At 38.7% G+C, this 141232-nt stretch overlaps 3 protein-coding genes, 1 long non-coding RNA gene and 1 other non-coding gene across 9 annotated transcripts; all 5 read right to left on the minus strand.

Annotated features, from left to right (window-relative positions):
- Positions 1-5094: 5094 nt before the first annotated feature.
- LOC145766294 (cholinesterase 2-like) lies at positions 5095-13769 on the minus strand. The gene is made up of 8 exons (XM_082577971.1): positions 13666-13769; positions 12316-12518; positions 11540-11775; positions 10036-10166; positions 7811-8229; positions 7386-7738; positions 6628-6827; positions 5095-6220 (listed from the first exon to the last, which is right to left on the minus strand). The coding sequence occupies exons 2-8, from the start codon at positions 12499-12501 to the stop codon at positions 6093-6095; spliced, it is 1653 nt and encodes a 550-aa protein (XP_082434097.1). The 5' UTR covers positions 12502-12518; positions 13666-13769; the 3' UTR covers positions 5095-6092.
- A 14635-nt stretch (positions 13770-28404) lies between these two features.
- LOC145767619 (uncharacterized) lies at positions 28405-96876 on the minus strand. 4 transcript variants are annotated; one of them, XM_082579473.1, is made up of 21 exons: positions 95864-96876; positions 95505-95749; positions 95006-95181; positions 94345-94565; positions 93649-93806; positions 93344-93432; positions 92940-93204; positions 63330-63575; positions 59724-59826; positions 59415-59602; positions 58833-59006; positions 57699-57833; positions 52063-52188; positions 49542-51741; positions 49167-49412; positions 45098-45168; positions 44105-44343; positions 43312-43549; positions 34504-34603; positions 32151-32351; positions 28405-30035 (listed from the first exon to the last, which is right to left on the minus strand). In XM_082579473.1, exons 1-21 carry the CDS (start codon positions 96648-96650, stop codon positions 29470-29472), a joined length of 6774 nt encoding a protein of 2257 aa, XP_082435599.1. In that variant the 5' UTR covers positions 96651-96876; the 3' UTR covers positions 28405-29469. The 4 variants fall into 4 exon arrangements, with proteins under 4 accessions (XP_082435599.1, XP_082435598.1, XP_082435600.1 ...); XM_082579472.1 differs by having other exon boundaries at positions 49167-51741; XM_082579474.1 differs by lacking the exon at positions 32151-32351 and having other exon boundaries at positions 49167-51741.
- On the minus strand, positions 48330-48431 carry LOC145767734 (U6 spliceosomal RNA). Its single transcript, XR_014288884.1, has one exon. It is a non-coding gene; the product is annotated as a U6 spliceosomal RNA (small nuclear RNA).
- Positions 96877-116818: 19942 nt separating the features above from the next.
- On the minus strand, positions 116819-118519 carry LOC145765893 (uncharacterized). 2 transcript variants are annotated; one of them, XR_014288672.1, is made up of 3 exons: positions 118157-118519; positions 117580-117744; positions 116819-117126 (listed from the first exon to the last, which is right to left on the minus strand). It is a non-coding gene; the product is annotated as an uncharacterized LOC145765893 (long non-coding RNA). The 2 variants fall into 2 exon arrangements; XR_014288673.1 differs by lacking the exon at positions 118157-118519 and having other exon boundaries at positions 117580-118008.
- A 3987-nt stretch (positions 118520-122506) lies between these two features.
- LOC145766596 (uncharacterized) lies at positions 122507-129573 on the minus strand. Its single transcript, XM_082578313.1, has 9 exons — positions 129323-129573; positions 128572-128686; positions 127904-127999; positions 127771-127828; positions 125188-126555; positions 124745-124915; positions 124068-124238; positions 123760-123912; positions 122507-123601 (listed from the first exon to the last, which is right to left on the minus strand). The coding sequence occupies exons 1-9, from the start codon at positions 129571-129573 to the stop codon at positions 123225-123227; spliced, it is 2760 nt and encodes a 919-aa protein (XP_082434439.1). The 3' UTR covers positions 122507-123224.
- Positions 129574-141232: the final 11659 nt, after the last annotated feature.

Genomic DNA, 141232 nt, shown 5'->3' on the forward strand with positions numbered 1-141232 from the left:
CTTTACAAAACAGACATTATCAATGCAGCCGTATAGAGGCGCAACTGAGTACATTATTACCCGAGTCCATTCCATTGTTCAGTGCCAAGCAGGAATTAGATTTAGTACCATTTTTAGAAAGTCTTTGGTATGACCTGACAGGGTATCGAACCCATGAATTCCGATTCAGAGGCGGGTGCACTAACAACTAAACTTAAACGCCACTAACAAAAACTGACGTCAATGCAATACAAGGTAATTTTACTTGAAAATTAATTTTCAAGGTAGGAGAGGGGTTTTTGGACGGAAATTTCAATTTTGTTTTTCAGAGCTCTTAAAATGGACTGTTGCATCCGAAAATCAAGGCTAAAATGGAATTTAAAATTAACTCCCCTAATAATGAATGTGAAGCACGGTTGTATTAATTTGCTCTATTTAGCTGATTGATTTCGTGTATAAGTCACAAATTTGTAGAAATGGACACGTTGAAAAAGAGAAAATGCTTTTTATCGAGTCTTCGCATCAGTAGTAATAATAGAACAGTCCATTTGCTCTCTCATGGGAGTCTATCGGTTCAAGGTGCGTGGGATCGCGGAAACGTCGAAAATATCTTGATTATATTTGGCACGGATGTAGCGGTTTTTTCCACAATCACTAATTGTGCTGCTGGACTTGTAGATACATTGTTTGGCGTTACATCGACGAAACGTAATTAAACAAAACATGGCGATCAGTTACTGCATGTTACCATGAGTGTCCCTAAGACGACTCAGTCACATGAATTGATGTTTGCTGCGCCTTTAGCTTGATTGGTTCAATAATCCCACTGGACTTAAGCTTTAATATGAGCAATGGAAAGAGCTGACCTGAAGCGGAAATAGATTTAATTGTAGAATGTAGACGCCTTTCATAATACATAGAGCGTTGAGCGACTACGTCCACTTTAGATCATCGGCGCCATAGTTTCAAATGGCAGCTAACATTTGTTTTCCCTCTGTCTCTTTTTAGATCTGACCAAAAAGCATTTTTATTCTAGTACCAATTTCTTTGGTAGCAATATATAAGTTGCGTTTATTTTGCATAACGAAAATGATATCATTGCTAGTTAAATATTTGATGCAAGCTTGTACACAAAGCAGTGATAAGGTTTTTTTTGGGATTTTATCAAGAGTTCTACCGTACACTAAAAAATACAGGATCGATCTTCAAGATCAATTGCTGAACATTGGAAGTTTGAAATCCACAGCTGTTTATAGTTCAGAAGAAAATGTGGCATCACGCACCTCTTGTCTTTTACTACCACGCTACTGTGTGTGTCCGACTTTTCACCCGCAACAAAATTGAAGGTCGAAAACAGCCTTTGCCACTGACAAAGGCAGGGTTTCGTGTGAGCTTGTCGCTTATCAAACGTCGACTTGATCTGATCATAATCAATAACCCTAACAAGCAAGTTCAAGTTTCCATTATAACAATGAATTTTGTCTTGTTCTTTTACTTTATTTTTTAGTATTATATTTTGACGAAATGCTGTAAACCTATAGCTTATCAGCCGTTCTCCTCGGCAGACCCAGGACTACCGAAAGACGAACCCCCATTACAAAAGGACGGCGTACTCGTCTCTCTGGTCCGTTCCGACTTTCTAAATTGTCGGGACGTGGCTTCATCAATCAAAATTTCGGCCACATTCTCTCCTCACAGGCACCACATCTCCTCAGCCCTGGCCCGCGTCCTTAGCTGGTGGAACAAACGTTTCCGGTGCGATACTAATAATAAGCCCAGCCTCATGGGCAAAACACGGTGTCTATCGCTGTCAAATCTTGCTGCACTCGACTACCGAGAAACAATTGCTGAAGAAGATATGTTGACCTTGCGTCGACGAAGCGGACGAGGTGAAATTGTGGCAGAGTTGGATTATGTTACAAGTTTACGGACAATATTCCTCTCATTCACTAAAATTGATAGATGGTTAGTTTCACAATTGACGGGTGTTTTTAATCTTACTAAGAAAAGTATTTTCGAACTAGCTCATCCTTTCCTATTTTATTCCCTTTTTTCACATCTCGTTGAACACATCTTGGTTGTTGAGCGTTAGTTTTCCTTGTTGTCGTCTTTTTAGCGTTTGGATTCGATGATGTGTCCTTTTTTACCACGCCAGGTTTTCGTTTCGTTGTTTTTCCCTGAATAGACTAAAAATCAATCTTTATCCAGCCATCTCCATCTGTTATCGTCCAAACTCCAAAGGCAGGTAGACGTTCTGCTCTATTTGGTAAACAAAATATGGTAAATTTATTGATGACGTGCTTTGTGATTTACTTCTCAGCGTCAAACTTGTAGGAAGAGAAAGATACCACGATCTATTCGTGCATAATTGAGCCTGTTGCTGCATAGCTGATGTGCAAAAATGGGTCCAAAGGCCATGGCGTGATGGCAATAGGCGTGCAACTTTAAAAGCAACGTTGTAATCCGCTGACTTAACGAAAGTGGCTCTGTGTTTGTTTGTTTATAACTTTTTTTTTATCAAAAATCACTTTATTGCATCCACAATATGTAAGCTTTAAGGCAGGGCTTCTTAACCTTTTTCCGTTAAGTACCCCCTGAGTCGTAAAACAATCAACCCGAATCTCCAATAAGCTAACACCAAATTAACGGTCATTTGTTCGAATTATGACTTCGTTATTAAGTGGTAAGAATATTAACTAACAGTTAGTAACTAACAAATTTTAATGGCATTGCAATATGTGACATAATACCACAAGGATTGCACCACAAAGAGAAATCAGTGGGCAAAACGTTACACACGTATGGTCGCACACTCACATGTAGCTTGTTGACAAAGCCGTGTCCTTTGCATTGTTGCATCCGGTCAGGGCCGGATTTAGCTGATGGGAGGCCCGGGGCACTTTTAGATCGGGGGGCCCCCGTGCAAAAAAGTTTTTCGCGCCTACGGCGCGAAAAACCATCTCTACGTCTACAGTAGCATCAGTCCAGTACTGCACAGCATTTTGAAGAAACTTTAAAGGCCAAAAGGAAAAAAATAACACAAAATCACATTTTTTCCACATAGGGGGGACCTTCAAAAGTCGGGGGGGCCGGGGCAACTGCCCCCTCTGCCCCCCCTAAATCCGGGCCTGCATCCGGTGCCCATGTTGCATCACAATAACGCAAATTTAGGCAAAACGTACGTACTATTTTCAATCAACACACATTTTTCTCTAAGTTATATTTGTTACTGTCAGGACACAGGTAGGTTTATTTGGTAAGCTTACGGTTAATAATGGTACCGGTACGTCTAGCTGCTACCGTAGTTTGGATTCTAAGTTAGGTAAATTAAAAAACGGTAGGCTACCAGTGGTTATACTCATGTTATGTTGTATACCATATAGCCTATACCAGAATCATGGCTTGCGCGGAATTTTGTTTTAAGTGATGGAGGGCTGCGCAGGACTCCAACCTCACTCTCTTGTCTCAGGTTTCAGGGTCCAATGGCAGGACATGGTCAAGAAGATTGGGTAAAGCATGAGATGCAGCAGGACGACCATAACGTCTACGTGTCACGTCATGCTCTTGGGCACGTCCTGCAACTGTGATACTGGGTGGTGCCTTCCTGTCCGTTGAGTTATATCCATTGATGAGCTTCTTCCGCACAGTCTGCCACACATCCAGGTTTGAGTAAGGTGACAAGCCGGAGTGGTGTTATTTGACCCATAGCTGGGGCCCTGACAGGTGCTACTGCTACGGGCCAGAGCAGACCTGGGAGTAATGGAAAACTAAGGGGTAACTCCACATTCCCCATAACTCCAGAGTTCCCATACTGGAGCCTTTCCCACCTGTTGCAGTTTTAACGTCATGCCCAGGGCCCTTTGCCCAAGACCCTTGCCAAGGACCGTTTGCCCAGGACCATGTATACTCAATACATGTTGATTTCAGTTTAGTTCAGCAGTTCAGTTCACCACTCTGCATTCGATGGAATGCCTTTAAATGTCTTGTCAAAGACACCGTCACATGCACTTGAGCGGTATCGAACCATGGCTCTCACTACTCGGCTATGCAAGTGACAATGTTTATTTAGCTATTAAAAATATTTCCCCTCGCAAAATGTTTTTCTGTCCCATAAAATTTATGACACTCAGGCTACGTCACTGATCGCACTTCACGACTGCAAAAATTTAATGCACTGTTTAATTTTGCAAACAGGAAATTTTGCTCTGATTTCATGCAGCTGATACCAAGCGATTGAGCCAGACCGGGCATACACACGGATGGCATGAGACCAACCAAACGTTTCACAATGAAAACAAAAAGTACTGGAAGTTGCTTTCGACATACACGGAAATATAAGTATTTTGATGAAAGTTCTCCGGACATCAACGTCGTAAAGGACAGTACGTATGGTATAATCGACGATTACACTACTGTAAATAAAATAAAAAAAAACGCTACAACCAGCTGGCAAAAGCCTTTCCTTTCACATGGATTTTCTTTACTTTGTCCATCTATAGGCGTTGATTTTACGTCTGCTGGAAACAACGATAGAATGTGGGTTTCGAAAAATAACTTTGTATGTTGCAGCTCTTGCATCGGTTGGAGTTGTGCAAGCCTGAGGTTGACCATTAGCTTTATGTAATGAGAGACAAACACCAAATGCTGTTCTTTTTAAATTTTAACCTTTTCTTCTACACTTCAACAGAGAAAAATTAAATAAACTTTCTGGGAAAAGTTTGCAATTAAACGTTTATTTGATTTCTCTTTCTCGATTAAAGTTTTTCTCTTCGGTTTTAGCAAGACTGGTTACTTGGAGCGGCTTATTCACGGTAGGCAACGTTGTTATTCCACATTGCTTCAATGTCGCTAGACGAAAATTAGCAACGTTTGTCAGCTAGACAGTGGCACAATACCAGAGGACGTAATGGAAGCGGTGGTGTTCAATTTAGGATTGATAAATCGATGCTCGGATCAACTTGAAGTTTAAATGCACACTCTCACCGATCGAATTAGCATTGATTCAAAAAATGAATTTTTGCTGCCTTCAAATCCAGTTCTTGTCTGAAAGCTTTTGGAATCCTTTCAAATTCAATTCTTAGCAGCTTAACTTGAAAGCAGACATAAATTGTTTGCATGTGTCACACAGCTGCCTTCTCAGTTGGGACTTCAAATAAGCACACAAAATACAAGTTAACTTTTTTTACATTGTTGTACAGAAAATAATACGAAAATTAAAAACTTTAAATTGTTTTTGTAGTTGGAATTAGACCTTTACATCGGTAAGTTGCAATAGCCAACACTATAAACTATGACCTTTATTACAGTCCTACAAAATTTACATACTGTATATTATACTGTACAAATTAATAAAGTCATGCACAAAAAACAAATGCAAACAATAAAAAATATTAGTTGCATCATGCAGCTATTGCAAGTTTTAAGTTGAGGAAATATTTAAATGCTTCATATTCAAGTGGCTCGAATTGTACTACAAACGACAAATGATTGAAAATTCATTGTCATAAATTACGTTTTGACAAAATTATTCAAACCACCTTTTAATTTATTTAATTGCATCACTGTCAAGCAAAAACTTTCTGGAGTTGATAATTATGGAGAAACAGAAAGTTAAATTTCGTTTTAGATATTGGTCTTCATTTAAATTTAGTGGTTTTGACTACTAGGCTTTCCCATTTTCAAACAGAACTATAACCTTTTATCATTACAATCTTCAAATGAGTATTTACTAATCAACTTTATGTTAAATGATAGTCCCATAAAGCCACTAGTTCCTGACTCACAAAACTCATGCCTCCGCGTTATCGTCGGCAAACGTTTAACTGACGTAAAATTGATAAATTTCTTGACAATTAACAAACCATTTGAAATGCTACTGAAATAATGTCAAACTGTTAAGGAAACCATTTTTCTTCATCTTACTTAAGGAATTCAAATCAAGCAGCAAAACGGACAGATGTCGATTTTATCTCGCTAATAAAACTTGATTTTCACGTTGATGAGATGTTATGAAACGGCAACAAGGCATGCAGCACCCAGTACGTGTCAAGATTTATCAACCAGCCCGACAAGGAAGTGTACTATTTCAGTTCAGTAGTTTTAAAATAATTACGTCAAAATAAAGTAAGGGAAACTCCACGCAGAACCATCAACAGTAAAGCAATTCCTCGGCCGCTTGCTGAATGTGATGTCCCTTTAGATGGCGCGACAGCTGGACAAGTGTAAGGATGTGGAAGGTTTGCTGTAAATATAAACAATTTAGACGAAATCAACAAAACGCGTCCATAACGCACTATTGAGCTCCAGAAACCTAATATGCAAACTAGATAGACACAAAACAACCTGGCTAACAAGTTAGCCACTCTCCATAACATGGCGATGACAGCTTAAACGTAAGAATCTTAATTTTTCTCCAACAGACGCAAATAATTATGCTGATTGCAATTCCAATGCATTTGTATCAATTACGATAATAATTGAACAACCTCGGGAAACGGTTGCGTGTTTGACTTATCAAAATAGATTGAACTTTGACTGGTTGTAAGTGAGACAATAGATTGGTAGTTCATGTTTTTAGTTTCCGAAATGCAAATTAACACTTGCATTCCAAATAAACAAACCATTCTCTATAAACCAAAATTTTCTTACTGATCTTTTGAAGCATTTCGGGAAATTGTTCTTTCCAAAAAGCGCAGTGAGTGAGTTGGTTAGAATACTTGCTTGAGTGAAGAGATGACCTAGAATGTTCTGAGGCCCCATTTTCGTTTCCAATCACGTAAACGTATTTGCTCATGTCGCTGTAAGACGGCCACATCGTTTGGGCCTTCATTTTCCTCCCATTGGGATTGCTGAAATTAAATTATTTCAGTGTGTTGGGAAAGAAATCGTGCTGTCCGACAGTGGTAGCAAGTGCTACACACGGTCTTATATTCACATGATACACAAGTACATGATCTGATGGAATAGCAGAATTTAGTCATACGACAACATAACCCATACATCTCTTCTTTGACCCTAATTTCTTTAGAGGTTTTCAAGGAAAACCACAAAAAAAAACAGTTCACAACATTTTATTTCTGTAGTTTACGTCAGTATAGGAAAACCGTTTTATTTAAATGTTAACGTTTATACAAAAGTAGTTCGTTAGTAAAAATCTTGGGCCTATTCAAACTTCAAAATCTCATATGCCATTGTAGCCTACAGCAAAACCAAAAGAAAGCGTCTAAAAATATCAACACAAGCTATATTGGCCCGAAGGCTGTCCAGTGTCCAGTTCTTTACGGTTTTGCATGAATTTTTGAATGGAAATGCAGACGTTGGATTTATTAATTTGTGCATTTGTGATCATGTAGTTTTGATCATAGGTTTTGTATTATAAGAATAAATGATATGAAATAGATACATGCCTGTGTTTAGCAAAGTTTGCCCACATTTTCATCATGGAGTGGCTGATATTGCGTTCCGTGTCAGTGTAGCCAAGCTTTTTGTCAAAGGGGAGACCAAAAATAAACTCAATTTCATAACCATGCATAACCCCCATCCACTCTGGCCAGGGATTTTGAGAGCTACGGTGCACAAATTTATACAAATACGACACTTTTTTCCCTCCTTTCGTGCTGTTCGTTTTTTGTTTTCGAAAAAAAAGATCAAGAAAATCGATGGTGGGGCACACAAAGTTGATGTCACCGACCATATCGTCCAGCCGATCTCTATAAAAGGTGTCCACACTTGGAGCGACCTTATCTTGACCCTTACTCTCCTTGTGTAGAGAATATCTGGTTTCACTGCGAAATAACTTGCTCCCGTGTGACTGATCGGCCGTCCTGAAAACCGATGGGTGTCTACCTTCCGTGTAGGTAAAACTACTCAATCTATTTAAAACGTCTTTAATGTAAGGGCTAGTTTCTTTGAGTTCTCGTAAATTAAACAAAGCTCTGTCAATTCCTTTGTGGAAATTCTCTTTAGTGATTGGACTTTCAAAGCCTAAAGTGAAACCTGGAGAACTGTACACAAGAAAATAGTTCCCCTCGTTGGCGTTGAATCCAGCTAATACGTTTACATCTTTATTGAAATACGTTTCATTAGTCATCTCAAGGGGGTGTGTCTTCAAAAAATCTCCATCCACAAACGCAGCGTTAGGAAATCCAGCTGTACCCCAGTCGTCTGACAACATTTCAGTCTCCACCAGTTTTTGAGGATCAACTTCACGTAGACATGACGCCATTTCGACGTTGAATTCCAAGGATTTGTCTGAAAATGTAATTTCGTATAAAAAAGATACAAATTAACCAAAAATTGTACAGAAATAACAATATTCAATAAAAAATGCCTTTTAATTATTATTGTATAATACGTAATGTACTTGGCATAATGCATAATAGTTTATAATGCTATTACATCAAATATAATTACTATTCTCTAAAACCTCCACAGCCTGTTTCACCCTAAAAGATCATCAGAAGGTCCTTATTCAAATAGAATTATTCAAATATTAGTATTCAAAATATTCTTATTCAAATAGATTCTATTTGAATAAGGTCCTTCTGATGATCCCATTTTACAGTGAAACAGGCTGTAGAAGTTATAGAGCAGTGGTTCTCAGCCTGGAGGTCGCGACCCCCAAGGGGGTCGCAGAGCATTTTGTAGGGGGTCACGAAGCTGTTGCTCATGCAACAACAAAAGTGAATGTAAGTAGGACGAGGTACCGGTCCGCTAGCCATTTCATTCGGATTGCTTGTAGCACAACATTATTGCATCAGTAAGCGTCCACTGTGATGTAATAAGCGTGACTGTAAGTCCTACAGTCACGTTCATTACATCACAGTGGACGCATACTGTGTAGGACTATTCGCTGTAAAAGTGTAAATTGAAACTCTATTAACGAGTAGCCTTGTATATTAGACAACAGATATCAGTCAATACTCGAGATTGCTAAAAAATAGTTAAAGGGAGCATCGTTCCGTGGAGAAAAAACGAAAATACGTTGAAGAGTGCATTAACCTTGGCTTTACTTCTTTATTGACCAATGGTGTTGAGAAGCCACAGTGTGTTCTTTGCAACGTTGTTCTTAGCGCAGAATCATTGAAACCATCAAAACTGAAACACCATTTAGAAACCAAACACCCTCAACATGCTAAAAAGGATGCAGCATTTTTTAAACGCCATGAAGCTGGTCTCAAGCGGCAACGGCTTGACGCTACTGGAAACTTTCATCAGGCAAATGTGGCTGTAATTCAGTTCAGGCGTCCTATTAAGTCGCACTGGAAATTGCCAAAGGAAAGAAACCTCACACTATTGGGGAAACACTTGTGAAGCCATGCTTGTTAAAAACGGTAAAGCTGGTTCTCGGATGCAAGTGCGGCGAAAGTTAAACATTTTTAGTGCTGCCTTTTGTTATATTATTTGTTAATACAGTAGTATACTTGCATTTAGGAAAGAATATAAGGGGAGGTCGCGGTATCTACGAAAATTTTTAAAGGGGGTCGCCAAGACAAAAAGGTTGGGAACCACTGTTATAGAGGATAGTAATTATATTTGATTGGCTTTTTGCTTGGCATTGAGCGCTTTTTTGTAGTATTAATAACATTTATTGTGTTATAGTGCTACTTTATTATAATATATTTCATAACACGTCATAATATAATTGCTTTTAAGTTTGTTACAAGCTTATATTTCGAAAGCGTTTTAAAATTTAAAAAAAATCAAACCATGATAAGTTCCAACACAATTTAACCATTTTTCGCTTCGAAAATTCTTTGCGTTTGATTAATGAACACAAGTCTGAACCTTGGCTGAATAATGACTTACTCTAAGTTCAAATTGCTTATTGTGTTAAACCGTCATTTACAAACCTGAGAGAGATAAAAAGGTAAGTGATTGCCAGGTAGCCATGAAGTTTATTCAACACTTTATAAAAGATGTCGGCCTACAACAAAATGAATTTACTTGCCATTTTTTTAACATTTAAAATTACAAATTAACTAGGAAGCAGCATTTTCTTTACATGAACTAATGGCAGTGAAGGATTCTTGGTAGGCTATATATTAGCGGAGCTACCTGCTTCACTATCGTCACTTGTGTTCTCGCAGTTAAATTGTTTGGCGAGGTTTCGAGCTCTTCTTATCGATTCCTTCTTGTTTAAAACACCCCATGGACTCAACATCGAAGCGCTTTGCAAAATTGCATTTCTGTAAGAAGAAACATATTCATGTTTTGATTGCAAACGTTTTAATTTTATGTAAAAAAGCATTGGTATTATAAAAACTAGTTAATTTGTTGTACACAGAAATAGGCTACTTGCTTTTATCTCGGGCTAGATAGTTTTGGTTCGACTCCCGGTTTCAGCTGGTTGTTGAAAAACACCGCTCACCTCTACCCAGGGTGTAATAAATTGGGTGGGCGTAGTTGCTGAAGTAAAGGCAGCCGAGAGAAAAGAACTGGCCACCTTACTCTCCTGAGTGCCGAAGGCTTAGTATAATGAGAACCTTATCTTCTCATTCCCAAAAGCTCAGTACCTGAGTATGGGACCAATACAAGAAGATAATTTTGCACAAAAAAAGATTACAATACAGTAAAACCAACCTTTACGGTTCCAACCGCTTAGATTTTCACATAATTTTTAAGATTAGACTAAAATTTGAGGGTGGGGTTATATAAACTAAGACAACGGAAACCAATTTTCGTTTTATTGTTGCATTGGCCTTGTAAATATTTTGCAAAGACTCGCTGGAATGGCCATATACCAAGAAAAAAACTCCAAAGCGGTGAAAAGCAACATTAATCTTACTTAAGCGAAAGTCGACAGAAATCAAAAACTTTTTTGATCGGTTTTTCAGCAAGTGGTCGATTTCGCAATCTGTAAAGTTCTATGACAGTACAACTTGTAGACATTTCCTTACAAGTCGTACAGCATCTAAAACGTGGAAATAGAACACCCATCTGTTTTTCCTTGTTTATACATCCAGCAACGTTGATATTGTTAGCTGGGATAGCATAATTTTGCTCTGGAATGTTTATTGAAGAACGTTTTACCAATCAAAAATATTTTTACTCTCTGCATCTTTTTAATTTAAAAGAGCACTGCAAAGCATAGGCCTACTCGTTTTGGAAAACAAATAAAGATATTTGGAACTGAATTTTAAAATGCGGAAAAACAAGTGATGTCTTTTTATGTCACTTGTTTTAAAAAAACACAGCACAAAATGTAGACACAGTGATTGAGATGATCAAAACTGGTCAAACACAACACAGCCCATGTGAATACCCTAGAATGTTTGTAACCAATCTATACTTGTGACGGTTCGGGTTTCAGCCGTTGTTTAAATCAGTTACTAGCCTACTTTCCAATAATTTTTGTTGCTTGCTTGAAGCATTCTCTTACAGAAAGTACTGTACGTTTGTGTTGCTAGTTCTCTTACCGTGTTGCAGAATAATCAAAAGTTATAACAAAATGTTGTACAAACTAGTTTATCGAATTTTTTAATAAATGTATTTTATCTTTGGAGGTCAACTTCAAAAGACAAAATACGTTGATGGAGGCTTAGTTCAATGTAAGACTCGCCTGAAAAGCCCTTTCGATCCTTCAGATAGTAAATGGAAGCCAATACTAGCCGCTCCTGCGCTTTCCCCAAACACAGTAACTCTTTTTCGGTCCCCTCCAAAACTGTGAATATTTTCTCGCACCCACTGCAGCGCTAACCGTTGATCAAAAAGTCCCGCATTTCCAGGTATTTCTGAGTTACCAGCTGCTAAGAAGCCAAGTGCTCCGATGCGATAATTCATAGAGACAACCACTACCTAAAAAGTAAGAAGATAAATTTAGGATCTTATCTTTGCTTAGTCAATACAAAACATATGGGAGTGCTTTGCGAGAGAGCAGTTTTCTTTAAGTCCAACTTTTTTTTAAATCGCTAATGATACCGAATCGCTGATGATACCGAACGATTTACTTTTAAGTAGGCTATGGTACATGGTTCTTTATTCTGCCGTGTTTCATGTTAGTCATTACCTGATCTAGTCCCTTGAATAAGTCAGTCGTGTCTGATTGACAAAACGTCGTAATAAATGCAAATTATCATCTGAAACACCTGGAGATGAGTTAGCTTAATTTACTTTTGAAGAGAGTTTTATGTCATTGTGCTATATTACTTGATACCTCTGAACTTCGACTTCAAAGACCTGTTCAAAGAGTACACTAGTGATACTAAACTACAAATATTATAAAGAGTGAGTTTTTGATGAGATTTCCTGTGTTAGAAATGTGACTGTCAACAATAATTAACCAATTAAACCTTGATAAATCGTTTAGCTATTGTAAAGTAGATTTAAAGTAATTACTTTTTGAGTGGAGGCAAGCCATTGCCCATTATACACGTCTAAGGATGAAGTTCCACTATAGAACCCTCCTCCATATATCCACACCATAACTGCTAGGCGGTTTGTCTTAGACTTGGAAGGGTTGGTAGGGGTCCAAACATTCAGGTAAAGACAATCTTCGCTCATTGCTGTGTTGGGATTCCACATTTTTGTTCCTCTGAATCCTAGCAATTAAAAAAGTTCCAAAATGAGTCTATTTTGTTATTAGTTTTGTCTGGAACGTATGAATGAAAAATAAATGTTCAAACTAATTCTTTGCCCTATCAGGATATTGGAAATAAAATGAAAAAAAAACAGCGTTATTGCAAAGCAAACAGATCATGAAACTTACGTTAACCTCTGAACCAATCTTATACATCAAGAATATTTTTGGTCTTTTATCATATGAAATTCTAAGAATGTGTTATTTCTATAACTGTTATACAATTATCTAATATCTATGTATAAAGTGGGTTTCAACTTTCTTTTAGTGTTAGCCTATCAGTAATTACATAAGTTTGTAACAATTTTTCTTCACCTTTCACAACTATAGACGTTGGCCTTGACTTAGGCTATGCGTGTGCAAAATGCATTGTTGCTTGTTGCATGGCATGTAGCCTACATTTTCTTACATTGAACATGTAAACTATTGGTTTTGACAATATCTCGATTACAACTCTTTGCTGTAACATATGCTGGTTAGCAGCTAATAGAACAACTATTCGACTGGTTAAATTGTAAAGAATTGAAGAAGAAATCTATGGCAAATTCTATTTTGGATGTCCTATACAGCGAATACTTGTGCAATGTGCACACATACAAAGAAAAAACACTTTTTTTTTCATTTAGAAAAGTGATTGCTTTTCGGTGTAATTCATTCTGCAAGCACGCAGTTTCAAAATATTGGTGTACTGTAGAGTAACATTTATGATGTTGTGGAGCTACGGGTTTGGAAGAAGAGTATACGCGAAATCCACAACGTCGACTTCAAATCGCGAGATAAAAGCCAGAAGAAACTTCAAAAACAAAATTAGAAGTCCAGAGCTTAAATAGATGATGCAGCACAAAGTGCAGACAACAATACATTAGAAGCTACAAATGATGCATATCCCTAAGATGAAGCGCTTTATTGTCAACTTTGTTACATTGGCCTGTGGCAGTGATTTACAGTCTTTGCAAGCATGCAAACCGTTAGGATTAACCTTTCAAAGTGGCTTTGCCATTCCAATGACAAACAATTCTTCAGATAATCCATCGATAAACTTACTAAACAATAAATCAACAAGAACCAAAATAAGCCACAATAGATAATTTTCACTGTTAAATTCTTACCTTTTTTGAACGATTCAAATGAATAGTCTTGCCACTGGTGACAAGTGGATGCATAATTTAAAGCATCTTTCGTTCCGTTCCAGGCTTTCACTGGACGAGGGTGTTTGAAGCGGTGCTCTCCTTTCGGGGCTTCCCCGTAAGGAATACCAAGATAAGAATAAATTTTTCCCGTTGACAATACACTAACTTTTCCACAAATTTTACCTTTTTTGGTAATAACAGTTTTACATTTTCGATGTGGAATAGATGCAGAGGAAACAGTGATTATGGTATCCGTTGTAATTTCACCATCTCTTTTTAGATATTTGGCTGGTTTGGTTTCAACTGTTACAGTCGTCAGATTAGATAATTTGTCTTGTGTTTGTGTTTTGTGTTCTTGTGTTGTAGTGTTGTCTTGACGTGGTGTGAATACACGAGTTTCCAAAGCAACAGTGCTTTCAGTTGGAATATATTTAGCCATAGTCGTAGTAAATACCCATTGATCTTGAAGGTCTTTGGTTATACTGCTATCTTGATACGCCACTGGTCTAATCTCCAGATTCTTTCTGGGTTTAATAGACGTGTCTCGATAAGCATGCTTTTGTCTCCGATTTCTGCGTTTTCGCTGCTCTTTGTGACGTGACCTTTCACAATCACAATTGGAGACAAAAAGAAAAATGCAAAGGATTATAACAATCAAAGTTATAAGCTGGTTCTTCTTGTAAAGCATCTTGTTTTGGTGTGTTCTTCTTTTTTGTAAACAAACCGAACAGTTCGATTCCGTTAAACACTCAGCTCTTACGATTACAGAAAAATAACTTTCATGTCGCTAATGCATCTGCTTTTATCCAATCAAATTCAATTTCAGAAGAAAAAAGAAATGTTACACAAAATTCAAACCACTTTGCCATAGCAATCAAGTTAAGATTAATCAAATTAGACACCTGGTTCTTTGACATACCCACTGTACCTAATTTAGTTTTTACTACAATCGACCAGTAAAAAACGAGCTTTTACATTGAGACTGCCGTCTAAAAGCCGAAAGCAGATTTGACACAGCTATAAGTAAATGAGCCAGGGGCGGATCTACTGGGTGGGCCTGATTCAGGCGCGAATCTAAGAGTTTTTTTCGGGGGGGGCCAGAAAATTTGAAAATCAATTAAAAAGAAAGAAAAAGCTAAACAGATATGAACATTGATACTACGACATATACGATATGCTAGAAAATAGACATTAAAACAACCATTTTCATCAATTGTGATGCCGAGGGACTAATATCAGCTGTTTAGAAGCATATCAAACCATTTGATGCGGAAACATACAATTTTTTACAAAATTTCGGGGGGGGCCCGGGCCCGGGCCCCCCCCATAAATCCGCGCCTGGCCTGATTGGTACAGGCCCACCCAGATTGACAGTGGGCCCACCCAAAATCAGATTCTTGAAAAAAAAACAATTAATGTTTAACAACCAAGTGGCACTAAATTGTCTGTGGCATCACTATTTCACAGCATTTGTAAAAGATATTCGGTAACACTTAGTTTTTGTATGCTGGCCGCTGAGGCATCACTGTTGAAGGCCCACTAAGATATTTCCTAGGCCCACCCACACGTTACGTTCTGAATCCGCCACTGAAATGAACTTTTTGCCGGTTGCAGAACCAAAAATAATTTATGTTCTCAAAACAAGGTATTGGCATTTTTGTAATAAGGACAAAAACGGTTTTCGTGAAACTGATCAGAGACTTCTCTGATCTAAAAAATATCGTAATAGTTTAAGGTGGTCGTATCAGCGAGAGAAACTGTGCTTTGAATGGTTCCCAAAGATCAATTATACGTTCAAGTGCAGCATCCAGAGTGTTATCCAGAGTGTCATCCAAAACGTCGGCGTGTCAGTTGGTAGCGTTGAATACAGTACGGTAGTTATACTTATTATCCAATGGTTTACAAAACCGTTTGAGACTATTTGCCTTACCGGTTTGACTTTTGAAGTGGCTAGCAACCTTTTGCACGATTGTTTCAATGTCCACCGTCAACAAATGATGCTGCTTTATGTCAGCCACCTATAAACCCAATATCAAAAAGCACTTAAGCGTTATGAAAAAAGATATGATTTATAACTCTGACATTATTGCTAAAAATAAAAAATAAATAAAGACTCAAGTCGAAAATAAGGAAATTTCTTAAAAATAAGGACAGTAATATTAAACTCATGTTCAAAAACAAAACGTTTTGAAAAATATACTCTCTTCATCTTCAGTGCTATAAATGTCTATGTGCTACAAGCGCTTATAAAACTGAAGATGATGACAATATAGTTTTCGAAACGTTTGTTTACTGAACGTGAGTTTAGTGTCAACATTTTGGACTTTTTATTTTTTGATTAGAGTAACCAGGACAGTAATATGTTCAGGGGCGCCGGAAGCGGAGGGCAGGGGGGGGGGGCGGATGCCCCCCTGCTCTCAATTTTTCTGCAGATGGAGGGGCAGGGGGGCAATGGTGCCCTTTTAAAGTCATGTAAGCTACTGCACATTTTGCAATATAACAATTTCTGTCATTCGCTTTTAGCCTAATATAATCTTTCATTTTTGCCTCAAAATAATATTTACTGCACAACACTACAGGCCTTAAAACTCGTTTTTTTTTCGGCAGCCATCATGGCCTACCTAGAGCTCCTTCTCGGCGGCCAAATCTGCGTGCTTAGAGGCCAAAATACAAAATGAAAATAACGATAGCACAAGTAAATAGAATTAAACTGGCAACAATGCTAAAATGATCACTTAGCGTTGTTGAAGTCTGGGCCTAGGCGACGTCCTACAATAGAATCGTTGCACCACGCAATAACTGCTTTATCGGGATTGTAGGCTAATCCAGTACTGCGAAACCATCTAACGACACTTGCACAAGTGTCTCCAATGTAGCTGATTTTAAAGAAGTTTGCCACTCCCCTAGAATTCTTTTTAGCAACGAAAAACTACGTTCGACATGTGTTGACGATGACGGCAAGGTAATAAGTATTTCAATGATGCGAAGGACATTACTAAAAGAAGCATAATTTTTGCAAAATAGGATCAAAAAATGCTTCCCCTAGGATGTCAACTAACCTAGTTCTCCTTTTTAACAACGATTCAATGTCCGACAACATCGAATCGACATAAAAACGACAATACTGCCGATGTAAATTAGCACTTCGGATTAACACTATGTTAAAATTAACGTCGGGAATTACAAACAAGACTTACAGCGCTGATTATCGCAGATGGATATATTCCATCAATAACAAATATTCCCGCACAATGCAACAGTGGCGATTATGACGCGCTGACCTAATTCTGCGTCACTCTTTGATACTACATATTTTCGACAGTTAATCCACGATCATTCTATTGCGAAATTAAATAATTGGCTAGAAAAGACCGGCGGCCAAACTTGGCCGATGGAGGAGGTAGCACCGGCGGTCATTCAAGCACTACTTAGCGGTCATGGCCGCCGGCTGCTTTAAGGCTTGACAGTAGGTTACATCATTATAACATTGCATGATGCCCTTCTTTGTATACGGGACACTTGTAAGCTATCATTACTCAATACATAGTGAGCTGATAGATTAACATTATCGCTATATCTTATCTTAAAACTTGAAAAAAATTGGCCTTTTAGTAAACAAAAGTGCCCTTTTTTCGTAATCCTGCCCCCCAGTCAAAAATCGTTCCGGCGCCCCTGAATATGTTCTAAGCAGTGGCGTATATTTAGGGTGTTCAAGGTGTTCACTGAACACCCCAAGAAATCCAGAAACAAAGAAAATTTCCATCGGTTGTCGATGTTCTTTACTTTCATGATATTCTAACTTCTTGCTGCATGCTGATTGCTTTCTTTTCAATTGCAAAACTCGTCCCCTTCTAATTTTAATACTCCAACGTTTGAGGTCATTGCCTTTAATTTTTTTCGGTCATTATCTTTAAGCTGGGTGTGCACTGACAGCTTGGCGAGTGCTATTTAAAATAAACAATTAAGAAAAATGACGTCACAAGACAGCGAAAACAGCAATGGGTTTAGTTCAGCCAGGCTGTTCACTCGCTGATCTGAACAGTGAACACCTTGGCGCGTCATTGGGGGAATCCCAGGCAATAGCAAGTTTTAGCTTGTTGGAGTAGAGTTTGAGGTAATCAGAGTTGGAAACAAGATAAGATAAAATGTTTTTTATGCACCAAGTGCCAGTAAATTAGGACTAGCTTGTCTGAATCTGCAACAAAGCTTATGGCAACAGCTTTATTTTCTTGTTTATTCTCGAGTTGCTTTGCTATTGTTTTTTGTTTTAACTTTCACCTGCTTGTTTTTAATTCGCTTGTACACTTCTCAAGGTGTTGCGACCGTGCCTAATCCTTGCATGAAGTAAATCATTTCCATCTCGAGCACGCTTTAACTTTCGCGTTTTTTCAGATTCCTGCTGTGTTATGGCAAGTAATATTGTTCGTTTTGATGGTCGGAAATAAAAACTAAACGGAAGTATGTGACTTTAGAAATGCAACATAACGTTTGATATTATTAAGTCTTTCATTCAATAGGCGCTGTCAAATAAATATCTATTTTGTATTCTTCTCCATTCCGACAACATTATTTTTGTCAGTTCTGTTCATGTTCAGAATTTGTGCTGAAAATGCTCTCAGAACGCACCAAATTCAATGTTAATTTTAAAAATTTTCTGGGGAAGGTACCCAGACTCCCGGCTGTTGCTTTGCCGTCACTGAACACCCTGTCAAAGTGGTCACGGTACGCCACTGGTTCTAAGACGTAGTTCTTCAAAAATAACGACAAATCTTAAAAATAAGGACTATTATGGTAGCCCTGGTTATAATCCCAATGAACAAGCTTACAGACTGTTAAACGAGTGCCAGTATTCGGAACCAAAATCATGAATGCATTTATAGCAGCATTAATCAGCTCTTCGTATAGAAAGAGCAACGTCTATTGTCAGTAATTTCTAAGGAGCAAAAACAATTTCTCTTAATTAAAGTTTATTTTCGGTTTTGTGGCATTTGGCCTTAGTGGTCACAACAGTCCCTATATTTGTTAGAATTTGCATTGTTTGGTTTTCAAGGGAAATTAAATGAACAGAAAAATTAGAGCTTTAATTTCATTGACATTGGTATTGCTATTAAAAGATATGATGAAGCGGAGTAGGTAAGGCGACATTTCAATTGTTAGCATATACTAATTTAGCAGTTCCAGGGTTGCAACTGACATGTAGACCGTAAACTCCTCAGACCATCATCTGAATGAAAATTGTCAACGACTGTCCGTGTTTCCTTAATATTGACTGCTGTTTCCAAAGTATATTAAACAATGTTTGCAATGGATTGAGTTTCGCTTGTAGCAACATGATCGTTAATTATTTCACCAGAGTAGATTGAAGATTGAATATTTTGTGTTGCACGGATAGTACGCTACCAAAACAAAATTTGTTTAAATGATCTTAAAGTCACTTTTTACGTTTGTTATAAAATTATAGGCCAGTTGCAACACAAAACTCCGTCAAAATGAATTGTATGGGTGGGTAAACGATTGACCAAAAAAAAAAAAAAAATAGACATAATATAGAAAAGCGTTTAGGTAATTCAAATAAAATTTGTTTCTAACTTTAAACATCGCATACATTTCCGCAGTCAGTTTGTTGCAAAATATATGCTTATGCAAAATACTTGCTTATGCAATGCGCATTGCGCAAGGCATTTAATTTACGCACAGTGCACACTGCACAGTTGAACAGACTTACAAATCCAGCTTTGATTTCTTTAACATTGAACGACGAGATGCTACAATAAAGAGAATGACTAGAACGGAAGATAAATCGATAATTAATTTGATATTGCGAAGAGGATTTTATTACATCGCTTGAATCTGCCATTGAAGCGATTTATAATTTAATAAATTTACGTTAATCCTACGTATCTCGACGCCATGTTAATGCAAGTAGGTTTCATTTGAAATCAAAGCGCTTTCATTGGGAGGTTTAAAATCGAAATCAGGTCGATTCAAGTTTGTGTAGCTTACAATATGGGCTGCAAACCGCTAGCGTAATCACTTGGAAACCAAACAAACAAAGCTTACCTGAAGACAAATTTTAATTCTAAAAGTTGAACGAGGCTGTTTACCACGCATTTAGTTAAATAACATGATGCGTTCTATTGGTGCAAATTAAGCTAAACTATCACAAGATGACGGTGATAATCTGCTTTTATTCCGACGTTTCGTCAATCAGACACGACACATTTTTCTATTTTCAAAATTTACGCGCGATAATTTTTTTAGACGTTGGATTTCATTTTGCATATTTGGTTGATTTACAGCAGGGGTGACGATACTGACGAACCTTTTTGCGGTCGCGGGCCACTTTGTCAATTACACGTGAGTTATCGGGCCACACAATTTAGCGCTTGTCAAAATTCCATGACGCCATAGATTGGAATCGACCATAAATACAAGGTGAAGTTGGTGAATAGTGTTTTCACAACTTTACCTTATAGCTTTCCTATTTTCTAACTTTGAACCCTAAAAGTTAGTGTTCAGGGCAAGAAAATAGCAAAGGAAAGGTGTACTAGTGAAGGCATAAAACAGCTTTGAGATGTCTTTTGTCTTTAATGCATGAGCGATTGTCAAATTGTTTTACGGGCCGCATGCGGCCTGCGGCCACAGGTTCGTCACCTCTGATTTACAGCAACATGGTCCTGTGTTTTGCCATGCTAGACAGGTAGTTACTACCTGATCGGCGTCGTGTAAAAATCTTGGCCAGAAGAACCAAACTAAAGCTCAAACCAAAGTATTGAGAAAAGATCTCTATTTTGAGATTGCGCCCAAGTCAATCCCGAAGTTGGACATTGTAGCGGCAATAGAGAAAAGCTACAGAGGTGTGAATGATGCATCTGGTGTTGCAATGGCCAGGTCAAAAGTTACTAAAATTCTGAATTCTGCAAGATCCCCTCCACCCAAGCTTCTTGCAGAAGAAATGACAGATTTAAAAGAACTGAAATCTGACAGCTTCATGAAAATAATGAAAGCCGATAAAGGGAACGGTACGGTAATTATGGACAGTTCTGAGTATCACAACAAACTCTTGGAACTTTTAAATGACATTAATACATCAAAATTTTACGAAGTAGACCTAATCCTATTGCATCTATTGAAAAATTTGTAAACAAGCTAGTTTGGCGATTTGCAACTCAACGAAAAACCCATATGCCAGTTTATCAGCGTCTTAATGTAATAAAAGTGTAACACTGAAAATTCATGAAAATTACATCCCATCTTCGACCTATCATGTCCTTTAACGGTTAGCCCACTTATTATATATCGACATTTTTGATAAACATTTTATTGCCATTGTAAAAGCAAAAATACACCATAAAAAACTATTCTGAGTTCGTACAATTAATCATATGCACCTCTGTTGATTGCAATAATTGTTTTGTTTCTTTTGATGTTGTGAACCTAGGCTACTTACTTCCGTTTCTCTCAAAGAAAGTTTAAGATTATTTGTAAATTACTTTCGCAAGATAAGTCTCTACATGAACGCACTAAACGTTCTATCAATTACGTTACAGAAGCTTTGAAATTGTGTTTAGAGTCCACTGTATTTTGTTATAACAACGTTCTTTATCGTCAAATTTATGGTACACAGATAGATTTTTGTATTTTTCCGTTTGAGGCTAACATTTTCATGGAATACATTGAACTCACTGCTATCACTTCATTCCACACGCCACCGCAACTTTGGAGGAGATATGTGGATGACACTTTTGCATTATAAAAAAGTCTAAAAAATTGTGTGTTTACGTAATGATCTAGCACAGCAATTTTAGTCTTGCATTACATTTACAATAGAAGTTATGGGGTTTTAAAATTACAAAATATTATGACCTTAAACATGCTACATACAGTACTTGGTAGTACAAACCTGCTGTCTAAAAAGTATTTTAGTAAGGTCACCTTGAAACATAAAAAATAGACCCAAAGCATCTTTTGAATCATACATTAACGACGACATCTTTCTCTGCCTTTCGCCATATACAAGTAAAATAAAGCGTGAAGTGTAGAAAGGGAAATGAAAACAAAATATTGCATGGAGAAAAATATTTCATGGTTTCTTTGGTCTGTTTTTGTAGGTTGCTTTAGAACTAGTACTGGCAGCAGTTTGATGGCAATTGAACTACTTGGACTTTTGAAAGTGCGATGAGTTTGCAAAAGCTGACAAAACTTAAAAAGGGTGTGAAAAGTTTGCTGAAAAACGTGCATTAGAACCGTCTCCATTGGAATTTCAAACCTTAACAACTTGCAGAGTAAATCAATCTACGTTTTTACTTTTTGTTTTGCAACGAAGACATTGTGAATGAAGACCTTTTTGACAGCAACGAGAAGTGCAGGTGCAGATTCCACAGTCCACACATATCCCAGACAGCAAGATTCGCCATGTTTACATTGATTCAACGTCTACAGACTCTTGCAGTGAGGTTTTACTGTCTGGGATTTTCTTGAACACAGCTCCAACACATTCAATGCAACGTCATGGAACGTTAAAAAAATACAAAGTGAAGAAACTAGACACCACTTGAACGGATTTGGTTTCTGACAGTAAAGTAGGCCTAATCATCCATCAACACTTGTGTGTTGCAAACAAGATCATGTGAAAATAACAAACCAGTTCTTTTTGCATTGATGCAACGTCCGCAGACGCCGCATAAATGTAAAAAAGGCGATTCGCTTGCTCGAAACGGTCCATGAACAAACGATAAAAATGCCAAAACAATGAATTGCGACGTCACATTGACACCGGATCAATTTTTATCGTTGAACTATCACTACTATTGTGACCTCATTGGTTTGCGTTTCTCTTACTACTATCAAGAGAACTACAATCAATGGTTGCACGAAAGAGAAGATAGATATGACAAAAATGATTTGCAGAAAAATTTATTTCGTTACGTCGTTTTAATTTTTTAACACCAAGTCTCACTTCCAAGGGGCAAAACTGCTGTACATTGGAGTGGAAACCAGTATTGCTCAGCAACAAAATCTACATTTCAACTGACAAACCAGTTCTTACAAAATGAAGTAATTCTGCTGTGAAATTAATTTCTGAAACTAAACTCCTACGGACTTCTTTTCAATGCAAGATTTGGAGTTATCCTATTTCACCCAAAACAAATGGCAACAAATAGGAAAATATTTGTAAACTAGCTACCAAAAAACAATACTCTGTAGGTTAGTGCACGCTATACTATACGGTAGTTAATATACAAACTCTATGATTGTTTCAACATTGATAAGTGGAGGTCTGTTGTATTTAGTATGAAATATAGTTACAGTTTCCCAACAATAATAGGTAACTATAATGTGTAACTACTTTTACTTTAATTCAAGCTCTTTTTCTGTTCAGACAGTTTTCTAGCATTCTCCAGATCGTAAAAAGGGTGTTTTCATGTATCATGTTTAAAGTGAATTTCGTAAAAAAAATATATTGATCTTAAATGCTTGTGAATACACCACGTCTTCTTGCTATGTGCATTTAGCGAAGTAAACTAACAGAAATAATATATTCAGAACATGTTTGTAAAAACTCTAAAAGCATAGAATCTTTATATTTAATAATAATCATCTAAATATCTTTTCGATAACTTTACTTGGCTTTATAAAATCAAAATTTTTAATCTAGAGAAACCTATTACTTTCCTTATTGTCAATATTAGGAAAACGTTGTTTGGGAAACCAATAAACAATTTCACCTAGCGGTAGTTATCGCACAAAAGTGGCAAGCTTCTCTCTGTGCTTATGCTCAAGAAAGTAGCACGTCGCAACGACCTGTGTGATTGCATTCCTAGCTTTGACTTTGCTTTGCGGCATTCTTTTTTCTCTGGTTGCCTTTTTTGTCTGTTCAACAGCGCGTTGCTTCAATCAGGGGTTGTCAAAAGTTTTTTTTAACAACGTATCCTTTCGGTTTATCTGCTTCTTACGTGGCGTCTCCTTAATATAATGTAGCAAAACGTGTACGGAATTGAAAAGACAAAACACAAAAAGCCATCTATTTTTACTTATAAACATCATTTTACAGATTTAATGCAATAAACAAGGTTGACATTTTTTTACGAGCAGGCTAAATCTATTCCGGAAAGTGTTTTAGAAAGGCACACGCGTAAATTGTGTTCAACGGAAAACCTGGCACGAATTTTGTTTTTTAGCATGCACATTATTGTGTATCAAACCCCCTCATAAAACCATTTTCTCGTGGCAATATATTAAAGTTGTACTACTCCAAGAAAAAATCAACTGCGTAAAATATTACAAATTTAAATGAACTCGACCGGGTCAACATCAAGCTTGAAAAAACGAAAAATCTTATGAGGGTCAAACAATTAACAAAGATTTTATGAAGGTCTGAAAACTCTATCAGGCAGAAATGGTCTTTTTTACCCCTATGTTTAGAGTAGCGTGTAGACATTTCTGCCATTTTCAAAGCCTCATAACTTCTATTGCATATGTAATGGAAGACTGAAATTGCTTTGCTAAATCATTATAAACTATATAACTCACAATTTAACAATAAAAAACAGCATATCTTGAAGCATAGGTGTTAGATGGGTCATCAAAATCCTAATTTTTTGCCACGTACAAGTGTTTTTTTTTTTAATTTTCTTTGACACGCAAACCAATCAGAATATTTGTCTGATTGCTTCAAAAATCAATTAAAAGAAAAATCAATAATGTAGTAGTATCAGTGGCGTACGCAAGGAAGGAGAGTTAAATCTTCCATTGAACAAGTTTTTTATCTATAGTTTCGTGAACACTCATTATTGTTGTGATAGGTAGCCTATACCAATTAAGCCAGGGGTGTGCAACGCGCGGCCCGCGGGCCAAATGCGGCCCGCGAGGAAAAATTGTGCGGCCCGCAAAGATATGCCAATTTTGAATTGTGTGCAGCCGCGAAACATGTTTATAATTTAGTTTAGTCTACTAGGCCTACGTGTGAACAATTCATTATGGAGTGGATCATTGTAGGCTTACTGTAGATTTAGCACCTTCTGTTAACCATTTTAGAAATATCCCACCGGCCACCGCTAATCCATTGTATTTCATTATTTGGAACGTAAAAATGTATGGTCACATAAAAGCAGAGGCTCTATCCACTTTTAGAATTCGGGGGGGTGATTTTTGGACAGTGGGCTAAAATCGTCAAACTTGTTTTTTTACATTTTCATTTTACATTGATTGAAGGCCTGCATACGTTGAATCTATGTAAAAGAAGCTGATTTACTGTTTGAAGAACAAGATCTGCCATTTGAAACTCACGCAGTAAAAACTGTTGCCCGATCAGCTGATTGCTAGTCGCTGGTGACGTAGACTGTATAATCGCACGCTTCGCTGCTCAAGGCCATTCCGGTTTTGAAACCTCTGACAAAAGCATGCACGCAATGGTGGTCAGACCGCAATGGGGCCAAATTTTTTTCAAAATTGTTTTATGGTAGCATGTTAAACACAAAGAACGTGGAAAATCGCCAAGTCAGGTTTTTCCTTTAGTATGACTTTAAAACACATTGTAGTCACTTAACAAGAAATAATTCTGCCACAGCAAATGAAAACTCAAACCAATCATAAACTACGTTTTCCTTGATGTGAAAAAGGGCGAAAAGAAGATGATACAAAGCAAATGAAGTGCTGGTTTTTCTGTCAGATGGTTGGCTTAGGGGGTAGGGCTAGAAAGTAGTAATTTCATTGACGTAGTTTCGATTCTCAAAACTGCTATTGCTCTTTTTTCTTCTGTAATTACCAAATAAAGTTCAAAACAAGGATTAACTCTCTGGCTGAGTGCGAAAAAGGTCACAATTGGACGGTAGCCTCGTATAACATGTTCTGATTGGTTGGCGGTGTCATTCTAGTCATTTGCAGTGGCAGAATTTTTTCTTGTTAAAGTGGCTACCAAGCAAGCTAAGTTAAAACACAGTGTAAACGCCTGGCTCGTAGTTCAGGGTATGAGTTACTGACACTTTCACTTGACATTTGAATTATTTTTCAGTGTCGTAACACTCGTAACTGTGACTTTCAAATGGAAGCATATATTCATATTGAAAAAAAATTCAAAATGTGCTAACAGCGAAAATATTTTTTTCAAAATTTGATCAATAAAATATCACAAAACCTTTTCAAAGCCAAATGAGTGGGGGGGTGATTTTGCATTGATCACCCCCCCACTCCAATTAGTGGGGGGGTGATCACCCCCCTCACCCCCCCTTGGATAGAGCCCATGCATAAAAGACATTATGAACAAATTACGACTTTGGAAAGCCAACATACAGACGGGAAATCTTTTCCACTTTCCAACTTTGAGAGACGATGGAATGCATTCTGAGAAGAAAGCTGAATTTGCAGACAAACTTGAAAAATTGTTGTATGAATTTTTAGCTCGTTTCAAGGACTTCAAATCTCATGAACATTTGTTTGGCATATTCTCTTCGCTATTCAACACAGACGTTGACAAAGCACCAGCAGATATAACTTGAACTGATTGATCTTCAAGAGAAAACCGATTTGAAAGTAAAGTATTTAGAAATGAATTTTGGCGATTTTTACTGAAAACATCTCAACTAAGATGACTTTCAACATTTCAAAAAGTCCGTGTCTCCAAAAATGGCTCTTTTTGGCTCAACGTGTTTGTGCGAACAATTTTTTTTCTAAAATGGACGTCATGAAATCTCTCTATCGATCGGTTCTGACAGGCGAACACTTGGAAAATGGACTCCGAATTGCGAGCACTTCCATTAAGTAAATTAGGAAAAAGCCGTCGGGAAAAGAAGCCAGCTGCAAACTTTTCACTGAACTCGTTTAAAGACAGTTTGACAATAAATTTGAATAGCAGTTTTCTTCAGAAATTTATGCGTTTTAACTTATTATTCATAATGCCATAAGAATAACAAAAAAACTACTTTTTTGTGCCAGCAACTACTAGAAATCATAGCCTATGTTAAATAAACGTGCGGCCCGTGGTTTCACCTAGTTATTTATATCTGGCCCTCCTGTAATAAAGGTTGCACACCCCTGAATTAAACTATACCGTAGCCAAAACATTATCTGTGACAAAAAAAAAAACAGAGTAGCTTAACTGGGATCAAAATTTCTAAATTTTTGCCTGCTTTTCGGTAGGCTATGCTTTTGTCGTTTATAAGCCAAGCCGGAATGCTTGAAGCAAAACTGGGTTCCTGTGGACCCAGGCCAACCATCTGCATGAATAACCGGTCTGCTTTTCGCTGGTGGCAAGACTAGGCTACTACGAGTGTTACATTGAGTTATCATAACCGATGCGGTCTTGGATGAACCAAATACAGTAGGCTACTCAGTTTGTAATATTTTCCAGCGTTCCCTATGTGTTCTTAGTTGGCTGATTGATTTATTTTGTTTAAAATTATATAAAAATGTCATTCGTTGTCTGCCACGAGCACGTTTCCCGAAAAGCCGACCGCTTAGAGTTAGACACAGATTTTCAATTTTTTTTATGTTGATGTGACCAAGAAATTTCAGTTATGCTGTTCAATAGAACTTTATCACCACGTAGGCCACTTGGTTTAAAACTTTTGCATTTGTAATACACATGATCAAAACAATGACATCCGGAGCATTTTTATGTAAAAACACATTTCAGCCGCTTCAATGTTAGGCTACGTCTAGTTTTTGGGGTGAAGATCCATGTTTTACAACCATACTGGAGAATAGACCATACTAACACTAGGAAGTCACACCTTCAGAGGGATGAAAAGATTGCGATCTAATAGAATAGGTCGTAGTCTTATTCTTCTTCCTATCTCTATTTTGCATCCGCTGTTATGAGGGAACCAAGGTAGTTAAAAGAAGACACGCGTTCGATTGTGTTGTCTTCCTGGTAGCCTAAAGCGCAAAGTGGGGTTCAGGACTGTGTTTGGAGATTGCCATCAGGGCTGTTCGAAACGAACTTTTTAAAGTAGAAACGAAATCCTTCTCAAAAGATTTTAGCTCCGAAACGAAATCAAGGTAAATAATTTGAGGTCGAAACGAAATATTTTACAGCTAGCAGGCCATTGCTTTGAAATCAACAGAAAATTTTAAACATTTGTTTTTGCAAATAAAAGTGTGACATTAGGAAAAGAGGTCGACAGCCAACATCCTTTCTCCGCCAAACAACCAAATTTGGTATAAGACCGGGATGTTTGAAACGACTATGTTAGTGATGTCCGGGTAAGCAGGTGTCAGGTTTTAAGTTTTTTAAATCAAACAAAACTTCTACTCAGTACAAAAACGATGCAGTAACCTACAAACAAGAAAATGGGCGCAGTCAACGGAGGTTATAAAAGCGTGAGAAAAAGGCACGTGTCCGCCTCATTGGTTATGCGCTCAACTCAAGATCACTCAGTGCCGGTTCGGCTCTCGGGGTGTGCGCTTGAGCAACGCATTTCAGGACTATTCTCCATTCAGCGACAACTAGTAGATAATTCCCCGGCAACAACATTTTAACAATCGGAAACTCACTGTCAATCTTGGTAACCGGCCTGCGTTAAGAGCCTCTAAAAGTATGCAAAACTACCTGGAATAACCTATCAAGGTTTTATCAGTCCGAGAAATGTCCACAACACAGCGCACGGTGTTTTGACGGGGTCCAGGACAAGATTGCATTCCTGGGGCCTCAGGATTAAAGGCTTTTCAATAGTTTTGAGCCTGCGAAGCTACAGAAACAAAAACAAATCACTATTCCATCCGTTCATTGTAATTCAGGTTCAAAAGCAGCAAAACTTTTTCAAATCAACAACTAGTAATTAAATTGTGAGAAAAAGGGTCGTTTTTCGTTAATCAATTGTTTAGAAACGAAAGATTAAGGTAGAAGACAACTATGTTTTATGAACCGACGAAGAAACTTTACACCCAACCAGAGAACAGAAGATCACATAATACTGACATGACCAGGTTTAGGTGTGAAGCTGAAAAAAACTGATCAACAACTTTTGCACTGAATCAACGTCTAGTGACCATAAAACAAACACATTGACAAAAGAGCGGTTCTGAAAAACCAACTCTTTCACTTTCCGATACGTCTTTTCAACGTAAGATGAACGAATTGTGATGCTTTAGATGAGAATAAATAGCAATGCAATGTTCTGTGAATAAATCTGCTTAAAAAAGCTGAAAATAACAAAAAAAGTTGTGCGCTATCGAACAGCTGAAAATCTGCAATTAATCAACGAAAAAACATCACATTTAAGTAAATTAAACGTGTTAGATGATCAGCTTAAACATAGACATTCAAAGCTAGTTTGTCACAACGTTGATTTGCTGCCTGGGGCAACGCATGCTAACTTTATGAATTGCAATCCATCGCTTTTGCATTGAGTTAACGTATAATAGTTGAGTGATCGTCAACGCTCACTTTTGTACATTCAGATCAAGTTTGTCAAAAAATATAACAAACAACCAAACATCTTCAAATTACACAAGAAAGTGATGAAAGGTATTCTTACAATAAATTATGCCAAACAAGAACAACAGAAAGCAGTGTCAAGCCAGGTTGAGTTCTTCATTCAGAAAATAACGTTATTTTTATGTAAATTCAACAGCAAAGTCGTAGAATTTGTGCAAAATAACGTTAATAGAATAAAGAGCACACATGAAAGCAATGGTGACATAACAAATAATCGCGAGTTCTCAAAAATCAGGACAATCCACGTCCAGGATGAGAAAGTGTAGCTATTGCGTGGAATTAACGTCATAAGACAATATAGAAATAAAAAAAGCGTTTTCTGATGGACATTATGCATCGAGTCGCTGTCACGTCGGTCGGTGCATGGAGAGATCGGATGCGGTGCTTAATGACTCCCATTCCTCCTGAACATCCTTGACAGCGGTGCGAGGTGCCCAATTTCCCTGGCTGGGCGGAAGAGGACCTCCTGGATCAGCTGAAGATCCAGGATTCTGATGGGAATGATTGTGGTTGGAGTGCAATACTGGGGCGGCTTGTTGGGGTATCGGGGCCTGTTGTTGCTGCTGCATGGGCCCCATGCTGTACGGCCGCGGATGGTACACAGGCATAGGTTGCCATGCAGACGGGATGACCATAGATTGATGAGGATGTTGTGCGGACGGTGGAGGATGGAAGGCGTTTTGTCCATGGTAGGTCATGTATGTGATTGGCATCATGTAGGGAGGGAAGGACGGTTGGGGAAGGTTACCCCCAGTAGATTGGCGTCTTGTCATCTCAACTTCTGTGGGTTGATCTGGTACGGTGGGGTTTCTGTTGGGGCCGGGGGGAATCATCATGTAACCAGTGGGAGGGTACATTGTATGGTGGGGGTACGAGTAGGTAGAGGGCTGTGTGGTCGGCACCCTCTTTGAATCTAAAATAAAAATAAAATCGTCAAATGAATTTCCAAATACATCACTCAGCATCAATGGCAGAACAAGTTTCTTGAACAACTAAAAACAACGAATGACTTCATAACTTCTTCATATCGACTGAGGAAACTGATGGTTCAGCTGGTGACGAGGACAGGCGTGTTCATAACACCAAACTGCGCTCTTTTAATGTGAAGGATCTAAAGTTACTACTACACCAACACGATTGGATATCAAGCTAAAAGTCACAATGGCAATCGTGAGCAGCGCACAAAAAAATTGCACTAGCATGCGGCTATGACACTACTCAGTACCCAGCAGTTACTGACATCACAACGCTAACTAACGTCAACATAACGTAACAACTGCCATGTTTGCACGATTGAGCTTTGCAAAATCAGTTTTAAATCTTCAAAACACACTTTTTCAAGCAAAAAAAATGCAACAAATCGTTAAGTTGATAAAACATGAAAGAACTTAAAATGAAGCTTTGGTTGTTTTAAACAATCACTGCTGTATCGCTCATAGAAAATGAATAGTTTGGATCTTCAAATGGCAAAACTGGTTTAAGTGGCTCAATCGTAACAACAACATACAAAATGCCAAACATAAAGTTAAATCGTTATTTTTTAGTTGCTCGGGATGCGGCAAACAAGCTTCAGCAGCACTGGTTCATGCCGATGATAGTAAAGATAACTGAGGTTGAACAGCCCGATTTTGGCATGAAGTGAGGAATGATCAAGAAGTCTTAAAAGAAACTACATGGGTTTGCATCCATCATAACAAATGTAGCCAAGTCGGTCAACCCGAAAACGGCTGGTGTGAGTGCACAAACAGGCACGATGCAATACATAAAACTACGAAAAATCACGATAAACCAACCACACATGGAAATCCTGACTCGTGGTCAATGGTTATACTAAAAACAAAGATATATTTGGAGTTTGTGTTGGTTATACTGTATATCGGGTGATCGTGGCCGCGGTTCTATTGGATACAATTCGTCAGTAAGGTTAGTGTTACTAATCTGACAACAATGCATTAAGACACATAACAATGAAGTGTAGAGATGAAGCAATATGTGATGGAATATGAGGTCAATTTTCACTCAAACGCACAGTTGAGAAAGTCAGAAGCAATACAACAAAAATAGATAAAACTGAAATTGTTTAAAAGTGTTTCGAAGATCAAAAGCTGCGGGTACAAATGGCAAGAAAATGTCGAATAAAATGACTAGAAAGTCCGAGCAGCAAACAACCTGTAATCCGAACAGGATCAATCCATGTGGAAAAGTTCTGAAACAAAAGTTTGAAGAGATTGGAGAAAGCTTGAGAGCAAACGACTGAAACATTCTGTTCAAAAAAATGTTGAGACGGACAGGTTTTTTTTAAGGTTTGGTTTGGGTGACCGCTAAATAGTTTTAAGAGACCGCAAGTGTTTCATTTAAATACCAAAAAATAGCCATATTTGCTTAAGACATAGCAAGAAACAACTATTACTTTTCTACTGTAGTTGCAAGTCCAAATTTTGGGAAACCGCTGGAGAAATTTGAAAAACACCTTAAAAAAACACTGGAGACGGAAGCTCTATATGAAACCTATGGACGATTGAGCTCTCTTGCCAATCAGTCAATCACTACTGGTGAACCACTTTTTGTCCGTGAAACAAAAAGTGAGACAAATCACAGCAACACATCCACATTTGGACCATCCACATCAACCATGGAACACAATGCTGCAATGAAGCATTCTATCAAGCAACGAACAGCGCTGCTAACAAGCGACAATAATTGAGGTGGCAAATTACATTCAAAGAATTTTGGAAGCCATTAAAGCATGACCCAAAGCGCATTTATCAAATCCAGCGATTTTACGTGGTATGACCTCGAATCAATGTAACGAGGCTGGATTTGATGACTTAGTCTTGGAAGCTGGAAAACCTTTGTACTCGGCAAAGACAATTAACAAATTACGAAAATTTTCGATACAGTAAAAGTAAAGACTAAAGACTAGTTGATACCCGCTATTCACGAATTAAGTGACCAATTTCCAACAGAAAGATAATAACTTCAACCCAACCTCTACTGGCTAAAGCCACCTAAAATGGCACACAGGCACCTTTTTCGTTCTGGCGTAATGCCTCCCAATCCCCATAAGGCATAGACGAACTAAATTCCAAAGTGGCTGACGATGGGCCACGATCACTGTCCCTTTTTTCTGACCTTGGGTAGGCTGAAGTAAGACCTAAATCAGACTGGCGACGTAGTTTCAAAAACGAAGGCCGTCTCTTACGAACAGGCCTGGAATCAGGGAGGTCACCTGTTAATATGAAAGGCGTGAAAATGAAAGCAAAGCGGTTGCAAATCAACAAATAAACGTGCACACATTCGCCCAAGCAAAACTTCAAATAGCAAATTACAACCACACAATCGGTGATAACACGCCAAACAGATCATTGGCTATCGCTGCTTCAAATCAACAACAGTCACCACGAATCTGGTTTTGACACAACTCAAACGCAGTGAAGAGCAACTTAAAACAACCAAAAAGTTATACCGAGTGTGTTTTCCACTTGGGAACTCAAAGAAGTTCTTCTCCAAACACGATTTCCCTGAAATCTACTTGAACAATCTTTAGAAGAATGATTCCATGAAGCAGTGGATGATGCAAAATCACTTTCGCACATATGACTGGAGGGATTCGATGCCCTCGGAGTAAATGTAAGTGCTTGTGAAAGTTGGAGAGCACGGTCTTGATAAGGACGAGCATCACTCCATCTTCTTTTTTGGTGATTCTTCATCATTGCAATTGATGGATGAGCAAAGTGAGGCTGAAGTTCAGGTTCGGAAGCAGATTGAATGGGAGTCTCACTTCTTCGCCTTTGGAGAGACTCTGGGTGGATTCTCATGCTCGTCATGCTAGGGTCTTCCAATGGGCTGTGAATGGGAGACGAAACAAAAGGATTTCTGGTACATTCCTTTGGCAACGCTTCATATCTATTATTGCTGATCGGCTCAAACATGGAGCCTTGTGGTACATCACAGAAGTTTTGGCCTGCATTCACGACACGATAAATTGGTACATGGGACGACGACACACTAGACTTATCTGGTACGCTCCCAGAGCTCATGGGGACGTTCACTTGAACTTGGTCATACCTTCCATACCTTGAACTTCTGCAAGACGCCATTAGATACGGATCTTCGCGTCGCAAACAACGATGCAAGAAAGAGAAAAAAGTGAGTTAGTTTCAACGATGCCGTGCAATACATAAATGACAATAGCAGACAACAGTGAGCAAGACACACAAACACACCATGGACCTGTAAGTAATTTTTTTTCCACAAAGGGCAACAAGTAGCAACAAAAAAGGCCAGACTGAAAAAGAAAGGTTTATTTTAGTCTTGAATTAGACATAAAATCACCACTATTTTTCATCTGGGCTGAACAAATTCATATTATACGTCATAATCAATTACCTGCACCGAGTCATACCTAAGCTGGGTGTTCCAATTAAGCAAAATCATTGAAACATTTTGAAAACTATAAAATAGTATAAGTTTTAGGTATCACCTATGTACTGTAGCCAGTGCACATCACAAAATCATCATCTATTTTTCATATTGTCTGACTTACAATTGAGGGTAACAAGCAGTTGTATAAATTCACCAATATTCAAAACTTTTGTGACAACCTGTTAATCAATATGTGGGTAGTCTAGCCCCACTGGCAATGTATCTAACTTATCTGCGGAAATGCATTTTCCCCAATGGTGGTATATAATTATCGACTAAAATAGTTTGCTGAAAATAGATTGTCACATAAAACATTCAGCATAATGCTCAGTTTCAAGTCGAACATAAAGAATCAAGAAATTGAAACAAAAAAAACCAACAAATGAAAGTGACATCTTTTGGACCAAGGTAGAAAACATTTGCCAATATTTAGTGAAAAGTCTAATTTGACACGAGACTCTCACTTTACATTCATGGGACATTGAGACAATAACTAAATGCTAGAAGACATGGGTCACGTTTATGATATAAGTTACCTTTCTAAAAACCCGAACAGACTGGCAACTGACATGACAAAAAAAACTAAGTGATGGCAATGCCAAAACATATTACTTAAAAATGGTTATGTAAGTGGTTAAGTGGTTTTGGAAACTCAGTCCAGACCGGTTTGTGGTAACTCGCAATGGCACCCAGCACCAAGATTAGCTGATTGAAGTACTTAAAGCGTTGTTACTGAGATCCACCGAATGAAAGACTGACTCTCATCCTCCATACCATGAAATACAAACCATTGACACCAATACCATCACACTGATGCTGGCCGGCTTCACAAACCAGCAGAAGATATCCGTAGTATCAATTTACCAGCTGGTGGTGAATGGCTGTTGGTAACCATCTTGGACTTATCTCAACCAGAAGATGATTCATATGATCATGCAAGGTTGTTGGTAACATACCTGGTTTGACATGGTTGGATCTGTTGCTAGCATCGGGAGGATTGCGAGGTTGTGGGACGGCTAGCTGGCCTCGTTCTACAACAGGGACTTGTTCAAAGGCCTGAAAGCAAATATACAATCCGCATCACAGAATGCAACAGAGCTTGTAGAAAGAAAATGTGTTCCATGAAACATATTGCCAGAGAAACTGAAAGTGAAATTCAAAAAGATGAAGTTACTCCAAATTAGATGACAAATGGCTCAAAATAAATTTACTTTGCTAGAAAGTGAACAACTGTCAACCACGAATGCAGATTGCAGAATTGGTGCATGGGATTATATATACATGTTTTTGCAAATAAAGACTACAAGAACAAAACTTAACAAGTACAAATGTACCAACACGACGATTTAACTATTTATTTACCATAGACAGGGTTGCCATCGACATGCGTGAGAAAAAAAACATCGACATGGATCCCAAAATAAGGACAACTGAAAAATTAAATTTTCATACGAAACAAACGTTGTTGAACAAATCTTTGTATTTATACGTGCCATGATATATCACATTCCATATTTTTTGCCAGAAACAATCTGTTTCAGCAACTCTTTGTTTGTAGAAAATACTTCCTACATCTCAGGACAGTTCAGGTCTAGGCTTACGTTTACTTGACTTAGCAGGGATTTGACTGTGATTTCACTAAGTTTGTTCCTTTCCTTGTAGTGCAGCGGGTTAGCAAAATCATTGTGCAAATTATGACTAAAGCATGAAATTTTTACCAGTGTTAGTACGTATCATAAGGTTCATTTTAAGATCGGGAGGTAAGTCAGTTTTGACCTCTGATGACCTTGAGAGGTCAATGACCTAAATTACAGTTTTCCACGATTCTGGTGCAGTTTGTTTGTCTCGGGAATTATTTGAAAAACATGTCATGATAATTATTAAAGCATGGAATTTTTACCAGCGTTAGTACATAATATCATAAGGTTCATTATAAAAAGTAAGTCAAATTTGATTGACCTCTGATGACCTTGAGAGGTCAATGACCTAAATTACAGTTTTTTACGATTCTGGTGCAGTTTGTTTGTCTCGGGAATTATTTGAAAGACATGTTATGATAATTTGCTGCAGTGTAACGTTTAATGTACATTAGGCAGAGGCTAATGTATAAAAGTATAAAAGCTTTAAGTACAGTGAGGCCAGGCGGGGCCTCAGACACACGAATGGTACATATCGGTAATGATATAGGCTACAGACAAATTATCCATATTGCCGTGTAAATGTCGAGGTGTGTCATCGCAGCTAACAGTTTCCCGAACATGCACATAATGCAGTGCACTTCAATGCAGCCTTGGTGCACCTGCAGTGGCCGGTACACCCCTTCTTGCAGTTGCAGTGGATCAGTTCGGTGTCCGACGTTTTTTTCGTAAACAGTTTTTCGTAAAACAATTGTTCGTAAGCAATTGTTCGTAAAATCAATTCTTCGTAAAGCAATTCTTCGGGCATGCAATTGACCGTAATACTAATTGTTCGTAAACAAATGTTCATAAAAGTTAGGCTACAGCTTTTAAAAAAAAAACAGTTACACTTGTTTACGAACAATCAATTAGGGTAGCCTATATGCTAGAGATGTGCTAATTGTGCTTAAAGACGTGCTGTACCTGTAGAGTGTAGACGAGCAGACAGAGTGTAGAGTCCCTGATTCAGAATGGGATTACAGTTTGTGAGCAGCGAAAAAGGAAAGCCAAAACTTTTGTATAGTGGCCAGCTTTATTACAAAGATTATAGTGCACTTAACGCACAAGGGCAAGAAACTACTTATTGGAAATGTGAGCATTTTAATAAGAAATGTCCTGCACGAGTAACAACTGCTATGGCAGCCATTGTACAATCCAGAGGTGAGCACAATCATGCTGGAAAATATTCGTTGTGCAGCAAAAGACAGTCGTGATGCCCCAAGTTACCTCGTCTCAGCAAAAACTATTGGACTCAGTCAAGCCACAGCAGCAAAACTGCCAAGTGTGCAGAGCATGAAAAGGGCAGTCACCCAAGTGCGATTGAAGGAAAATGCAGGCCCGGCAATCCCACATTCTCTCTGTGACATTGTGCTTCCAGTAGAGTACAAGCAAACGTTTGCTGGTGTAACATTCTTGGCCTATGATTCTGGGCCTGGAGATAACCGTATGGTCCTCTTTGCCACTGAAAGAAATCTGCAGCTCCTTGCCCGTTCAAAGCACTGGTATGCTGACGGCACCTTCAAGACAGTGCCTTCACTGTTTGAACAGCTTTACACAATACACGGACTGAAGGAAAACACTTCAGTGCCTCTGGTGTATGCCCTGCTGGGGGACAAAAGGAGAGGGACATACATTCATCTGCTGCAAAAGATCAAGGAGTTGTTACCTGCAGTTGCTGTTCCAGAGACAATCATGACTGACTTTGAGATGGCCATGGTTAATGCAGTAAGCAGAGAGTACCCACTTTTAACTCACCGTGGCTGTTTCTTCCATTTGTGCCAGTGCATTTGGAGAAAGACGCAATCAAGTGGCCTGATGGAGCAGTACGAGACAAGTGCAGAGTTTGCTCTGAGGCTGCGCATGTTGTCGTCTCTGGCCTTTGTGCCTATTGATGAAGTCAGCCGAGCCTTTGACATTCTCATTGATGGGAATGTATTACCAGATGTTGCTCAGCCAGTAATTGACTACTTTGAAGACACTTGGGTTGGGCGCCCAGATCGTCGCCAAGGACGCCGTCCTCCAATGTTTGCAATTCAAATGTGGAACTGCTATGATGGCGTCCTCAGTGGCCTTCCCAAAACTAATAATAGCATTGAAGGATGGCACAGAGGATTCATGTTCCAGGTATCTGCAATCATCCAGATATTTGGAAGTTCATATCTGCAATCAAGCGAGAGCAAAACCTAAATGAGGTTCGCATTGAACAGTATGTCAATGGCCAGGCAGGACCCCCTCCAAAGAAGAAGTACAAGGACAGTGCAGAAAGACTAACTAGAGTCGTCCGAACTTGGCGTCAAGACTTTCAAGATGATGAAATTTGTGATTACTTGCGTGGAATTGCACACAATACTTCATACTAAACTTGGACAATTTGTACGAAGTTACTCAAAGTAGTATTGGTAGTGTAAGCAAAAAATTGCTAAACACAGGCAATTGTTGTATTCCAATAAATAACAAAAAATGCGCTTTTTCATTGTGCTTATTTCTTTGTGTCGTCGTAACTTGGTTATTCAGGAAAATTTGCATTACGCACCTTCATCGGAAATTGCAAGACAAACCTTGCTGTTTCGAAAAATTGTTCACGAACAATTCACTTATATGAAGAATAGATGTATACGAAGAATTGCTTTACGAAGAATTGATTTTACGAACAATTGTTTACGAACAATTGCTTTACGAACAACTGTTTACAAACAATTCACCTATAACCGATCAGTTCTTGGCAAGATTTTGATGCCTCTGGCAGTGTCGTCCAGAAAGGCTGCCACCCAGAAGCCTGCTTTGTCCTGCCCCAGTCAGATGGGCTCGGAAACTTGAGATTCAGGACCAGAGTTCAGGACCAGCAGTGTCATTGACTCCTCACTGACATCACTTTGCATGCGTAGTAGTTCTTCAAAGGCATTAGTCACCTCTGGAAAAACTGTCCAAATCTCCCAGGCAGTCTTTTTCCCTCTGCCAGCGAATGCAGACACAGTGTCGCACCCTGTGAGGACATGAAAGAACGGGAGAGTAGCACATCATCTTGGGTTCATGGCGGCAGCCAAGCGGTGAACAGCTATGTACCCGAAGCTAGACCCAGTACCAAGAGCTATCCACAGCTCGTCAGAATTAATGTGGTTGAAGAAAGCCACAGCCAGTACCACAACATCAGTATCTACAGTGGGTATGGTCACCTTCCTCATCCCCTTTTGGACAGCATCTTCCACGTAGAAGCATGCGTGCATCGCCTCCTCCTGAGAACACGGGGAGAGGTTGGTCAAGTCGGACTCGGCAGGAGAGCACAGGACATCAATTCCACAGGTCGCATACATTTCCTTGCCATCAGCTATTGGAAGACGAATGGTTTCTCGTGACAAGAAACTAAAGAGTTCAGTCTTGTTTTGGTCAACACCAAGGAAGTTCTTAGGTATAATGGCAGAGGGATCCACTCTTTTCCTGATGCCCTTATCCCTCTTTTGTCTGGTGGTCCCCTTCAGGCTGTCAGGCAGATATACATTCCAGACAAGGTCCAGTCTTTTGACCTTTTCCAGTTGAGTGAAGATGTAAAGTGCAAAAACTGTGTTCATATACTCTTTGCCGCAACAGGATTAAGCATTTGAACAATAGCTGCCCCATCAAGGATTTTGATATCAACCATATATGCTCTTGTGGTTTCAGTTTGGTCTGATTTCAGGCAATGTAGTAGTTCTGCTTTGACTCCAATGCGCAGTTGGCCTCCTGTTGATAATGAAGGTGGAGCTGCCTGGTTCTCATGGGAGAACTGGTCAAGATCCCCGTCACGTGATTGACATACAATATACAGCCTCAAGAAGAGACTACAGTCACTCTTCACTGCCGCGAGTTGCATCTTCTGCTTTGACTGCGTCTTTGTCTGTGGCGGCGTGGCCGACTGAAGAGCGGCAACTTGCTCTTGGTCAGTGCGTCTGTAACTGGCTTCGTGCATAGTTCCAGCCTTTCTTTAACAAACATGGTATATTGCTTCTCACCAAGGGATTCAATCTTTTTCACGGCTTCTGCCACTGGGGTTTCCACGATGTACCTCGTGTCAAGGACCAGTAAATCTTGAGAGCTCTATAGAAAGGGGTTTCTCATCTCTTGAAACACTTCCATAAGTGCCCTGACATCCTTCACAAAGGCTGTCTGTACTCCAGGTTTCTGGTCATGGTGAAAATGCCTGATGTCGTCATGTCCTCTCGTGGCCTGCTCTTAAAACTCTGTAATGATCCTGGCTATTTCTGGCCCTGCCACCATCCAGCGAATGAGTGCTCCAGGGTTTCCTGTCAGTCCAATAGCTCCACCAGATCCTTTGACTATAGCGTTGTTCTGCTCATGACATTGGTCGATCGCCATAACAGAAAACTAATTGCTGGTCATGTGTACCACAAACTTTCCAGACTTGAATTCTGCAAGGATATCTAGGTGCTTGTCAATGAGGTTTTTCATATCACAGATGTATACAGAAAGCCACCTGGAATAGGGAATGTTATCTAAGGCAGGTCGAGAGGTCTTGTCGGAAGTTGTACAGCCGGTGCAGTAAAGTGCTTTGTCTTCATGGCAATGGGTGGCACACTTGTGTACACTGAAGGCAGAGGTGTTACCGTCTTAGAAGTGAAGATGTCTTGCCCAAGCATCAATACACCAAGGTCGTGTCCACCATTTATGTGTGATGGATGTTGCATTAAGGCTATACCAGTGCCATGGTTAGAATCCTTGGCCATAGCAGAGCTAGGGTTATGGTCAATATTATCAACATCTCCAGTAGTGAACAACCCCTGGAGCAGCTTGGGTAGGCAAATTCTTCCATGTTGCAGGGCTGGCAGACGCCATTGAAAATGTCTGCTGTGAGCTGCAGTAATCTATCATACGAAACACATCCCAGAGTGCGTCGATCAGTCCCCTACTCCTGGTCACAGCGTGAATCTTTAGGGTCAGGTAGAGTGGGAATTTGGTTTTTCTCTCGCGGTTGTGGCACACTGAGGTTGACTCTATGCAACATGCATGCTTCACACTGTTGAACACCAGTAGCTGCAATAGTGTAAGCGCAGCAGTTGTGTTGGCTGTGTTGACCAACTGAGTCTGGTGCTTGATGTTCGCCCCATCGAGGATCATGTTAACCAGAGCAAGGAGGGATGGTGTCAGAGAATTTATCTGAGAATCAGCTCGGAACGCATCGTCAAAGGTGAATCTTGTCTCAACATTTCTCTACGGACTACTGTGCTGCTCTTACTAGGAACATCACATCACTGTCATGATCACAGGCCTTCATCAGGGCAGGAGCGGGACCTATGTCTTTCTCAAACAAGAGAAGTGGCCCTGCGAATGCGCTCTCAGATCCGGAAACTCAGAAAGAAGCCTATCCTTCAGTCTGGTTGTGTACCCTGTTGGTTACCGTGGCACCCAGCTGCTCTAATCTGGTCTTGTAGAGGTTAGCCACGTGGTAGAGTTTGAATACAGGGGCAGGTTTTTTTTAAGGTTTGGTTTGGGTGACCGCTAAGTAGTTTTAAGAGACCGCAAGTGTTTCATTTAAAAACCAAAAAATAGCCATAACTACATACAATCAATGCAACATAAAATGAATTATTTGACAAGGCACAGCTTAAATGATGGTGACAGCGACCAAACAGCCTGCCCAACACGGCCGCAAAACAAGTTTGCTGCACAATCAAGCAAAGTGTGCTAGTTGGCTTCTGCTTGTTATGTTTCCACACGTAAAACTGATCATTATGCGCCATAAATCAGAAATAAACATTGATGAGTATCGAAGGTGCACTTCTTTTGTGAATAACTCTTTGATTCAGCTGTTAGCTGTACCTCCACTTATTCTTTTTTCCGGACGTGAACTATTGATCGTAGGCTATATTCGTATTATCGACAATACATAGCGAGAAACAACCATTACTTTTCTACTGTAGTTGCAAGTCCAAATTTTGGGAAACCGCTGGAGAAATTTGGGGGACCGTTTCGATCCCCCAAAACACCTTAAAAAAAACACTGTACAGGGGTATTATCCTTATCTTCATGCATGTCCTCCATGAACACCACCAGCTCAGCAAAGGCTATGCCATGCAATCGATCATCGCCCTCGTCTTAGAGTGATGCTGGTCTGATTTTGTTGTATAATGCACGGAGACAGTTGCGATGGTATTTTGCCTCAATGAGAATCGTGCCTCCTGCAGACACCTTGGCCAGCAGTTCAGTGTCCTCCAATTCAGTGGCACATGTTCGAACGTTCTTGTCAATTCCCATTGTAGCTGCTTGGTGCAAGTCTGCAGTGCCAGCTGGCTTATTGCATAAGAAACAGATAGGCTTGGTTAACCGTAGAAGCCTGTGGGCAGCTGCTGATCTTGTACGCAGGTTTGGAGTACCGATGCCAAATTGTTGTCCTGAAGCGGATTCTGCTCTGTTCTGCTGGTCAAACATTTTTTGTTTAACTTTAAACGACATTTCTTGTGCCACTGAGCACAGTGTCTCCTCAAGTTAGCTTTTATGCCATCGCCATCATCCAGTCTGTTGACGTCGAGTTCCATTGGCATGTGACGAAGTTTCTTGAACTGGTCAAGGTCTTCTTTCAATGATGCATAGCCAACACCTCTCGGTTTCATGGTAGATCTTAGTGGGCACTGCAAACTAACAACCATCGCTACAAGAGCAAGAGTGTAAGACTTTCATCCTTGCTGCCTGCACACTCTGCACATGCGCATTAACAAATAACAATCACCACTACTGAAAGAATAAAAGACAACTGTTGCCATTGTTGTTTCAATCTTACAAAATACAGTAGGCTAAATGCAAAAAAGCCAAACAAAAAATTTGGAGCCAACCAATATGAAAAAAGTCAAAATAAGGCCAAACCCAGTTTTTTTGGCCAAACGACTTCAAAAAAGGCCAAATTTGTAAATTTAGCCGTAAAAAGGCTAACCTGGCAACCCTGATAAAAATGACCAACACACTAACACAGTCAGCACTCTGTACAATGTGTAGACACTTTTATTATAATACGTATGCATGGTTTGTACATCATACACACCTTTAAGATTAACCAATGACGTCAAATATCAATATTCTGATACTTTGAGGTCATTGACCTCTCAAGGTCATCAGAGGTCAAATCTGACTTACCTCCCGATCTTAAAATGACCCTTATGGTATATACTAACACTGGTGAAAATTTCATGCTTTAGTCATAACTTGCACAATTCCTATCATTATGAGAGGTTATCAGCTGTACTATTGGTCCACTGGGCAGTTTCTAATATGATCTTTAATTGCACTATTTTTATTAAAATTAGCTAAATTCAAATGCTTTGTTGTATAATGCACGGAGACAGTGAATGTGAATAAATATCACTCAGTGAATAAATATCATATTAGAAACTGCCAATCGTGTTCAAATAATAAACCCTCATTGGAGTCCTTCCAAATTGTTCTTCGTAACTGTTTGTCCGAGTTCGACACCAAGGTTCACGAGGCATTGATCATTAAATCTTTCAACCCACGTCCCACGGGCTCAACAAGCAATTCTTTGCTGGTGGAGCCTCCCATCTTTTAACCATTATTGACTGAATAGTCACGTGTTGTGCTTCTCGTATTTTTGATTTATCTGTGCCACTATCTCGAGTTGTGCTTCTGTCCATCTTGCGTAATGTGCTTGAGTTTTTCTCTGAACAATTAATTTTACCGCTCAAATACTTGACCCGTTGTGCTGTGTATTTTTTCAGTTATTTAGATTGGACGATATTTTTTGCTGTGATACTGTATGTTTCTTTATTATTTCTTTTAAAATATTTCACTTACAAACAGACAGACATTTCTCTTATAGGCTTGAAAAGGTCTGTATGACTAGCCGAAAACGTTTGTTCATTTTTTTTGTAATGTTAAATGTAGTGTTGTTGCTGAGTAATGTCTGTTTAAGACAAAATAAGGACACAAGTCAAAAACAAGGACATTTCTCAGACTTAGAAAAAAGGACGATAAATTTTACTAAGACATTGCCCTTCAAAAGAAGGATAAATCTTAGAAATAAGAACGGTATGGCAACCCTGACTGTAGATAAAAATTGCAATGAACATTGTCAAAAACCTAACTTACCGACGGAGTGGACGCGTCATACGCTTCAGAATATCGTTCCGGAATGCTTGTCGAAGGGTTAGGGGTATCGTTGGTAGGAGGGTGTACGGGGTGGGGGGCAACAAAAGATAGGGGGACAGTGACCGTTTGTTGCTTCTGAGCTTGTAGCTTTGTCTTTCGCCTTTTCTTCTTTGCTTTGCGCAACTTGTCGAGTTGTTCCCGATGCTTTCGTATCAAGGTTTCCAACTCACGCTGGTGCCTGTGAAGATGATCGCATTGTCAAGGGTGGCAACAGATCAGGAGACACTTTCATCTGTTGTCTACAACTGAACAAGCCGATAATCACATGTAGCATAACGGGCTGGTTACTTGAGAAAACGATTGTACATTTTTTTAATTTTTCATTAAAGTGGTTTGTTTTTGTTTGTTTGTCCAATGTCGTATCCAGGCTTACGCCCGGTGATAGAAGATTTAGATTAAGTGAACGGGAAGGCAAGGAAACCAATCTTCGTGACCACTTTCAGGCATGCCTTTAAGTGTCTTACAAAGACACAGTCGCATGCTCTTGCGCAGTGTCGAACCAGCGCCCTTTCGAACGTCGTTCCAGAGCTCTCACCACTTGGCAATGCAGCCGACAAGAGGTTAAAAATAATTATCAATTTCTGAAATAATAACTGATAAATAAAGGCGGCTTAATGTATTTTATAATGTAACTAACAGATCGACTCTGCTTTTTTCGTCAAAGGAATAAAAAGATGAACACATCGATCACGCTACTTGCTGCAACTCATTTTTATGCAATACGACTTCTCACTTTTTAATGAGATTTTTGAAATCAACATCTTCCTCTTCCATATCTTCTCCATCAGTGTCATCATCACTTAAATCTCCATATTGAGAGCGTGTGGGGGAATCAAGGGAAGACCGTGGCCTCTTCTCCTGGGCCACTTGTACCATCCGGGGATTAGGCACCGTGATCTGAGGGTTCGACACAGTGATGTTTGCAACAGGAGCATTAGGAATACGTTCTTGTACTATTGCACTTTGGGATACCTGGATGAAATATTGAACTCAGCATAATTCTAATGATTGAGTGTAAGAGTCTGTTACAAATCAGTATTCAATTTCCATGCGGTGTTGTTTTTTGTTGTTTGTTTGAAGATACATTAGCAATATCGGGGTGCTCCAGTCCAGACGAGGGTTACATAACAATGTAAAAAATACTATTGAAACTATAGTACCAGACAAGGATTCATAAAATTAAGGGATAACCAACTAGGCTATGTTATATAACAAGTGGAGGGTAAAGTAATCCCAGGTATTTTTTAAATTTAAAAAAAATATTTTTTGACAGTTTTAAAGCAATGGTCACCCAAAGCCTGTTTAAAAATTTAAAACTAACCCGAATTTTAAAGTTGCACAAAATCGAGATAAAGAACTTTTTAGTTTGTGTTGCATGAAAAAGGGTAATTACCAACAAAATATATTACTAAGCATTTAAAGACAATAATATCTGAACAGTACTTTACTCTCCACTTGTCAGATAACGTAGCCTAGTTGGTCATCCCGTAATTCTATGAATCCCTGGTACCAGGAATAAAATCTACTTTGTTAATGAAAATTAATCTTCGACCAACACGTCAACCTAATGATCGCAGTATGGTCTTCTTAAGCAATCAGTTTAAATATTTTCATTCCCAATAGAGATAAAGAGTATCCACACCGCACCCAGTCATAATCAAGATGAACTTGCAGCTGTATGTCAGATACAGAGCAACAACACAACAAATGAGCGTCAGCTACTCACCGTAGGGGCTCTCCGTTTCTCAACTGCTGAACCATCGTACGAAAGTTCAGGTTGCAGACCCGGGTCGGACCCTAAATCGAGGAATATAAAGCAAGTTGAAAAAAGGTTAGGCTAATTGCATAAATCACTATCAGATATAGATTTTTGCATGTTTGACTTGGCCGAATGCACATGTGCACTTTAACACGAAACGCTATTGATTACACTGGTCTACAAATTTCAACTTTTTTTTTCAGGTTTGGGTTTTGACAACTGATTTTGGCTAATTTTGGGGCGCTGAATCCAAAAATGAACTCAGATTTTCTCTATCACATCAAGTTTTCATTCTATCGTTGCCATTATTTTATGAAATTGACCAATTTTTACCCTTTTTAGTGCAGTAAAATGTCAAATATAATTATTTTTGACAGCTATAAACTTTCAAACATAGAGATATTTTTACACTAAATTCATAAATTGGTTCAGATTTCCTCTAAAATAAAAAAAATTCCTGTTGTGATAATCGTATTAGGACATAGTGGAGATTGGTAGCGTTGAGTTTTTCCATGCTGGCTTGAACTTCCTGTCTTGGCTTCTCAGGCGTTATCGGTGGGTCAGCTGCTATCTCTATGCAGCAGGGTTACCAGATGTAAATTTGGCAAGGACCCAATTGCACTTCAAAAAGGGCCAAAAAAGAGCCAACTTTTAAAACAAGGGGCCAAAAATAGGGCCAACTCAATTTTCAAGTACTAAGAAGCAATTTCACTGAATTAGCAACACATTCTTAGGCTTAGCAATATAGCTAAATATTTCACCTAAACAAAATAATTAAAGTAATACCTTAGTTACGGAAATAGTTACTGTGTACCGTACACAAAAATAAGGAAAATCGACAAACATTATTGTTTGAAATAGGAATCAATCAGCCAAACATTTCCACATTCAATTCACTATCATCCTCCCATTCGAGTTCACAGCATACACAATGTCTGTGGTAAGTTTTTCCCCAATTACCGTAGGCTACTATTGTATTTCCTACCGGTACGGTACCGCTCTCATATCTTGCTTTCTACTTCTTTGGCATCCTAGTCTTTCTGGATCAAGTCCAACAAACACGATTAAAATAAAATAGTATACCTGTATTACACTGCCACAGTAGCCTAGCTAGTGTTATTGTGTTACAACCGTCACCAGAAAACAAGGCAAAAAGAATCACTTGCAAAAAGACATTCTACAATCCCTCACATTTTGAAAACGGCCAAACAAGGCCCAAAAAAGCTAAAGGGCTAAACTAAAACTTAAGAAACCAACTGGTTTTCAAAAAGGGCCAAAGAGCCAACCCAAAATTGGAACTCAAACGAATTGGAACCCAACTCAAAGAGGCAACAAAATGGCTACACCAAATACCCATGTTTCCTATGCTACTGGGACAGCAGGGCAAAGGATCAGCACTGGAACAAAGAAGAGTGGCCTCCAAGGCTCACTTTGACACATGGAGACAAAAATATCATACGTGATCAGATAGTTGATATCAAAAAGATCCTCTTGCCTCCTCTTCACATCAAACTTGGTCGCATGAAACAATATGTAAAAGCTTTGGATCATGAAGGAGAGTGTTTTAACTTTTAAGTATATATGTTATGCTTTTCCTGGTCTCAGTGAAGAGAAAAAAAGAGCTGGGATTTTCAATGGGCCACAAATCAGGCAATTGTTAAAGGATGAAAATTTTGTAAAATCAATGTTGCCATTCGAGGCTAGAGCTTGGAATGCTTTCGGTGCTGTTGTGAGAAATTTTTTGGGAAACAGAAAAGCAGAAAATTATAAAGATCTCTTAAGGGAGCTACTGCTTAGTTTTGAAGATTTGGAATGCAGGATGAGCATCAAACTTCAAAGTTCACTATTTGAAGAGCCATGCGGATGAGTTTCCAGAAAACCTTGGGAAAGTTAGTGAAGAACAGGGTGAACGTTTCCACCAGGATAATAAAATTATGGAGGAACGTTATCAATGTCGGTGGGATTGTCATAATGATGGCCGACTATTGCTGGAGTTTTAAAAGAGAAATTCCAGATGCTGCTCATAAAAAAACTCCCTCAAAAGAGCATTTTTAAGCTTATAAGTGAAGAGTTCGTATTTTATGAAAGCTCTTTTTTTGACTGTTTCTGAACTCGCCCTGCCCAAGTCCCTTTGAGTCAATCTTTATTTTGGCACTTTGCAATTTCTGTGTGTGTCTTCAGAATTTCTGCACTCCATTGGAATGTCTATGTGCATATTGTGTGAACTGTAGGCTATAATTCAGATAATACCTTGTCACTGTCCTATCGACATGTTCGTCAGCATAATGTAGCGTTTGATGTTATTATGGTTGCCCTTTTGCATGCCTATTTTTTATTCCAAGGCATGAAATTTTAATAAAGACAACGCAAATTTGTGTGAATATAACATAGAATGCTTGTTTGCTAATTAAAGCTAGATTATTGCAGGTAAAACAGTGTTTATTGCATCAGAATTCCTTGTTTTGACAACAGAGGGGGGCAAAAATTGATTTTTTTCAAAAATTAGGGATATTTTATATCTCAAAAACGTAATGTGATAGAGAAAATCTGAGTTCATTTTCGGATTCAGCGCCCCAAAATTAGCTAAAATGAGTTGTCAAAACCCAAACCTGAAATTTTGTGTAGACCAGTGTTATTTCTCTAGATCAGGGGTCACCAAATGGCGGCCCGCGGGCCGCATGCGGCCCGCCACGCTGTATCGCTTCGGCCCGCGAAAGATATCAGCGTACAAGTATAACCAAAAATACTTTTCTTGAGGAGTTAAAGAGCACGAAGGCAAAAAATACTTTCCGGGAAGCATATTTTCGCTTTGCATACGATTCCACCGACCGACCAATCAGATTATAGTTCTAGGTGGGGGTTGCTTAAAGCTATTCCAATGCGATGTCCAGCCGCACTGTCCCAGTGATTGATTAAAACGTCTGTTTTCGATTTTGAAAATGTCTGTGAGCATAGGGTTGCTTATTTTAAGTTTGCAAATGTCATGTAAGCACTAGTGTGCGTTTCACCGTTATTGTGTTTCACAACCAGTGTTGTCTTTATGCAAGTTTTTGTTGGCAAAATAGGTCGGTGTGCCAACTCAATTTATAATAAATTGGCAAAATATTATATTTAAATTTAAAGACTTTTTCTGATTGTATTACGAAAATATTTAGCTTAGTAGGCCTACTGCAAAATGGTTTTTTTCTTCTTTTTTTAAAGAAATGTGGAACGCTTCACGATTTCGCGTGTCATCCTTGCGCAGGGCCATGCTAATCTTCTCTGTATCGTTCCAATTTTAGTATATCTACTGCCGAAGCAAGTTCTGCAAAATGTTGTTAATCAACAAATTCTTGCCACGCTGATAAGCACCGCAAGTGACAGTTGTCTATAACAAAAGAAAGACGGTTTTATAGACTCTTACAAAAAGGATGAAAAACCAACTCATTGCTTTTTTAAAGCGAAGACTGTTCATAAATTACGATAGAATTACGATTTTTGGGTGATTTCTACAAGCATTTGTTTCATGGTGCCTGGTTTCTTTTTCTCTGTTATTGGAGCCTCTTTTTCGCTGATATGTTTGTAGGTCACTATTGTTGCCTGTATTGCGATGTGTCAAACATTTCCTTGTTTACTAAAATTATTAATTGCAAGATCTTTTGTGAAGCGAAGTGACAACACCACTCTTGCTTGGCGATGAATATCCTGATGAAACCGCTCGCCTCGCTACAAGTGCGCAAAACAAATGGCCTCGTTTATTAGTCATTGTTAAAAAAAAGTCAAAAGTGTTGTCAAAGGAGCTTGGCCTGGAAGTAGCGTTGTTCGATCAATTTTGTTGTTGCAGTATTCCAACATAAATATGAACAACATATAACGCTGGATACTGGGTACGAAATGCGTTCTTTTTTAGCATAAGAGTCAACCTACCTAACATTTTATTAGTGCGGCCCGCCACAGCTCTCCTTAGTGCCAAAGTGGCCCGCATGCAAAAAAGGTTGGTGACCCCTGCTCTAGATTGTTTTTATTTTGCCGAGCATGACAAGGTAACGCCACTCACCCACAAACGAAGATAAGCTCTTTTCGCTGTTGTTGCTGAATGTCCTCCGTCTTTTGTTCAAGCTCTCTTGCTCCAACTGAAGGTGCAACGACGTGCTTGCGAGATTTTGTATATTACCATCAGTAGGATCAGCTTCTTCAGGAAGAGTACTGCGAGTATCCATGAGTGGGCGCATGTCAGAGTTTCTTGGAGGAAAGGAATGCCCGTAGACCAGTTGGTTGAGATTGCTGTCTTGGTATTGTTTGTCTGTATAAGGCAGACTTTGCTGTGTTTGATTGTATTGATACGACGGTGGCATCATAACGTAATTAGATAGTAAAGAACCTGGTTGAAAGGCGTACTGCATCGGCTGAGGTCGATTTACCAAACTATTACCTGCATTTATGTTTTCAGATATCTCAGACGTATCCATGAAATTTTCACGCAAGACATTTTCATCCGGACAATTTGGCACTTTTGCAGGAGTCGATTGTCGATCCGAGTCAAAGCTTAGTTGACGATGAGTGTTTGAAGCAGCATCTTTACCTTGCTCCATAGGAGGATCACTTCCAGAGGGAGCTACTGCAGGAGTGACCTGAAAGCGACCGACAGTTTGACTAGGAGAATTAATTCCAGCTGCAGACTCAACATCGCTACATTTTTCAGGATCAATGTTAATGGTAAGATCAATATTCTCATCAGCAATGGTGGCGCTTGTGTGGTTATGAGTTCCACTTTCCTCAGACGGTGCAGAGGTGGAGGCTGGCACAGCTTCATTGTTCAAGTTTAATATAGAATCGCTAGTTTGATTGTATTCCTGCACGATTTCATCTGAAACTTTGGTGACTTGAAAGCGATTGGATGGACAGGTGCTCTCTGTGCAAGCATTCGCATCTGCAGAGTGTTGCCCCTCAACGGGCTGAACCTTTGTTGTGTCGACAAAGTTATTGGAGTTGTTAGTGATCTCTGGTAATTGCTGGGCAGGATATTCAGTAAAATGTGGTGATGGCGATTCGTTATCAGATACTATGCTTTGCTCCATGACAGAAGAAAAAGTCATCGTTTCTTTGACTGGAGATGAAAGCTGAGACATGTCAGGCTGATTAGAAATATTAGCAACGACCCGAACAGGAGGTTTAACGGATGCACTCGAAGAAGACTTATCAGAGCCTTCAGCTGCAACTCCAGATTGGGTGATGGGGATTAAAGCTATTGTGGTGCTAATTAAACCTTTTTCCATAGTGGTCGTGTAGGTCTGTGGAGAGGTGTCTTGTTTAGTAGCGTCAAGGGGAGCAGGAGTAGGTTCACTGCTTTGTGCAGAACCATCCTGAGGTATCGTCATGGGCACCACAAACTGAAACATGTTAAGCAGATTGCCGTCTATTTTCATTTCTTCGACGTTGGCCCCAGTTGTCTGCGCCGCATGTGATAGGATCGCTGTCAGCTGCTTATCAAGATCGAGCGGATTAAATTTATGCATCTTTTCTTTTGGAACGGCCACTTGAGAAATAAGCACAGACTTCCCGTCCACAGAGATCGGTACTACGGCTATTGGTGTATTAGAAGTCGGCACCGTTGCAGCATTATCTCCTGTGTAGTCAGATGTGGCACCTGTATCACCTTCTGGTACGTTTTCTGTGGTTGAATAAGGCGCTACAGTGTTGTAGCCGCTTTCACTCGCTGTGTCAACGTCTGGCTTGCTACGACTGATGTCTGTGGTTACGTAGTTACTATTCACCGATTCCTCTGAAGTCGTCCCTTCAGCCGAGAAAGCGTAGGATTCAGAGGAGGTAGCCCCCACTGGGGCAGGGTCATTGGGCTTCGGCGTGGCATTAGGTAAGGTGTTGCTAAGAATGCTCTGGGGCAATGATGAAGAAAAAGTAGAGTTGCCAGCTTGTGAAGTGTAGGTCACTTGAGATGACGTACCACTGTTGAGTTGATTGCTGAAGGAATTGGTCATCACATTGGTTGTCTCTTTGGTGGGGAATGAAGCGTTGCCAGGTGCAGGATTTGAATTAGTCACACTACCGATACTTCCGAGACTGGCAACACTGGAACAGCTTGGGGATCGCTGCAGAAGTTGAGCAGATGTAGAAGTTGATAGCACAGCAGCGATATGAGTACTGGCGTCAGCATATTGCTTCAAGGCTGCATTGGAAGCTTCAACAGCATCTGGTCTTGAAGCAGGGGGCTGTAAACATGTCGGTGACGTCATTGCCGAGTCCAACTGCTGTTCCGCTGTGACATCAGCTCCTTGGTCCGTCCTAGGAGATCCAAAGACTGAGCCAGTTTCACTGGAGTTAATCTCATCTACGCGTGCAGGGGGAATAACCTCTTCCCTTGGAACATCTGCAGGATTGAGAGAAGTCGTGGATGCTGACTCCGATATTGGCAAGATGGTAGAAGGGTTTGACACAGAGCTCACTTCCTGTTTGAGGGAGTCAATGTCCATGTTTCCACTCTCAATCTGATGCTTTGCCTTTAAACAAACAAGACGAACTTCCTCTTTGAAAGCTTCCTTGTGCTTTTCCTTCAAGTATTCTGCCTGGTGCATTTTATCAGCGATTTCGTCCGGTGTGTCTTCATCAATGATAAACTGTGAAAGAAAAGGTAAAAAGCACTTGAACAAGTATATCTCGCAAGCTGTTGCCAGGATTAAATTGCACAATGATGTATAGATTATTTACTTCCATACAAACTACCATCGGGGTTGACAAATAAAAGAATGCTTTCAGGATTTGTTAACTTGCTTAGTACATTCCATCCACGTGAAGACAAAACAGAGTTTCAACTATGAAGTTAATCATTTTAGCAATAAACATTAGCAGGTGTCTGTTGGAACAACTTCAAGGGTGATAAAATCTACTGTGAACGACAAAACATTACTTGTGACATATCTAGCTTTACAGTTTCCTACCTTAAAAGTAACTGTTTTAAGATTATAAGTTGTAAGTTGGCACTCCACTTCAAACTGCCCATCTTCTGTAGGTCGGAGATTTAATATTGTAAGTCTAGGTTTGCCATCAAATTCCCCTTTGCGCACCTGAACAAAGTGGAACTATCAAGTTTTTAAGAGTTAACAAACTTCTGCAAGAATAAACCAAAGGGGCGTGGTTTAAGACCTGTCAAAAATGAACAAAAATTGTTGTAACAGCAGTACTAAAAGGTTGGTTTTCCCAAGTGGTACTATGCTCCGAAGCTTTAAGTTCAAAACCAAGAATCATTACTTTCTCTAATCTTCCTAAAGATAATTGTGCTTAGAGATACCAAACACAAAATCATTTCGATTTTTCTTCAACATTCCTGGTAAAATAGCCTTACGGAAATGCAACTGTCAGTGATAATAATTGAAACTTGAAAGTGTAACCTGCAACAAACGCACAATAACCATAAGCAATAAATTGAAGTCTTAATGCTCAACATGATGGTTCTGCGGTGTTCCACCAACCAAGTAACATTGATATTTATATCACTCATGTATCAACACCTCTGGTTGAAATTTATGGGATTAAAGCCGATGACGTCACGTTGAAGGATTCTCAAGACAAAGACACTTCAACGGTGTGAATAATTATGCATACACTGAAAAAGGTGTTTGAGCTGTTGCCATTCAAACCGTTGCATTCTGGCAAATAAAATGTTTTTTTGTTCTTTTGTAGCTGAGAAAGACCAATTGCAATGTGTGACATCATACGCCTGAGAAATATGGAAGATTTTAACTATTAGATCGACGTGTCCACGGGGTTTATGGCTGTTAGAGCAAGAAAAAGTTTTGTTTCGTTAATTAAACATTATAATAAGTAATATTAATCCAAACTCCGAGACTTCTTGTAGATTAAAATTTGAGTGTATGTCAGTTAATCAGGGAATATAAGGCATGGCTTTGGATTCAATTGATGAAGATTGGCAGCACATCAAACATAAGTGGAAAATCTAATACGCATCTCAATATATAATTAATCGATATCTTTCTCAAAATCATAATAAGTAGAACACAGTTAAAAAGGTACATGAAATGTTTCAAAGAGCGCATAAAGAGTTAGAATAAAGTAATCAGAGGTGTACGAATCCAAGATTTTAGGATCCTGATTTTGCATTTTGAGATCAAGATCTGATGCTGATCCGGCAATTTCAAGATATCTCAGATCCGGATCCGAAACATATCCGAAGTAATTTTATGTCTGAAATGTTATTATGAACGTATTTCACCATACGACAGATTCACCCATAGACACTTTAAATAGCAGGACTAGTATCTGCTATGCTCGGTATTTGGAACTTGGGTCCCAAATCCAAACTTGGGTCCATCTAAAATGTAGTATAAATTATTCATAAAACTTTGCTTTTGATGTCTGTTACAGGGTTTTGGGGGGCAAGGATTCCATTTTTCACACTTGTTTTGTTCTAAAATATCAATGAAAGGTCTTTTGAAGCTTATTAGTCGCAAAAATATTACAATTTTGGCAAAAATGGGTGTTTTTTTTACTTAAGTCAATGGAACAAGAACTTGAATTAACATTCAGTATACGTTTAAAACGTATAAGATTTAAAACTACAAACTGGTTCGAGGTACATCAATGACATCAGCCTAGGGCCTAGGCTATATCAGAATAGATGCGTAGCCTATATTCAATAAAGTTATTCGTCAGCTGTGAGCTAATTTAATGCCATATTTTTTTTAAAACAGGCCTACTTAAGTAAAAAGTTTCTCTCTCCTGCACAAGCAAGTCGCTTTTGTCCAGAACAAATCCTTTCAAAAGAATATTGGACATCTGTCATGCAAGCTGCTTTAATTCTAGCCATTGGGCTATTGAGTATTGATATGTGCTAAAATTTGGCTTACGCGAATTCGACAGCAGTGAAAGTTCTACTTCTCAATCATGTGATGTACTGAATAAACAAAATGAACCGTTGAAAGTTTGTGTATCATCCGTCCACCCGGTTCAAATTCTAAAGAAATGGTGAATCAATTGCATCATCGTAGAAATTTTCATTTTCAACTCCCGACAAATAAGATCGAATTTTGTGTTCTAAATATCCAACCAGAAAAACAATCTTGTGTTTGATAGAGCCATTATAAGCAATGAGCTCTTCAGTGTCAGCAATATTCAGAAAATCATCGTTAATATGAATGTTAGAATCGCATTCAACATCACCCAGACAGTTGTGGGGTAGAATCATTCAAAAGAGCAAGGAGGTTCTTGGTTTCAGCAGCTGCTTTGATGTCTTCAGTATTAATATAGAAGTTACCGCCACTACGTTGTCTGGCTTGGCCAAAGAACTTTTGAAGCGCTTCATCAGCAAACACACCAGGTAAGACATGACTGGAATTATACTCCCTCAGCTATAACTGTGCAGCCTGAATGTTCGTTCTTGTTGACACAACAAATGTATCTGCAGTTGTTTTCGTGTCTTTTCATTCGATCATGACCACCTGTCCAGGCTCAAGGGGACACCCCGTCAAAATTTTTACAAAGCTTTTTGAAACTAGTGTAGTCCTTCATCCACGGCTGACGACACTCATCCTGCATGTTCATAGCAGAATAGCTATCCTTGACATTTATCATGTAGAACCAGTCAGTGATGAGCTTCACAAAAATGATAGTGCCATCACTACAAAATCGAGTAGCTTTTTCAAAGTGGAAAGGGAAGCCACAGTCATTTCGTGAAAAATCTGTCAAACAAAAGGAACACTCTTTTCCGCAAAGGCTTGGGGTAGGCCTACACAGCTGTGTATGTCACCTTTGTTAAACGGATGCTGTTTTACGATCTTCGTTGTAGAGTGCTTCAATATCACGCCAGGGTGCAACATGCATTTTCGCCTCTTTCATGACAGAGAGTTCTTTATGTGCTCAGTTGCAATTTGTGAAAAGCGTTGCAATTAGTTGCAATTCACATTTCTTTGTCATGCTTTCGACGGTTTCAAACTTTGTTACGCTGCTGACCAACTTCTTAATTCAACTGTTTCATCACAAACCATATTTCATTTGTGCTGAAATTCATTGGCAAACATTGCTTGCTCGTTAACTGCAATTGTTGTGGATATTTTCAATAGATTTAGCAACAGTTAGCCATAGTAGCCTACAGTAAGTCGTAGTCATGTATGCGCAATTTGCGCAAATTACGCATACTAGTCGATTTTGGGACCCAAGTTTAAAAACCCGAGATTGCGAGTTACGAGTTCTTCTATTTAAGGTGTCTATGGATTCACCCTTTTTGTAAAAGTCGTTTACAAAATGGATTCATTAAATTCAGTAGCTTACTACTCAGTAAGTGTATGATGCCCTGCTTAGACTACTACCGTACAACATGCATTACTGCATGGTCACCTTTTATATCACTATTGGTCTCTATATGACAAGCATTCTAACTTGCCATGTGTTGTCTTTCTTCATTTAAATACATACCTCATGACAACCACTATGGTTGTTGAAATATCCATTCAGTGCATAGCAAAGCAACAACTAAAACATGTAGGTTGTAGTGTAGTAAGCTTAATAATGACATAAAACTTAAGTAGACCTAGTAGCCTACTTTGTAACCCATGCATATTTTACCTCTCTAAAATTAAACATCTTCAACCCATACTGCAGTAAACATGCAACAAGCAAAACTAGGCTAATGATTATAATTTGGATAATCTATAGTCTTAACATCCACTATAATCTGACCAAAATTTTAGTGTTGCCACAAACGTAGTAGTTAAAATGTTTTTACAGGTTTGGAAATGTTGCCATGTGCTCATTAAGATTTTGTATCTTTGTGCACAAAATTAAAAAAAAATATGAAAATTTAGGATCCGGATCCTGTTTCTTCAAAAAAAAAAAGATCCAGATCCGGTGAAACACAGTAAGGTCGGGGTCCGGTTCCTGTACACCTCTGAAAGTAATGCAGCAGAGTTTCCTGGACATACTGCCACTCCGCTGCATTTCCCTGGTTCAAAAGAATTGTCACAAGTAGGCTACTTGGACCTAAAGTCAGTATTCTCTGCGAGCTTGGTAATTGAGACTTGAGAGCATAGCAAAAAGATCAATAAATTTTGCAGTTTTTGGATATATTAACGTAAGATTAGTGTAAATAATTTCAACGTGAAGCCGCAGTTACATATAGTTCAATAAACAAAACAATGAATAATGTATCGAGCCATTTCTTGGTCATCGCATTCGAAGTAAGGTCGGTACTCATATGGCCAAAGTCATCCGTCCTTTTTACGTTGATTCAACGTTTGCAGATGTTGAATCAATGCGAAAGGGACAGTTCTTGTGATCTGGGTAATGACTAACTTTTTGTGCTATCATGTTGATTCATTGTCCTCTTTTAAGCAATTAAAAGTTTTCATTTCCACGTCGTCTTAACGTATGATAACTCTAGATTAACATCAAGCATCAACAAACATGAAGCAATGTCATTTTCTCGCTTTCGACATAGACAGAATTTCACCATTTCTTCTTTACAAAGGTCAATCGCGCAGCTCCTCAAAAGTAATGCCCATAAATACGCAAGAACAAATCTACTTAAAATTGCATGGAATGTTGGCTGCAGCTTATTCCGGTGCACGTGCCAAGATACAGATATTGCCACCTTGTATGCGCAATATTAGGAGACGACTCAGGAACTTTCTGATAAAAGTCTCCCTTGTGTATTGTGCTAACAGAAGTTCCAATAAAGGCAGAAAAATTTATTTTGTATTTATCGTCGAGTCTATGTCATAATTACGCCTGGTTGCATCAATTTACAATGTGGGTGAAAAAAGACAATTTTCAGATGTACCTTTAAATCGTTCAAAAATGGCATCACGTGTCAAAACAAAGATATGTGCCCTTGCTGGGTTTCGAACCGATGCCTCTTCAAGCGTTTGTTTAACAACTACGTCATCCGGCCGCGCAACCGAGAGCCATCCGAGATAATTGCTTCCATTCAATAAACTTTCCAGACGGCAAATTAGTTGTATTTTACAGTGATTCAACGTATGCAGACGTAAAAATAGATTGATTTGTCGTCAGGGTTAACTATTTAAGTTAACCAATTATCGCGGGTGCTCCCCTATCATTACTGACCGAGTTGCGCTATGACAACGATTTCTATTTACTTCAATTACAGAGTCGATTTGCAACTTCCCACTGAATTTGGCTGATGCATTGGACGCTTACTGAAGATGACAGAACCTCTCTAACCGGCAATTACACCAAGAAATGACATAAAGGAATATTTTCAAATTGAATAACGCAATTTCAAAGCGTGTTTCAGACTTAAATCGAAAGTAATGAGAAATTAAGAAAAATGCGCTACATGCTAAGAATTTCAGGAATGCACTGACTTGGAAACACGAAAGGGAACATTTTAATGACGTCAAAGTCAAATCTATTGAGTGAAAGGGGAGTGGAGAATAGAAGGAAGAAGAAGAATGGACATCAACGTAGTCTTCAAGATCATAACTGAAGTCAAATAAAAGTTCAGCGGAAGAAGGTCTTTAGAAATGAAAAAATATTAAATATGGAGTCAGAAACATTAAATCTGTGTAAAAATAAACCTAGTTAGTAATTGAGCACTCACTTTATTGTAGATGGTGTTTAGTTGCTCTATGAAGCTCTCTCTGTTGCCCTCTAGCAGTTCAGAGCTATCCACTAGTCTCGAAGCAGCCTCAGGGGCGGACTCCACATTCAAATCAACTTTGAAGAGACCTTCCAACTAAACAGCGATAAGGTAGCTTGAAACTATTCATCAACTTTCAAGGAAATCGACCACGTTCTAAGTCAATTACTGACCATCGGGTGCAGTAACGAATTTAAAGGAATATACATTTGGTTAAATGGTGACTCAAACTGCAGAATAGTTTGCTTTAACTTTCGTCCGGAGGCATAGGTACAATTGTAACTTTTGCGTTTTTAAATGGTGATAACTTTTTTATCGTAAGCGGTATTGAATTGAAATTTCCTGACATCTCTACATTTTTTAGTTAGATTGCGCAAGCCAAATTTCAGAAAAAAATCTCTACATGTTCCCAGGATAGGGGGCCAAGTTGTTTTTGCACCCTTAACAGAAGTCATGGGTACAATTGTACCTTTGCATATTTTGTATTGAATTAATGCAAGAAGACATACATGATACAGTAGTTTTTAGTTTGGAAGAAATAATTTTTTGTTATAATAACAATAAAATACAAAACATCTCATTTACAATTTCAACGAAAATTTAGGAAGCTTTTTTAATCGTTTTTGCAAACAACACTCGTTGTTTTTACATGTGAGTGTTCGTCGCAAACAGGTTAGACGCAAACTACACAGCTTTTCCTAGTTTTACGTCGTTTCCTCTTCTGGTCTCGGCAGACATAGCAACTGCCAACAATCATAAAAGGATACGTCTGAGTGGTGTATTGAAACGTTCGGACAAATTAAAATCATACAGAAAGTATATCTACGCTGATGTCCATGCAACATACATAAAGGTACAATTGTATCTATGCAACCTGTTAGCGTTGCAAATTTATGCCGCCGGACGAAGGTTAACAAAACGATGTGGAAAAAAAACATATCTAATTTGTATGATGGTGGTGTCGTTTTAACGTTGCCACAGCGAGCAAATCAGATTTTATTGATTCAACGTGAAGTGAAGTTGAATAAATGTATGTGCTTACTTTTCCTTGTTGCGTAATCAGACGTTAAACAACGTATTGTGAGCAATACACACCTGTCCTTGCACTTCCAACTGACATTCTATGCGAACGATCTTCTTTGCATCTTCGGATACAGCATCTTCAGATGATTTGTGGCCATCTTCTCGTTTTACTACCTCCTTGTTCTCATTATCAGATCCTTCCACCGGATTAGTGGGAGGACTAGGAGTACTGTCCGTTCCTTCCACCTGGAGAAACAGATCACTTGTAGCATATAAAATTGTCTGCATGAGCAGTGCTCAGCAATACATAATGCAAAACCCTTGTGATGGCGAGGAGATTCATCTACGCATCAAATCCTTGACATAATCATTGAAAGGAAAAGCGTGCATAAGTGAGAAATAGTAAAGGATTGAAGCAATCCCAATCACCGGGGTTGACGAGTAACTTTGTTGGTTGTAATACGTAAGCGACTGCCTACTGTTTATAAGGTTCGACTTGTTGAAGCCACGACATGCAGCTGCTTGGCTGAACAAGATGAAATGCAACAAAAGAAACGAACAGTCGGCGAGAAATGTTTCCGTGGAATATAACAAAGGGATCAGTGATCCTCTATCTCCCTAAGACGTGTGGTTGTTTTGAATAGGGTGGCATACCTGTATCAAAATAACTCTGAGCTTGTCATGACGGCTTCTAGCTTTGTTGGGGCGACGCTTTTTGTCACCTCTGTGTTCTTTTCGTGACCTTTCACCTCCAACAGTGTCTTTAGTTGTGTCGATGATTGAATCAGCAATGCTTGTGGGGTAAACTGCATCGGTCGCTTCTGAGGTTGGGAGTTGAGGTTCTGAGAGTTTTCAATTTATAGGATTACTCAGTACTCACCAAAGAGAGTGAAACAAAGACGTTTTTTGTTGCATCCAGACTTAAGCCCGTTTTGTTAAACGTTGGCAGGGCACAATACCAACCTGTGGATACTTGAGTTTGACTTGCATTCGGAGCATAAGAGGAAGTACTGGAGGCAAGGACAATCTCTGAGTCTTCAGCGGAATAACCTTCGTAATTCGGCTGCTGAAATAAAAATAGAACAGGACCTTTTACTTTATTGAAGTTGTTGAAGACAACGTTTTTACGCAAGCAACCAATGATATTAGCTTTCTTGCCATTCGTTGTAATGCTATTTTCTCGCATCAATAGAACGCTACTGAATGTGAAGATAATAAAATCAATCGCACATCTACTGCTGCAATAAGATGCCTTCTACGAGATAATATGTTTCCAGATAGTCCCAACTTTAACGTTGTTTTAACGTTTGATGTCACTGCACAGGTAACGAATGGAACAGACGAAGCAAATTTATTTCATTCCCATTCTTGGTTCAGTTTCGTAGCATATGGTTAGAAACACCACAGATACAAACTTACGTATGACGGATTACGTATTGTATATTAATGCGTATTACGTATCATACTTACGTATTACGTATGACTGGCTACATATACTGTAGTACTGGCATGAAATACAACCTACATTTTGCAAGAGTGTTCTAGAACACAGACATTACGAAGTGCGGAGGACCTGTAATCGTATCTGACGCAATAGCACAAGTACGATTGTTCCCGGGGAGGACAGACCAGAAAAGTTTTGGTCAAAACATCGCCAGTACAATGTAACTTGATGCGCTGAATGAGAACAGTCCTCCACACTACGCGTAACAATGATGCAAACTGATGGTCACGAGCAGTCAAGCACATGCACTAGCCAGGACCATTTATCGTCTGTTAGAGAATAGAGATGTTAACCTTTCTGAAAAATCAATGCTTTGGAAAAATAGACGTTGTATCAACGTCTGTGAACATTGATTTCAAGTGAAAACGCTGCAACTTCAGACACCAAAATGCCAAGTTTCGAGTAAATGACAGCCTCGGTACGTTGCCATCAAACGCTTCACGACATTAAAGTCGATTAAATTGTAAAACAACAATTTATAAAAGATCTATTTCCTTGCCAATTTGGGAGAACAACACTCACTTAGGTGCATATTTTGGAACAAATGCAAGCTAGCGAAACCATCTATATATGATGATTGAACCCCCTGTGATTGAACGTCAACATGTGATAGGACTAAATCAATGTAAAACCAACCGGCATGGTTGCTGAAGGTGAGTTATGGTAAGAATGGGGAAACAACCTTATATATCATGGCCAGAGACATCGAGGGATGAAGCCAAGATTAAAAGTTAAACAAGCCTTCTACTTTGAACAATCGACCTGGGCAAAAGATGCCTATCAATTTAAAGCTTTTCATATAAAATCTTTTCAGTAACAAGGTAGAGTTATGAAATTTGCTAAACACCGCCATACACAAATACCATTGATTAAGCTTGTATGTAGGTTAATCAATAAATCAGTGAGAGTGAAATTAGAACATGCTGGGAAGCAGTCTACCTGGAAGTAGGACAGGCCACTGCTGGTCAATGCCTGCAGAAGACCGGGCTGGTGTATGTCGCAAAGCTGAATAACAATAAGTACGTCACACAACTGACAACATAGGCATACACATGATCACTATGGCAACAAAATCAGGACTGAGATGACAATGGTTACAATTTGTTGAAAAAGACTATCTACTTTAAAGCGATAATATTCTGTAGATGGAAATGGTGGGAAAATAGCTGGTTATATCCGCTGAAAATATTTTCGTACTAAATTTTTCAGAGCATCATTTTTCTGCAAGGCTTTGCCACAGTAAGTTCCTAACCTTTGTCGCAGTAGTTCCTAAACTAAAGTCAGGACCTGAAGTTGGGAACCAATTTTAAGCAAGATACCAGCACGTAATGCCACATGGCCAGCATTGGAGAATGCACAGAGCACTTATCACAAATCGACTGTGTAGACTACTGTAGAGAATAAAGGGGAAGTGGGGGAAAATTATTTGTGGCATAACTTCTCGTGTTTATATGCATTTATGGAACAAACGGAAACTACAACAGTGTTTACATTAAGCATTTTTAAGCTTAGGCAACGTAATCAATTGAGTCAATGCTGCAAACCAAAGATTAGGCGAACTGAACAAACTTATATCAAAATAGTTATTTTTTAATCTTCTTCTTTCGTGTAAGACAGGATAGTTCAGATTTCAGGGAAGGTGATGGAAAGCCAGGTGAGTGTAGCTTCGTCCAGTTCTGCTATGCCATGCCTTCTATTTGGGGCCTTGTAAATGAGGCATTCAAGACCTGGTCAGCTATTTGTTCCTCCACGCCGCACTCGCGGGGTGATGAATGAGCCGAGCCCTTCTTCTTGTACCAAGTATTGGAATGGAAGAGGCCGACTCACGTTCGAATTCTAATGCGCTTGATACAAGCTGGCCGGGGCAATTCCATACCAGGGGCGCGCCACCATGTAAGGTATAAAACCTTTCCTCATTCTCTGGGGCCGAGGGTTTATCCTTTTACGACCCTAGAGATACCCTGATGTGCCTCCGTTTGTTGTCATTAGCCTGATATTATCAGTTACCGGAACTCACCACGAAGAGATTGACAAGTTTTTGGATAAAAACGCAATTAATCATAAGCAGAATTAAAATACTATAGAGTGAAAGTTTGTAAATGACATGACACCTTCTACTTGCCCGTAACGACGCATTGCAACAAAAGTTAATTAATTTGCAACAGACGATTTATCGTTCGCGTGCCGAGAAAACTACAAAATACGTTTAGTTCTCTTTCATACCATGCACCCGAGATGTTTGATTGGTCTGACTTTAATTGCGTCTAAAGACTCTAAGTGGAGAGGGCCGGAAATTCGGCTGCATGAGGCATTCAGGGAACACATAATCGGGGTTGTGGTAAGACAGAGTTACGCTGTATTTGAATTATACATAACCTACGATTAAACGACATTCAAGTAATGGGGTCTTAAGGCAATAAAATATTTCTCCCGTTCTAAAACTTTTCTGGGGAGAGGAGTTGAAACTAGCGGACACTCAACAACAATGCTAGCTAGCATTCTAAAGAACAATTACTTGCACACGGCGTCATTTTACGCTAAATTTATCATCCCCAGTGCAACCAATCAAACTCGACATCAAATGCATTGAAACAAATTTTGATTTGACAATGCATCACAAGATAGATGACAAAGATGGCATATCAACGAAAGACTTGAAAGGTTTCGCTTTGCTAATTGCAAAAATTGCAATTGTCATTTGTGGCAGGTTTAAAATGAACATTAAAATAAGAAATTTATGTACTTTTTGAAATACGCTAGTTTCATCTAAATTCACGAATCTAAAGATTTATCGAAAGCGAAAACTCACAAATTAGATGTTGCCAATAGTTATAGAACCAGCGCATCAATGACGAAAAGAATAAAATATAAGTAAATGATGAGAAAAACATAACCAAGCAGAAAAACATAACCCACTATGATTAAAAACGTCATTAAATACTGTGATTAGGAAATATGTCAAAACAAAACCATAACACACGCTGCTGACTGAAAAAGAAAACAAAGAACATCATGTATTTCTGTATCAACAACAAAATATGGACAAAAATAATGTTGGAACTCACTTGAGCAGAGACACCGGCTTGGGGAAATTGTTGAGGAATATTTTGTTGGTTTTGCAGCTTTGCTTGTAGGAATTGTTGCGCTAAGGCGTTCTGCTGATGCTGTTTCTGCAGGAGATGGGCCTGTTGGATCTGCTGTTGCCGGTTCGCTTCCTGCTGTAGGCGGTCTTTCTTTAGATTGGTGAGACAAGATGTGATGGACTTAGCTACTACATTGACGTCATCGTCGTGAAGAAAACCATTTTGTACCTGAAAGGAATAAAATGACTCGGTTTAAAAAGTTTGAAATTGACTTGAAGTTCAAGTGATTTGGAGCATATAGACATCACTGTGGGATTACTGTCACTCTTTTACCCAGTAAGATATTTGGTATATTGAGATATAGAATAAGATATACCTAAAACCTATACTTTGCTTAACAATAGAGTATCTGAAGACCGTAATTTGATTTCTCAAATTGACCACGTACGTCATATGCAGTTCACAGATTACATCAAAGTAGGTTGTTTGAGATGATAGAAAAAAAAATCGGCTCAAAAAACAGTTCAGTACCTTTCAACATTGTTGATCAATATTAGTGACAGTTTCAAATAAACCCAAATCAATTGGCGATGTTGATAACGTCTTTTAAGATATGTTACACTTGTAGGTACTGCAGAATAACTCCAAAAATCCACAAATGTAAATTGAAAAGAGGTCTTAACACGAGTAGATATATGAGTGCAAGTGACAAACCGCTGTGTAGTTACCAGTTCCTGCTGCAATAACCACGACCTACTCGCAGCCACAGGCAGGCATGGCGTTATCACGGTGCACTGCATTAGCGCTAAGGTAATAATCATTACGCAAAACCAACGTTACTAAACTTATCAAGAAATAGAGCAAATAAAGCTATTGCTGTTTAGAAAATTGAAGCATTAAAAAACCATTAAAATGTCAAGTGCTTTCTCTGAAAAGTTTTCAAGTTTTGTAAGCTTTATTTTATCAACTAACGGAAAGTGAATGTTGACCCTGCGTAAAAAATCATTAACTTTATTCGAATCACTCATAAACAACGAAACTTTAACAAAGCATCTTGAATGCTCAAATATTGACAATTTGGCAGTACAATTGGTCTTTTAAGTAGTAAAGACAGGCTCAAAATCTCAATCATTGAACGAGAAGGCAAGGCTAAGAACAGAACACTAGAATTTACCATGAACTCTATTGGTATTGTAAATTTAAACAAACTCTGATTTCGCAATGCCTTTCTTTTTGCTGATCTTACAAAAATACCCTACACTTTCAATTTTGTGGTATTCTAAGTCGGTCATCAAATTGGACAACTTTAACATTGCTAAATGCTGAAACGATGAAACGCTTTGTTTAATAAGCAATTTAATGACCTCAATAAAATACAACCTAATCTGGAACTTGGGGTTGAACAAGAGTGGTTGTATTTGTGGCTATTGACAGGTTTACTGCAAGATCGGCCCTTTAATGGTCACAAATGGATAAATCAATGAAGCAAATGGCAACAAAAGGAACTTTGAAAACTCGGTTGACCGTAAAGTAGCTTGACATCACCACGCGATGCTATTTTTAAACGACTTAAAATTTTCCATGAGCAAAGCAAAATGGCGCAAAGCAAATAAGTCAGTCACTGCATTCCCATCTGTCGTAGTGATGTATATTACACTCACAGGGTGTTCATAAAGTCCTGTTACCATTTCGAAGTGTTGAGAACTGAAATTGTAACAGGACTTTATGAACACCGTGTATATGAAGGGTCTTAAACTAAAATTGCTTTAAAGGCCAAATGAACGCTTGTAAACTAGCCCAATACACAATAAGAAGTCAAAAGCAAAATCACACAGTTAAAACGCAATAATAAAGGTACTTTTTGTTTTGTTGTATCCAGGCTTACGCAGGGTAATTGTTGAAGATTTAGTGATAAAGTGAACGGGAAGGCAAGAAAGCCAATCTTCGTGACAACATTCAGGCATGCCTTAAGTGTCCTATCAAAGACAAAACCGCATGTTCTTGAGCGGTGTCGGCTGTCGAACCGGCGCCCTTTCGAGTACCGTACCAGGGCTCTCATCACTCGGCTGTGCAGGTAGTAAGCACACCAAGAACGTTAGATCGCAAGAAAAATAAGTAAGAACAAAGAGATGGAAAAGCAATGTAGGAACGTAAAAAATGCAAACGAAAAAGAAAAACAAAAAAGAACACAAATGAAACGACGGACTCTGGAGAGTTAAAATCTTGCAATCAACTTTCAAAACCGCGGAAAAAACTAAACTCTTGAAGAACTAACACCAAATACCAAGGTTATATTGCAATGGTTGATTGCAATAACACACAATATGTGAATAGGCAAAGTGATTGTGATTTAACAATACGAGTTTCGTGTACGCAATAAAATGTAGCGACAGCAGTGCATAAAGCCGTGTGAAGTTTGATGGGCATTTTTAGATTTTTTGAGCCATTTCAGAGTGCATTTTATCTTTCTAAATCTATAAAAAAAAAATGTACTGTAACCCTTAATTTATTTCAAAGTTTAAAAATGCATCGCGGGCCGCCCCAAAAGTCTTCGCGGGCCTGACCAAAATTCTTCGCGGCCGCGTGGTTGAGACCCTTGCTCCATATCCAGCATAATATAGTAACCTCGATACTAGATACATATTTTCGTTTGCACAGAAACAGAAATTAGTTCAAACAGAAACAAAGAACAAAGTAGTTTATGACAAACTTTCGTTGTCTTTGTTACGAAAAAAAAACGCTGAGAAAAAGAAAAGACGGAGGGGCGAGGGGGTTGTCGGACCATTCAGTGCAGAAAAAGTCATGACGCCTCCATAAAACACTTAGCAAATGTAGTGTGAAAATGGATATGATTAAGTAGTTGACAGAAACGGAACATGACCATGAGCCATGCCAAAAACCCATCAAGTGGAGAAAACCGGAGGTACATATGAATGGGCAACACGACTCAGGTTCTCTGTAAAGCTGACACTCAACAGCTGTTGGCGAGGTCTTCTTTTATATGAGTGTTTGACGTTGTGGTTTTGCAAGTTCCTTTATTTCTAAAAATATTATTGCTACGAAAAACTCAAGTCTGACCCAAAATGATTACTGCATGAAACGACGCCAAGCGCCGAGTCTGGGAGTTGCAAACAAAGAATTGAACTCAGCAAGTTTGGGGAGAGGTGAGGATAGTGTCCTTACGACAGGTCAGTGCGCCCTGTTGCATTCTTTGCGTATCAAACTTTGAAACATGTGTGTTTGAGTGACCTTAGTCTTAGTTGGTAATATCTATTTGGTTCAGATGGTTGTTAAAACCCAGCTTTAGCCGGTTGTAGAAAAACACCGCTCACCTCTACCCAGGGTGTAATAGATTGGGTGCGTCATGGGTGCGTACAGTTGCTCAAGGAAAGGCGGCCGAAAGAAAGGAACTGGCCACCCTACTCACGTTAATGACGAAGGCTTAGTATAATGAGAACCTTATCTTTCATCTTCTGATGATGAGATCAAGTGTGGGACTCACCTTATCTATTAGGTAGATTCATTTTCTGCCATCAGAATTATCCATGCGTTACAGCGCCGTATGTATCACTTTTTGTCATACAGTATATTGATTATCGAATTCGAACATGCCGTTGGCATTTGGAGAAATGTGAGCGAAATTAATGAAATTTCTAAGCTCTGTTGGGGAAATTGACTTTTACAAGTCCAGCATCACTGGTTGAAAGCAAGTACAAAGGTGGTTTAACATTTTCACATTGTCTAACGATGTAAAAGCATTAAACAAACCTTGGTGGTTTATTATTGATCCCAGTGGTGAAATGGAGAAATAAAAACGACAGATGTGGAGGATCTAATTTTGTCAAAGTCAATTCAAGCAAAAATTCAATTTCTCCCAACATAAACCCAATCAATGAACAAAGCAAGGGCGAGATCGACGAAATGACACAACTTATCAAGTGCTTTCAAAACTGCATTGAAAAATACGATTATTTATTCTGCAAGTTGTTCTATAATTCCCACAGCGACATGGATGGCTATTAAACTGAGGAATCCAAATTCTCTTTAAAAAAAAGTCCACAAATCAAAAAGATACGATAGTAATGCGGCATTTTAATACAACGTAAACACAAGACTAAGCTTGATCTCGACATGTAGAGAAGCTATACTCCTCATTCATACGTCATCTTATACAAGAGGCTTCTCGCGTAACAACTATCAACTTTTGTCTTTGAGAAATCTTAGTTCAACGTGTTGCTGAGATTGAAACCACGTCTACAAGCACTATTATTACAAGATGTTGTAAGGGATAATTTGCATAATATTTAAACATTTCATCAGTCAGACACAAATCATTTATATATGGAGCCTGCGCGGAAGCAGGTATTTAGTACACACATCTTGTCCTAGTTCAGTTCATAATTAAAACAGCGTTCGTTTAAATGTCTTCTTAACCGTCACATGTGTTTTTCACAGAGCAAGCTTTGTTACTAAGGCCGCTTCAGGTAAATCTTGACTTGCATCGCTCGAGCGTCCACAAATGTCGCCATAATGTAAAAATAGAAATTCAAAACAACGCAACTGACTGCAAAACCGTGACAAAAAAATCACCATTTTCGGCTCATACTCTGCTTTTCTAAACATTGTTCACGTTTTTATAAACATCAACTAGTATTCTCATTTCACAGCATTTTGAGTGAGTTGAAGTAACGTTAGATGAGGTTGAAATGATGTGCCAGGAGTTTTTAAAAAGAGCTACAGAGCGTTGACACAGCAAAGAGAGCCTGTCACAGCAAGCCCAATGATGTCATAGAACAGCCAGAAGCGGGTGTCTAGTACTTTTCCATCGCCGCTAGGGTACACAATCTTCATGCTTTAGTTTAGTCAAAGCGAAAATTAAACGTAACTCGCTGCAGTTTGTTTTGACTTTGTGAATGGAAAATTACTCTCACATGCACTCGCGCTTGGTATTGTGAAAGAGAGGACAGATGAATTTGAGCAAACGTGAACATAACAATAAATTGAAAATATCTCAAGTGGCAAACCAAATGAGAGAATTGTACGTGACAAAACATGAAGTCTCAGCGGCACTATAAACATGATATAAACAACTATAAACATGATAAAAGACATTGCATGCAAACATTTCACTTGATAATATTAAGTCGTTTAGATTTGAAGTAACAATCAAAGTTTTATCATGATTGAAATGGTGTCAAAACGGAAGTGAAATATAAGCTATCAACTGGCTACCAGCTTTGGCAACACCAAACGTTGCCTATGCAGTCAACACAAAATGAGATTTTTAGTTTTATTCAATTTTATCGGGGTCTTGAGCGAATAGTTCGGGAGTTCGTGCTTCAATGAAGCGAGAAGTTGGTTTATTTTGATAAGTAAATTTGATGCTGGTATAACGTAGAATTATAACAGATACAAGGCCATCGTTCAGACTAGGTAAGAATTTAATCCAGGGCAGAACGCCAACCAGATAAACCAGCCAGCAAATGTCACTTCTTTACGAGTAAACGATTGAAGCACAGTGAAATGCAAATACAATTCAACTATACCAAAGGTCATGCTATATCTCATAAATAAGAGACATGCTTTAAATATTTGTGCTTTAAAACTGTAGTTATTTTACTACATAGTATATCAAACAAGACCACTTTGAATGGCATTGCAAAAATTTTAATGTATTTGGACTTTCTTCTTGCATTGTCTGTAATGTTTGAGGACCTGTATTACCAAACTACTCGCGCTCACTCGAACAAGGTACAGGCCCCTCGATTGCATTCATAAATATTGAAATCTGCATTTTATGTTTGGTGGTGTACCAATACGTGAGCTGCATAATGGTTTGTTAGGAAAGACGTGGCTCATATCTCTCCTGTTTACACACGATGGTAAGAATGTAATATCACGCCAAACGAAATGATTACTCATCTTAACGACGTCGTATTACGGTAATTTTAATGTAACTTTTCTACATTGGGATAAAATGATACTGCACAATATGGTTGTTGCGCCACCAATTTAAACAAGATACGATGCCTGTTAGCCGTGATCAACAATTCATAAGCAAAGTCTCCAAGTGAGTGAAAATTCTTATGCGCCCCGGGCATTGGTAGGACAGGAAAACAGCATACCACTATCTACCTGCACACTGCATTTAAAAGTGTAGAAGAAATTTTAAGTTTGTGTAGATTTGAACTCGGGATGATTTCACGTTGATTCACCGCAAAAAAATGTAACACCAGCAAAATGTAAAGTGTTCTAGTCTCCAGATGCTTTGCTGTGCTTTCAAAGCGATTTCTGGGCATTCTTTTAAAATGACGTCATCGGTAGAACACAGTCAGCTGACGAAAGGTCTGTTCTTCTAACTTCAGACTAAAATGTGTTCGCATAGCGTTACTTTACAAACAGTTAAAAACACAACTTATTGGCGAATTAAAACATAAACACAATTTCAGGTTGTGACAAGTTGCTTTTTAAGTGGACTGGTAGAAACATTCAAACTACGTGAATACGAAAACTATTGTACTTGAACTTTGCAGGATGTATATAAAATATTCGAAATGCTTTGCAACGCGCAGTTACCTCATCAAGCATGCAAAGCATACGTTGCATTATCGCAGTTAAACACAACTTCTCAAGCAAAACATTCCACGCCAAGAAATGACAGGAATCGGTTGCCAATAGAGCATGGCTGTCAATGGACGGAAACACTAAATAGAAAAAGGCTGTCGGCCAAAATAGCGGGTCCAAGAAAAACTGCGCAGTAGACAAATGATTGAAAATTTCCTTCTATAAGCAACTGCAGTGACATTGTGACAATCGTCCGTTGGCGATGAAAAGATGTAAATAAAATGACTAATTTCTGACTCGGCGGGTGCAAAACGCATTGTGGCATTTTTTTTTAGTGAATTCAACATTATTTGCTGCAAAGTTAACAATAACAACACAGAGTTGAATTTTTTAAGAAGCGCCAACAGAAATGTTTGTTTGAAAACGATCTCAAGAATGGAGAAACGGTTGATTTCAGCAACTCATCCCGCCACCGACACCCGATTGAAAGGTTGAATGTGGTAAAGTGAACCGCCATTCAAAAACCACTAAAGAAATAAACTACCTTACTGCCAAGTGAATCACCATTTATTCTGCCATTTTTTCGTTACCAGACGTTGGGGAGATGCGCAATGCGCATACCCAGCAAAAAAATACATAAGTGGTTATTTCGACCCAAACATTCCTCAAAAGAATCAGACGAATCGGCTTGGTGCTGGTAGAATTTGAGAACGTTTACAAGAGAAAAACACCAAGTCAAACGTTGTCGTAACGAAAAAGCAGATTTCACGCTACATAAAATTACGTCATGAGTAGAAAAAACATGAATGGGTGCACATAAGCTTGTGTTGACAAAACCATCCACAACTAATTGATCAATTTACTTTATGACACAATCGATAATAAATTTCAGAAAGTTCAAAAAATAACAACTGATGCCCGGAGGTCTAAAAACCACAAAGTTGTTTGTAATCATTCACCAAAACCAATTAGTCAATCCGTTTATTTGCAAAGTAAGACATAGCAGTCGCAAATCGTTAGTGTGATTCAGCAAATAAGTTTATAAATCACATTTAACATTCGGAGATGTAGCAACAGCATCAATTAAGCGAAACGCATCATAAGTTACATTACTTGATACTAACTTCGAAGAAAAACGCAAACATGGCTGTGTGAGCAAGATAATCTCTTAGTAACTCACAGCGACAAGCAGCTAAGAACATTAATTCAGCAAACCGCGGAGCAATTGCGACTAGATAACGAACACCAACGTATTGTAAGCAAGCATATATCGGCAACAGTGTCGTTAGGTTGGCTACATGTGATGCAAGACCTGCAATAACACGTCCCAGAAACCTTTGCAAGGTTTGTGCAAAAACACGAAAATGCTGTTGCGCTCAGCTTTGAATGCCATTGCTTTTGCACAAGAAATATGAAACTAATTCAAAAGTAAAACAGCATTAAAAAGACTTTCAACTCAGTTAGTAGTAACGCGACCACACAATGGTATTTGTTACAGCCCAGACAGCAAAATCCGTCATTTTTACATAGATTCAGCGTCGTTGGCTGCAGACGTTAAATCAATATAAAAATGACGGATTTTGCTGTCTGGGTGGTGAAAGAACCAATTCAATGGCAAAGCCGATACATTACGGGGGAGCACAGCTGCTTCGTGCAAAGCAGCGCGTTCATCGCTGACAAATTTATTTCCTCACCTTGCTACAGCAGAATTGCAGTGGGCAACACTTTGAGGAAAGTTCGACGCAACCCCAACTTAGCAATCTTGCAAAGAACTAAATACTCCTGACCTTTGGGGTTACAGGGAAGAGATGGCGCAGCGGTGTTTTTACAATTTTGCTAGCTGTGTGATGTGTACTGTACATTGTCCGTAACTAAATAGATCTATTGGCAGAATGTGATAATAATCAGGCTTACTTGACATAAATTAGAAGCTTGTTGCTACATTGGTAGTAAAACAGCATTAATGTGTGGTTGCGTTAACACGATAACAATGTCACATGACATGACACATTCAAGCAAAAATTGTAACGTCGATTCAACGTGAAAAGATTTTTGAACGAATGCAGCTACTACCCCTCACTGAGCTAACAGTTGCCGTAGTGGCTTGTGAATTGTCTGTCATACTTTATTTCACTCGCATACTTTATTTCACTCGCATAGGCATGATACTGTATATGGAATCTGCATTTGCTGTGAGTTTCATGCACCTCCCAGCTGATAAATGTGTACGGAACTTTATCTTGAGTTAACGTCTGCAAACGTTGAATAAGCAAAAAATGACTAATCTGTGCAGAGTGGATATTCGTTCAGTACTTCCAGTCCGAAGGCAAGTGGACTTTCTTGTTGTAACTATTAGTCAACGTTGATATGGATTGAAATTAGTCATTATTGCAGATGACTAAGCCCATCAAACAATCAAAAGTGGCATTGTGTCAGAGAAGTGGCATTGTGTCAGAGAAGTGTCGCACTTTTCATAGCGCAATCAACTGAATCATAGTGAAAACGGATCAAACTGATTCCATGTTTCACACGCATATGATGCTTTTCCAATAAATTACTTGCCAAAACTGAACCTATGCAAGCAGCAAACCCCTGTCTAATCAACATTCATGCAATTTTCTATGCAAATGTAGACATGAACAATGAACATCTTAAAGCTCTAAATCAGCAGTTCTCAATAAGGGGTCCGCGAAACATTTTCAGGGGGTCACTAAAAGTTTTCAAATTTGCAGCATGATCGATTAAAACTAACAACCAGACAGCAATTAACAAACATGAAAATAAACTAAAAATTACAAACGTTTTCGGCCATACTCTTGCGCCTCTATACGGCTGCATTGACACTGTCTGCTTTGTAAAGCGCTGAGGAGCAAAGCATTCTGCGATGCATACAGCGCTATATAAAAACAAGCATTATTATTATACTAATGTTAGCCCTTTTCAAGTAACCAACTGACTCAACTAACCAACCAACTGACTGTTCAAACATAAACCATCCCTGGAGTCTTTTAGAACTGTAAGTAAATGCTTCACCGAATTTGATACTAAAATCCATGAGGCTTTGCTCATAAAATCTTCGCCTCAATAGGCAGCTGTTTGCCGCAGGCGCCTCCTATCTGCTAAATGTCTTCAGGTAATTTTTGCGTTATTCTTCTTCTTCGTCGTGTGTCACACGGCCGTAGCCTAGAGCATCACGCAAGCTCTTGCTCTATCGTTGAACTCGGCTAAATCCTGTGAAGAGCATTTTGCTTTCAGGAAAGGGCATTCGAGGAGATGTTGCACCGTTTGCTCCTGTCCACATTTACAACTTGTGCTTCCCAAAGAATATCCCCAGGGTCGTATCAACGTTTTACATCTTCCAATACCAGTTCTTAAGCGGTTGAGGCATCGCCAATACTTCCAGGGTTTACGCTTTCCAGGAGGAAGACCTTCTGTGGGAGAAAACTTCGTATTGGCCGGTGTCAGCCCGGCTTCCAGCTGCTCCTTCCACAATTGGACCCACACATTTAAAAATTGGTTATGCTTAATTTGTGTATTACAGTGATTCTCAATATGTGCGTCGTGACGCCCTGATGCGTTGTTTGAAATTTCAAAGGGCGTCGCACAAATGTTCGGTTTCCCAACTAAAAAAATATATCATAAATTAAATCTTTTTATAACGATATGTATGCTCAACTTAATTCGTTTGACACATCAGATTGTAAGTCAGCAGCTTACTAGCAAACACAGTTTTGCAATGACTGTGATTACAACGAAATATTCATTATAAATCAAAAAGGGGAAATTCTTTGTAAAAGTCCCAAAAATTTTATCAAATTTTGATAAAATTTACAGAAAAGCATTAAATCGGCATTTCGATCTCTGATTTTTGATTCTGCATGCCAACATGTAGCTCATACAGTTACTAGACTAACACAACTTCGTCAAAGTCATCAACCGTCACAAGTGCGGCGAGATTTCAGCAAATTCTTCAAAGTGTGTTGCTTTGAGACAGGGTTGGAAAAAATCATGATTTTTTTAAAAAAATCAAAAAAAATCGGATTTTTTTTATTTAAATCGGATTTTTTTGATTTAAATCAGATTTTTTTGATTTTTTTTATATAAAAAAGCGTCGAGTCTACTTGGGGGAAGAGATCATTTTAGTAAGATAGCAGAAGTATTTTTAACCCCTTGATTGATTGAAAAGCTTTGCTTTGCAAGTGTTTAATCATTTTTATTATCATATTGTAAGCTAGCCTGTCTATTGCACATATTTTTAAGTAGGTGTGATATGTCAGGCCTCGAAATTCGTTTTTGTTTACGGCGGACAAACGTGTCCGGTCTGAGCAGCTATCTCGGCGGACAAATTAAGTCTCACGGCGGACACACCAGTTTTTGCGTCGATCGTCATGCTTAATCACTTTATCTTGAAAATTCTTCGCCATTTGAGAACTATAGCTACGGTTTAGAATGCATTTTAAAATTTCAGCGAAATCACTCTGAAAGACGTGCGCTTGAAGAGTCAAAGCGCCGTGTACCTGCTCAAAACGCCGCATAACTGATTAACTTCTACTGAACGAGGTCGTGTGGCTTCTTGCGTCACAATGCTCTGGGCACGAGTCAGAAAAACTTCTACACTAACGCTACTATTTTCTGCTGTGCAACGTTTCACAGGCTTTTTTTTAAGTTTATTTTTGCGTGTCATGTGAGCGAAAGTGAATTTTCCCTGGGTCTTTTCTTATTGTAATACCAAAACTTAACAAATTTTGCTGTAATAGCCTACCGAACTCGTATAATCTAATTTTGTAACCAACCTTGCCTTATCAATATTACTCGGAGATCAAAGCCAGACATTGTGAGGTAAAACTTGAACAAAGTTGCGCTGCTTAGTGTGGAAGTACCGGTACTCCCATCGATTGTTAGCGAAGAATTCACCTTTGTTACGATGATTCAATGTCATCAATCGTTGAAGCAACCTATAAATCGAAAGTTTTCCTGCTTGAATGGAAGCGACCCAGTCAACAAATTTATCCTTTTTACATTGATTCAACGTCTGCGTCTACATTGAATTAATATAAGAATGATAGATTTTGTTGTCTGGGTGAGAGATACAGTATTCACATTTTCTAGATGCGCGCTAGAATGCGCGGGAAATTATATTCTCGCAACAATTGTTAGTACTATGCAATGACGATTTGTATCGCTAGTTCCCGTGTTATTTCTCGGCGGACAAATATGACCGATCTAGATGGTACTTCCCGCGGACATCACATGCTGTGACGGCGGACATGACCGCCATGTCCGCCGTGAATTTCGAGGCCTGATATGTTGCCTTATATACTAAATCATAATGTGCATATCGAGATTGAGGTACGTCTCAGACTGTCATCTCACTACACTAAGATCTTTCCTTACGTTTCAGCACACATCACTTTGCTTTTTTGCTCAACTGATGCATAGCCTACAATCAGGCTTTTTGCAAAGAAAGTTTAACTGCGTAATATAATTATGTTACCGACGTACCATACCAAAACAATAAAAGTTCAGATGACACAAAATTGCAGTTTATTTTGCATTGAGAAGTTTGTACATAAATACAAGCTCGACAGCTTTTACAGTGCCCAATCGATTTCGAACTTCTGATTGAACCAGACCAAAAGTGAAAAAAACTTGCTCAAAAACTATGTTTACTGAACAACACTGTTTGTGAACTGCCAAGTAAACTAAGTTGCCTTTCAAAACATGCATACCTATAGCCTTACGTATTTAAATATAACTTTTGTATTACAGAGAAGCAGTGAAACGTTTGTTGATGTATTTATTTTTATTTTAGCAAATAAAAAATCATTTGATTTTTTTAATTGATTTTTTTTATTTTTATTGTTTGATTTAAATCAACCAACCCTGCTTCGAGACTTATGAAACACTTTACATTAGGAGACTCCGTATAGCCTACTGTTCTAAAATTATAGATAAAACAGTTTTAGGGGTCCGCGACCGCTTCGAGGATACCAAAAGGGGTCCGACCGAGACTAGAATAAAACCATGGAATAAAACCAATATTGATTACAAATTAACACTGCCATAGATGGATCGACAAATGGAGTGGTTTTGTGAACAAAACAAATTCGTTTCCTTGTTACAAACTCAGCTGTAAGACCAGAGTTAGTTTTGTCATAAAACTTTGTAACAAAACAACTATAGGCTGGAACACGTTGCGACTAGTGCGGAATCAATGAAACTGCTACAACAAAAATAAAAAATCTTGAGGAATGGACAAAATTTTTTGTGATTTTAACGTTTAATTCCAATTAAACAACAAAATTTGGCGAAAACGTGTCAGTCTTCATGATCGTACATCTTACCTTCAGTTCAAACAAACACGTGCATTATAACACGGACTATTCACACATATATAAAACCTTGTTATTTTAAAACAACCAACGTTTTCACACGTTAAAAGGACGAGAAAATACACGGCCTGTACATTGGGAGGATATCGCCATCCCACTTAAGTTGAAACACGATAATTTTGTGACCACTGTCTGTTGCACAAGTGCATGTTCGAGCACCACTTTTCAATTGCTTTGGTGTTGGATATATGCTAATATAATATTGTCCAACGTTGAACTTCAATCTATTTGGGAAGCCCTCAGGCATCCGAGTTGATGGAAGAACGGCTATCGGTTTCAATGCAATGTCCCGGATGCGGAATTCCTGGGTTCATGCAGTGATTTCATATTCAGTAAAAATTCACCAGTACATTCCGCATATTGTCGAATGTTACGATGCCAAGCTTAATCTTGCCCATTAGAGCATCTGAACAATTTCCTTGGGCATAACTCCCGGCCGTTGGCCTGGCAATGGTACGAAATCGGGAAATACGACAATGTATGAATACAGCGGACGACGAATTACTTGCTAACAAACCGAAGAAAAAGTGGATTTATACAGTTAGAAAGAACAAATTGAATCTACATTTCATAGAAATCTCGTCCAAATGAAGCCATACGAACAAGTGTGGTGAGTGCAAGAGAAATGGTGTAAACTTAGTAAAGAGTTGGTTACATTTACCTAGCAGCTCAGCAACGAGCAAGAAAGTGTTTGCATCCCGATAGTGGAATCCTATCCGGGTAATAGAGTAGAGCAGACGGGGTTCCATTACTAACGCACTGCAGAGTGAACAATGAACATGCCATGAGAAAAAGTAGCAGGTGATATGCCCTCTAAGGCTCTAACAAAGCCACTATTCTATTATTCCACATGGCCAATGGCTATGCCATACGTCACAAAACCAACGGATTTCCGAAGTGAAGACATTGCAACTTAAGAATGACAAACTAATATCACGATCAGAATAGCCGTGAGTAGCGTGATAAGCAAACAGGATGTTGTTACTATAGGACGGAGATGTTCGGTGAGAATTAAGTCGAAAGAATCGGAATAACTTGATATGAATCTTCTTCGCATGTTTAACGATTGAAATTTGCAACTGAGCATCCCAAACACTATCTATTACTTTCGTACAGACACTGAACATTTCCGAACACTGAACATCTTGCAAGACAGATCGATGTGGAGGCAGGGTAGGCTATGAAGGCGATTGCGACACTTGGAGGTGAACCCGGCCACCTTCGGTAACGGGGACATTACCGGATTAAAACTGGACTACTGCTACTACTACTACTACCGAATTTTTCGGAATGTGTAGGTTTCCCAACGTCTGCATAATGCACATCCTTCAAAGTAATGACGACTGACGATGAGGAAATAAATGCCGCACTTTTAATCGTAGGCACAAACAAAATTTCATAATTGTCAAGTTAGTTACCGAGTTTCCTGAAGGTCGCAAAGTCAAAAATATCTGCAAGGAATGACATGCCCGGCAACTGATACTGTTAGTAGACAAGAGGTTAGTGAAAGGAAGGTTGCGTATTTGTGGATTTAGAAATGCGCACAGCTTTTACAACCATTGTTTTAAAGGTAACTCTCTTTGTACATTGTGTTGAAGTCTGAAAACATTTTTCGGAATTCGGCTCTATTTGTTGTTAATAAACACCGAACAGTTCAAAGCACAAATCAAACTGCCAAAAAGGTTAAAAAAAGAATGAAACACAGGAAATGATGTGACTTTTGGTTTCAGGCTAGCAACCAGTTTGTAAATACCGAGCTATTTCCAATGCATGAGGTCACAAGGCAGCGTCATATTAGAAAGAAAGATCAATTTTAAAAACAAATTGATCGTTTTCAACGGAAAGCTTCACAAAATGTTTATATCCAACTCCAAGCTGTTGTAAACGTTCAACGAAAATTGAAGGTCTGTTTAACAACAGTCCCAAGCTTTCATTTGTAGGTGACGTGGGCTTAAGGTAGTAGACATGTGCAATATTGACATAAAAAATTCAGCCTGTGTAAACAGCACAAGTCAACAGAAAGCCGATAACAGCATCGATTAGCACGTAGATGATTTGCATGTTGACACACAAACAAACAACAAAAAATTAACACAAGCGTTCAGTGCACTAAAAAGAAGCAAAAACTCAGCTACGTGTAAATCGTGGGAACAGTCGCCTTTTTATTACGCAACTCCGTTTTTATAAAACAACCAATGCCATATTTTGTCGTCTGGGAAACACGGCATGTGTATTCATGGCGAAATGTTACAGTGGATGCTTGGAACACTGTGTCGTGCTGTGTAGATCAAGTAAATACTACCGCTCAAAGCAATGCAGAAATGGACTTTTGACCTCAGAGAAGAGATGTCATCTTAACGGTGACAATGAGGGGTTTCGATTTAGTTACTACGCAAGAGTATTATTGTAAAATAAAATTGGAGGAGGCAAAGAAGAGTTGTTGGTAGAATACCAGAATGCCTGTCATCGCTAGATAAAAATTTTAATCAACAATTGAACCAATGTATCGTTTGATAAAGGAACATCATCATCATGGGCCCTGCCAGAATAAGGTGTCGGCTATCGAACGGCTAAGGAACACACATGCTACATATTTTTGTACATACTGTTATTAAGACTAAATCTAATGTTAATATGAAAAGTTAGCTTTTGTTCACTAAGCCATCTAAATGTGCCAAACAGAATTTTGCTCATTTTCTTACTCATAATTAGATTTCATTTATCAACTGGACCTTACATCGCTTCAACAGCGCTAGACGTTGAAACGATGCAAATAAGCAACTTCTGCTAAATGCTTGATAACTGTAAAATGGACGATTGACGTGAATTCAAAGGCAAGATGTTGAAAGTTGATGCATCCACACAGTTATATAATAATCATTCGCTATCTCCGCTTGCAGCAGATTGCGCATCAACATGGGTTATTACTTGACAGGGTTTCATGTGATTTTATGAGCCGTACTGCTTCCATGCTGGCTCAAGGCAGATTGGAAGAGGGTGATATGTCACCAGATTATTACCCGATTTATCCTCACTGCGTTATGCAAGAAAGAACACAATCGGTACCCTTTTTAAAGTGTTTGGTATGACCTGACCTGGAATCGAACCCAGGGCTACCAGCACTAGAGCCGCAGGCGATAACCACTGAGCCACGGGTGCTATAATAACTCACATTAATTTAGAAACATAGTCGCTCTCGCCTGAAGAAATGTGGAAGAAAACGAACCGAACATAAACAGAAATTTCTGGTTAAAAAAAAATTATCAGAAAAAAACACAAGTAGAAATTGCTGTAAAAATGGCATAACATTTGAAATGGCAGTGTGTTGGCCACAAGAAAAAACGAGGGGCAACACATGGGCCAAACTATCGACATCGACAGCAATAGACGTGAAAAGAACTAGAAAGAGGTCGAAAAGATGATGTTGAAATCTGCTGAAGAAAACATCGGTTTCGCCTGAAAGAAATAATCGAAAGACACAATAACGCGGAGATATATGCGGATTGCGGAACCCATCAGCCAGCAGTGGCATGATGGTGGCGATGATGCAACTTCAATTAAAAAGGTGAAGGATGAATTACATATTTTCCATTATGTTTGACCAGATAGCTATCTGGGAGAAATTGTTTTAGGAGGATGTCATGACCTATGAACTAACCTTCTAAACTAAAGGATTTAAATAAAGTTCTTTTAAAAGTTACAGACAACATTCATAAAATTGTAGTATTTTACTGAAGCAAGCGAGTGACATCCTGATGCACTGCTCGAGTTGCTTGGTAGGTTCTTACTCTGTGGTTACTAGTTAGTAGCTACACCAGTGTTATAACGTCAAAAATGTGCAATACTTAAAATGCGATTAGGTTCAAACAGGGGAAGAGTCGTTGTTCAACGATTAAAGTTTCAATAAAGGCGAATCGTGTCCGAAGAAAGGTCAAGAGAAATGTTCTTTTATAATGTAAGGCCAAACAAGAAGTCAAAGTAAATTTTGTGAAATCAACAAAGATCAGAACATTAAAAACTAAATTGGAATCACTCCCTGTTGAGGAAAAATCGGGAAGATAACGTTTCTTGTCTTATTCTACACAGTCAAAATGAAAAAGCAAATTGTCAACGTGTTTCTGTCAAGAGCTACCGGACTGTAAATCTACCGGTTCTGCAAATGTAAGACCAATGTCGGCAGACGTTGAATCATTGCAGAATTGACAAATTTATTTTCTTACCAAGGAAATGTCTCAGTATGGTAGTGATTGAAAATTCATATCGAACTTCCACTCAATGTGTATAGGATGGAGCGAGAACGGGCAACGGAACTAGCAAGATTGAGGTTACATTTAACAACGCAAAATCAATGTAAAGATTGCGAATGGTGCTGATGGATCAGCAGCACGCCAACTGAACGCAATCTGACTGTCAGGCAGGCTTCCACGATATGCAGTGGTAAAATCTCGAATTATAACGTAAATTCAACGGATGAAAGGCAAACATGGCAGAACAGGATGCAACTATCACTCCACGCCGTCTAGAATAGTAAAGGAAATCGCTAAGAAAAATGCGTCGAGTTCTGAATCAACACATAGACCAGTTGCTTAGATTTTTTGGTCTTATTCTAACTAATTCTAGTATATTACTGACTATTACGCGCATGTTGAATTGCATTGACACAATAGTGGTAGCTAAGAGACAATGGAAAACAAATTGAACGATGAACTTGCAATTTGTTTTGATACATCTTTCAGCGGCCACATTCAGCCGACAAAACAAACTGCAACTACAAATCTAGCATTTGATATTGATTCCAATTCAATTGGATGAACGCACCATTAAAGTAGAATTACAACAAATAAAAATCTAATGTAAATCAATAACAAATTGATCAGCAATTCTACTTTCAATTCTTTCAAAGCAAAAAAAATCAATTCACTTTTATGCTGATGAACAATGGAGCTCCTCATTTATTTTCAGAATTACGGATTGCTTGCGCGTGAGTTACATTCAACAAATGTCGGCCCGATTCGCCGGCATTGTGCAATTCATTGTTTGGTGCAACACATCTCTCACTTGAACTAACGTCAAGTTGTCAGAATTGGTTCTTTTGTCATTGATTCAACACCAGCTAATGTTCGTTGGTAAAAAGCCTCCAAGCAAGCAACAGCATGTTGAGGGCGAGGCAATGTGCAAAGGCTCTTTGACTTTGCTTTGCAAGGAACACAAGAAAACAGATTATCTTGACATAGTGTTTACATATTTTGAATGCGACTGCAGTTTGACATTGCTGAATGACGCTAAAAAAAATGCAAAAAATCCAGATTACTACTTTGCATATTTGTTTAGTGCAATGATCCCCAACCTGTGTTACGCGTAGTCGCGTACCACTAGTGATAGGCTACACGAAGGTCTTTCAGATGGTACACGGGAAACTAACGTAACTCGCGGACGTACACGGTGACAGTAGTTAAAATAAAATAATACAATTTGAGCAAACTTTCAGATTACTCAATGTGCATTATTGTGTCATAATTAATTTTATTCGGAGATTCAAGCGTTTATGACGCAACATCTGGTCAGTGGTTCTTAAACTTTTTTGTTGAGACGTTTTTGAAAAATTTTGTTGGACTTGCAACGCACTCAGCGATAGGAATTTCAGTCATTTTTATTTATTTGTATCTCTAGCCTTTATTGGTCTGGTGACGAAATGAATTTACAAATTTGCGCTATGTGATCGTTAAACCATAAGCAATTGCTACAGTTTTGCAATGATAAGTTCTCATGCACATGTCAGGGTATAACAACAATGAAAACTATTAATACTACAAAAAGTGCTCAATGCTAAGCAAAAAAAGCAAAGCAGAGCGAATTAAATCAAATATAGTTATTACTATCTGTCAGGGTATGACAATATCTGCGAGCGCTTTATTATGCAATTGAGTTTAGATACGAAGCGGAATCATTGTGCGACGCCCTTGAAAAATTGAAACTACGCACTAAAGGCGTGGTGACGCACAGTTTGAGAACCTCTGACCTGGTTGTTTATCAGAAAAGCCAAAACTTTTCAGTTTTCAATGTTGCTACTGATAGTAGCAGTAGCAGTGCACCCTATTTATAGGTCTTCTACTAATCCGACAGCTCCACAGCTTACTGTAATTCTTTTAGTCTAATAATAAAGTATTTTTGTCTTGAAGAGCTGTGCTAAAATTCGTTACATTTTCTTGCTTTTTATTGTATATTTTGAGATTTTCTGGTCGTAGCGTAGGTGGTACGCGAGCACTGTATGAAACTGCTAAATGGTACGCGAATAGAAAAAGTTTGGGAATCACTGGTTTAGTGTCTGTGGTTGCGTCCGCTTGTCGTTTAAAATCGGAATAAGCGCAAGTTACAGCTTCTTGGTGTTTCAAGGATAGAATGTGATCATAAACAGTTGAATTTATGGCTTGCGTATGTGCCGCCCTGGTGCCAGACCGATCAGAGCGATGACCTCACCATGAAATGATTAGCAATGTAATTTTAATTGTGTTAACGAAACAGTAAAGAGCAAAGGGTATCAAGCAGTCACGAGATGATATTTCGAAAGAGGATTTGCGTTAACCGCCAGTGATTTACCTGCCCAAGTTTTCAACACGTGATTAGCAACGAGTTTGCATCATCATGCTTAACAAGGGTGACTCAGCCAAGCACACGGACAAGCGGTTTTGCTTGATGCCTTCAGTGTGTTAGAAGAAACATTAACAAACGTCCATGTGGTGTAAAAACGTTGATGCCCAATGGAGAATGTGCTTGTTGAAACGCCAATAAGGCACCACCACAATAAAGAACAGAATGTACAACCGCACAGACGTCCATGTTAAAGTCACTGAATCGGTCGCTGTTGCGTTGCTACAACGCCTGGAGACAGTGAAGTCATGTAAAATGGATTGTACAATGCAAAATATCACATAAATCCCATGTGAATGCTATGCATTTGTTGCATGACTGCTCAAATGTTGTTGTTTGAAAACCATAATAGCTAATGATACGTCAGCATCACATGTTTCTACATTAAATAGAAATAATGCCCCGCCTCCATATCAGTTATTTTTTTTGAAATCTAAATTAATAAAAGGGTTGATTTTCTGGCTGAGTTGCTGCCATTTTTTCCACACAGAAGGTTGTCGAACTGTTTGCGTCATCAAAATAGTAGAAAAACACTTTAATATCCTGAATTTTGCATCAATATGACAAATTTTAACGTCAAACAATATGTTTCTCGGCAGCCGATTTGCAAGCCTGAATGGCTTCCACGCTAGCCTGAATGGCTTGCGTGGAAGCTACACCGTTATAGTTAACGAATCGCAACTGCTCGCTGTACTAGTGAGTGCTCAGCCTTGTGCTGATAGCCAGGAAGAACGCCCCTTTCTTCACAAGTTAACGTCAAACATTGGCATGGAAAGAACAAATGACTAACCATCATGTCGACTGTTAAACGACTTCGTTGTATTTGCATTAGATTAACATTGAAATAGTAAAAAGATCTTGGATTGACAGATTGAAGTTGTTGGTGAAATTAGAAAGAAATTCATCGTGGGATTTCAATGCCAGTGTGTCCACTGAGTTAGCAAATCAGTCCTTTTTGCATTGATTCAACGTCTGCAGACGATGATCCCTAAAAGTAATCAATGTAAAAAAAAAATATTTGCTGGACGGAAAGGTGGGCGAAATTAGATAAGACGTCATCATGAAAGTACAATAGACAAGTGAATGACAAACTGACTTTTGAAAACCTTGATCAGATTTGACATCGAGCTTATCTCTCGTGCCATCTACAACAACCACAAAAATCAATAAATTTCGTACTACTGTATCAATATAGATCATTTGAAATAGGCCATTAGAAACAAATTAAAGCGTTTAGTAAAAACGTGGCCCTAAAAAAGTACAAACATTTGCAACCTCTGATATCGTAAAATTTATTTGAAAGCGGTTATTGATCACACTAAATTGTTACGTGACCACAACGAGCAATCGAAGAAAGCAAGACAATGAAGGAATCTTCATGTCCACTGTGCTCCCCAATAAAGAAGTCACAATTCACGAGAAATTAGTTCTAACTGTAAATCTTATAACAAAAATAAAACTGTAACAATTAGCAATAGAACAATTGAGAAAATTAGTCAGTCTGTAGTTGAGTTGGTAGCCCGGGGTGACAACTTTAAAACATGGGTCTGCAACTATTCGGCTAGTCCGATTCGGCTATTTTCCTATTCGGCTACAGTCCGATTCGGCTAGTTCCCTGTTCGGCTACAGTTTTGAATTGTATTTTGTATTTTATTCCACAATAAAACTTTATGGGGCGAGAAAGGTGATGACGTCATAACCATAACGCTACTTTACTCAATTAACGTAGTCTTTGATTAAGCTTAATGTCTTGTTCATATTGACACCTAGGTCACAAACCGAATTTATTAGAACCGCTGCTTGAAACGATTACCGTAGTTTTACGCATGCAGTACGCCTAATCGTAAAAATTTTGATATTGTTAGCTCATAATTGGAACAGTTGGAAAACAAGCCGATTCATTTCCTTTCCGTGCGAGTGAAAAACAACGATCAAGACAGTGAAGTTATCGAAATAAAACGCAAAAAATCATGATTTCAAACAGAGTGGAAACCCGCTATCGGTTTTATTAACCTCGTATCGCACGTTTTGCTAATTACTTACCTTCAAAGCGTTAACAACGGCGAAGTGTTTTCTCTTCTGTTTTTTATCGAAAGTCTTTACAGTCTTTTATCGAATACCGTATACACTCGAGTATAAGTCGAGATGTTCGCAAGTGAATTTCACCTCAAAAAGACGGGTTCAACCGAAACACGGGACAAGCTATTGTCTCCAGCTTGGCAGTTTTCAAAATGAACGCATTTTTACTGCCGCAAAATCATTGTTGACGTAGATTACGGAGTTTGAAACGGCGTCGAAAAATAAAGGTTTTGAATACGTTTATTTCCAGTGATTCGAACCTAAATTTCAAATTTAAGGATTTCTTGTCAATTCTAAACTTTATGCACTTGTTGAGCAATATGCAAAGCTCACGAGACAAAACAGAAAGAGCTGTTTTAAGAAATCGATTTTTTTATTTTTGCATGTAGGATATAATCGTTCTTATTACGTAACATTCCATGATCGTTGAAGTCGATGTCAAACCTAGGCGGTCGCATAAAACAATGATGTCAGGTTAGCTAGGTGATAATAGCGGTAAAAGACGTCGTTATTGCGTAGGCAATATCTGCGGCCAAGACCATTAAACACCTTTTCTTTTATTGGTTTTCAATTTAATTCTCACATATTGCGAACAAAACAATGCATTCTGTTGAATCATAATTGATCTCACAGCGGGAAGACCTCGTTGAAAATAGCGCGTTTAATTTAGCTGGTTTACTTAATATTGCAGTGAATAGTTACGTGAGTATTCCAGCAGCGTAAGTTACTCTATCATCTACTTTGAAATTTCCATACCGTATGAGAAAGCCATGCGATCAGCTGCTGTTCTGCGGGCAAGAGAAACGTAGGCTATTTTTCGCTTTCGGCACTCTTTAGTCCGTTTAAATGATCTAAATCTCTTTCGCGAAGTGTTTTATCTTTGAAACACTACTTGTAATAACCATTTTTGTTGCCCCTGGTTAGTGATTAGGTCTAAACCCCACTCATCTAAAGCTTCGATAATTTCAACTATAAAAGAAACGATATTGTGGAATAAAATACAACATTCTCTAAATAAACAGAAGGCGTCGTTGGATTTGGAATTTTGTAGTAGTTGAGGATTCTAATATATTCTAAGTTTGCATACAGACGGTGACGTAGCATACATGTCGATTTTATGTGAGCAAATATTTCAATTTAATAGTTCAAACATTCTGCGCTAAATTTCATTTCAATTTATTTTTCTTTGTCGGAATGCAAAAGAAACGATATTGTGGAATAAAATACAAAATACAATTCAAAACTGTGGCCGAATAGGAAAATAGCCGAATCGGACTAGCCGAAACGGGCCATTCCGTTAAAACATAGGGCCGATTAAAAAAATATGTTCTGAGTAAAATCATGCTGTCATAACTCACAACACTCGCAAGAATTATTATTTTTACATCGTTTTAATGTTGCCAGAAAATCTAAAAAAAAAAACTCTTGCTGTCTGGAATCCAACTGAGTAACTGACAATTTCTGGACACTATAGCTTTATGTAAAACACAATATCTTTTACTGTACTTTCATGTCAAAAGTATACTACCATGACATAGCTCCAAGTCAGTGCAGAAGATTGTAGGGATTCGACACTTGTTTCAATAACCATCATTTTGAAGCATGCTGCATCATAAGTTATAAGGCACAATTATGATAAAGTCACATCAAACAAATACTGCAGTTTCATGGCACCCAGTTTGACAAAATCGACAAGACCTTTTGGCCTTGCACAATGCCTTATCAAAATATTTTAACAGAAAAATAAGTTTTATTTTGTTGGTGAAGACAATGTTGCTGAGTTTATAGAAGAAGTGACTTACACTAGTGGAAGATACCACAGCAGTCATGACTCATTCGAAACACGGTGGCAAATGAATCGTTACTTCTTGCCATAAGCATTACAAACCGGGGCACATCAATCTAGACGACAAACTTCCACATTTGAACGTCACTTCCTCCTTTACACATCTAGTTTTGAAACGCATCTGTGAACTGGAAATAAATTTGAAGAACCAATGCTTGAACATGGCAACACTGATCTGTATCACTGTACGATATAGTAGGCTATGCTGTGATTAAAACGCTCAAATCCATAAAACCATTCACTTTTTTTGAAGACAAAAGTAAACTTCTATAGCTTTCAATTTTTGTTAGTTAAAAATATAACCAAGGTTTTGCTTTTGCCAATGAACTCATCAGAACTGAAAGTGAGTAGACAAACCACCAAGCTAAAAAAATGTTTTAAATCCAGATGGGACAAAAAATTGCTTCTAAAAACTAAGTGAAATGGTGTGACTCGGTCTTTGGCAAATGGTTGGTGAAAGAAAATGCGATTAATGGTAAAAATGCTTGCGTTTAGCCATTCCATTAATACATATATCACTATTCACTCATTTCACTCCAAGCGGCTTAAAACTATGGTGTCAGCAGGAAATTCTCAGGCGCTGGAAACCTGGTTTGAATCGCCATGTTCCTTGTGAGACACCCCAGCCAGAAAATCAGTCACTTTTTACATTGATTTAACGTTTGCAGACGTTGACTCAATGTAAAATCGACTAATTTTGCTGGCAGGGACAGGGTGCCACCACCTTTGTCAGGGCTAGCACTTCAACGTCTAAAAACGTTAAGTCTTGCCAATTAGGAAAGAAGCTAAGACATTAAACATTCAAGTTACAATGTATTTATGGTTCTAAGTTCTAATTCTAACCATACATTGCGTGATAATGTGCTGTATGTACTTAGCGATTAAGTCATGATTACCAATGAAAAATACCAGTTAGATGCGGATGATCACGCAGGCCAATGACGTCACGAACACAAGTTTGGAAGAGGAAAGTCTATTACCATAAAACCTTTTACAACTTGGGGAATATATATTTCAAAAATATTAAACTTGTAACCTTGTGAATTAAAATCAGCCAAAAGCACATTACCAATGAAAAACAGGAAACAAAACAACTGGATTAAAGAAGAGACATTAATGAAAATAAAACAACGAAAAAAATTGAAAGCAAAAATTTCCCATTCAGAAGAGGCCAGACAAGAGTACGCTCAGCTCAATAGAGAGGTACAAAAGGCCATGAGAAAAGACAAACGAGACAATATAGAACAACAATGTTGTAAAATCGAAAAACACGCATCAAATAACTCATGTCGTGATTTATACCAAGCGGTAAAAAGCATAACCAATAAGTTCAAACCAAAACTAGACAACATAAAAAGTAAACATGGTGAAGTTTTGTGGCAGAAAGAGGAGGTAAAAAAGAGATGGAAAGAATATTGCGAAGAATTATACAAAGAAAAAGATCCTATCGATAATGTACAAACAAATCCAATTACACAATGCAAAGATGAAAATGATACAGAGCCACGACCACTGCTGAGTGAAGTAGAAAATGCTTTAAACACTATTAAAAACAAAAAAAGTCCCGGATCTGATGATATACCCATCGAACTATTGAAATATATTGGAGAAAATGCAGTGAGAACAATTCATAAACTTTGTATCAGAATATGGGAAACCAACATTTGGCCAGATGATTGGGTAAAGTCAATATTTGTCCCATTACCAAAAAAAGGCGATATAACGGAATGCAGCAACAACCGAACAATTGCTTTAATTAGTCATGCCAGCAAGGTAATGTTAACAATAATTAAAAAAAGACTAGAAAACAAAATTGAACACGAATTAGCTCCTGAACAGGCTGGTTATAGACCCCGCAAAGGAACAAAAGACGCAATATTCAATCTTAAAATGCTGATAGAGAAACGAAGAGAACGGAACCTTTCAACTCATTTATGTTTTCTAGACTATCGAAAGGCTTTTGATTCAGTGAAGCACCAACAATTGTGGACAATTCTGAAAGGTTATGGCTTTCCTACACATCTGATAAATTTAATCCGAAGCCTGTATACTGCTCAAAAAGCAGCAGTAAGAACTGGAAGTGGCCTCACCGAGTGGTTTTCCATTGGAAAAGGTGTCAGACAGGGATGCATATTGTCACCATATCTTTTCAATCTTTATACTGAACACATAATGAGAAAAGTTTTGGAGAATTTTGATGGCTCAGTGAAAATTGGAGGAAAAGTGGTAACCAACTTTCGATATGCTGACGACATAGTGTTGGTCGGTGGAAGTGTAACGGAACTGCAAGAACTTTTGAATGGCGTCAAGTCAAGAAGTGAAGAATATGGTTTGCAATTACATCCCACAAAAACAAAAGTGATGGCCATAAGTAAAAAAGATGAAATTTGTCCAAGCTTATACATTGGTGGTAATGTTGTTGAAAGTGTAAGTAATTTCTGCTATCTTGGCAGTGTCATAACTGACACTTATGATGATAGCACGGAAATTAGAAGGCGAATTGCTATGGCAAAAACAGCTGTGACATCACTTACAACGGTGTGGAAACAGAGATCAATTGGTAAAAACACAAAATTAAGATTGCTGCGAACTCTCGTTTTCCCAATTGCCACATATGGATGTGAAATTTGGACATGCAAAAAACGTGACATTAAAAAGTTAAAAAGTTTTGAAATGTGGTGTCACAGGAGGCTATTACGTATCAGCTGGATGGAAAGAAAAACAAATGAATTTGTTTCCCAACAAATAAACGATAAATGGAGTCTGATAAACAACATTAACCTTAGAAAATTGAGATATTTCGGACACATTGCAAGAAGCAACTCGTTGGAAAATTCAATGTTAACTGGGATGGTGCAAGGCAAACGAACAAAAGGACGACAAAAAATGAAATATTTTGACAATATCAAGCAAATTACAGGAATAAAAAGCATGCCGGAAGCACTAATAAAAACAAAAGACAGAACAAAATGGAGGCAGTTCATAAGGGAGATCACAGCTGATCAAACATGATCAATCTGTTGAAGAAGAAGAACCTTGTGAATTATGAAACGATTTGATGCTTTTGGGGGATAGCACAGCATAGAGACTTTTATTGTGTAAAACCACAAAAGAAAATCTCACAATAATCTACAATATTACTCATGACTCAAGCACTAAATCTTGACACCATAGCCATTAACGTGTTTGGAAAAACATTTCAAGTTGTCTCAATCAGTGAAAGTTGCTTTTTACATCGTTTTCGCATTCCGAGACGTCTATAAAAATATAACTATCACTGAGAAGGATAATAGTATCTAGCCTTTACTCACAACGTGCTTCAACGTTGAAAGAACTGTTTATCACTATACTGTACTATTAATTAGTTAAGCATATTTGTTCCATTAAATTTTAACCGTTAAAAGCATAACTTGTTTGGTTCGAACTTTGTTGCTCTATGCTTCAACACCTCTGTGGATTACTTTCAGTGCAAGCAGAAAACCCTTAGAAATACATATACTATACTGTAATTGCCTAAAAATGCATTATGCAAATAAATTAAAAGCACGTTTACAGAATTTCGTTGGAAAGACAACTAGTGAGAATCGTCTAACTAATGGATTGTTGGGATTGGGTAGAGTTGTATAACATGCACATGTTTTTAGCAACAACAGCAAGTGTTGAAAGTAGGGATAACCCACTCAGTAAAGTACCAGTTTCATTGCTGTGAGCTGTGGTTATATCTTAACAGACACAGATTGTCACTTCATTTCAAGAAAAAACATGTTTGTTCACACTTGTATCAATATACGAAGAGACGTTGTCTACCTGCCAGGATGGCAGACTGTTTCCGAGGTAAACAAATGAAAAAACCCATTTCTACGAAAATTGCTTTTTGTTTGACTTCACAACGAAACAAAGCATTACGTCAAAAACTGGACAAAATTTATGAGAACCAATTACCAATTTCAGAAGTTTATACTTTTCAAAATCATAAAAAAAAAACATTGTGGTTCACTTGGAGGTTGCATATCAAGTCTTATTAAAACAAATTTATTTTTAGAAGAAAACTTAGCACGATAAAAATAAATTATATAATTGTTTAAACAATGTTTTATCCAAGTGATATTGCACAATATTAGTATTACACGTTTCATACAAAATTATGGGCAAAAATAACTGTTCTATTGTTAGATCGTAATTCCATGATAAAGAAGAGTGTGTTTTATGTGGGTCACGAAACACTGAAGTTATTGAAAAAAACAAAAGTGCTGTACGATCGTCAAAATCTAAGCTTTAAAAACAAACATCATTGAGTTTTGCAAGACAGTTTCTAGAGCTAACATAAAAGTATCAAGTTATTTCATGGAACTTTCTATATATACACTTATACAGTATATAATATATATATATAAATTGTTCTGTCTTTGTTGGAACAAACTAAAAAGGGAAAAGAACCGAAACAAAAATTTAAAACCCATAAACTGCAAAGATTTGTTGCAGTTTAGCTACAGAAGTTAGACCAATTACCATAGCATTGGAACACAGAGTTGGCAAAGCAATTTTTCATCGTATCACATTTAAAAAAAGAAAAACTATTTTATTTCGAAACTGTAGTATTTACACATATCACAGCCAAAATGAAATAAGTCCAAAGTAAGTGGTAACACTATCTACGACAGAGCAAGTCAAACAACCTTCCCTAATACAAATACTTTTTCAAATACCGTCACAACAACTTCACAACGACAAATATGCATGTAGCGTGGCAAGCAAAGCTACACCAGTCACTTGTTGTACTTCCCTACTACTGTATTCTATAGCAACCAACACATACATTTCCGACTTGGCATCAAAAACATACACAAACCTGAATACGTGCAGTACGCCGTTTCAATGTAAGATACCAAACGGGCCGACAAACAGTTTTGATTGTAAAAAAAATCAACCCTGTTTTGCAAACCGCATCTCACCGAATACGCAAAAAGGTCGTTTTTGTGGTAAGCCAAATGCACTTTAAACCCAAGGAGCCATTGCTTTGATCCAAATGCTACTTTCTAGCGAATGAAAGCATTCTAGCTTCTGCTACAAAAAGTTAGATTTTAAGTGATGTGAAGTTGTTGAATTAATGTAACAAGGAAGAAAATATGTTACCAGCTAATTGTAGAATTAGTGACTGGAATGACTGGGCCACAGTATAAATGACGAAATTAACTGTGCATTTACATTTACTTTCGGAAAGCTTCGTTATAGAGGATAATAATGGTGGAATAGATAGAATGCCAACACAATGATTCCAGTTAAAAAGCAAGTTTTCATGTACTTGCGACCACCTCCCACATAAGGAACGACTTTGATGCATCGAAAATACACGGAAGATGGCTGATTGTAGTTTTGGTTCCTGTCATCACTGGAGCACTACACTTACAGTAATTCTCACAAACTATGAAATCAGATATTTCTTACATTGATTCAACGTCCACAGGCGTTGAATAAAAAAAAATGACTAATGTGTTGGCTCAGATCACGTACGATAATTTCGGTTTGTGAACCTTTCCAACATTTGATTATACCTTGAAGTAAGTATACGCAGTACGCACGCAGGTTCAATGACATTTCATTATTTCATTGTATGTCCGGGACCATGTTTATTCTCAGCAATGGAATTAAAACAGAATTTAAAACAGGATTTTTTTGTTGAGGCGACCCTTAGTGTGAGATGGATAATTGGATATGCAGGAAATGTACTTCAACATTCAAGTTTGCTCATCTTTTTGGGATCTTGGCCAAGAAATTAAATCCAGAAAAGCGTCATCACATCATGAAAAACTTTAACGATATCAATCTTTACCTCTTTAAAACGTCAAAATCAACTTGTATTGAAAACACCAAGCAACGTGATATGCAAAAGCTTACCAACGCATTTTCTCATCATTCAATGCAACGGATAAACCAACTACATGAAGAAACTTCGACGTTTTCCGTCACACTACACATGCCTACTTTTCACTGCCCTGGGTTTTCTATGTGTTCATCCCATTACATTCGCAACTATGGTTTCTATCATGCACCACATTTACTCACCATTTCCTTTGCAACTTCCACAGGGATGTCTTTGTTGATGTCAAAGCCAAACTCCACAGCATCATCGTTTTTATGCTTTTGCTTCAGTTTCTGAGCATCCTCCACAACCAGTCGCAGGAACACTGTACGAGCAGGATTCCGAACTGCATCTTCTCCTTGCTCCCCTTCTGATGGGATGTCATCTTCAGGAGGAGAAGCAAACTCCACTCGAACTCCAGTGACCTCGACAAAGAATGGCTCGTTGAGCAGCTGCTGTGCTGTGTATCTGCAAGATTTTTCAAATTTTGTGTTAAACTTTTATCAGACCTACGAAGTTCAAGCTTTAATTTAAAGTTTGAGTTCAGATTCGCATACTGTCGGTAGATCAGCAGCATGAAGCAATGCCATCACATAAACAACATCACCTTTGCGTTTTGTCTTTATGTATGCAAATTGAAATGATGTGTTTTTCTTCTTCTCCTTGAACTTTGTCAAAATTTGCAGGGGGAACACCCTAAACACAACATTCAGTTTGCAAGTTTTCCGTCAAACTTGAAATTTCAGATACAAATATGCTACAAGCACGTACAAAAGATAGAGAGCAATACCACAGAAAATACAGTTGAAAAAATAACAGTATGAAGAAAGTTTCAGGAAAATCAAATTATTAAATATGGCGAAAAAATTGACAAAGGAGTTATTCTCTTGATAAAGTTTATGACACACGCACCTGTGTGACTTTACGATATATTTGTCCTGCATTATTACACTCTGAATACGGGTACTCTCCTGTTATCATCTCCAGCATACACATCCCAAACGCATATACGTCCACACTCTCGTCATAGTGTTCCTCGTACATTTCGGGTGCCATAAACTCAGGCGTTCCTGTAGAGCAAATCGGTTAAGCTGAATAGCTGAACGTATCCAGGAACCAATAATCAACTTTTCCCATCAAACTCGCTCTCAGGTGGCTTCGTTTCTTCTTGGTTTACAACAGATCTGTTTGCAGTAAAATTTAATAAATTGTGGGTCCAACATTGCATGTTATAATGTTATAAATAAAAAGAAAAGGTTTGTACAAACCTGCTTGGAAATATACTAGATTTATAGCATACTTTTCAACAAACCGATAGCTTATATAGGCTAATATATTATCGCACATTGTCTATAGAAAGGTAACAAAATTCAAAAGTAAACAAAATAAAACCATAAGTATTACCAGCATTTATGAAATTTTAGAGTACCTGAAACCTGAAAAATAATCTAAATGTAAGAAGTCACAATCGGGTTAGATAAAGAAGATACGCTAAGTGTAAAACGCAGTGGATAAATCAACTGTTATAATCTGAAACAAACATACCAAATACAAAATTAATGCAAATTTGCAACTCACAGTACAAACTGTTAACTCTTATTAACTTACCAATAACACTTTTAGCAAAAGAAGTGCGCTTTAAAGTAGCAAGGCCAAGATCACCAACTTTCACAGATCCAGTTGGCCCGGTGATAAATATGTTATCACATTTCAAATCTCTGTGTATAATCGGAGGGTTTCGAGTATGCAAAAAATTAAGACCCTTTAGTATTTGTCTGCACCAACTGCGAAGAACTTTCGGTTTTACCGATTTAAACCGCTTCAAATACCTGGAATTAAAATTAAATTCAGTTCCGATGCTGATTGATCAACGTTCCAACGGTTTTATGCACAAAAGAATACAAATAATCACTTTAATAATTAATTGTGAACCTGGTCAATAAGTTCAGTCAGATCTTCTTTACTGTAACTGGGATGTACCGTCTGAAGCTGATCTCTCAAGCATTGAATATATAATGCAACAAAATGAATCAAAATATGAGTGAAATTGTTGCCACAGACAGTTCAAACAAGACTAATTACAGAGTATTCTTCATTTAAGTTTTGCTTATTTCATACTAATAATTACACAAATTCAATGCAACCATTGGGTAGAGGCGAAATGAGGGTTTTTGTGCACTGAAAGGTACATAAAAAAAAAAAAATCACTTTGCGTTAAAAACGCAGTTTTTTATTGCTGGTAACATTTTATGAATTAACAATAATTTACGTTTTCAATGTTCCTGATGTCATTAACTCAGTGACAAGAATGATGCATTTTTTTCCTTTGGAAGACTGATAATCCCAGGAATCATAAAATCTCACAATATTTGGATGTTGTAAACCTTTCAGCATCTCTGCCTCTTCCCGAAACCGTGTTCTTTCACTTTTTGAAAGTTTATGATGCTAAAAACAAAACTTATTTTTGATAAACAAAACTTTTGCGCCGTTTAAGTTTTGTAATGCAATTTTAACTGCTATGACCCCATACACAAAAAGACTTACCAGTTTCCAAGATTAACAACCAGAAATATGGCGTTGTTGAAGAATGTAACACCAAACACTAGTGCATACAATATCACTAAATGAATTGCTGCCATGACACTAATAAAAAAGCAATGTATTGCGATAACTACATATGGCAAATAAATTGTTTTCTGTAGACCATATCACATACATGGTGTACAACACAAGAAAACACACCTTACACGTGAATAGTTGATACTTACCTGCAACTCACACCAAGCTACAGCAACACCAGTGTCTGTATCAAGACCCTTATAAACAGTTTTAAAACTTCCTCTTCCGAGTTCAATGTCAAACTTGAGAAATCTTGAATCAGGGGATTCACCAATTGTTTTTGCCTCATCCTCAAATTCTTGTCGGGATTTCGCATCTTTCACCAAACCTGTTGAAAGAACTTCTGAGGTAGGGGGAAATTTATCTTTCTTTTCCTCAGTAGGTCCAAGTGGATCTGTGGATTTAAAAAGACTAACGTTTGACAACTCTGATGATCTGCAAATAGTACCGTACATCTAGCACATTAAAAACAAACTTCAAGAAACTATAAAAAAAATTACTCATTTACCTTTTGCAGTGTGTCCTTCACCTGATGGAGTGTTGGCAGAGTTGATACTCTCTGAAGAAACAAGGGACTCCACTTCATCTGTGCTCTGTGGTGGCGATGCTTCAGCAAATTTAACTCTTTTAGGAGTAGTTTCATCAGAAGTTCCTTCTAAATGTCCACCTACAGTCATTTTGGAAGAAGGCAGTAATGACTCTTGATATTGTTTACTAACAGGTTCTATTTGTGAAAGATCTGTACCACTACCAATCAAATAGTTTTCTGGTGAGTTGGTCTTACTTAAATCAACATTCTTTTCCTGATGCACATATTCATCGCTGATTTTATTTTCGGAAGAAGCACTGCCATTTTGTGACTGATTAGACATGGATGTAGAATCTTCGGAGCTATTGTGTAAGGAAAGGCATGCTAGTTGCGATGGCTGAGAGTTAATTTTTAGTGCATTCAAGTTTATTTCATCAAGAGCATCATATGACTTTGACTCCGTCGTGTTAGGTGTATCAAAATCATCCATTTTACCATTTAGTTGATTGCCATTTTGAATTACATCAACCATACTTCCTCCACTATGTGACAAATTTTCTAATGGATCTCTTCTTGTTTCTTGGACTTCATTTATTTTCATAATTTTCCCATAGTTGGACATCGGCTCTTCACAAACAGAATCTTGAACAATCACATCAGATTGTCTACCATTTCCATTTATTATTTTCGGAGATTGGTCAGCAGATTCATTTTTAGCCATAGCTTCAGAGCTCATTCCACAACAAATTGGATTAATGTGGTACATATGATAATAAATGTACACACACAAGTGAGCAAACAAAATAATTCACAGTGAAAGTAAAATTGATAGAAGGACGACAAGTCGTCCTGTGAATTGCAGTCCCTCTAAGTCTCCAATTATACACTGTGTTATCCAAAGTATAAAACGTATCTGTGGAGTTGTGAAAAGTCTATGGCAGGCCTGAATAATTCAGTAGTTTCTTTCAAAGCAAGAGCTTTCATTTTGTGAATACATTTACTCTCCCGATGACAGAAAAGCAAATGAAATTTCCAGGTGGAAATACAGACAATAGTTAACTTAAAGAATTGACTCTATAGCTGCAAAAAATGCTTCAAAATTCAGTCAATCAGACAAACTTTTTAATAAAACTTTACACAAGACAACACTACACTTGAATTTTCTCTCAACCATATCTTACATAATGTTAATAGACTTTTATCTCATATATAAATATGTCATGCAAATATTCTTGCGTTAATGCTGCTTTAATTGCACATGCATGCAGCCACAAGCACAATCGCAACAAGCACTTTGAAGTCTAGACAAGAAAACATGTGTGCAGTACAAGTGTATTCAATATTTTAAAGTTTAAATTGGTGGCTAACTAAGGTCTAAGAAGGTTACTTTCATGGAGCATAATAACAACCAAATTTATAGAGTTTTATTTTGAAACTTATAAAAAAACATAGTTTGAAGACATACCGTATTAACTTTTGTGTGGTATTAGCCTAGACATGTTTTTTAGCAAAGAATTTGAAGTTTAACCTAAAAGAAATTGACTTTCTGCAATTGGACATTTGCTTTCCATCCAGTAAACAATCAAGCTAGACAATTAACATGTGTCATTTAACACAGCCTTCTCTGCTTTGCAATATCTTGCAAATGTTGCTTAGCTATTCAAAACAGTCATAGACAATTGTGCTAGACTTCATTGAAAAAGAATAAAAATTTATTATAAAAACTCTTTTTCTAGGCTTATTATCTAATAAAAAGGAAAATCCATTTTGAGCATCCTCTGGCGGCCTGGCCATCATTCTCCTTGCTTAATGCTTAAAGCATATCAAAGAGACGAATTTAGACATGTTTTAAAATTTCAATTTTTGCAAAGGTGACAAATTTTCTTGCATTTTATATAAATTTTGGTGGTTTCTGAAGGTTATGATAGCAATTTGGATTTACTGGTTCTGGTACCGTACATTCTAAAGCAATAAATAGACTCATAGTCATTCGTTAAACATTTTAACAAAAACAATCGCTAAGAAAGTCCAGATGAAAATTTAGTATTACAGTGGGCTCCACTTAACTGGATCACTTCGGGTAGAGGGCTTTTGATCCATTTAACCGAATGATCTAGTTAGCCCAAAAGATGCAGTACTGAATTTAAAAAATGACTAAGTTTTATTTAGTCATCATAGCAAGCCAGCGTAACCCTGGACAGGTCACTCACAAACCGACGACACCTGGAGTCACTGCGTAAAAAACTATCTGCGCGCGTTGCACTTTTGAGGCGGCTGGCGGGTTCCGACTGGGGAGCTGACGCAAAAACCCTTTGCACAGCTACCTTGACCCTCGTCCATTCTACCGCCGAGTACTGCGCAGTGCGCACCAGTGTGGTGCCGCAGCTCTCACACCCGCCACATTGACATCGCCATCAACAACGCACTACGCACTGTGACTGGATGCCTGCGTCCCACTCCAACGGAATGCTTTCCCATCCTTGCAGGCATCCAACCTGCTGAGCTTCGCCATAAAGGAGCCATGATTTCCCTTGCTCGTCGCGCACTGGACCTCGACCACCTCCTCCACAGGGTCTGCTACTATTCGGTGAGTCCGATTCGGTGAGTCTGATTCGGTGAGTTCCTAACCTCTAACCCTAACTCCTAACCCCTAACCCTAAAACGGCAATGATAATTAGGCTACGGTACACAATAATTTAAAAAAAAAATTGAAAAAATCCCCCGTTAAGGGATCGGACTCACCGAATCGGACTCACCGAAACGGGCCATTCCGTCCTCCACAGTACATTCCAGCGCCTACATGTAGAACAGCAGCGACTAAAATCAAGACGCCCATTTGCACCCGCCGCACGACAGCTTCTGAACAACGTTGAAGATCTTGGAATAAGTGCGGCACACTGAACGAACTACACATGGAACACGGAGTGGCAAAACAACACCTCCCGACTCTGTGATTTCCTACCCGACGTCGATCTCCACCCTCCAGTAGTGTCCCTCGCAAGACTTGCGTGGGTCCGGCTTAACCGCCTACGAACCGGCGTCGGTCGCTTTCGTTCAGACATGTGCAGATGGGGCCTGGCTCCCTCACCGGGATGCGAGTGTGGTGCCACAGACCAGACAGTAGACCATGTCGTCCATGACTGCCCAATCCATCAACCACCACATGGAACGCTTGGACTGAAGGCCCTGGATGATGAGACTGTCGAGTGGCTGATGTCCTCATGCCCAAACATATAGTCCGGAAGAAAGCTCATACGACGAAGAAGAAGCAAGCCAAGTTGTAAAAAAATAATGAAATAAGAATTAATAATCAATACAGTAATATTTATGCTGAATAAAACGCAATATAATCGCCTGTTTCAAGTCAGCTGTAAGTACTTGGCTTGATGTTTTTTCCAACTCTATGGCGAATTATGGGATTTTACTGTCAGTTTGGGTGCAAAAGTGATCCAATTATGCGAAAAAAGTGATCTAGTGATCCAGAAAAGCGGCATACATTTACATTGAAAGAGCACATGTGATTCGGGACTTAGAAAAATGATCTAGCTAACCGAATGAACCAGTTATCCCTGAGCCAGTTAAGCGGAGTCTACTGTATAATTCTTATTTATGTAACAAATTACATCACAGGCATGTGTAAGTATGTATGCTGTTTCTCCACCCATTAACTTGATTCCGATTTTACCTTCCAGGATACTACGTAATATACCTACCTGACCATAGGCGCCGACTTTTGTTTTTGCACGGGGTGGCGGATAGCACAATATGGCAACCTAAAAACTTTCAAACTGCATGTTTTTGTTTGATTTTTACTAAGCGTGTTTCGTAGATGCAATTGTTTTTTCACACCTGATTTGTAGCTCGATAATTTACAAAGCAACTTTAAAACAAAGCACAGGAGGTATATCGTGAATTTTATTGTTACGTTGCTGCTCTGACACTTAACATTTGGAAAAAGTATTTTTGCGAACAGCAGCTCTGTCAATCCAACTGTCAATCAACTGGTCAAGTTGTAACCGTGAAGCTTCAGCTTGATAAACATTTAAAATTAGGAAGTGGTTCAATCGCTGTTGCGTCATGGTAGATCGCAAGTAGGTTTTTATGCGCTTGAGTGCACTGAACGATCACTCCGCACAATGCAGACCACGTTTGGAAGCATTAATGAAATTGTTTCATTTCTTGCAAATAGATCAAGCAGCTGCGACATAGTTGCAAATCGGACAGAATGCTCTATCTTTGCATCTATCGTATTCTAGCCACAGGAATTCGCTCTTCCACGATTTTTGATAGCTTCTCCCTTCAACAGCGATTATCCTGCCCGTGCTCGGTTCTTCCACCTCCCTGATCGTGGTAACGCCTTTTGGCAGTGGCACACTTTCGTTTCGTTCAGGCATTGCCATTTGGTCACTTTCATGCTGGCTGAAATCCTGACTAGACACAACAAAAAATGACTCAATGGAGAGCTGCAATTTTGAATGCTTTTTGGTGGCATCTTTAAGCTGAATAAAGCTGGAATGTCGGCGAAAACTTTTACTGGACGACTTTTCGTAAGTTTTTCTATGATGTAACAAGCAACTCCTATGTCAGACCAATAAATTCCCGCCTCACAGTTTGTCACGCATCGACAGTCGACACGCAATATTACTGCATGAAGTAGATAACAAAGTAGAAATTAAAGCATAAAGTAGATGACGGTACACTCCAATTGAAATCGGAAAATAATTCAAAATGCAAAATCTTGAGTAATTGAAAATAGTTGCTTTTATTATTGGGAAGTGGCATGGGGTGTAGCTTTCCTCGAATAGAATCATGTAAACGTGTAAATTTGCAGAACGTTAAAACTGCTAGCTCACTTTACTAAGTGCACTTTTTAAATAAAACTCAAAAAGTTTCGAAAATTGCATTTTTTTAATGAAATTTGAAAATAGATAATGGATATTCATTTATTTAGGGGGTGGAGCTATCAATCATCGAGATAATTTTATTTCCAAATATTTTCTAGCTGGCATAATTTATAGCGATATTATGAGCAGTTTAAAAGTTTTCAAAAAAGATTTTGAGGGAGGCAATGGAAAGATCGTATTTTATTGATTAATAAATCCCATTGTAAACCTAACAAATGTAACAATGACTTATGACAAGTAACAAATAAAACGATCGCAACAACAAGGAAAAAACTCGTAGCCACGTGTTGCGTAATCTTCACGTAGCTTGCTTGATGTTACGCGAGTATCATGCTTGTGACAAAAACAATCATGTTCTTTGCAATACTGTATTGGTTCACCTCTTGCTTTACATTGACTTGAAGCGAAAATCAATGATCAAAAAAGATTTAAACGTCTGTTCAAATTACATTTATTTGCAGTAAGTAATGTAACCTAAACGGGGTGGCTGCCACCCCGCCACAGCGGTTACGGGGTGGCATGGTCACCCCGTAAGTCGGCGCTAGTGTACCTGACTTATTCTATTAAATGTATTGTATTAGCTGAGTGTAAGAATGGCAAAACGATCCTCAATAAAGGATGATCGTTTAGGAATAGGAAGTATGAGCTAATGAAAACATCCAAACTTCCGCTTCGTTTAAATGTACTCCAACATTCTCTTTATCTCCGCACATTTCAATTTACGAATTCCACAAAATCTAGTCAACTGCACAATCAATTCTACCTACAAAGACATCATCAACATATTATATTCATCTGCATCTATACCAGCCACAAAGTGCAAGAAGACCATCATAGACCAAATAAAATCTTGAGCTGGTAACCAAAAGAAAGACAGTGAACAAAAACAAGAATAAGCAGCAGATTCTTAGGTTCAATAACTTTTTGAAAGACATCTTTCCTGTTGTGAAGTCAATATTGGATGTACCGTACCTGGGTCTGCTACTATTCGGTGAGTCCGATTCGGTGAGTTCCCAACCTCTAACCCTTAACCCTAAAACGGCAATGATATTAGGCTACGGTACCCGATAATTAAAAAAAAAATTGAAAAAATCCCCCGTTAAGGGATCGGACTCACCGAAACGAGCCATTCCGACCGTACCTATATATACAAGAAAGAGAGTTTTACAATGACCTGTGTAATGAAAGACAGATAATGATTGCCTCCTCCCAGGACAAAAAACAAACAGCCAGAAACAAAAGAAATCTCAAAGAAGTTGGAAGAAAATGAGTAAACATTTCAAAAGAAAACCAACCAGAAACCTCAATAGTAATCGTATACCCTCAACTTCCTTATATTCATCTGATGACACAGTGGACTATTCAACAGATGGTTCAATTTATGAACCTGGTGAGCCATCACAATCACATTCTGCAGCCAACAAGAGTTATTTTGGCAGCAAGCTTCAAAATACTGCAGAAGCAGCATCACACGTTGGTGTTGGCGATGAAGGAGCAGCAAAACTGTTAACAGCAGGGTTTTTTTTTTGTTCAAATGTCCTAAAAAAATATAGTCAATTTGGTCAAAATGTCCGAAAAAATATATAGTCAATTTGATCAAAATGTCAGAAAAAATATGTAACAAGTTTTTTTATATTTGGTCATTCTTACTTGTTTTTAATCCTTTTCATTGTATTGTATTTTTGTTTTGCGTTATTTTTGAACGTGTGTTAGTGTGTGCAATAAAAGATGTCTGCGACCGGGTGTTGGGTGTTGCAAGGTTGAGTTTCGCTGATGAACGTTGAAGAAACGTTTGTCTGTTCTAACTTTTGTCAGATAAAACACAGCAAAACTTACTGTTGTAGCTAGTCAGGAAGTGCAAATTTTGGTTTGTATCAGCTACTTGAAAGGAAATATTTTCATCAGAAAAAATACTTATACTTATATATACCCAGGGCTGCGATTTTTTCTTTCTTGTCGAACGACCAAAAATTCTGCGTTTGTTTGTCGAATAGTAATATGACGTCAAAAGAGTCAGATTATAAGCGTTTGGCCGCGAGTTACCGCACAAGTTGTGTGGTATCAGAGTCACTTACTTAAGTTTTTAATCGCACGCTGGTTGAGTGATTGCAAAGGAGTATCAAGCGCTAAGTTACGTAGCCTACCTACCGGACATGTATACAGCCCTCGAAATTAGCTTGCATCTACGACGGCAAAAAAATTGCCATCGCCAAATCAACAAACCTTGGATTACGGCGGCAATTGCCGTATGCTTTAATGTTTAAACAAACGAAATTTTATGCGTTCCTTCATCGCGTGTCACATGGCGGTAGCCCAGAGCATCACGCAAGCTATTTTATGCTCTGACTATGCTCTTGTGAACTGTAAAAATTTTGCAACCTTGTAAATACCGGCTTATTGTTACGCAAAAGTTATTTTTTTATCGAATGCTTATTGTTTACCGGTGTCGTTGCGAATATAAATCATGGTGAAAGAAGATACAGTTAGTAAGTAGAATTTACCTGCTGTAGATTATTAAACAGAAGGAAAAGTTAGTGTGGTATTTTGCAAAATTTGTAAAGAATTTTATGACGAAAACAAATTGGAATTAGAAAAGCTACGGGGTCAAGTTAAAAAAGTAGTACGAAATTCGATACATGGTTCTTTGGCAGTAAAGTAATGCTTCCGATCATATGGCATCGCGCGTTTATGAACGGGCAGTTTTGCGTCTTTAAGTATTCTAGTGACGACGCGACAACCTCATCCTCCGATACAGCATCTGATTATTCCGATTCTGACAGCTAGTTCTTTATTAAACAGACTCGTGTTTGCTCGCAGTATCCCAATTGTGCCGAAATTATGTTAGTGTAAACGTAAATCGAGGCAATCACCTCGCAGTGAGCTATTAATTTGTTACCGGTACCTGGTTGAACAATTAACGTTATTTTATGATAATTCAACGTCGCTAGATGTAGAATTAATGTAAAACAAACGTAAATTTCTTCTTGGGCATTGATACGCAGGCGTCAAAATTCGTTATTTTTGCATTGACTTCACGTCTGTACAGAAAAGTACCAGTATAGTTTGTACCAGTATAGTGTTGAAAATCGTGGCAGAACACCAGTTTAAAATTCAGGCTTGCAGGTTTTGATTTTAATTTTATGTAACCATCTATTTAGAATAGAATTTTATGCATGTTGATAATATCAGAGTTTGCTTTATTTGTTCGTTTTACGTATTTTCAAATTTTCTTTTTTACATGTGCTAGCTGAAGATGCTATTACTATAGCGAAATCGATTCTTATTTAATAAATAACACTAAGAGGTTAGATTGTTGTGCAAATGCCAGCATTTGATGAATGCAAAATAACAGTACCTTCACATCTGTAGACGTTGAATCAATGTAAAATGATGATTTTTGCTGTCTGGGTAGCCTACGCAATATAACCCTCCAGGAAATTTAAATCGATTTGTGCTGTTAACTTACTTTAAAGTTAACCCAAAATTAACTTACTTTCCCCCCCTGAGTTATTTAAGGTGAATTAACGTAACAGCATGCGTATCGCTACTTTTGGTATTATTTCATCACAACAAATCAAACAGTGCGGTCGTGATAGACTACTCTAGTATATTTTTCGCTTCTCGTTTTTTTCGATTCAACGTCTGCAGGCGTTGAATCAATGTAAAAACGACAGGTTTTGCTAGCTGGGTTGTGTGCTTTTGTGAATGCAAGTGCAAAATCGCCCATTACGTAATCACAGAAACCCTTTTAGTGGAAGGAAGTCAAGTTGCAACCGTGTTTATCTGTCTACTATTCTTCATTCACATTGCAAAAAAATTCTCCATTTTTGGAACAACAAGTGCATAAGTCAGGCATGAATACAAACTTGCATAGACGTTGGCAAGTAAAAGTAGCCTACTTCGAAGAAAGTTAGAAACCCGTTGTCGAATAGCACGAAACGTGTGTGGCGAAATATTTGATGCCAGGCGTTAGAACTTCGATCAAAGCATTCTCCCGCAGTGTTCAAAATGGCGGCGCTGACGCCTTGGGAGTTTCTCGTGTGAAGCGTCGCTTTTAGACCTTGTTTTGAAGTACCTGGCGAAAGAAAGTTTACGTAAGTCAGCACTCTTATGATTGCATCACGTGATGCCCCCCCACCCGATTGTTCTTCAACCTGACGATGTTTAGTCCTCTCTCAGTTTTTTTCCTTTTTATTTTCCTTTTTTTCGTTTTTTTTCCGTAAGGCACGGCGTTTGACGAATAGTGATGGCGCGTGTCGAGTGACCTCGTCACCGAAAAAGGCAAAAATCGCAGCCCTGTATATACCAACTGGGGTTTTTTTCGGTCATATATCGATCATTGACAGTTTTTTGAGCAAACTGTCCGAAAAACATATAGTCAATTCGGTCAAACGGTCCGGAAAAAATGGGACAGTACGCGGTTTGTCAGTAAACGTTTGTCTGTTCCAACTTTTCTCAGATAAAACACGACAACGTTTCTCAGCGAAACTTAAAATTGTAGCTAGTCAGGAAGTGCAAATTTCGGTTTGTATCACCTACATGAAAGGAAATATTTTCATCAGAAAAAATGACCGAAATAATTAAAAAATGACCTAATTTTTTCAACTCATTTCGGACAAATAACCGAAAAGACTCAGCGAAAAAGAAAAAAAAAACAGTATACCAATACTCTTTCATGTCAAATAAAAAACATGAATTAATTTTGATGACTACTATGATAAAAGCTAAATTTTCTGACTTGTAAATTTTGTACTTTTTCACACTCATTGTTCAATTTTTTGTTGATGACATCACTACAATAGATATAGGCCTACCAGCACGTTAATGAACGGAAAAAGGTAGCAAAACCTTGAAAGGTTTAAAACGTGCCTGAATAGTAAATCATCTAGTAGGCTATGCGACTATGCATCTGTAGTTAGCACGGCCATAAAACTCAAAAAAGATAACAGAAAAAATAAAGCAAAAACAAAGAGAAGCACATTTTAAAATTTCCAAATAGGGCAACCGTATAAATATCACAAAATTCAACTCTGACTCTTTGTATGATGTCCTGAGAACTAGGTTGTTGTTTTTGTTCAATTTGAAGCAGGTGTACACTGTACAAGCTTCCACCCAATATATTATACAATGTGATATACAACAATAATAGGAATCGACCCAGACATATACAGTGAAGGAGCACCTCTAAATATCCATTGTCAGTGTTGCAGGATGTTTTTGACTAAAATTAGTATTTACCCTATTGTATTGAAGTTGATTCGAAATAATAGAAAATCAAAGGAATTAACAATTATATGACAATCAATCACTGCTTAGGAATGGGCAATTCAGAATAATTCACTATTCCAGAATTATTCCGGAATGCTAAACCGAATCCAGAGTCGAATCCAGAATACCAAATCCTATTAACAGGCTCCAGCAACGAAAAAAGTAAAAAATTTCATGCAATGTTTATTTGCAATTTCACACACAAAAGCAACACAATCAAAGTAAATGTTTGTTGCAGTGCAACACATTAAGGCATTCTAAATGACTGCCTGTCAAACGGGAGCAGTGTTGCTAGATGCTGGAAGCTGCTTGACACCAAAAAGTAACTAAACTTTCACCAAATATTTTAAATTAAACCCCCTAAAACAATTTCGCCTAAAGCTAGATATTTTAAACACCATAAAGCAATTTCGCCTAAAATACAAATACCACATTTTACCAAAAGGTTGTCTGGTTCCAAGGTCAAAAAGCTTGGCACCAAAGACCTCTAAATTTCACCAGAATTTTGTAATTTGTATTCTATTTCCCAATCTGGCAACGCTGAACGGGAGCGCAGCTTAGTTTCCGTCAAGCCCGCACTGGAAAAGCATCGCTCGGAAGATGCTGATGTGGTAGGTATGCTGAGATATTTCAGAGCCAACTCCTTTAGCAGGGGCATCTGCTCAATGTTGTTACGCCACCAGTCAAACTATCGCAGAGTCGCATACGCAGTACGCACGTGGATTGAAAAAAGCATTGCACGATTGTGCATGTGTAGCCTACAAAGCGTAGAAAATTGCGCGCTTAGTTTCCTTGATTGCTCATGCGAGCGAGTGACGTAGGGTTGATGCGCCGTGCGCGCACAACGCATGCAAAATGTTTTTGAAAGTGCGGATGATGTCAGTGCAAGGAAAAAAAGTGAGCAAACCACACTTTTTTCAGTTCACTGTCTCAAGCTGACAGCTTGCACAAAGACTTATGTATATCTTTAAAACAGAATCTTATTACGCGGTTTTATTGCCATTTTGGATTTGGATAGTTTAGGATCCGAATCCTTCTAGATTCGGTATTCTGAATTGCCCATCCCTATCACAGCTAAAAAAATTTCCGTAACTGGGAAGCAAATTTAGTTCAATTTGGTAAGCAAAACTTGCAGATCTGGCACCCTTAAAAATTATCATGCATTGTTGAGCATTGGCAGGCATTTTCAGAAATTGGGACACATTTTAAAGGTTGTCGAACAGTAATCTTAACTCCAATTTTCAATCATAACCCAAACTATAAGCTGTAAAACTGTTCTGATTAGAACTGGCAAGCCTGACAAATATGACAATGCCCTAAAATGCCAAACAATGCCTGACTAAAGGCGACAATTCCTGGCAATGGGTATTTAAAGGTACAGGAGTGAAGTGTACGAACAGTAAAGCAAATATGCAGTAGTTTTACTCTAAATCAAACATAGTTATGACTATCTAAACCTTTGACAGCCTGTTTCACCTAAAGGAGAAACATCAGAAAGGTCCTGATTCAAATTACTCTATATTTTTGGTCGATTCCAAAGAATGATATTGTGGTATTTATGACCAGAGTGGAGACTTGTACGTACCAGCTTTAAACGTTGAAGTGAATTCAGTCAAATTGTCCGAAAAAACATGTAGCTTAGGCAAATAATTCAACTTCATTGATAGCTAACTGCTCTAGGCTGATGCTGAGCTGCGTCGGAGTCTGCCTCGCTTTCTGACCTAGTCTTATTCTGAAACGATCCCTGTTCCATATCTAGAAAGCTAAAACCTCAATTGCTAAGGTAACAGGGATCAGTTGTCAGTAGATGTTACAGAAAATGTATTTCGCACTTATTCAGTGCATCTTCAGTTCTGATGAAGGGCAGTTATTGGTTATGCACTTATTCAGTGCATCTTCAGTTCTGATGTTTTGGCATTATTGCGTCACTGTGTTATTAATTTAAAACATTACGTGTAGGTTTTAACTGCCCTTCATCAGAACTGAAGATGCACTGAATAAGTGCGAAATATATTTTCTGTAACATCTACTGACAACTGATCCCTGTTACCTTAGCAATTGAGGTTTTAGCTTCATCGATAGCAAAGAAAACATTTTTTTGTTAATTAAAAATACAAGACGTAAACGTAGCCTAGTCTTTAAACGTTGATTCAATATCTTATTACCGTATATGTAATAAATGCAAAAGTAGCACAGAAAGTAAATATTACCATTACAAAAAATGACCAAATTATATACAAAAATGGCTGAATATATTGTCGTGTATTGTCGTGTCATTTCAGACAAATGACTGAAAAGTGTCAGCGAAAAAAAAAACAGCCTGAGAGCATCAAAAATATTTCAACATAGCCTATATCACTTACCAGCATCAACTTGCACACTAAGTGAAAATATGCCAACCTACTCTAAGTCGCACTATGGTCAGTGGAGTGGTACCGATACCCCACCCCATGTTCAAAACTCGATGCTGTCATGGGAAGCCTTGAGCACTTAACCCTAAAAGTAGTAACTCTTAAGTGGTACAGTAAGGTATAAGATAGGCCTATTAACTTCCAGAAACCATTTTCATTCAAAGTGTTTGAACCACACATTCATTAATTATCTGGCTAGTGGTAACTGTTCAAACAGCGAAACTACGATTGGGAATGTGTGAAAGAATCTGACTAGCGCCTAGCAGACACGCAGGCAGGCGCAGCAGCGAGCGCCACAACTGATCTTCCCCTTGCATTACCAAGTGGTGAGTTTCCAGAAATGACAGAAAAACGACTCTGCTTCAGGCGACAATAGTTTTTAATAGGGTGAAATAGAAGAAAAATAAATAAATACTGCTGCAACTAGGAACTTGTTTTAAACCTTTAATGCACATTAAAGTTTGGGAATGATTCTTTGTGTGAATCTTAAATTTTTAATGCCAACTGAGGTTACTTAAAGGGATTTTTTTTATGAAACAAGTGTAATCGTTGAAATATGACGTGATTCCTTCAGGTACCACGATGCTTCAAAGGTATTTTTTTATATTTTGAGTTTTTCTAAGTCTAGTGTTGAAACGAATAGAACGAAGCACAATCGTAGTGTAGTGATTCCAATTGTATTGAGCACAAAAATTTTGTTAGCATCGTAATTGACAACACGCAAAATAGGTTGACAAAATGGATTACTAGACAAAAATGCTCAATCACAAGCAACTGCTGTTACTTAGCAACTTGAAATATCGCACTTGAACCAGAGCCACTATATACATTATATACTATATACTGTAATACAGTGGCTCTGGTTGAACAGCAAACCTGACAAAGCACAGTCAACTATAAAAACACTAGAATTCCTGTTACAAATGCAGAAAAACGACGTAAAATACACAAGTTCATTAGCCTACACAGGGCCGGATTTAGCTGATGGGGGCCCGGAGCACTTTTACATCGGGGGGCCCCCCTGCAAAAAAATTTTTAAACTGCTTCTACGTCTACAGTAGCATTAATCTTGCACTGCACTGCATTTTGTAGAAACTTCAAAGGCTAAAAGAAAAAGATCACACAAAATCACATTTTTTCTACGTTGGGGGGCCCCCTTCAAAAGGGGGGCCTGGGGCACCTGCACCTTCTGCCCCCTAAATCCGGGCCTGAGCCTACAACTGCTGGTGGAAAGCTTGAAAGCAGTTGCAGCTATTCACGTAACACAAATAAATTCCACATTCTATAAACATGTGTTCGTGCGGCCGTTCCGACAATGCTTGCAACCAGTGCTGTATTCGTAAAAAAAGCACAGGGTAGGCTATAGGCTATTGTCAGATTTGCCAAAATGATAAATAATGCACAACTTGCAAAATACAAATAAATTTCTACCATAACATGAATTATCAACATCAAAATTGGACGAGAGGTACAAAATTATTTATTTTTGGAAAACCAGAGGGCATATTATAGTTGCTCGAAAAAGCAGAGAGTATACTGCGTATACCGCCGTATACCCTCGAATACAGCACTTCTTGCAACAATGCTTATTTTTCCCCCCTTTCTGCATAGAAGGCTATGCTTGACAGGACTATGCTCTATTTTACAATATAATCGATGCCACTGCTGTCAATGCTTTGTGATATGGCATCAATTGCAAGGCCAAAATAGCAGCACAACACTGAAGCATGCATGCATGAAAGAGAAGAAACTTTTGGATCCAACTAGGAAAAGAGCTTGCTGGATTACTATAAGCTTCGACTTCAATATCAACAAGACATCTAAATCCGCAACAAAATAAAAGAAACAGCTGTTGAAGATCAGGCGCTAAAATCAAAGAAGGCTAGATGCTATCTTTGCGAAAGACGCAAACATCAAAAGTGCAGACAATTCTGTGCTACTTGCAAACTCAACGTTTCCCAAGAACACTCGCAATTCATTTGTAGTAAATGCGATAATATATAAACTCACAATATTTCTTGTGAACTAATATGTAGGCCTAGGCCTAATATGCGTTTTTTAGCCAAATCACTCAGTAGCGTGGCCATTGCTCAAGAATAGACCAACTCTATATCAGTTTGCTTTGTGCAAGGGCTACTGTATGATTTGTTTGTTAAATTTCGAGTATTTTTGATTTTTCTACAGTCTTTATAAGTTATGATTTTGTCGTCAGTTACGTCCTTTCCTATTGAGCTTTAATTTCACCATCAGAGCTGACTTTTTTTTTTTCTTCAAAACAAGTACTTTTAAATTTGGGGTCCAATGGACCCCAACGGTAAAACTTGTATATTTTTTTTCGGTAGACAGAGGGTTAAGGTCTCCTAAGTGCAGTAAATCGTACACTACGCAGGAACGCCTTATTAGCCTACTATATAAGTAATGCAGCGTGGTGATTTTTATAGGTAGGCTTTTATAAAACTTAAATGCATCATTTGAACAAAAATATTATAGCCTAATCTTATATAGTAGGCTATCATTATGATGTCTTAAACAACCTGCATCACCCCAAAAGCCTGCCAAAAGCTTCTACACTATTGACCCATACTTAACAGAAAAAGCTTGACTCCAAAAATATGTTTTATTGAGGAAATGCGTATTAGGCTACCATCCGCCTCCAGTTTTTGACTGGGGGCGCGTGGTGCCCTGGCGTGTTATAAAGATCGCCATGTGCTTAGATAATAGTTTTTCCAAACTCTAATCATTAGTTTTACTTGTTGCATGTTTACTGCGGTATGTATTGAAAATGTTTATTGTTAGAACATGCATGGGTCACAAAGTAGGCTACTCGGCCAACACAAAGTTTTATTTCATTATTAAGCTCACTACCGACCAACGTAATTCTGGCAGAATAATTCTGCGCAATCCGCCTAATAATATGATCTACGTTATAAAAAGACACGCCGTAAACAATGTGATAAAAGCAACAACACTCCGACGCTGACAAAACCACTTCTCGTCATTATATTTAAGAAAATGTTATACGGTAGGCTACTTTTTCTATGGAAAAATGAATGGTGAACATGGAAATTCAAACAAAAAAATCTCGACTTGTCATCACAAAAGCAACTGCAACTGCCAAAAATAAGACACAAAATCGGAAATTGTGGCTGTCATGTAGCAATCCAATCCAATATCCTAACAAGTGAACCATTTTAACCCATAGGTTATTTTCTAAAGATTTTGTATTTTTCTATCTGAGCTGCTTGAAATAGAAACAAGAGAACAGAAAATAAAAACTGTTTACACTCGCCCTTTGACGGGGAGAGACGTACAGCGACACTAGAGAGACGAAGGGACACGAGAGAGAATAAAAATTAGAACGTAGGCTATACAATTTGGATGACTACTAAAATGGGATAATTCGTAATCTCTTGTTATTTTGTTATTCTATAATGTTTACATAGTGATGTAGGCTACGCGTATACAAAATATATTGACGCCGTCAGCGTAAGCGCAAACGTTCGAAAAACCGTACGCCGTATGTGTCAACGTAACTTGTAAAAAAGTTGGCGGCGTCAGCGCATACGTCACTAGCGTAAACTCATTTTGTTTGCTAGGTGCCAAACATTCACACTGTGTAAACCACTCGAAACAAACAAGTTTTATTTTGAATTTCCACGAAGAAACACAAGCATCTGAAAGTGTTCATCTAACATTTTGCTGCGTTTTGGTTTCAATATGTCTTTGCCCATTGAAAACATTCTTTCAACTGTAGCGCAGGAAGGTATTGGCGTGTTGTAGCGAAAAAAAAAACATTAAAAAGGATACGTTGACGCTATACGCTTGTTCCAGACGGTTGTTTGCCTGGTCAAACGTCATGTAGAAACCGTTCGGGTCTACTGAATATTACGTCATGGAAATTCCTAAAACATGAGCCAAAATTGCACCATCGATCGTAAGACCTGTGTCAAACCTGTTGAAACCAGTTTAAACATGAAATGTTGCGTCGCGCTACTGCTGGCGTGCCTTTGAGTTATCACAAATTTTTCTGATTCATTCTCGAAGTTGTTTGTTGGAAGTCGGTCGCACATTTAACTGGTTTATTTGGTGCTTGCTAGCTGGACAAATTCTCCGTCTTTTATCCAAGTAATCTGTATCGTAGTGACAGTTTTAGAGGTGTACGGCTTTGCATCTCGATTTCGATAGCCGCGGGCTAATTTTACAGGAATACACTTTAAGAATAGACGTTTCAAGGAGTGTTTCCTTTTCGGTCACTACATGCAGACAAACGGATCCGGGAACTTTATGTTACAATTTTCCCACGAAGAGATTATGGTTTACCGCTGTGACCAACGCTAAAAAGCGCGAAAAATTATACGGCGTAGCCTCAAGCGACAACTATCCAAAAAAATGTGGCCGTAAGCGTTAGCGGAAACAAAAAGTCTATGCCGCAAGTCAACGGCGTAGAATTTGCGGCGTAGCCTATACGTAGCCTACATCTTTGTGTTTAAATTCATTTTGTTATATAGACCTACAATATTAGCCTACGGCAAGGTTCATCAACTTTTTTTGCATGCGGTCCACTTTAGCACTAAGGAGAGCTGTGGCGGCCGCACTAACAAAACTTTAGGTAGGTTGACTCTTACGCTAGAAAAGAACGCATTTCGTACCCAGTAGCAGTGCCGGTCTTTGGGGTGTGCAAACCGTGCGACCGCACAGGGCCCGCAAATTAGGGGGCCCGCAATTTACTCAGAAAATGCAGTAATTTTTGTCATTTCCAATGGAAAAATTCAACAAAGGAATTTGCAACAAGAAAACCTAGAGACTCAACGGGTGCAACCTATTTCGTCCCCTGAACATTTCGTACCTTGAAAAGATCAAGAAAAAAAAAACAGAGCCGAAGTCGCTGATCGGAGTTGTCGCAAACATTTCAAAATTTCTCGATCTTTTCAGGGGACGAAAAAGGTCTAAATTCGATTATGTTGAGAGAGAGAGAGAGAGATGATTGTTTATTTGCCTTTCTAATACGAGTCGAGAAAAAGAAACACAATTACATACAAATCAAATTATAGCAATAGAAAGGTCTGGCAGCACCGAACAACCTTGCGGTTAACCCACAGTCTCTATATTACTATATTAGTAATATAGAGACTGTGGTTAACCAGTCAAGGTGCTGCCTGACAGCGGACAGTGTCCAGTCTGAGCAGCTATATCGGCGGACAAATTAAGTCTCATGGCGGACACACCAGATTTAACTTCGATCGTCATGCTTATTACTTTATGATGATAATATCTTTTGTCTGAAAGGCTTTCATCAGACCAGACCATTGAAGAGTCAAAGCGCCCTGTGCTGCCCAATACACAACATAACTTCCACTGAACGAGGTCGTGTGGCTTCTTGGGTCACAATGCTCTGGGCACGAGTCGGAAAACTTCTGCACTAAAGTTATTGTTTTCTGCTGTACAACGTTTCACTGGGCCTTTACCTTAGGTTTATTTTTGCGTGTCATGTGAGCGAAATTGATGGAGAACAAGTAGGTTCATCGTATTCATTCTCACTTATATAATATTCCCTGGGCCTTTTCTTTCTTACTGTAATACCAAAACTTAGCCAATTCGTATAATTTAATTTGTAACCAACCGTGCCTTATCAATATTACTTGGAGATCAAAGCCAGATATTGTGATGTAAGACTTGAATTAAATTGTGCTGATTAGTGTAGTAGAAGTAGGTCGGAGACTCAGGTAAGTTGGCCCAGTAGGCAAGTTGGCCCACTCTAAATAATTTTTTAACTAAAATAGTTATTGTTACGTATCGTACGCATACTGAGAAAGTGCTGTTGAAACTATCTTATCACCAGGTTGGGAGGCTCTAGCAAGCAGTATAAACATGTGAGCACGATTTTTGTATGAAAAATTATGATTTTTGAAATTTTTGGATTTTAGAATTTTTTAGATGTCGAGTGATTTTTTTCTTACTATATAAGAAAGGTTATTATTTAGTGAGTGCAGCGCTAGAGTGGTTATTAAGGCTCACTTTGACTGTGAAACCGTTGTTAGAAGCTCGATAGTTTGACATAAATTTTAGTTTTTGCAATGTGGTTGCCATGCAGGGAAGTTGGCCCATTTCGTGGGTGGGTACGTTGGCCACCATGGCCAACTTGCCTTCATGAGGTATTACATAGAATGATAATAATTGACTAATTAATACGATGACTTATTTTTGCAAGATTGAAGTAGCCTATCATCAAGTATCCAAAGTAAGTAAATCGCGGCTTTACATCAGCATTAAGCGATCAATAACAATAATACACTTCCTAACATCGTTTTTATGCCACAAATTATTCCTAACCCATATGGTAATAATAGTAGGCTAAGTAGCCTAATCAAGAAAACCAATCGCGGAAATGTGTATCAACCACTTCTCAAGCGACGGTCTAAAACGTACCTCGTTTCGGAGATACATTAAAAAATGTTCCGATATTGGTACCCATGCAAAAATGGGGTTTGTAGCCTATTGCAAACAAGGTCCCACCTATCAGTATCGTTAAGGTGACCAGATCGTTAGGAATAAAGGCATGCCGTTCCAACTACATGATGTTTGATACAACCTTTGTTATTTTCGAAAGCTTATTTGGTGTAGGCTACTCATGTAAAAAAAGTTTACTGAGGTAAAATACAGCATTATAGCCTAATAGTAGATTTTATTATAAACCATACATGAATGCATACATAGAATAATTTATGTACGGTATGTATGCCTCTATAAAACCAAGAAATAATTAGAAAGAAAATCAAATTGGGGAGAAAGAGAACTTTTCCACTGTTTAATATACCGTAGATGGACATGTTTCCCACGTGGCCAACTTACCTTCCATGGTGGGCCAAATTACCCGCACATGAAGGCAAGATGGTCCATTTTATTTTTTTCGGAAAACTTGAAAAATTATATACCTAAGAATGTTTGTTTGATGCAAGAATATGTCCACTTTTAGAGTGATGAATTCTCTACTCTTCAATAGCATTCGCTTTAACATATGTTTTGTTATCAGCTCACAAATTCAAATTTTCATTTTGCTGGGCCAACTTACCCGAGTCTCCCCTACTCCATCCATTCTTAGCGAAGAATTCACTGTTATTAGGCCTAAGTTGATCCAATGTCATCAATCGTTGAAGCAACCTCAAAATCCAAAGCTTTTCTGCTTAAATGGAAGCTAAGGGATACAGTATTAACATTTTTAGATGCGCCCTAAAATGCGCTGGAAATTATATTCTCTCATTAATTGTTCGTGCTATGCAATCACCTAAGGGCTAGAAATGTTTAAGGATTCAACCTATTTCGTACCCGATTTCAGGGTACGAAATTGGGGTACGAGTTGTTCAGGTGATGAAATAGGTTGCATCCAGACTCAACACGGAGACATACCGTAGCTTTATTTCCGAAAAATGCCAAAGAAAACATGATCATCCTTTTGCTATGCCACCGGACAGCACCATTTTACAGTAATATTCATACCCAAATTTTGTTGAACATGTTCTCAGAATGCACCAAATTCATAGTAATTTTTCTGGGGGAGGCACCTCTTGACTCCCCGCCGCTGGGTGTCGCCTTCGGTGAACACGCCGTCAGGCTTCGCCTGCCGACCGTCAAACCACCCCCTCCCCTTTCAAAATAACTAGCTGCGATACTGAATTGGATCATTGTCATTGGGGCCTGCAAAACATATTCCGCACAGGGCCCGAAATACTCTAAGACCAGCACTGCCAGTAGGCTACCCAGCGTCACATGTTGTTAATAGCCTATTCGTCTCAGAATACCGCAGCAACAAAATTAGTCGAACAGCGCTAATGCCAGGGCAAGCTCGGAGCTTGAAGCTCCTTTAACCCCGCAGAACCCAGACCAACATAAACAAGCTGAAAAAAATTTATTTTCAGTTATTTAGCTGATTACATCTTGTACATCAAACAATTAGTACAAAAAAACACATTTGATTATTTTTAGGGGGATTTTTACCTTGTGACATATATGTCACAACGGGTATTTACAGTACATTTTGACTTTGTGACCCCAGCTAACAAATCAGCCATTTTTACATTGATTTAACGTCTGCAGACATGGAACCAATGCAAAAATGAAGGATTTTGTTGTCTGGGAGATTTACATAATATTGGGCAATAAAATACAATTTAGCAAAAAAAAAACACACACATCTCAATTTTGAACAGTGAAACTGATCGAACAATCTTGTAAATTTAGCAATGTCTGCATACATTTCAGACATGAAAATCAACAAAACAATTTCTTTTACAAAACACAATCTTACATTACATTTAGAGCATAAAGTGTTTGTATTGTTTTTTTTTTCTTCACATAATCTACACTGTCCTCTCTTATCAACTTTTGTGGGCTAGTGCAAAATGTTCTTTTTTCTGACATTTGTGCATGGAAGGTTAGAAGTTATAAATTGCTGAAAATATACAAATGGAGATAAACAGTTCATAATCAGGAGTTTGGATTGTAGGGCCAGTAAAAGTAGTATTGAGTGGAACAAAATCTTTCTTTCTCCACTGAAGGTGCACTTGATCTGTAGGATGAGCTCCTGGCTGTTTGTGGAATCAAGTGGGACAGAGGTTGATCATCAATCATCATCATTAGTGTCACTTTGATCTTCACTAACAGTCTGCAATAGTTTCAAAAATAACTTGTTTTTCAATAAGATACTTGTAAAATCTATCATTTTTACATTGATTGAACGTCTGCAAACATTGAATCTATGTAAAAATGATGGATTTTACTGTCTGAGCATGTACACAAAGTAATGAAACACAGGCCCACATACACAAGCGACAACACCTTGCATGGATTCTATCAATAACGCTGCTATTTGATTATGTGAGGTGTTTGAGTATTTTTCACAGCAAACGTTTACTGACTTTTAAAAATAAAATTCATATTTTAGCACTAGCCCGGTTGATCAAAACAGTTTGCAAGTTTTGTAGTAATTTGGCATTAGTGATGCATGGCCCGATGGTTGCAGACCCCTAATCTAAGTCCAACTCCAGGTGTCCAATAATTAATCTTGAAGTTTAAAAATAAGTACATTAAATTTTAAAGTGACTAAGTTACTCAATACCTGAGAATCTTGACAACCGTCGTCATCGGAGTCACTATCTTCTGCAAATTCTTCAAACTCACTGTCATCTCCATTCATCATTTCCAATATAATACTTCATGCTCATATGATTTCGAGAAGACATAATGTTGGCTATTGGAAATTGCAAATGCTTTTAGGGTGTTCCTGTAAGAAAAAATGTTTCTTTTCAACTCATTTGGTTAATTATTTTCCAATGTATAGCCTAAATAAACAACTCAAAACTAGCCCTCCAATCCATTTTTTGAACAAAAACCTATTTTGACTACTTATGTTCTAATTTACAGCATGTAGGCCTATGTGATTTAACAAAAAAAGCTTTCTTATAGTCCACTTGTTAGCAATGTCATCATGCATGAATACCATATCTCACTTTCAGTACAAAATATACTATAAATACTAACTAAAATACCTACTGTGTCTAAACTCTAAATTATCACATGCTTGTCTAGCCTACTAACATTGTAATGCAAGAAAGCCAGAGTGACACCGGTGTAACAGTAAAACATTTTATAATAAAAGTAATTTGCGTTCTTCTGGTGACTATTTACTAGGTTACCTCCTGATGTTAAAGATGATAACTAGCTTTTGTATTTCCGACGTTTCGTCAGTCAGCACGACTGACTTTATCAAGGTGGCTAAAACAGGTTAACACAACCTGTTCAGCAACGATGGCACAACACAAAAACGTACTGATAAAATGAATAAAGTAAGCAGCAAGAATCAGAATTAAAACACGCAACAAGATACCTAGAGGTTAAACTGAAGGCTGTGGCTATTCTTACAACATATTGTAAAAATAGCCTCAGAGGCTATTCTTACAAGCACCACTCAAGCATTACGTTTGACATCAATATGCGCTCATGCGTGATCTGGAGCTGGTATACAAGTCGCCAACCTGGTTAAAAAGGCGATGACGTCACAGAGGAGGAATCCACCAAAAAATGGTGTAAAAGTGGGGTGAAATCAGTCAACTATGACAAAAAAAAGCATGCAGGTGTCCGCCTTTACTTAGAAAAGAGTTAAACTTGACCAAGTTTAACTATTTATCCGAAGAATACTTCTAAAGATACCAGCATTTAATCAAGAACATATCTCTGTCGTTTCTGCTTCGATTTTTACAATTGAACCATTGCTGGAAAGCACAAGCTATCGTTTATCCAAATGAAGGTCAGCCAGACTCTAAAAGTTAAAAATATTTCCTAGGTAAAGAGTTAAACTTGACCGAGTTTAACCATTTATCCCAAAAATACATTTAGAGATACCAGCATTTAATAAACGCTAATCTAAAGAACATATCTCTGTCTATTTACAAGCAAAAGTTGAGGTTGATAGCTTTTTCACAAAGCGAGCAACCGGGCTTCAAACACAAGCAAATAGCGCCCGATGACTCGTTGCATTTCCGAATCGAAGCAAGTATACAAGTCTCCCCGGTCTGCAATCATTATATGTCTTTATTAAATTAGTTGTAAGTTGCTTGTTTCTGCTTCGATTTTAACAATTGAACCGTTGCTGGAAAGCACAAGCTATCGTCTACCCAGATAAAGGTAAGCCAGACTCTAAAAGTTAAAAATATTTCTTAGGTAAAGAGTTGAACTTGACCGACTTTAACCATTTATTCCAAAAATACCTTTTAAATATACCAGCATTTAATAAACGCTAATCTAAAGAACACATCTCTGTCTATTGACAAGTAAAAGTTGAGGTTGATAGCTTTTTCACAAAGCGAGCAACCGGGCTTCAAACACAAGCAAATAGCGCCCGATGACTCGTTGCATTTCCGAATCGAAGCAAGTATACAAGTCTCCCCGGTCTGCGATGATTATATGTCTTTATTAAATTAGTTGTAAGTTGCTTGTTTCATCTTCGATTTTAACAATTGAACCATTGCTGGAAAGCACAAGCTATCGTCTACCCAGATAAAGGTAAGCCAGACTCTTAAATAACCAATGCACTATGGTATTTCCACTATAATAGTGGAAGTACCATAGTGCATTGACTATTTACAAAAAGTGAATACCGCACATGTTAAACAAAAACTGTACATATTTTGAGCACAGCACAGTAATTGTTAGGCCAGATCATCACCCATGTGTCCCTCCTCTCCTTGCCTAGATGAGACCTGCCATTTGTCCTCGCAACCCTTTTTGTTTCCCGACCAAACTGAGAAGTTTAGAGTTTCGTTATTTGTTGGATGCAAATAGACGCATGCTTACATTTTTGACCACCTTAAAACACTAAACCAGTTTCTGCTCGACATAGCCTACAGTGTTCAATTTTTGTCCCAGGAATCAACTTTTCAAGCAATACTTTCCCTACTTTGTGTGCACTAACATCCTAATTTATATGCCATTGTTAACAATTGCGATATTCGTGAATTCATTTGAGGCTTTGGGTACCGGAATCAATATATTTGAACTAGCAAATTCAATCCACAACACTTTCCACAAGGCTGTTACTTAACACTAAGCACGCATATGCGCTGCGATTTGTGGTCGTGTTAGAAACTGAAAAAAACCTTGGTGTGAAGATCACAGAATTGTTCAAAATGTGAGCTCAGTAGCCTATTAGGGCAAAGTGGGGCGTGTTGTCACAATTTTTACAAATCAGCATATATCTCGTTCTGTAGGCTACCAATAGTATCGAGATGCTAGATAGTGCAATTGAGAGAGGTATCATTCGACTTCTTTTTGCTACAGCTAAAGTTTTTCTGGATTATTTCGTTTTTACGTAAATGCATGTTTAATGCAAGTGAATGGGCTGTGACAACACGCCCCACCCCGGGGCGTGTTGTCACAGAGCATGGGGCGTGTTGTCACAAAATTTCTGCACATGCTTTATGACTAAAATATGACAGAAACCAACAAAAAATGGTTTTAATACAGGCTGAACGAATAAAAAAATATACGAAATGCAAAAAAATTTAATTTCAACATATTGGTAAAAATTTTATGCCCATTGTCAAAAACAATAAAAATGTCATCTTGAGAATTATTTGTCACTATCGAATATATGTGTGTATCATTATCTAATATTAATTTTTATTACCTAAAAAAGCGTTGTATTTTAACAAATACGCATATTACCTCGTTGTATAAGCATAAATAATTTTTATGTTTCTTAATATTAAAAATGCACACCACGGGGCGTGTAGTCACAGCTGTGACAACACGCCCCGTGGTATGAAATCACGTGGTTTCAACAACCATGTGTACATCTCTACTTGCATGTCTTATCTGTTTGGTATGATGAAAAGAACAGGCTTAAAGCTAACGAATGGTACCTTTTCTGATCAGTTATGATCATAGCCCTTAGTTTGCCAGACCATTTTTTAGTTTAGTTATAAAACCTGATTTTGCCCAAAATTCAATGGTACTCCTCATAATTTCTGCTGTGGTGACAAATTTATTAACCTTCACTGCTTGTACGAAAGAGAACTGAAAACTATGCCTTCCATTGAAAACTTGTGGTTATACGCTTAGCTTATCACATGGAAATCGTGCTGTGACAACACGCCCCTGTGACAACACGCCCCACTTTGCTTGCAACTGCATGGTGCTATCAACGTGCAAAACAACTCGGCTCCAGGTCCCCTGCGGTCACAGACACGCATATTATCCCTGAATAGGGGGGTATCGCGTTTGCCAATCGCTCATTGTCGCCTGGTTTGATTGCAAACAAGTCTGTTCTATGTAGTTGCTTTCTTCATTGCGTCCAGTATGTCAGCACAATTGCTTTATCATCGCGAACGCCATTGTCACTTTTCCTCATCCACCTTTCCCAGGCTTGTTCGCGATGAAAGGCACAGAGTAACACGTAGCAATCTGCGGAACAAGAAGTCGTGGGCACTGAGTGGTAAAGTACAGTAGCAACTTAACAGTGACGACACAAATGCATGAGCAATGGAGACAGCACACAAGCAACGAAAATGTTAATGCAATTCACTAACTTGAAAAAACGCTTTCGATGGCCTTGATTTCCGCCTCACATTTATCGGTCATGAAAAACGAAGAGTTCCAGTTTTCTGACCACCCTTTTACAACAGAAAGTGCTTCTGCTATGTCCGAAGCTTGTTCATTTTGGATAATAAACGTAGCAACAACCTGGTAACCAACATTCGTTCTGACGCAAAGAAAAAATAGAGGAAGGGAATACTTGGACGTCTTGTAAGTTGCATCCAAGAGGCAAATGCCTTGGCCGTAACGATGCAACAATCGTATTCTCTTCATCTAAGATGAGTTACAATCAACTAAATTTTCATCTTATGATAGTAGCCTACAGAAATAATATACGGTACTGTAGGCTACGTAACATTGAAAACCACCAAGCCTACTACGTGAATATGGTAAAAAATAAATTGTCTCAAAACAAACATTGGTTGTGACCCAAACCCTGCCTTTGGTTACTGCTGGACATGTCACTTGGTCCAATCAATAACACCACATAGGCGTATGGATTTGGCAAACTAGATGGAAAAAATACAAAAGAGGTCAGTGAAGTAGGCTAGGCTAACTTTGAATCAACAAAGCTTTTACACCTGAAAACTGCGTGTCTTTAAGAAACGAGATGAAAAGTTGATGAAACAGAACACATTTACATATGTTTATAGCATTTTTTGCAGTTAGTAAACCGTTTCCTCTTTTATGATGCCTAACCTCTACTTTGGTGAAAACACTGTGCTTTGCAGAAACCTTTTCAGAATCTTTGTCAACAAAGAAAAGGCTTATTATTGTAGTATGAATATCAACACTTATTACACTAGTGAATTACAATGACAGGATGTTAAAAATCAACATTAACAGCGTATGCTCGTTTCTGAACAACAAGCTTCGTTCCTGCTTTTGCTTCGTACTCTTCAATGGATCTCATGGCATCTTCAACTGAAGCCAACCACTTCAACAATAAACAATTGATTTTTTATTGTTATAAACTTATGGATCTTCATCACCCATTTTTTGCCATAAGAAATCAAAGCATTTATGCCATAGCCTAAGATTACAGTGAAGAAATGTAAATACTACACACATGCAACAAATCTGGATTTAGCGAGTATAAGGTAGCTGATAGTTTGAAGCTCCAGTTTTTCTTCTTTCCTTCTACTATAAATAGACTATTTCACCACATTTAGGTTTGTTTTATTCTGATGACAGCTCCTGGTGAGTCAGTCAAAAAAAAAAACTGCAGCTTCGAGCTACCTTTTACTTGCTATTTTCAAGTTCTGTATCACCATTTGCTATGAAAGAGTTCAACATATACTAATTGTGTGAAGTTGGAAACAGTAAAATAGTTGAATATTGGTGAACTGTTGAAGGTCTTGTTGGACCGTAGTATATTGCAGCAACTACATTACAAACCTGTACTAGTCCATGACTTTCAGCCAGCTCTCCCAAAGAATGTTAAATGTCCTAATGAATCAGAACTTTTAATGCCAGGATTGGACTCATTAGTCATTCAAGAACACATCGTTAGCGTTTTATGTGAGGACCATTGAAGAAACGATTTTTATCAAATGTTACAAGTTTCAAGCATAACGCGTCAAGGCCAATAAGTCTTTTCGTAGGTCACGGTTTACATATCCTTGGTTTGATTGACAAACCGAGATTGCAGTATCACCTGAACATTCAATGTCACTTCTCCATAAGGTTGCATTTCCTGCAGAACCAAGACTTCGTTTTTGGCGGCATTGTTCTACCAAGACATCTCAGATGGTGCCAATCCAGACACGAGTCGCACATGCTGCTGTCGCCTGCATCAAGATCTAAAAAACAGGAGGTGCACAACCAGCGGCCTTTATTTCGCAAAGTGGTCAGTAGGTTCTCCATCAACTTCCAACCGTCAAAAGAAAAATGTCTTCGCACAGAAGCAATGGCAATGTTTTCATCTAAACACTTCATTGGAATTCTTTCGGGCAATGTTTCAATTTCATTTTCTTCGATCAGTCGATCGCTGAATGGACGCAAGACCTCTTCTATTACCTCAGAATCGACAAACCAACTGAGTATTGCTGAAAAATATGACCATGGGTGACTTTGTTTGATGTAGCCTACGTACGCTTTGACGTAGCCTATCGGCTAGGCAGGCCCACAGAAGTCAAAGTGTAGTTTTTTAAACTAACGTAGGCTATAACAAAAATGAAGTCACACAAACATAAATGCAACAAACCTGCTTCTTTCTGAAAAGACGACTTCAGTCTGAATGGAATTGGTCCGCTCTTTTTTTGTCTCTTGCGTGGTAACCCAATGACTGTCAATCCAGCTCCTTTTGGCCTGCCACGTTTCGTCATCTTTGGTGGAAATTTAATTGATCCTGCATCATCTGTTAATAAACACAACGAGAATCGAATATAAGCTACAACGTAGAAAACATCACTATTTCAACGTTTTTATTAAAAAATTAATAAACATAGTGCATTATGCAATGCAAGAAAAAAACAACTAATCAGAAATGAATGTTTCAGAAACAGCACATACTTGTAAAAGACTGAATAGAACTGGACGGTGTCTGCATCATAATCGCACTGGTATCAACGGTCGACAAGACGTCACCGGGTGTGTGCTGTGAACTACTACTTGAGACTGTAGGAAGTGCAATTCCAGGATCATTGCTGGAAGATGTTGCAGCAGCACTTCCAGTATCAGTGCCTGAAAAGGATCACCTCTGAGCAATGAAGAAACAATAGAAGCGTTGCACGAGTCTTTACTGGACAATTATTGGATATGTTGCACTGTTGCAATGGGGACCAAACTGACGAGGTTACGGTCCTGGGCGGAACATAATGTCGTATAATCGTAAATACGTGCACTGGCAGTAGATATTGTGGTATACCGTATTTTGAGTTGGAAGCGAGCACTTGAGGTGTCAACAAATCTACATTAACCTTTTGAAAACAAGATTTTGTTGCAGCCAAAACATGCTTCTGGCGTGGTTACCGAATGCCAACCAATCCAGTATCTATCAAAATCTGCTAGGTGTTTCTCGATGATTATTTGCAGAATGCTGCATCACCTGTCAATAAACTTATTAGTTATCAAATAATGCAGACCGTGCTATAATCTTAAGAAACATGAAACGTAGTGTAAGCGCAGCATGCAATGCAAGAAAAAAAAGACAACTAATCAGAAATGAAGCTTTCAGAAACAGCACATACTTGTAAAAGACTGAACAGAACTGGACGGAGTCTGCATCATAATCGCACTGGTATCAACGGTCGACAAGACGTCACCGGGTGTGTGCTGTAAAGTACTGTTTGAGACCGTAGGAAATGCAATTCCAGGATCATTGCTGGAAGATGTTGCAGCAGCACTTCCAGTATCAGTGCCTGAAAAGGATCATGCAGTTGTTCACAAAAGCAGAATTACTGAGCATCTGCAACCTTGTATAATCGTAAATTAGTGCGCATGCAGTACATATTAGCCCACCTATTGGATAGCTCAACGCCATAAAAATCATTGCTCAAAAAAGAATTGACTGCAAAAGTGCAAAATCACGACGCAAGTTGCAGTAACTAACCCATATCTCTTCAGATATTTGAAAAAGTAGTCTAGCTTTTCTGATTTAGTAAATAGTGCTAGCATATAATTATAGGCCTACCTTTCTGAGTTTGACCCAAAAAGTTCACAACTTGGAATTTCTTTCCTTCCTGCAAGAACTCTGCAATTTGTCGTAAATTATCCAGGTTGTATTGGAATTCATCCATTCCTTGTTCAGATATCATTAACGCAATCTTCTGGGAAATATCTTGAACCCGGCGATACTTTTGCTGTTCTGATAAAACACATCTTCTTTGAGGCTTGTTAAGAATCTCAACAGCTGGTAATGTGGATGCAGGACCGTTGTCCAGTGAGTTTCTTGTCAGGCGATGGGATTTAAGAAAATATTGCATTGTCCACCGTTCTGAACAAAGATTGGGATTGTACTCTGACATATGGAGCTGCCTTCTAACTGCCAAGACATGCCTACAAGGTAGCAGCATTGATGATGTGAATCCACAAGGACATGCTGTTGTTGTGACTGCCAATTCCCCATGGACACGAGATTTTACTATGGCAGAATCATTCAAAATCTCTGACATGACAACCTTTTCCGCTAACTTGAATTGTTGTTGCACATGAATATATGCAAATGGTGTCAGTAGCTGTTGGTATTGTCTCTCTGCCACACTTGAAATCGCATCCATTGGAACCTTAAGGAAAGCATTTGACGCTTTGTGGTCACGTTCGGTGGAAAGAGATTGGATACATGCCATCAGATCTTTAAAAAACATGGTCATTCCTGAGTATCTTGTTATGACACTTTTCAACTTTCCATTGATGGATTCCAGTCGATTATTAGTTATGTTCAAAAAATTAGCTTTCAAGTTGCTCAGTCCATCCACCCATTGATGTCGAATAGCATGCCAGTTATCGTTATAATATGTTGTGACAGCAATTGGGACTGTTTCAACGAATTGGTTATACATTAACTTATAAGCTGACTCATTTTTGGCATTTGCCAGTTTTCCTAAAATTTCAAGTGATACCTGCCTTTGGGCTGAAGAAATGCCTAATTTTTCCATGGAAACTTCTGTACGAAAAGTGCAAAGGGTATGAAAATAGCAAATTAAAATTTTTGCAGTAGGTAGCATTTTCATCATGGCATCCCGCTCTGTCATGTCTTTGTCAGCCATTACAACCTCCACTTTATCCCAAGCTGGATTGTGGAGTTTAAACTGAGTTAACAGCTTGCTGATAGTCAGTTTGTCTTCAGTGGCTACAAGCCACAGACACACAATTTCCCTCTGACCTAAGCCATCAACATTCAGCATAACATATAATGGCATTCTCAAGTCATTAAGTTTGTAGGTTGCATCAATCAGCAGCATTTCGGGATATGCCGCAAAGGTTTCCCGCATGTCTTTCGTTTGAAAGTATATCGCCTGCAATTGTTTGTCATCATCTGCAAACACATCTACTGCGACACCTAAAATGAAAATAAACTGAGGATTAGTATACCCTACAAAGCAAGAATCTTGGCAATCCTGGGCCAGACTACATCAGATTTAAAAGCAAAAACATCAACTTTTAGTGAAATTTGTTTTCTATTCTATGTTATTCTAATTATTGGCCAGAGGAAGGATGTTTATGCCTTTGGTAATATTTACATCATATAATCAATGTTCCAACTGAGCGGTTGTATACCACTCTCACCCAATTCTCTAAAAGATGCGGCAGATGCCACATGGCAATGCTTAGGGTCCGTTAAAAGGATCCATTAGGAGTAAACTTTTACGTAGATTTCAAATTTAGCAATGTTTTCTATTTCTATCCACTCAATGTAGAATTGTTTCAAGATATTGAAGACCTTTGATTGAATTCCTTGATCCCGCTTTCAATCTTACAATCCCCATAGCGCCTTATGTTGCAACAAAAATTTTTGGAGCATGAGGTTGGGAAAGTAGAATGAATTCTTGTGAAGAAAATGAAGCAAAAAATACTCTCAATTGACCCTTTATAGCTCAATGTTGCAAATTTTCCACACGTTGTAGGGTTCTGTGTTGGTTATACTAGACAAACGTTTTCTGAATAGAAAAACGTCTGAAAATTAGATATTTTTCTTGTGTAGCCTACTATGATGTGCGTACTGGTAATCCGCAGTTCGCTGCAGTAGACGAAGTCTATTGACCGGTAAACCAGGCGGTCAACACTTTAAATTGAACTAGCAATGGGGGGAATTGAACCCACGTCATCGAAATAATTCATCTGCAGTCTAAACCATTACAGCGAGAGGTCAATCGCGAATTGCTTAATTGACATTATATCTGAAATGGTTCAAGAAGAATGCTCACACACAATATCATGTGACAATCAATCTGCAGCAGCGACCTATAGATTGCAAATACGCCTGCGGTGTTGACCAATGTTACAGGCAACCTGGTAGCCTATTCTTGCATTGCTGCAGTACTACAATGATGCAAAAAAAAAAGATTTATCCAAGGTCATGACCCTGACCACAGCTTGCACACACACCTCCGGCTCTAGGCCGGAGTCACATCACCTCCAGCACGGAGCCAGAATTTGACCGGAACCGGAGCTCATTCTATCACTACTTATCATACTGCACATGGAAAGTCATCTCTACTATTTAGCATGAACATATCTTGTATAACAGACAAAAAAGTTTTGTCTGTCGACTAACCTTTTTCTTTCTTCATTTCATTAATAAGTTCATCATAGGTGTTTTCATACAAAGGTCTCTGTTTTGCGGCAATATTATGCAGATCTTTAAGAATAACTGTTTTTCCTGTAGAAGCTGCAATGTGCTTTTGTACCAACTTTTTATTTGCTTTGGTGGCAAGCATTTCTCCGATCACACTGCTTTCTGTTTCATTTAATCTTCGTTGTTTAGGCATCAAATTAAATGCATTCTGAAAAATAATTTATATGCACATAATCAAGAAAACGACATATCATTTGACAGGTGTCCAACCCACAGAGATGGGCAAGATCACCAGGTTCGGTGAATCGACGGCTTGAATATGACCAGTTTCGCACAAACTGGTCATATTCAGCATGTGCGTAGTAATGCGCGCAAAGTGAAATGACCACTTTACCGTGTCTTACGATGAAGTCAAGATCAGAAAATCTGTCTTGCAACATTTTTAACGTGTTTTAGTACAGTAGCAAACAATATTTGAACTTCAAGTGTCATAATCAAAATGCAATTGTACACGGAAAGTAATTTTTTGGATAGAGGGGGGTTTTGGACGGAAATTTCAAATTTTTTTTACTAGAGTTCTTAGAATGTACTGTTGTATCCTAAAACCTCGGTTAAAATTGAATTTGAAAAAAAAAGCCGATTAACCCCCCCCCCCCTAATGTTATTGCTCTTTTTTATCCTTCACATAATTTCTGATGAAAGCCTCATCATATACAGAGCTAGTGTGACCATAGCTCAAAGGCTATGACTACTACCGTACAAAGGGTTATTTCCACTTACTTCATTGAAATCATGATTATGATCATTGACATTACTAATCTCAGTGATGCATAGCGCTTTTCCATCTGACGTCGCATTTACTTTGATTCCAAATGGACAACCTTTTATAAAAGTACTGAAAAACAACAAAGATGAGGTGACATAGGCCGTGTTGAATCACCCATAAGTACACTTGAATTAGCCATAACTCACGTTGAAGTAGCCTACCTGCAAGTCATGTCGAATTGCCCATAAGTTGCATCCAATTACCTATAAGCCCACCTGAATTACCCATAAGTCCGGCTGGATTACCCATAAAGTCACGTTGAATTACCACAAGTTCAGCCAAGCATTCTCATAAATCTAGTCGATTTACCCACAAGTCACGTCAAATTGCCAAAAAGCTGCGTTGAAGACCCATAAGACATGTCTTTATGGATAATTCCATGAGACTTACGGGTAATTCGACAAATTGTGCTGATGAGAAATTCGACGTAACTTATGGGGAAATTGACAAAACTAATGGGTAGCCTACGGTAATTCAATGCAACTTAGGAATAATTCTGGGCATGACAATTCAATGGAAATTACAATAGACAGCATGCGGGAATGGTTCAGCAGAATATATGCATTTTGCTAAGTTCTCAGCATTCATAAGGAATGTAGGCAATTTGCACTTATGCAAAACTCAATCTATTAGCAAAACTTATGCATATAGGCTACATGAGTAGCTCAACCTATGGGCACCAAGGACAAAACCATCATTACTTACCTTTGATTTGGTCTTTTTCCTTGACTACATGATTTGGGTGTTCTTCCTCCATGCACACAAGCATACTGTATTGTACGATACTTCAACTGTTCATTCCAGGTTTTTGTGGATGTAAGTGCTAGACGTCGTTTTGCGCGTTCAATTGTTATGGAATTTCTCACATAAACATTGACAAAGTTTTCTTTTTCCCATTGCTTAATAGCCGAAGAAAGTGTCTCAAAACTGTAATATAATGCTCCCTTCGTAATCATGATGACGATGGATTCAGTTCAGTTCAGTTCAGTTCAGTTGTTTTTTTATTTCTGACCATCATATCAGCAACTACCGCGGTCCACTCTGCGATCAAGTGTGCAGCACAAGCCAATACGCATGCGCGCGAAATTACGTATGAGCGTCGTCGGATGAAACGCCTGAGCGCATTAAGGTCTTGCTCGAGTAAACAACGTCTTGCTTGAGTGGTGCTTGTAAGAATAGCTTCAGAGGCTAGTTTTACAATATGTTGTAAGAATAGCCACTTCGTAAACTGAATGCAGTGAATGCCTAAAACCAGTAGGCTGCTTTCCAACAGCGTAAATTTATCTATCTATTGGGCCACCGTCAAGAAACATTGAAAAGTCATCAGACAAGACAGAAACCAAGGGAATTGGCAATAACAATGATAGAGAAGACGCACTGAGAATGGAAAAGGTGAAGTTAAAGTTAAAGTAATTTTTTGTACACATGCTGTACAAAAAATTACTTTAACTTCAACTTCACCTTTTCCATTCTCAGTGCGTCTTCTCTATCATTGTTATTGCCAATTCCCTTGGTTTCTGTCTTGTCTGATGACTTTTCAATGTTTCTTGACGGTGGCCCAATAGATAGATAAATTTACGCTGTTGGAAAGCAGCCTACTGGTTTTAGGCATTCACTGCATTCAGTTTAACCTCTAGGTATCTTGTTGCGTGTTTTAATTCTGATTCTTGCTGCTTACTTTATTCATTTTATCAGTACGTTTTTGTGTTGTGCCATCGTTGCTGAACAGGTTGTGTTAACCTGTTTTAGCCACCTTGATAAAGTCAGTCGTGCTGACTGACGAAACGTCGGAAATACAAAAGCTAGTTATCATCTTTAACATCAGGAGGTAACCTAGTAAATAGTCACCAGAAGAACGCAAATTACTTTTATTATAAAATGCCTGGTGAACAGTCTCTCTCTGTTTTTAGTAAAACATTTGTTGATGAAAAAATGCTAAGAGCACACATATTTCAACAAAAATTAGATCAAACAAAACACTAATAGTTGTAGAACAGTAATATCAAACTAAAAACTGATAAACTTACCTTTAGAGCATTAGATGGATGGTTAACTTTCGCTACCCCAGAGCTGCAACTGAAAGCCTGGAAGTAGCTGGCTTTGAAACAGCACTGAAGTCACATGACTGCAACCAGCCAATCAGAACTGGCTACGAAATGTTACACTGATGTCACATTGGACATTAATGGAAGAATTGAAAAAAAAAAAAGGCGAAACTCAGAAATAATAGCCTATCAAAGGTTATGTTACATATATGTCACAGTGGGTTCTGCGGGGTTAACAACACTTTTGACTTCTTTAACAATGCCTATTAATAAACGAGGTCACTTGTATGCGCACTTGCAGCGAGGCGAGGGGTTTCATGAGAATATTCATCACCAAGCAACTGTAGCGCACCCAGCATGGGGCTAAGGGGGCTCAAGCCCCCCCAAACTCGCCACTAAAAATGAAGTTTTTGCATGTTCTCAATTTATATATTTTGCTTAGAGGTTAGGTATGAATAAGACACAACAGGGCTGAGCATTATAACAATATATTTTACATATTTACAAATAGTTTTAACAGTTCAACGCTTTCGGTTTAACTTAAGCCCTCCTCAGGAATCCGAAAATATTTATAAAAATGTAATAAATTTCAACTTCTTGAAGGTAAAATTACATTAGGAAAAGGCAACTACATAAATAACTACAAAAAAATTGCACCACAGGGAACGTGATAGGCTACATCAAGTAAATGTTGAAGAGAATGGACACGCCTCCAGCAAATAATTGTTTGTTTAAATTTGGGTTGTAGCGTTTGATTAAAAGTGCTTTCTAGATTTTGGTGTCAAATTGAGATTTGCCTTTGCGCAAAATTTTAAATGAGTCGGCAGAGAATTTTCGATCAAAGCAAAAAGAATATTCCATGATATGGTCTTAGATGGCACTTTTCTCCAACTCCCTAAAGTTCAGATGCTCCTGTAGCCTACTCTCGTGGTCAAATGTCTGTGGACATACCGATGTACGTCAATGCCGAATCACACGGACATGTAAAACTGTATAAGACATTTGAGCAGAAAGACGAAGGCGTCTGGGGCTTTAGTTGAAAATACGAACTGAATTTGAATGTTTTGTAAGTAGGAAAAACGTCCACACCAAATTTATTGTTTAGGCTACAAAATTAATGTTTTGTTTGAAACTGTTTTCGTGCTAGTTGTTGTTTTCGCACTTATTTGTGTTGGCAAACGGAAAGCTAATTCTATTTTGTCATACATGACGAAAAAGTCGAAATTTATAGAAGATTGCAAGAGTGGACGTAGGGATGAGGCAGTGGCGTCGCCAAGGTTTTTTTTAGGGGGTTTCAACACCCTCTTTGGCATGCGTGTGACGTCACCATATTGAGAATGATGCTTTCAGACTCTTTATGTCTTTAAAACAAAGTTTGCCTAATTTTAAACGAAACTGCATTAAAAAAGTGAGTTTTGCCAATACCAAACATTCAAATATCTCAGCCAGAAATTAGCAGCAAGAAAAGATAGAGACTCAGCTTTATTTCCGAAAAATACCGAAGAAGACATAATCTTATCCTTTTGCTATGCCACCGGAAAGCACCATTTTATAGGAATATTCATACCCACATTTTTGTTGAAAATGCTCTCAGAATGCACCAAATTCAAAGTAATTTTTCAAAATTTTCTGGGGGTGGCCCCCAGACCCCCCGCCGCTGGATTTCGTCTTAGGTAAACACGCCGTCCAAAATTCCTGGCTACGCCACTGGATGAGGATGCTGATGGTGCTAGTAGCATGGGGTTCACTAAGCCAACTTCTAGTTTGATTGAGAGAACAAATCCTGATGTATCGGCAACCGGTGGTTTGTAAGTGCCTTTAAATATTAATCAAAGGGATGAGCATTGGCCTATTGTCACTGTCACTATTGTCGCAAATCACTCAGCCGACATTTCTGAATTAGCCCCCCCCCCTAAATTTTTTTCTGAGTGCGCTACTGCCAAGCAAGAGTGGTGTCGTCACTTTGCTTCACAAAAGATGTCTTGCAATTAACAGTTTCAGTGAACAAGGAAATCAGTTGTTTTTATTTCTGACCATCATATCAAAAACAATGCACATCAACACAGCAAAGGTCGAGAAAAAGGTAGAAGTGACAAAAACGCGAACGATAAAACCTGCTTGTGACCGAAGCAAGTTATTGAGTTGAAAAAAATTTGGCACGGTCGCAACACCTTCAGAAAAATTTAACATGTAGGCTAAAGGGAAAATAAAAAAAATAAAATGTTACAAAAAATAAAATAAACAACATATATTTAGGCTATAGCTTTATTAGCCCACATAGCTTCAGCTGATATATTTAAGATTTGTGTGGACAGTTGCTTTGAAGATCGGCCATCAGTAGCGTAGCCAGGAATTTTGAATGGGGGGGGGTTTGACGACCCAGCGGCGGGGGGTCTGGGGGGTCTCCCCCAGAAAATTTTGAAAAATTACTTTGAATTTGGTGCATTCTGAGAGCATTTTCAACAAAAATGTGGGTATGAATATTCTTGTAAAATGGTGCTGTCTGGTGGCATAGCAAAAGGATAAGATCATGTTTTCTTCGGCATTTTTCGGAAATAAATCTAAGTCTCTATGTTTTCTTGTTGCTAATTCCTGGTAGAAAATGTTTGGTATTGGCAAAACTTGCTCTTTTAATGCAGTTTTGTTTAAAATTAGGCAATTTTTTTTTAGACTGGAAGCATCATTATCAAGCATAAAGAGATTGAAAGCATCGTTCTCAATATCGTGACGTCACACGCGTGCCAAAGGGGGGGTTGTAACCCCCAAAACCTCCCCTTGGATACGCCACTGTCGGCCATGGTGTGTTATCAAGAGTGTTGATGGTCGTGAGGGGAACACGTCTTGATGCGTTTAGTTCATAGCAAAGAAGAGCAAGGCAGGCAAAGAAAACCCAACAAAGAAATCCTACCACGGGCAAAGCCATTTCAAGCGCAACGCACCACGCCTTGCACGAATCACAAAATAGATAGGCCATAACTTGACGACATAAAAACAATGACAAAAACAAATAAAACAAACTAGCAAAAACAACATCATCATCTTGCGGAAATCCAATTATACCCAGGAAAGTTATGTTTTGAAGATATCAAGCGTGCTTTGTTACAAACTTGCGTTGATAAAGCGATAATTTTAGACCCCAGTCAGCTAAACTCGTCACCTCCACACCGATCCAATGTTAGCAAACGTTGAATTAATGCAAAAATGACTAGCATCGCTAGCTGGGATGTAGTAGTGGCATGTCACAGTAATATGATAAATTTGGGTTAGGCCTACCGTATGTTTTACACGTTAAACCATTGGTCACAGCGGTAACCATAATCTCTTCGTGGGAAAATTGTAACATAAGATTCCCAGATCCGTTCGTCTGTATGTAATGACCGAAAAGAAACACTCTTCAGGAAACGTCTATTCGAGAATTGTATTTCTGTAAAAATAGCCTCAAAGCTGTCGAAAATGGGGTGCAACGCGATACACCACTAAAAACTTGTCACTACAGAACAGATTACTTGGATAAAAGACGGAAATTTTCGTCCAGCTGACAAGCACTAAGCAAAACAGTTAAACATGCGACCAACCTCTTCAAGCAACAATTTTAAAATGAATGACCAGAATACATTGCAATATCTCAAACTCACGTACGCAGTACTGTGACGTAATAGTGAAACATTGTGAAGTAATTCTCAACAGGTGTGATACAAGTCTTACGAACGATGGTGCAATCTTGGCTTATTTTTAGGAATTTCCATGACGTGATGATGATGGCGTATGAGCGATCTTTCCAGGCTAGATTGGAGGGCAGGAAATCTTCAGCCACTCAGCAGTCTCGTCGTCCAGGACCCTCAGACCATGCGCACCGTGTGGAGGCCGGTGGATTAGGCAGTGATGGATGACATGGTCTGCAGTCTGTTCAGTGGCACCACACTCGCATTCTGATGAAGGAGCCAGGCCCCACTTGTGCATTTCCGAACGAAAGCGGCCAACGCCAGTTCGCAGGCGGTTAAGCCTGACCCACGCAAGCCTTGCGAGGGACATCCCTGGTGGACGGGGATCGGCGTCGGGTATGAAGTCACGGAGCGTGGAGGTGTGATTTTGCCACTCCGTGTTCCACATATGGTTCGTCCAGTGTGCCGCACTTAAACCAAGTTCTTCTGCGTTCTTAAGTAGTTGTTGTGCGGCAGGCACAAAGGGGCGTCTTGATTTCAGCCGCTGCTTTATAGGTGGTGGTCTCTTGAGTGCTGCATGGAGGAGATGGTCGAGGTCCAAAGCGCGGCGGGCGAGAGAAATCGTGGCTCCTTTACGGCGTAGCTCAGCGGGTTGGATGCCTGCTAGGATGGGTAGGCAGTCCGTTGGAGTGGGACGCAGGCATCCAGTCACAGTACGCAGTGCGTCGTTGATGGCGGTATCAATCTGGTGGGTGTGAGAACTACGACACCAGACCGGCGCGCAGTACTCAGCGATGGAATGAACAAGGGCTAGGGTAGCTGTACGAAGAGTTTTAGCACCAGCTCCCCAGCCGGAACCCGCCAATCGCCTCAAAAGTGCGACGCGTGTAGATAGTTTTTTGCGCAGTGACTTCAAGTGCCGGCGGTACGTGAGTGACCTGTCCAGGGTTATGCCGAGGTATGTAGGTTCGGCACAGTAGGGCAGGCGTTCCCCATCAATGTTGATGTTTATCTCACGCTGTGCCTCCCGATTGTTAAGGTGGAAGGCCGCCGACACTGTCTTTGACTTGCTGAGCTGTAGCTTCCATTTCTGGAGGTATGCTGATAGTGTTTGCATGTCTTGGCTGAGGTTCCTCTCCACTGACTGCCAGTTTCCTGCTGAGTGCAGGAGTGCCAGGTCGTCTGCGTAAGCATACTTCCTGGAGATGGTGGGGGGCAAGTCGTAGGTGTATATGTTGAACAGGAGAGGAGCCAAGACTGAGCCCTGTGGGACGCCGTTTTTAAGTCGACGTAGTCTGCTTTGACGACCGCTACCGGTTGTGAGGGTAAAACTGCGGTTTTGCACAAGTTCCATCATCATATGGACCATGTGTCTGTCAGGGAGCAGACGGAGTAACTTGCAGGTAAGGCCGCTATGCCATACGGTATCATAGCCAGCCGTGAGATCAACAAACACGGCGCCAGCCTTCTTCTTAGCCGAGAAGCTGTCCTCAATGTCTTGGGTCATAAGTGTGACCTGATCTACGGTTGATCGTCCGTGTCGGAAACCAGCTTGTTCACGGGGGAGCTGCGGATCTATTATTGGTTCGACACGGGCGTAGATGAGTCTCTCGAGGATCTTGAAGGGGATGCAGAGCAGTGAGATTGGACGGTAGCTCTTCGGGTCCCCTGGGGGCTTATTCGGCTTAGGAACTGCAACCACAAGGGCTCTTCTCCAGATTCTGGGAATTCTCAGGTGGCGCAAACAGCAGGAAAGGAAGTCTTTTAACCAGGACTTTAAGGAGGCAGCAGCATGGAGTATCAGCTCCGGGCAAAGGTGGTCAGGGCCCGGGGCTTTACCTGGCTTTATGTGCTGGAGGGCGGCGGAAAATTCTTCCGGGGTGAACTCACCCGAGATGTTGTCCCCGTCTGGGGTTGTTACCCTCCAGAGGTCCGTCATTTCTTGCAAGACGGATCTATCTGATTCACGGTCTCTCGATTTGTATTTCTCGTTCTCCACAAGTTGTGAGGCAATGGAATTTGCTGAAACGGGACATTGTTGACGAGAGGCACGTGATCTGCCAGTTAGGTTGTTCAGTGTACTCCATGCTATGCGGCTGGAGTGCGTGAAGTCGATTGATTCAACGGCTTCTGTCCAGCGCTCCTTCCTCTTTGAGTCCAGCCTTGCCAGCAGAGCTGTGGCTGAGCTGTTGGTGTCATTGCCCTGAGGGGCGTGGAGGAAGTCGGAGTAGAGGCTTTCACACTCCTTATCCCAGCACGGTATGTAGGTCTTTCGTCGGCCGCGGGGGATGGATTGTTTTGCCGCTGATGTTATTGCATCACAAAAGTCCTGGTAGGCTTTTTCCACGTTGTTGGTGTGAGGGGATGGGAGATACTGTGTGGCTTCATTGGTGAGGAGGCTATAGTACTCCCAGTTAGCCATTCTGAAGTTCCATCGCTTAACAGGCTTGCTCGGGACAGGCATTATGAGCGTTGGAGCCGTGATAATCGACGTAAGACGCTGACGTAAGACGCTAAGATTCAGTAGACCTGAACGGTTTTTATATGACGTTTGCTTAGGTGAACCATTGTCGGGAACAACCATAATAAAAGTAAAAAAAAATCCAACTCGGTAGGCCTATATTACGCTAGAAAAGTAGATAAACAAACAGACAATAGCATGACGATCCAGTCCAAGATATTGATATAAAAAACAACTGGTTGGAGCATACGGCCACCGCTTCACCGAAAGATGACGATTGGTCGAAGAAGATGGAAAAACTTCTGCAGACTCTGTAGAACTTCTGTGGACAATAAACACAAGAACCAGAAAGCCAGTATGAGTACTTACAACCAGTGCTGTATTCGAGGGTATACGGCGGTATACGCAGTATATTCTTTGCTTTTTCGAGCAACTATAGTATAGCCTCTGGTTTTTCAAAGAGAATGCCTATTCTATCCTTACTGATTCTTGACAACTAGGCTACTAGATCCCAAATTTGTTATAAGGATAAAGATGTAGATTCCTCTCGGCAGGCTGTTTGGAATGTATTCATAGAATAAACAAATTTGTTCCTTTCGTCCAATTTTGATGTTGATAATTCATGTTATTGTAAAATAAAGATTAGTAGGCTACCGGGATTTTGCAAGTTGTGTATTATTTATCATTTTGGCAAATCTGGCAGTATGCCCTGTGCTTTTTTTACGAATACAGCACTGCTTACAACCTTACTATTTTGCTAATAAATCTACACACATTGGCCTATCATTGCTGGGCAAAGAAATATTAGTAGGCTATGTTTGGTGTATGTAGGCCTAATGCTTAGATAGGATTATCTCAAGGAAGATTTAGCTTGTTCATTTTTGATTTAAAGTCTTTTACAGTTTTACATTTATTTCTTATAGTAGTTGGAAGCTTGTTCCAACGAAATGTTTGACACATCGCAATAGGCTACAGGTAACAATAGTGATTAGTGACCTACAAACATATCAGTGAAAAATATTCTCCAATAACAGGGAGAAAGAAATCAGGCACCATGAAACAAACGCTTGTGGAAATCACCGAAAACACGTTTTTATCGTAACTCATGAATAGTGTTCCCTCTAAAAAAGCAATGAATTGATTTTTCATCCTTTTTGTGAGAGTCTTTAAAACCGTCTTTCTTTGATTATTAGACAACTTTCACTTGCGGTGCTTATCAGCATGGCAAGAATTGTTGATTAACAACATTTTGCAGTAGCCTACTAAGCTAAATCTTTTCGTAGGCTATTACAACCAGAAAAAGTCTTTAAATTTATGTATAATATTTTGCCAATTTATTATAAATTGAGTTGGCACACCGACTATTTTGCCAACAAAAACTTGCATAAAGGGAACATTGCTCGTGAAACACAATAACGATGAAACATGCACTATAGTGTTTACATGAAATTTACAAATTTAAAATAAGCAGCCCTATGCTCACAGTCACAGACAATTTTGAAATTCGAAAACAGACGTTTTAACCACTAGTACAGTAGCCTACGTGTTGCTGGACATCGCATTGGAATAACTTTAAGCGACCCGCACGTAGAACCACAATCTGATTAGTCGGTGGGTGGAATCGTATGCAAAGCGAAAATATGCTTCCAGTAAAGTAGTTTTTGCCTTCATGCTCTTTAACTCCTCTGGTTATACTTGTACGCTGATACCTTCCGTGGGCCGTTCATAAACAGCGTCATGCGGCCCGCCAGTTGGTGACCCCTGGCCTACGGTATATGAACACTTTCTGATAACTAAAAACTTGGCAAAGAAATTTGGCCTCACAAAAATATATATAAAAACGCTTTCACAAAACATTTTTCGGAATTTTTTTTGATTCGTTTTCAGCCTTAAATTTCCTTTTCAGGAGTGTTTCCCTCGTGATGAGGCACACGAAGGAAGCATGAGCAGAATAGTTTGAAAATGGGAAAATATTTTAAGTAAATCAAAATTAATTAAAGATGTTGACTTTTCACTAGCCTTCAATTCAGAGGCGGCGCCAGCCAAAAATAAGTGGGGTGGATAAAAATATTTTGAGGTAATATACTGCCGTAAAATAGGGTCACTAAAATTACCGAATGCGATGTGATTCACTGCAGCTCGGTTGTAAAATTTATTGAAAAATATACAAAAGAAATTGCAAGGGGGCAAAAACTCGTTTTCCATTGAGTGCACTCTGAATTATGAAGAATAGATAGAACAGAAATGATCCGTTTTATAAAGCACAAAGATATCAAAAATTACCAAAATCTTGGTGACATATCAAAATTCATTTTTCGCTGGTTATGACCACTTGATCAGTGTTTTTAAGGCGTTTTATGGGGCCAAACGCTCCCATACATTTCCTCTGCGGTCCATAGAATTGCCAACTACGGTCTTGATGTTAGCAAGCATGTTGTTATTTCATGTCATGGAGCTGCTGCAATGATAAGCGGCCTCATAAAAATTTATTGAGTGGCCTCTTAAACACAATTTTAAAAAACCTGGCTGCACAATAATACCCATAGCCATAGGTTAAACACTGCACTGGAGTTTTATTTTGCGCTTGCAGGTCAGTTTAAATGCTTCCACCAATTTTGAAAATCAGTGTTAATTTAGGCTATCGGCAATGTCTCGCTCACTGCTGATCTGCACCAGATGTTCAAGTCTATGTGATGACATATGGCAGCTCACAGATAATTATTTATTATCTTAGCTTTGCTGTGAATACGTTCACAAGATGCCACAATCACGGCAAAGTAGCAACAATAGCAATATTTTTGAAACAAACCGCTGTACTAATGATTAAGATCGTTTTGTCCAAACAATGGGAAACTCAAACTGGGGAGCAGATGGCACACACTGAAGCAAACAGTAGCCTACTGGCTTTTTGTTATTCGACTGTTGAATACTGCGCTCCAGTAATAATTGACTTCGAATTAAACCAAGGCATGTAGAATCATAACTGACACACTCCGTCCAACACCAATCTACGAACTCTATCACTTAGCAACTATAGCTCCACCTCATATCTGAAGAGAAGTCGCTACAAAAAAAACGAAAGAGTAAAACAAATATCCGACCAACGCTGCCCTCTCTATGAACACAAACGTATTCCAACAAGATTCAAGTCACGTAAGAGCTTCATCACACACAAGCGCGGCAGCTGCACGATTAGAAATGTGGACCTCTGAGCCCGATAGGACACAACATCCTGCCATCCCAAGTCCTTCCGAAAGTCTTCAACAAACTCCCACCCTTGAGAGAAGAGAGTGGTGCTGTCTTAATAGAGCTCGCTGCGGAGTCGGGAGAAATAAAAGCAACCTTTTCCGATGGAAGATGACTCCTGACCCAACGTGTGATTGCGGCTTAGACAATCAGACGATGAAGCACATCCACACCAACTGCCCCTTTAGCCCTTCATGTGATGACAACGACCTCAAAAATATCATAAGCAATGCTTTTACCAGGCTCCGACTCTGACGTGACAAGCTATAAATGAATGAATGTCCAAACAATTTCAAAAGTGAAGGCAAACACAACCACGAGGTCTTGGTCAATCCATTTTTTGTGCTTTTGAAATACTAGTTTCCACTTTTGACAGTTAGCTGACTTCAACAAAAGAAGATATTGCTGCCCAACCTTATTTTCATCAAAATTATAGAATTTGGATATTCAACTTCAGGCAAATTTGATGGAGACATGTGCGTGGAATAAAATGCAGCTGCATTTGACATTAATTCACAGGCTTGATCCGAGTAACGTTTTTTAAGTTCGTTTAGCATTCTGTCAAAAAAGGGATAAAAAAATCTCTTCTTAACTGTTCTGTAATGGATTCAGATTCACTCCACGGAAGGTTGTTGCAACCTGTCCATAATGTTTGACCATCTCGGAAATGGCTTGGTAGGTAGCAGCATCGCATAGCCGGCGTGGTGGTTTCACTGGTAGGCAAATATGATTTCGATCCGCAAACAGCGATGAGTTGAAAATCAATTTGTTGAATTCTTCCTCTCAACGTAGTGAGTCAAATGCTCTTGTCAAGTCGTTGATAGCAGGGACCCCAGTGGTGAGATCCATTTCTTCACTTTGCAAACCACCCTTAAATATTCGAAAAAAACAACATAGAACAAGTTGCCTCAATAAAGTTTTTGGAAATAATTGTAAACGAGCATTTGTCATGGAAATCTCATATGGAAATCTTGCTTCAAAAAATAAGATCAACACTCTGCGTGACAAAAAAATTAAGCCTTTCCTAAACAAACAAGCACTTCCCTCCATTTACCATTCTCTAGTTGAGAGTCAGATATTATATTGTATCTCAACATGGTGTCATGAAAACAAAACTTCATTGCAAAAGCTGCAACGTACATGCAATAACTTTCTTCGTATTGTATTTGACATTGACCGCAGAGAAACCATAAAAGGTGTA

This window comes from Aplidium turbinatum, chromosome 3 (genome assembly GCF_918807975.1).
Source record: "Aplidium turbinatum chromosome 3, kaAplTurb1.1, whole genome shotgun sequence".
Taxonomy (NCBI): domain Eukaryota; kingdom Metazoa; phylum Chordata; class Ascidiacea; order Aplousobranchia; family Polyclinidae; genus Aplidium; species Aplidium turbinatum.

Coding starts and splice junctions, on each gene's coding strand:
- LOC145767619 (XM_082579472.1), bottom strand. CDS start 96,650: ATGTACCACATTAATCCAATTTGTTGTGGAATGAGCTCTGAAGCTATG. Junction 57,834..58,832: donor AGTTGGAAGTGCAAGGACAG/GTGTGTATTGCT, acceptor ATCGCTGTTTAG/TTGGAAGGTCTCTTCAAAGT. Junction 44,344..45,097: donor AGAAACGGAGAGCCCCTACG/GTGAGTAGCTGA, acceptor TATTTCATCCAG/GTATCCCAAAGTGCAATAGT.
- LOC145766294 (XM_082577971.1), bottom strand. CDS start 12,501: ATGTGGAATCCCAACACAGCAATGAGCGAAGATTGTCTTTACCTGAAT. Junction 7,739..7,810: donor CGGAAGGTAGACACCCATCG/GTTTTCAGGACG, acceptor TCTCTACACAAG/GAGAGTAAGGGTCAAGATAA. Junction 6,828..7,385: donor GCAAACTTTGCTAAACACAG/GCATGTATCTAT, acceptor ATTTAATTTCAG/CAATCCCAATGGGAGGAAAA.
- LOC145766596 (XM_082578313.1), bottom strand. CDS start 129,573: ATGATTACGAAGGGAGCATTATATTACAGTTTTGAGACACTTTCTTCG. Junction 128,000..128,571: donor ATAATCATGATTTCAATGAA/GTAAGTGGAAAT, acceptor ATTATTTTTCAG/AATGCATTTAATTTGATGCC. Junction 123,913..124,067: donor TTCTATTCAGTCTTTTACAA/GTATGTGCTGTT, acceptor GTTTATTAACAG/ATGATGCAGGATCAATTAAA.